The 144,179-nt window shown below is 38.7% G+C and overlaps 3 protein-coding genes across 5 annotated transcripts; 1 reads left to right on the top strand and 2 right to left on the bottom strand.

Annotated features, from left to right (window-relative positions):
• Positions 1-29,002: 29,002 nt before the first annotated feature.
• ATG3 (autophagy related 3) lies at positions 29,003-57,528 on the bottom strand. The gene is made up of 12 exons (XM_068546758.1): positions 56,871-57,528; positions 54,148-54,189; positions 50,476-50,525; positions 46,690-46,760; positions 45,209-45,316; positions 39,870-39,919; positions 37,730-37,811; positions 34,279-34,313; positions 33,873-34,028; positions 32,968-33,095; positions 30,877-30,945; positions 29,003-29,235 (listed from the first exon to the last, which is right to left on the bottom strand). Exons 1-12 carry the CDS (start codon positions 56,940-56,942, stop codon positions 29,154-29,156), a joined length of 945 nt encoding a protein of 314 aa, XP_068402859.1. The 5' UTR covers positions 56,943-57,528; the 3' UTR covers positions 29,003-29,153.
• On the top strand, positions 57,456-76,698 carry SLC35A5 (solute carrier family 35 member A5). Of its 3 annotated transcripts, XM_068546756.1 has the most exons (8): positions 57,456-57,472; positions 57,569-57,692; positions 58,505-58,653; positions 63,047-63,145; positions 64,495-64,628; positions 67,173-67,240; positions 73,152-73,932; positions 75,225-76,698. In XM_068546756.1, the coding sequence occupies exons 3-8, from the start codon at positions 58,524-58,526 to the stop codon at positions 75,291-75,293; spliced, it is 1,281 nt and encodes a 426-aa protein (XP_068402857.1). In that variant the 5' UTR covers positions 57,456-57,472; positions 57,569-57,692; positions 58,505-58,523; the 3' UTR covers positions 75,294-76,698. The 3 variants fall into 3 exon arrangements, with proteins under 3 accessions (XP_068402857.1, XP_068402858.1, XP_068402855.1); XM_068546757.1 differs by lacking the exon at positions 57,456-57,472 and having other exon boundaries at positions 57,481-57,692; positions 64,498-64,628; XM_068546754.1 differs by lacking the exon at positions 57,456-57,472 and having other exon boundaries at positions 57,481-57,692.
• Positions 76,699-87,998: 11,300 nt separating this feature from the next.
• On the bottom strand, positions 87,999-120,929 carry CCDC80 (coiled-coil domain containing 80). The gene is made up of 8 exons (XM_068546753.1): positions 120,119-120,929; positions 117,803-119,703; positions 109,742-109,898; positions 99,679-99,815; positions 97,952-98,100; positions 92,209-92,312; positions 89,608-89,688; positions 87,999-88,508 (listed from the first exon to the last, which is right to left on the bottom strand). The coding sequence occupies exons 2-8, from the start codon at positions 119,690-119,692 to the stop codon at positions 88,162-88,164; spliced, it is 2,865 nt and encodes a 954-aa protein (XP_068402854.1). The 5' UTR covers positions 119,693-119,703; positions 120,119-120,929; the 3' UTR covers positions 87,999-88,161.
• Positions 120,930-144,179: the final 23,250 nt, after the last annotated feature.

Here is a 144,179-nt window from a genome sequence, read left to right as displayed (position 1 = left end):
CGTCACTATAAAACTTTCATGGAATTTCTTTTAGAAATAGTGTGGATGAGGCTGGACCATAAGACCATAAGAAGCTAGAAGTTCTCGAGCCTAATTCATCTCCTGTGAAGCTTAGTGTACCTGGTAACTATGGAGGCCACTAGGCAGCACACCCCTAACCTTCCCTAGGAAGAGTGATGACAGGTCAAAAGGCTATTTTAGGATTACACCCCTGGAGTTCTATATCAATTTAGATTGAGTGCAGCTGTATATAGTGGAAAAGTCCAAAATAGTGATGGCTTTAATAAAATAGAACATTGTTTCTTTTACATGCAAAAGAAGTATAGAGGTAGGCAGGACAGGGTTGATACTATGGCTCCTCATTAATCAGCAACCCTGTATCCTGTTTTTTTGTTTGTTTGTTTCACTATCTTAACCCTGACATCCATCTTCTGGGTCCAAGATGTAAGATGAATGGTCTCAGCTCCAGTCATCATGTCTGAGTTGTTGGTTTGAAGAAAGAGGCAGAGGACAAAGGGAGCAGACCTTGGGGATGACTGAGACTCTTTAAGCAGATTTTCTGGAAATCCAATACCAAACTTTCACTTACAACACACTGAACATGACTTAATCATATGACCACACCTTCCTGCAAGGAAGACTTGGAAATGAAATTTTCTATCTAGGCAGGAAAAAATACACAACTAAATTTCTAGATTCCATTATTAAGAAGGGCCAAAGCTTTATCTACCACATCCACCACTTTGAGCACTTAAACATCCCTGGAAGAACACACATCCTTCTCCAAAAGGGACAATATCAACATCTCACCTTGCTAACTCGTCCAAAGTCAAGGTATTTGGAGGACACATATTCTCCGCATCAGATTTGTACATAGCTTCTCATGGTTCTATGACCTGTGAACTAAAAGGTAACTCGTATGCTCCCAACATTTATATGATAGTGTTTAAAAAAGATTTTATAAGCATTTTTGATTGTTGAATGAAATGTTACTTGCAATGATAAAACATAACATAAAGGAGGCCTCTTTTAAAACAACTGGTCTCCCCAAATGAAGAAGGAATATAGTATCCATAGTTTAAATTATTATATGACAATAATAAATTCTAATTGGGTAACATTTTGTCCATTTTGATAAAAATAACATAAGTTTCTGCATATCTTTTCTAGACTATGTTGTATCAGTGGTCCATATTATATAGAAGGTTACTTCAAACCAAAGGCAAAGATGTCGATATGATTTCTTTTCAGCTTTTAGGAAAAAGATACACATTTCTATACAGAAAAGGGTATAAAGGAAATACAGGTAGCTACTGACAACAGTGAGGATATCCTGCTGCAACAGTGGACAAATTCCTATGTTTGGGCTTCCAATTGCCCTAGCCTTTGCCCTCTAAAGTCTCTTCCTAGTTTTTGAAGATTAAGTTCCTTGGGAAGCAGTCTCTGAGGCTGAGATGAGCACATAGGAATTTTATTAAAGAGTGCTCTACGGATCATTGACTGTAAGGACAGAGAAGAGAGGAGTATTAAGCAGAGGGATACACCAGGCTGTGATACAGTCTCAGCAAAGGCTTCAGCCAACCACGGGACGTCTGAAACTGGATTGGCCCCTTAGAGTAGATTTGAGCTTGGCTGAGAAGACTGGGACTTTACATACCTGTGTCAACAAGTCATTGGATGTAGGCTGTCTTCAGGAAAGGTGGTGTGTCCTTCGGTGAAGTATTTCTCTTCAGCAATTTCCCAGACAAGACTGACAGCTGAGAACACTCTCAGCAGCTGAAGAACTGTCCTTCAGTCCTAAAGGGGATCTGGATCATACATCATAGCCTCTACTACACTGGTCCTTTTCCTTTAGGACCACAGCTGAGGGGGGCATTGGAAAGGATGACTTTGGGGAATGCACAGCTTCATCATTCTACTTCCTGTTTGTGCAAGTTGGGGTCCAAGTACAGTGTTGATATTTATCAGGCACAGGCTATTATAAGCTAGTCTTGGGGGTCCCTCAAAAATCTAGTAGGATTTCCTTCTATTATTTTTCAGTAAGTTCCATGCACAAATAACCACAGTTAAGGAGCTGGTGTAGTTGTGAATTTTTAAGCCAGAAGACTTACTTACTGGCCACTATCCTTTGTCCACCCTCCAGCTCTCAGTTACTGAGAGCTATCCTGAGACTATTTGAAAGAGGATTAAGTGGGAAGTTAATTCTTAATCTGATTTTTATCAATGAGCTAGCTCCCATTATCAGGAAAACAACTCTTATGGGACTTGCTTGAAAAAACTTGCGATCAGAAACTTATCTCCTTCTAAGTCTAAACAGTAGCCTTTACTCTTGGGGTAAGAAAGCAGTTGATTTTTTAAAATAGACTTTATTTTTTAGGGCAGTTTTAGGGTTCACAGCAAAATTGAGCACAAAGTAGAGAGTTCCTATATACTCCCTTCCCCCACACAAGCACAGCCTCTCCCACCATCAACATCCTGCACCAGAGTAGAACCTTTGTTACAACAGATGAACAAACATTGACAGATCATTATCACGCAAAGTCCATAGTTTATATTATGGTTCACTCTTGGTGTTGTACCTTCTATAGGTTTTGACAAATGTATAATGACATTTATCCCCCCATTATAGTATCATACAGAGTAGTTTCATTGCCCTAAAAATCACTGTGTTCTGCCTATTCACCTCTCTCCCTCCCCTCTAACCCTTGGCAAACATTGTGGTCACCTTTTTGCTTTTTCCAGAATGTTATATAGTTGGAATCATACAGTATGCTGCCATTTCAGATTGGCTTCTTTCACTCAGTATAATATACTTTTAAGTTACCTCCATGTTTTTTCATGGCTTGGTAGCTCATTTCTTTTTAATGCTGAATAATATTCCATTGTCTGGATGCACCCTAGTTTATTTACACATTCAACTGAAGGACGTCTTGGCTACTTCCAAGTTTTGGCAATTATGAATAAAGCTGCTGTAAACATCTATGTGCAGGTTTTTGTGTGGACATAAGTTTTCAACTCATTTGGGTAAACACCAGAGTTGAATCTTTTAACTCTCCAAGATTCCCAATTACTAAAGGCTCAGTCTATTTAGACTGCAGGCAACAAGTCCATGGCCTCTCTTAGCCAAGTGCTAGTTCCTTCCACCTATAGTTTGAGTTGATCTGTATCTTGCAGGACTTCACTGAAAGCAGTAAGAATCAGCACACACACATTAACATTTTGAATTTTCCCTAACATATTGGTTAATGTAACGAGCTTGGGCAGCATGGGTTCTGCCATCTGAGGATTGTTTGATGTCATATAACTAGGTTCACAAGCTTTCTACTCTTCAAAGTCTAAATTCTTAGTATCTTTCCGCCTACTTCCTTCGTGAAGCCAAAGCCACAGTTTAGGTTGTGATGCTCTCTGTACACAGTCCTGGTAAAAATGATTGCATTTCAGATAGCAGAATCATCTATAGTTAGTTTAATCAAAAGAATTCATTTCATTTCAAATTCCTTGAAGTGCCAGGAAACCAACTTAGAGGTCACATAATGAGAAGGAATACAGCAAAGAGAAATATCCAGTTATCCAGTAGGCTTGTTACAACAAAATCACACTGCTGCCACAGCACTCAACACATGTGAAGCCAGAGACTAGGCCATCACCGCTACTGTTCTAGAAACAAAGCAAAACAAATACCTCAATGACAGTGCTTGTCTGCTGCCTCGTGATGTTCACTGCCATGTTCCGAGTCTCACACGCAGAATCCTGACTATGAGAGAGTCTCTGGGGAATGTGATCTTCACTTGCTGCCTCCAGGGTACCAGAAGGCAGGATGAAAAGGAGTTGGAGTTACATGAGGAATGGTTCTCACTGAGGGGTGATTTTGTCCCTCCAGGATATTGGACAATGTCTGGAGACACTTTTGGTTGTCACAACTGAGGCGGGGGTGATAATAACATCTAGTGGGTAGAGTTTAAGCATGCTGCTCAGCATCCTACAATGCATAGGATAGACCTCAAATAAAGAATTATCCAGCCCAAAATGTCAATGGTGCCAAGGTTGAGAAACCCTGCTATAGAGTGAGCCAATCTATAGTATCTGCCTTAAAGTTCCACCTCAGATTCACAGTCCTTGGTGACCATGGAGGCCCTAGGTGTCACTTCTGGAGACTCACAACACAGAGCCTTACTCTAAGCACTGAAGAACCACACAATGAACACATCCAAAGACAGGGGGGGGAAAAGGCAGGGACTATGTTTTGTTACCACCTGAGTCTCAGACTTCCACCCACTTCCCAAGGCCCTTCCATCCCTGCACCTTGGAAATGATAAAAATTTCTGATAAATATAGAACTCTCTGCTTCAATCCAAACTTGAAGAATCTAAACAAGTACCTACCTCGGTCTCTCACCAAAACCATCTCAAGCTCTGTTTTAGATTGCATTTTCCCAGAAGCAAATCCCAATTCAAGGACTTGAGTGTAAGCGGATTTTTTGGAGGTGTTTCCAACACAGTATGGGAGTGAAGAAGTTGGAGAGGAATGGGAAGGAAGCAAATAAGTGGTTTGTTTTCTAAAAAAGTACCACTGTAGAGAAGGCACTTAATCCCCACCTCCAGGAACTCTGAGATCCAACACAAAACGTATGCCTCAGAGTCACCCCACTCAAGCACTGAGGAAGCTGGTGTATTTAACCATTTTATTCGTTTCCTATTGCTCCTGTAACCAATTGCCACAAACATAACACAATTTATTATCTTACAGTTCTGGAAGTCAAAAGTCCAAAATGTGTCATACTGGCTAAAATCAAGGTGACAGCAGGGCTGCATCTGGAAGCTCTTGGGGAGAATCTATTTCCTTGCCTTTTCACCTTCAAGAGGCCACCTGCATTCTTTGGCTGGTGTCCCCTTCCTCTATCTTCAAAGTTAGCAGCATAGCATCTTCAAATTTCCCTGGAATTGTGACTACCTTCTTCCATTTTTCAGTGGATTAGGATGTGCACCTCTTTGAGCAGGTCATTTTTTTGTCTACCAAATATATCTATTCTCATCAGTTGTTACTTGAAGACTACTCTCGAGAGGGGCATTAGCATGTCTAGCCTGCTACTCATAAATGAAGCAGGCTCTGGTGGCTAGGGAAAGCCCGTAAGCAAAGAAGTGCAGGTGCCAGCAAATTGCACCAAAGTGGTGAGGATGAAAGATATAGGTGGGGTTTGGACACCATCTGATGCAGTTCCTCCTGAATATAAGTCAATAATGGAAAACACAGGCAGCCCTTTTATTAGTTTTTGTTTTGGTTTAAGAGAGGAAGGAAGGAAGGGAGGGAGTGAGAGAGGATAAAAATCATAGTATGTCTACGTAAAGATATTGTTTATATGTAAGAAAAGGTTCATATAAAGGTAGAAGAGGGACACAGAGTTCAATAAGTAAGCAACCATATTTTTTAACACTATTTTTAAAAAAAGAAAGGCAACTGTAAAGAATCAAAGGGACTGCCTCCCTTTGAAAGAGATTTATTAAGAGAAACAGAATAAATTTTAGAAAGTTTTGGGCTTCCCTGGTGGCGCAGTGGTTGAGAGTCTGCCTGCCAATGCAGGGGACGCGGGTTCGGGCCCTGGTCTGGGAAGATCCCGCATGCCGCGGAGCAACTCGGCCCGTGAGCCACAATTACTGAGCCTGCGCGTCTGGAGCCTGTGCTCGGCAACGAGAGGCCGCGATAGTGAGAGGCCCGCGCACCGCGATGAAGAGTGGCCCCCACTTGCCGCAACTAGAGAAAGCCCTCGCACAGAAACGAAGACCCAACACAGCCATACATACATACATACATACATACATAAAAAGAATGTAAGCAGACAAGAATAGCATTAAAAAAAAAAAATTAAAAAAAATAAATAAATAAATAAAAATTTTAGAAAGTTTCATGTTTTCAATGTAATTCATGAGTTCACTGTTCATTTTGGGAAGATGGGGGTGGTAGCAGCATGGTTTTGGAATGTTTCCAAATTCCCACATCAAAACAAACAGAGTAACTGCATAGCAAAACCAAAAACTCCTAGCATGTACAAAAAACCAAGACCAACAAACCCCAAAACCCCAGGCAACAAACTGTCCCACAGGCTACAAACGAGGACAAACTACACACAGGCATAAATCTGCATGGTATCAGCTCTGTGCAAGAGGAAGTAGAGGGATGCAACAGGGCATGTGACAGACCTGAGAATAGTAGAACCTCAAAATAGCCAAGGAACTCACTGGAGCATACAGTGGGCCTAGCGGAAATAGCAGCTGAAACTGGGAGGGCATGTCTACTCCATTAGCAGGTAATCACAGGAGCCTGCTGTAAGAGGGCTGAAGAAGCATAGTCTCTGTGAACTTTCAAAACTTAGCCACATGGCTGTATCCCAGGACATGGCTCTATCCCAGGACATGGCCCTACCCTAAGCAGTAACTACTAAGGGTGGCATCAAAGTAGATGACAGGGGTGATAAAGGTGAAGAGAAGAAAGGGGTCATATGAAGGTGGGGGAGGAAAATAGAGTTCAAAAAGCAAGCCACAATATTTCTGAACTCTGAAGGAAAAACAAAAACAAGACAAAAAACAGACAATAGAGCTCTCTGCAGTTAGAAAAGCTACCTTGAATCATTCATCCTTCTAAAAATTTGGAAAAACTAATTAAGAAACAGGAAAGTATTGAGGTCAAATCCCATACAAAGTTATTATAAGAAAAGAGAATAAAGAACAAAATAACTTCCCTACCAACAATGAAAGCATGCCAGGGGATTTCCCTGGTGGCGCAGTGGTTAAGAATCTGCCTGCCAATGCAGGGGACACGGGTTCGAGCCCTGGTTCGGGAAAATCCCATATGCCGCGGAGCAACTAAGCCCGTGTGCCACAACTACTGAGCCCATGTGCCACAACTACTGAAGCCCGTGCGCCTAGAGCCCGTGCTCTGCAGCAAGAGAAGCCACCACAGTGAGAAGCCTGCACACTGCAACGAAGAGTAGTCCCCACATGTCACAACTAGAGAAAGCCTGTGCACAGCAACGAAGACCCAATGCAGCTAAAAATAAATAAATAAAAACAAATAAATAAATAAATTTATTTTTTAAAAAAAGAAAGCATACCGGAAAGACATGTTCACAGAACAGATTTTAAAAGAGCTAAAAGAAATTAAATAACACAAGACATGAAAGAACAAGATAATTTAGATCAGAAAAACTCAAAATGAGGTGACAATTCAGAAAAGAATTAGAACTAAAAGAAATTTATTTTAGAAACAAAGACTAAACAAGAAGGAACACAAGGGTGAATGAGCACAACAGATAATGCCTTAATAAAAAAGAAGGTGAAAAATTAGACAAGTTTTTAAATTCAAAAGAAATGAATAGGTAAAAAAGGATTTGAGAGAAAGTAACAGTATTGAAAGTAGGAAAAAAAGATCAACTATACAGTCTTTTTTTTTTTTGGCTGTGCTGGGTCTTCGTTGCTGCGCACGGGCTTTCTCTAGTTGCAGCAAGAGGGGGCTCCTCTTTGTTGCGGTGCGCAGGCTTCTCATTGCAGTGGCTTCTCTTGTTGCGAAGCATGGGCTCTCTAGGCGCGGGGGCTTCAGTAGTTGTGGCACACAGGCTCAGTAGTTGCGGCTTGCGGCCTCTAGAGCATAGGTTCAGTAGTTGTGGCGCACAGGCTTAGTTGCCCCATGGCATGTGGGATCTTCCCAGACCAGGGCTCGAACTCGTGTCCCCTGCATTGGCAGGCAGATTCTTAACCACTGGACCACCAGGAAAGTCCTTGACTATACAGTTAATGTAAATTTCTGGTGAAGAAAAATCAAAGCAAGAGAAAAACTAAAAAATATAATTTAAAAAATTTCTGAAATAAAAAATATTGTTATCCTAAGACTATTATGTGTGTAATATGGGATAAAGTAAGTAAGTATAGGATAATCTAATTGTTCCAATCCCTATGTCTCTGAGAACAGAAGTCTCTGTGACAGGAAGGAAATACAGATGTAATATCAAGGTCCAAGACGCTGTAGCAGTCCCAAATTTTAATTGGAGATATAAAGTATTTTATCCTAAAATATGTATATACATAAGCACAGAGCTAGGAGATAGATGGATAGAGAAAGGAAGAAAAAAAGAAAGAGAAAGAAACAAAGGAAGAAAGAAAGAGAAAGAAAGAGAGAGAGAAAGAAAGAGAGAGATGAAGGAAGGGGGGAGGAAGGAAGGAAGGAAGGAAGGGAGGGAGGGAGGGAGGGAGGGGGGAAGGATGGAGGAGGAGATGAAAGATGGAAGAAGGAAGAAAGAGAGAGAGGGAGGGAAGGAGATCTTTCCAAGCTCTACCCACTGAAGAGGCCTAGAAACAATGACCAACCCAGTAGCAGTGATCATCTCTAGAACCCGAATTGTGGTCTTGACATAGTATTTCCCATTTAAAAACAAAACAAAACAAACAAAACCAGCAACCAAAAACTAGGGCCTCTTGGAGAAACAGTTGATTCAGGACTTGGGGCAGGAAACAGACAAAATAAACCTGGAATATCTTGTCAGAAAAAGAGCAAGGAAGCTATGAAAGATTACTAGGGTTATACAAAAGGATTCAGAGCCAACTTGAAGAGGCTCCTATTGGCCAAAGATGAGACAAATCAGCATATAAATGGATAATTGCAATTTGTTAAAATCAATCAAATGTGAGGAACGAAGTAAGCAGGAAGAGAATAGACAGCATGCCCATCCTAGCAAGGCCAAGAGAGAAAGCTTAATGTCAATTCAAGGGTTTTGTCTTCCATGTTAGATTGAACATAGTGACTACTGAATTATGACTCTGTTTGCAAAAATGATTCTAGGACGATCTATTACTCAAGAAAGATCAGAACAGCCATGGGCCTGTTGGAACTTTACCCAGAGTAAGGGGAAGATTGCTGCTACTTCATAAAGTTTGAATGAATGGTGAAAGACAAAAATAAAGTTATGATTTTTTTTTTAACATCTTTATTGGAGTATAATTGCTTTACAAAAAAGTTATGTTTTGATTATAATCCATGTGTCATGTTTATTCAACATACCAGTTACACACATAAATATATGAAATCTGTCCCCATGGAGCAGATAATCTAGGAAAGATTTTACATGTGTACAAATAACTATAGTGCAAAATAGTATGAAATAAGCGCCACAACGGAGGCACAATCAAAATTCTATAGTTAAGTAGTCAGAAATATCACTTCTGACAATGCTGAGAGAAAGAGAGAAGAGTAAGATCTGAGTTGGTCTTTAAAGGAAGAGTGGCATTTAGTGGGCAGAGATGAGAGGGAGAACACGCTAGCCTGAAGAAATAGCTGGAACAGAAATGCAATATAGAAAATGTAGGGAATGTCTTAAAGCACAATGAGAGATTCCACTTGACTGGAAGGAGAAGGTATATGATGGAGGAGTGAGAGGCAAGGCTGGAAAGATGGATTGGGACCAGGAAATTGGACAGGGCCTTTACTAAAGATTTGGAATTTATCTTACAGTCAATCACTGAAGGTTTTTAAATGGGAGAAATTTCTACCAACTAAAACAGCATTTTAGGATGCCTGAAGGATGCGTTACAAGGAAGGGCATATGGAAGCAGAGAGACCAGTGAGGAGGCCACGGCAATCAGAGAACTGAACTGCCATGGATGCGGAGGAGGTGAAAAGAGAGAGAGGTGCCAGAAGTATTCTGAAGGAAAAATCAGAATGGGTTTTTGATGAATGATGATGCATGATTAGATAAGGCATTGAGAAACTGGAAGGGAGTAAGGATAACTGAGGGTCTGAGCTTAGTGATTGCAATGAGCTGCGACTGGGTTGGCGAGAAGAGAATTTTGTGCTTTATAAACTTGAAATGAGTTTACCAGGAGGAACAGGACAATGCAAATGAGAGACTGGAGTCAGAGAGAGGGGCTGAAGCAGGAAATAGAGTTTTGGGAGACACGTCTATAAATTCGACTCTGAGAGAGTAAATAAGAACTCAAGGGAGTGCAGAGAAAGAAAAGAAGGGAATCAATGATAGGCCCTTGGGGGAGACTGATGTTTGGTGTGGGCAGGAATGGATGGAGAGCAGGATGGAGCAGGGCAGAGACCCAGCGCTGTTCTCCTGGGTATGCCAGAGTCTCCCAGTGTTTAGGTTGCCCCCCAGACATGGATTAAATCAACCTAACTAATCCGCCAGGTTCTATTTGAGAATCGGCACAGTTTAGAGCAATGCTTCACAACCTAACTGTGGTGAAAGACCAGTTTTCTTCTTTCCAATTTGTTGTCATCAATACTTTTGTAAAATCAATAAAAGTTAATTAATAGAAAAATGATTAAGTGCTTGGATGTTGTGGCAATGTCAAATTGCTGTAAAATTTTCTGTGGGCTTACTTTCAATTTCTGTACTAACATTGTGAATATAAAATAAACACCAGTACACCCGAGTAGCACTAAGAAGAACTGAGTCAGGATACTATTCCAGGTCCTGTCATTAGCACTCTGTGTAGGCAAGCTTTTTAATTTCACTGGGCTTAACATTCACTTGTTTGTAAAGTAAAGGAATTAAATTTGCCCTAAAGTCTAGAACATATGGTCCTTAAACATTAGTTGACACTGAAAAGGCCTGACTTACCATTCTGCCCATACTCACTTCCTTGCCCAAGTAAGGTTTTCTTCTTCTGGGAGCCTTTTCCTCCTCCTTTCTAGTATTTTGAGGTGCATTGTTGTGTGTTGAGGCTGGAAGACTAATCAGAGAAAAACAAGCCTCCAGGGAGCCAGATTTTCTGCAAAACTATTCTGAGCTAATCTCTAATTGTCTCAAATTGCGACATAGAAATCACAGGAAATCTAAAACAAAAACACTAACCCTGAACCACAGATCCCAGCTTACACAACAGGATCCATGACTCAGTAGCTCAAGATTCCAGGCTACCAGCACCTTGCCCAGATCTGAGTGTGCACATTTCCACATCCACCAGCTGACTTGACATGGTCAGTGGCATTTATCATATCCTGTTCATCTTATATGCTCCAAATGCCAAACATAATGCGAGGCATGCAGTAGATGTTCAATAACTCTTTCTCAAATAAATAAACGAATGAGAAACACTCATTTCCTTCAAAAGCCTTCCATACCACCAGGCTGACACTACTAAGTTTTTCCTTATTCAGTGTCCCCTTAGCACTTACTCTGTGAAGAAATTACCCATTTCCTGCCATTTGCTATAGGAACTGTGATTCACATCTCTAGAAAATACCTGTTTGGACTGAATTGTGTCCCCTCCATTCCCCTGCCTTCCAAATTCATGTTAAAGCCCCACCCCCAGTGTGGCTATATTTGGAGACAGGACCTATAAGGAGGCCATAAAGATTAAATGCAATCATAAGGATGAGGCCTCAGTCTGATAGGGCTGGTGTCCTTATAAGAAGAGGAAGAGGGCTTCCCTGGTGGCGCAGTGGTTGGGAGTCTGCCTGCCAATGCAGGGGACACGGGTTCGAGCCCTGGTCTGGGAAGATCCCACATGCCGCGGAGCAACTAAGCCCGTGAGCCACAATTACTGAGCCTGCGTGTCTGGAGCCTGTGCCCCGCAACAAGAGAGGCCGCGATAGTGAGAGGCCCCCGCACCACGATGAAGAGTGGCCCCCGCTTGCCACAACTAGAGAAAGCCCTCGCACAGAAACGAAGACCCAACACAGCCATAAATAAATAAATAAAATTTAAAAAAAAAAAAAAAGAGATGGTTCTCAAAAAAAAAAAAAGAAGAGGAAGAGATTTCCCTCTCTCTCTCCCACTGTCTCTGCACACTACAGAGGAAAGGGCTTGTGTGGACACAGTGAGAAGGTGGCCATCTGCAAGCCAAGAAGAGTCCTCACCAGAAACAGACTTTGCCAGCATCTTGATCATGGACTGTGAGAGACTAAATTTCTGTTGTTTAAGACACCCAGTCTGTGATATTTTGTTATGGCAGCCCAAGCACACTAATATAATGCCCTTCCTTGATTTCTCCCATGCAAACATCAGAAAAAAGTGACTGAGATTCCCCCACATAGAAAGCCTCTAACTTCCCTTTACCACAACCTGAGGGGATCAGGGGATTATGCTTTGGGACGTTATATTTCATACCACAGAATCATCAGCGCAGGCATAGCCCACCTCTTAGGGACAAAGCTATTTTTATATACCGTGAGGCAAATACCTATACTAATTAAATGGTTTTTAACCTTTTTGCAGTCATAGACTCCTTTGAAAACTGATGAAAGTTCTACAGTAGCACTGTCTACCTGAACTTTCTGAGATGATGAAAATGTTCCATAACCTGCATTGTCCAATATGGAAGCTACTTAGCCAGAAATGACTATCAAGCTTTTGAAATGTGGCTAGTGCAACTAAGGAACTGAATTTCCAATTCAGTTTAATTCTTATTTGTTTAATTCATTTAAATTTAAATAGTCACATGTGGCTAGTGGCTACCATATTGTACACCACAGCTCTTTAGTGTCTAGGCTTCTAAAAATGCATATATATACTTACACTCAAAATTTTGCAAACCAGTGTTGGGGAGTCCAGTAACAGCCATTAACAGCAATATCTACTCAGGTCAGGTGACCTTTATTAAAAACAAAGACCTATGCAAGAATGAATGTTTTTTCAGTGAGTTGATGTGTGGTCAGTAATTAGAAATAACACAGAGCAGATAAAAAGCCCAATTTCTGTAGTCTAAAAAGTAGTCAACTAGTGCTTACTAGGTTCTTAATATACATATCCAGCTCAACCCCTCTGGCTAATGAAAGATGTCTATGCACTCCTTCTGTAACCACACTGATTCCTGTGCCTTTGGTGAAACAGAAGAGGTAGTACAATAACAATGGCTTTCAGAGTTTAATAAATCTGGGTTCAAATTCCAGCTCCCTTTATTTTAATCAGAATAGATTTTTTAATATACTAACAAACAACTCCCAAATCTCAGTGTTTAACAAATGTTTGCTTCTCACTTTTCAAATATCTGCTTGGTGCAACTATAGGGCACCACTCCTTCAGTGGTGACTCAACAGGCTTTCTCCATACATAGTTTCATCATCTGAGTACGAGGGGAGGGGAGAGACTGAAGACATTTGAGGGACTTTTCACTGCTACATCTCATATCTCATTGATAAGAACTATTACTCAGCCCCACTTAATTACCAGGGAGATGGGAAGCAAACTTTTCATATCTAGGAAGGAAAAACATTACACTAAATGTTGATGAACACAAAGCATTATCTTCTGCTATGCTCTCTAACCACATACACCTGACAATTTAATTAACCTTTTTTAGTTGCCTCATTTGAAAAATGGTCATAATTATATCTACCTAATAAAATGAATGTACATGTGTAAAGTTCATTGCACAATGTTTTGCACATTGTGGGAACTCAGTGATGGTGGATTCTTTTTCTTTACTGGAAAAGGGATGGTGTAGTAAACTTGCCACAGCCCAACAGACTCACGGAACAGCATGTCACATCATGTCTCAAACTACAATACCTCTGATCTAATTCTTCCTGCTCTTAACTATTTTTCCTCCCACTCAGTCCACCAACAACCCCTTACCTTTATGTAATTTTTAAGATGGACCTTTTGTTGTTTCTATTAGCAGGTATGGGTAATTAACCATAATTATCACAACCAGTAGCTCTAATAATTAGTAACTATACAGAGAAAGCTTTAATGTAAAATTATAATAAAGTCAGAGTTCTAAAATATCAAACTCATAGATAAAAGGTGCTTTTTCCCCTCTCTTCCCTCCTTTTCATACATACTACATAGCCTGAAGTGAATGACATATTTGTTATGTACTTGCAATTGTTAGTAAAGGCAGATCTGAATAACATTATCAATCACTTTGATCTCACTGATCTTTATACAACAGTATATCCTGCAACTGTAGAATATATGTTCTTTTCAAGTGCATATGGTGTGTTCTCTAAGGTAGACCAATGCTGGAATATAACAAATCTCAATCAATTTAAAATTACTGAAAACGTACAGAGTATGTGCTCTGACAACAACTGAATTGAATTACAAATCAATAGTAAGATATTTAGAACAGCTCCCTAGTTTGGAAATTAAACAACAGACTTCTCAATAGTCTATGGGTCAAAGAAGAAATCATAAGAAGAATTAGAAACTATTTTGAATAGAATGATAATGAAAATATATCAAAGTTTGTAAATACAGCTAAAGCAGTGCTTAGAGGAAAATTTATAGTTTTAAATGCTTATTTTAGAAAAGAAGAAAGGTCAAAATTAATGGACTAAGTTTAGAGCTCAAAAAACTAACAAAAGAAAAGTAAAATAAACCTAAAGTAGTAGATGGAAGAAAATAATAAAGAGAAGATATAAATATCTTGAAATAAAATAAGCAAACAACAGGGAAAGTTATCAAAGACAAAAGTAAGTTCTTTGAAAAGATCAACAAAATCGATAAAGTTCTAGCTAGAAAGAACATAAATTTCCAATATAAGAAATAAAAAAGAAGTTATCCCCACACATCACACATACATTAAAAAGACAATAAAGGAAATACAAAGAGTAAGTTTATACAAATTTGACATCTTAGATGAATGGACAAATTCTTTGAAAAATACCACTAACAAACACAGACACAAAATGACATAGAAAATCTGAATAGGCCTGCCTATATATATTAAAGAAATTATATCCGTTATCAAAATCTTCTCAGAAAGAAGACTACAGACCCAGATGACTGCACTAGTGTATTCTATCATATATTTAAGGAAAAAATCTTACATAAATCTTATCTGTTCACAGCAGAGAAAGGAAGTTTTCCCAACTAGTTTTATGAGGTCAGTGTGCCCAAAATATCAATACCTGACAAGAATATTATAAAATATAGAAAAAGGAGAAATAAAGATACAGAGAGAGAGAGAGAGAGACACAGAGAGAGAGAGAGGCAGAGAAAGAGACAGAAAGAGAGAGGAAGGAAGAAAGAGGGAGATAGAGGGAAAAATTACAGACCAATATACCTCATGGACATAGATGTAAAATGTCCACAAAATATTAGCAAATCAAATTCAGCTATATATAAAATGGATAATACATTATAACCAAATGGTGTGTATTAAGTTTAGTTTAACATTCAAAAATCAATGTAATTCACAAAAAAGGCGGAAAAAGTACGTGATAGTTTCAATAGATAAAAAGAAAGCATTTAACAAAATTCAACACTCATTCATGATTTTAAAAGTCTGAGATTTTTTTATTGGAAAAGCAAGCCCTACTTGGAGTACATATATTTTTTATTTTCAGAGTCCCTTCAGTGTCACAAAGAGTAAGTTATTTGAATTTGCAAAAGTTAATGTAGTGGTGGAACACTGACGATCATCATTCAGCAAGGCAACAGGCATGGTAGCCAAGTATACCAAAAATTCTAAATTTACTATATTAAATGATTTGCAATTTGAGAGAGAAAGAGAGTCCTGAGAATCAGATCTTTAAAAAAAAACTCATAAAACTATGAATATAAGGGACTTTCCACAATTTGACAGAGGTCATTGTCAAGAACTGTAAACAGTTTTTACTCTACTTACAAGTTAACAAATCAGCCTGTCATGGATGCTGGCAGAAGACACAAATCTCCTAGGTCCGCTGTAAAGGACAGTTTATTTCTCGTAACAATAGCAGTAGCTAGAGTATTATCATTTTCTTGTGTTACTTTCTCAAGCCCCAATTTCACAGGATGACACAATGAGGGCTAGGTGCCACCTGCACACACAGTAGCTTACATTACAGAAGAGAAACACTGAGTTTAGTGAAGTCAAATCTCTTGTAATGGGCTGCAAGCAACCCTGCCCAACATTTGCCCCAGAGGGAGACATTATCATATTGGACAGTAAACAGATCCACCCTTTGCTCTGGAGGGAGACACTATATATTCCAAGGCTTTTTGCTATACAAATATCCTTGAAAAGGTAGTCCAGAACAAAATAGTGCTTAGTACATCTGCTTGCAAGATGTGTAGCAACAGGAGACTCATGGAGAACTGTCTCCTCAAAGGTGACATATATCTTATAGCTAACATAACTAATGATAAATATCAAATGCTTTTGCCACAAGATCAGGAGCATGGAAAGGATGCACAGTCATATCACTTCGATTCAACATTGTACTGAAGGTCCTGATCATTGTAATAAAACAGAAAAAAGAAATAAAAGCATAAAGTTTAAAAAGCAAAAGCAAAACTATTTCTATATGCAAATGATGTAATTGTTCACATGGAAAATCCTACAGAACCTACAAAACGACTATTAGAAATAAGTCAATTTAGTTAAGTGATAAAGTTACATAATAATATCATTAATATGAAAAAATCAATTGTATTTTTATTCATACTAGCAGGAATCAAATAGCAGAATACCATTTACAATTATGTAAAAACCAAAATATTCATTAATAAAGTTCAGATGTTCAAAACACCTACACTGGAAACTACAAAATACTGCTGAGATAAATAAAAGAAGATTTCAATAAATGAAGAGCTTTACCGTATTCATGGAGTAGAAGATTCAATCTTGTTAAGATGTCAATTCCCTCCAAATTTATCTATAGATTCAACACCCCCAATAAAAATTCCAACGGGATTTTTCTTGTAGAGACTGACATGCTTATTTATAATTTTACATGAAAATTCAAAGGACCTAGAATATCCAAAGCAATCTGGGAAAAAGAAGAAAAAATTTGGAGGGCATACATTACCTGATTTCAAGTCTTCTATAAAGCTATATCAATCAAGACCAGGTGTACTGGCATGAGAGTTGACAAGTAGATTAAAGGTACAAAAGAGAAAATGCAGAAATAGACCCATACTTTTAAGATCATTTGATATTCAACAAAGATGCCAACACAACCCGATGGAGAAAGGAAAGTCCTTTAAACAAAGGGGATGGGGTGTGGATGGGAGCTGAACATGGACCCATACCTCATCCATATACACAGACCTAAAGTTAAACACAATAACTAAAATGATAAAGTCTTTAAAGGAAAAACAGCAAATAGGTTCACGTTTAAGGGTAGAAAGGTTTTTTAAAAAGGATACAGAAAGCAAAGAAAAAAATGGAAAAATTAGACCTCATCAAACCTAAAAAGTCTATTCCTCAAAAGACAAAACTAAGAAAATGAATAGGCAAGCTATAGACTAGAAGCAAATATCTGAAAAACATACATATGCCAAAGTTCCAATGCAGGATTTATAAAGAACTACAAATGAAAAATAAAGACTAACAGCCCAATAAATATGGGCAAAATATCTAAATGGACACTTCACAAAAGAATACATATAAATGGCCAGCAAGCAAGCAGAAAAAAATGTTCAACATTATTAGTCAACAGGGAAATGCAAATTAAAACCTTAAGATCAAAACTAAAGCCACCAGAATGGCTAAAATTAAAGACTGACAACATCGATGTTGGTGAAGTTTTGAAGCAACTAGATCTCTCATGCATTCATGATGGGAATGTAAAATAGTATCTCATCTTTTTTGTGGTGAGAACATTTAAGATCTACTCTTTCAAGTATATGATACTGTATTATTAATTATAGTCACTATGCTGTACATTAGATCCCCAGAACTTATTCATCTTGTAACTGGAAGTTTGTACAACATCTCGGTTTTCTCCCACTCCCCAACCCCTGGTAACCACAATCCTAGTCTCTGTTTCTTTGAGTCAGCTTTGTAAAATTCCATGTATAACGTGATGTAATACAGTAGTTTTCTTTCTGTCTGACTTACTTCACTTAGCATAATGCCCTCAAATTCCATCCATATTGCCACAAACAGCAGGCTGTCCTTCTTTCTCTTTGGCAAATAATATTCCTGTGTGTTTGTGTGTGTGTGTATACATATGTATGTATACATATATATGTATACATACGTATGTATACATATATATGTATATATACATACATATATATATATGCCATGTATATATGCACATCTCATTTATTGATTCATCCACTGACACTTGTTTGGGTTGTTTAAATATTTTGGCTATTGTGAGCAGTGCTACAACGAACATGGGAGTGCAGATATCTCAAGACCCTGTTTTCCTTTCCTTCATATATATACTGAAGAGGTGGGACTGCTGGATCATATGGTAGTTCTAGTTTTAAGGAACCTCCATAATGTTTTCCAGGGTGGCTGAATGAATTTACACTCCCACCACCAGCACAAAAGGATACCCTTTTCTCCACATCCTTGCCAACACTTCCTTGTTGAAGAGGTAGGAAGATGAAGAGAGCCCTCCCAGGCCTTCTGACCTGGTATGGAGTGCCAAGCACCAGATTCCCTTCTGGTGTTTCCATAGGTGGGAGCTTCCCTAGCTGACCCTGGTGAAAAGAGTAGCCTTGAATGATCTTAATTCCAATGGCAAATCTGCTTATACCTTCTAGCTTCCCCTGCTCCCTCTCTAAGCTCAGTCTTTGGGTTATCTCTCTCACTTTTTTTCCCCATTCTTTCCCAACCCAAACATTCTATACCCTCTAGACTGACCTGCTGATCATCTCATCAACAAAGAATGTGGATTCTGAGGTTGACACACTTTGACTCAAATTCTAGCTGTGTTGCTCATTATCTGCGTGATGTGGGACACAAGTGCTTCAGCTCACTAAGCCTCAGTTTTCTCATCTGTAAAAAGGGGGGAACTTGTACATTTCTCAAAGGGTTGTGGAGCTTCAGTGGGCTCATGCTATGGTTATTTATTGCTAAATAAAAAACCATCCTGGATCTTAGTGGGTTAAAAAAAAAAGTATCTCATGTTAGAAAAAGATTTGACAGGATTTTTTGTTTTTGAATGAAACTACATATATATCTACCTTATGATTCAACAATTCTACCCCTAGGAATTTACCCAAAAGTTAAAAACAGGTAATGTCAGTAGAATAGCAGAGTAGAAGGATTCAATGCTCATCCCCCCAACAACTACATACTGAGGAAAATAACTCTAGGACAACTCCAGAATACAATAAAGTAGCTTCAGAAATCCTGAGGAGCACAAAAACTAAGGATGGCACATAGAAAAGTGTAGAAAGCAAACCTGTGTCATCTCATCCCCCAGTGTGGCACAGCTTATTGCCAAGAGGGATGAGTGTGACCATCTCCTGTGGGGAAAAAAGAGAACCAGAGGATCTCAGCAGCCCTAATCACTGCTGAGGACACTCTAGCTTTTGCCAAAGACTGCCACTGTCTACACCTATGCTGAACCCAGCTGATGGAGCTGCCTAGAGTCACCCACGCTGTCTCCTACTCCCTGCTGGGCCCCAAGCAGCAGCTGCACCTCCCCCCAAGGGCCAGAGCTGCCTCTGTGCAATGCTGCCCCCTCTCCAGGGCCAGAGCCATATGTACACTGCTGGATCCCTCAGTTCCCAGTGCCAGAGCTGACACCCCTCTTCCACAAACATACACTCGCCCTGGACCCTATCTCTGCAACTGCTACACATGAGCCTGTGCCTGAGACTTCTGCTGCACTACTGCTGCAGCAAATGCACATGCACGCTGGACCCACACCCAGAAGTATCCTCCTGGCTGTGACTTGCTCAAATGAAATAAAAACACAGTAAACAGCAACACAAAAGCATGTGAAAGCACAAATCTCACAAAGGTAAATATACAGACATATGTAGAGCTGTCTATAACACAGTAAAGGTGGTATATAAATTATTTTTAACCCTAATATAAAGCTTAAACATTTGTTTGTGGGTACACAATATAAAAGGAAACCAAATGTCTACAAGAACACAAAGTGCTGGGGGTGGGAAGAGTAAAAGGACAGTGCTTTGTATGAAACTGAAGTTTTGTTATCAATTTAAAATAGAAGGTTATAACTACAAGATATTTTATGTAAGTCTTGAGCTAACCAACAAGAAAACATATAACAGATACACAAAAGATGCAAAAAAAATCAAAGCAAATCACTATAAAAAATCATGAGAGGAACAGAGGGACAAAACAACTGAAAGACAAACAGAAAACAACAAAATGGCAATGTTAAGTCATCACTTATCAATAATTTAACTTAAAATATTAAACTCACCAATCGAAAGGCACTAAGTGGCCAAATGAATTTAAAAGACCAAGATCTACCTATATACTGCCTGCAGAGACTTGCTTTTAAATTAAGGATTCATGTAGACTGAAAGTGAAGAAATGGTAAAAGATATTTCATACAAATGGTAACCAAAGAAAGCAGAGGTCACTATACTCATCAGATAAAATATACTTTAAGTCTAAATCTGTCTCTAGAGACAAAAAGGGTCATTATATAATGGTAAAAGAATCAATTCAACTGGAAGATATAAAAATTATAAATACATAACACACTCAACATCAGAGTATCAAAAGTAAATACTGACAGATCTGAAGGCAGAAACTGACAGCAATGTAATAATAGTAGGGAACTTCAATATCCTGCTTACAATAATGGATAGAACATCCATCCAGAAAATCAATAAAGAAACAGCTGACCTGAACACTATAGATCAATGAAAGTTCATATACAGGACTTTCTATACAACAGCAGAAGAATACACATCCTTCTCAAGTGCACATGGAACACATTTCCCAGGAGAGATCACATTAGGTCACAAGTCAACAAATTTAAGAAAACTGAAACCATTCCAAGTATTTTTTATAACCACTTGGAATAAAATCAGATCAATAACAGGCAAGGAAACTGGAAAATTCACACATACATGGAAATTAAACAACACACTCTTGAACAATAATTGGGTCAAAGATAAAATCATAAGAAAAGTTTAAAAGTACCACCAGACAAACAAAAATGAAAACACAGCATGCCAAAAACTATGGGATGCAGGAAAAGCAATAATAAGAAGGAATTTTTTAGTGATAAATGGCTACGTTAAAAAGAAGAGCACAAATAAACAACCTAAATTTACACCTCAACGAACTAGAAAAAGAACTAAACCCAAATTTAGCAAAAGGAAGGAAATAACAAAGATCAGAGCAGGAAAAAAAAAAAAAGAGACTAGCAAGACAATAGCAAAGATCAAAGAAACTTTAGCTAGACTAAGAAAAAAAGAGAGAAGACACAAAATCAGAAATAAAAAAGACATTACAACTGATAACACAGAAATACTAAGGATCATAGGAAACTACTATGAATGATTATATGCCAACAAATTAGATAAACTAGAAGAAATGGATGAATTACTAGAAACACACAAACTATCAACACTGAATCATGAAGAAACAGAAAATCTGAACAGAACAATAGTGCGTAAGGAGACTGAATCAATAATCAAAACCTCCCAACAAAGAAAAATCCAGGACTGTCTGTTTCACTAGTGAATTCTACCAAACATTTAAAGAAGAATTAATACCAATCCTTCTCAAAGTCTTCCAAAAATTTGAAGAGGAAGGAACACTTCCAAACTTCCTTTATAAGGTCAGCAATATCCTGACATCAAAACCAGACAAGAACACTGCAAGAAAAGAATATTATAGGGCAATATCCCCAATGAACATAGATGCAAAAATCCTCAACAAAATATTAGCAAACCAATTTCAACAATATATTAAAGGAATCATACACCATGATCAAGTGAGATTTATTCCTGGGATGCAAGAATGGTTCAACATATGCAAATCAATAAATGTTACATCGCATTAACAAAATGAAGGATAAAAATCACATGATCATCCCAATATATGCAGAAAAGGCATTTGATGAAATTCAACATCCTTTCATGATAAAAACTCTCAACAAATTAGGTACAGATAGAAGGTATCTCAACATAATAAAACCCATTTATGGATAAGCCCACAGCTAACATCATACTCAATGGCAAAAAGCTAAGATCAGGAAAAAGACAAGGATGCCCATTATCACCACTGATAGAATTCAACAGCAAAAAACAACAAAAACAAAAATACGACCCAATTGAAAAATGAGCAAAGTACTTGAATAGATATTTTTCCAAAGAAGACATCCATATTGCTAACAGGTACATGAAAAGATGCTCAACATCACTAATCATCAGGGAAATGCAAATCAAAACCACAATGAAGTATCAACTCACATCTGTTAGGATGGCTATTATCAAAAAAAAAACAGAGATAACAAACGATGGTGAAGATACAGAGAAAAGGAAACACCTGTACATTGTTAGGGAATGTAAACTGGTGCAGCCACTATGGAAAACAGTATGGAGTCTCCTCAAAAAATTAAATAGAACTACCGTATGATCCAGCAATCCCATGTCTTGGGATATATCCAACGGAAATAAAATCATTATCTCAAGGAGACATATGTACTCTCATATTTGTTGCAGCATTATTCACAATAACCAAGATTTCAAAACAACCCAAATGTTCTTTGAAGGGGATGTGGTATATGGGGATTGGAATTCTGGAGTCCACTGGTATCTAACCCAGCAGAGGCTTTTGACCTCTAGTGAATGAACATTATTTGGGCTCCATAGTGGTAGTTGCAGCAGCAGCAATATCAAGGGGAATAATAATAATCATAACAACAATTTTCTTTAGCATTTTCAAAATGTGTTCACTGTGGTTGTCATGGAGGCATGCCACTCAAATCTCCCTTCTGGAGAGAGCCTCCTGCAAGGAGTGTAATAAGCTGATGGCTTCCAGCTGCCACACCTTTGGGATCTGCGCACAGCAGTAGAACCAGGACATTCCTGGCAGATGGGGTGCTTCTCTAATAGGCAATCTGCGCTCCTGGATCCCCATTAATCTGTCTGAGACTTTCTTGCAGCTGCACTGCAAGATGAGGCTCTTTCTCCCCAAGTCTCCTTTCTTCTCTTTCTCTTTTCACAGGTGTCTCACCTGCATTGTGGTCTCTCCTCAACTACTGTTAATATATACACTGCAATATTATTCAGCCTTTAAAAAAATAGGAAACCCTGTCATTTGCAACAACATGGATTAATCAGGAGGGCATTTCACCAGAAATAAGCCAGATAGAAGACAAATACCTCAGGTTATCCTTTATATGTGGAATCTTGAAAAAAAAAAAAAAGGCAAACTCATAGAAATAAAGAGTAGAATGGTGGTTTCCAGGGGCTGGGAGAAAAGGGGAGAGGTTGGTGAAAGGTTATATAAACTTTGTTATAAAATGAATAAGGTATGAGGATCTAAGGATAGCACGGTGACTACAGTTGTTAACAGTGCATTGTACAGTTGAAATTTAGGCAAGAAAATAAATCTTAAGCATCCTCACCAAAAAAAGAAAAAAAAGAAAAGTAAATATGGAGATGATGGGTGTGTTAATTGTGAGAATCCTTTACAAATTATTCATATATCAAATCATCACATTGTATACTTTAAATACATTATAATTTTATCAATTATACATCAATAAAACAAAAAAAATTTAATCCATTCTCATTTTAGGAAGGTAGATATGAAGGACATACCTCAGGGAAAATGTCAGGTGATTGAAACTGCAAGCAAACACTGGGTAAACTGGATCTCATTGTTCTTCAATAAATGAAGGGGTGAGGATCTCCAACATAAAGGATGTTGACCAGTATCATCCACTTCCTTCCCCCATTAAAATAAAAAACCCAGAGAAAGTGGGAGAAGCAGTTTTTGGTAACTCTGCCATATCCAGAATGCTTAAATGCTTAATCTTGTGCTATTCCACTGCCCTCTGCTGGATGTGATAATTCTGACTTCAAAACCAGAAGTTCTAGAGTGCCAGCAATTGTAATCATTGTCATCACACTAGCTACAGCATGAATGTCAAGCACTGTGCTAAGTGCTTTACATGCATCATCATCTTCAACCCTCCTAACAATTCAATGGCTAGAAAATGTTAGCCTCTCTTTGTAGGTGAGGAATCTGGAGGTACAGAACCAAGGTCACACAATTAAAGGGAACTGGGAATTCAATAGTGGCTCTAGAGACAGCTCTTAGCTACTTCCTGTTCCCTAAATATAAACTTCATGCTATCAGCCGTACTGGGAGATAAATCTGGAAAGGTATTACCTTTTGAGACCAGTTGATTCACTATTAACAATGGAATCACAAAAATGATTTTTATTTTAAAAAGCTCCCCCAAAATATCTTCCTCTAATTTTTCCTTAAGAAGCCCCAAAATTTACCAAAAAGGAAAAGTTTACTCCTCAACTAAGGGCAAGAGAGTGTTTCTCAAGAGTTTCTCAAAGTGTGATCCATGAATCAACCTCCTTCATTAAAATCTTGTGAGTTGCTGGTTCAATACACAGAACCCCAGGCACCAGGATGTGTCATGGAAGTAGAGGACAGGACTTGCCGCTGAGAGATGTGATATGTATTAGTGGGATAGGGGTGGACAGAGAGAAAGAGTACGACTCCAGGATTTTTGGCTCAGTAACTGGGGGGGCTGGTAGTGACGTCAAGTGTGGAAAATTAGAAGAAGTGAGTGGGTTTTTATTGTTAGCAGTTCAGTTGTGGTAGTTGCTGTTTGGCAGTGAATATAAAATCAGGAGTTTTGGTTTAGACATGTTATGTTTGAGATGTCAAATAGGATAACCAAATAAAAATGGAAAACAGAGGAAACTACCAAGGAAATAACTGACTTTTAAAACTTACAATATGTTTAAGATCTATCCATGTTGTTTCATGTGTATCTATTATGTATCCAATTGCTGTACAGTACCTGGTATCCCTACCAATGATTAATCCCCAGATTGCTTCCAACTCCTGTCACCATAAACAGCAATGAACATCCTATAGGTTCCCTGTAATATAATAATAAATATATATGTTGGTCTCTGTCTCCAGTTCCTAATACAGGGCTCCTAAGATCCTTAAAAATTCCTAAGTGATAAGAGCACTAAGAATATCTTTGGACTTCCCTGGTGGTGCAGTGGTTAAGAATCCTCCTGCCAATGCAGGGGACACGGGTTCGAGCCCTGGTCTGGGAAGATCCCACATGCTGCGGAGCAACTAAGCCTGTGCGCCACAACTACTGAGTCTGCGCTCTGGAGCCCACAAGCCACAACTACTGAGCCCATGTGTCACAACTACTGAAGCCTACGTGCCTAGAGCCTGTGCTCCCAACAAAGAGAAGCCACCGCGATGAGAAGCCTGTGCACTGCAACGAAGAGTAGCCCCCGCTCGCCACAACTAGAGAAAGCCCGCGTGCAGCAACGAAGATCCAATGCAGCCAAAACTAAATAAATAAAATAAATAAATATATTTCAAAAAATAAAATAAATTTTAGAAAAAAAAGAGAACATCTTTTGTTCTGTCAAGGTAATTCTGGGTGGACTCTTTAATCGGGGCTCATAACCAGAAAGACAAAGCCACGATTAGAAGCTTAGAATTTTCAGCCCCACCTCCCCATCCTCCAGAGAGGGAAGAAGGGCTAGAAACAGAGTTAATCATCAATCATGCCTATGTGAGGAATCCTCTATAAAATCCCAATAGTATGGTGTTTGGAGAGCTTTCAGTTTGGTGAACACATCCACTCTGAGAGGGTGATGCACCCGCACTGCACAACAACAGAAGCTTCTGGACCCAGGACCTTCCTAGACCTCACCCTTCATCTAGCTATTCATCTGTACCCTTCATGTCCTTTACTCACTGATAAATATTGTGTTTCCCTGAGTTCTGTTAGCCACTTCAGCAAGATAATTGAATCTGAGGAGACATACTTAACGTGACCAGGTACTACCAGATTCCTCTCTAAAATGGCTGTACCACAAAGGAAACCATTGACAAAATGAAAAGGCAACCTACTAAATGGGAGAAAATATTTGCAAATGATATGATTGACAAGGGGTTAATATCTAACATATACAAATAGCCCATACAACTAAACATCAAAAAAAAACAAACAACCCAATTTAAAAATGGGTAGAAGAACAGAACAGACATTTTTCCAAAAAGGAAATGAGATGGCCAACAGGCACATGAAAAGATGTTCAATATCACTAATCATCAGGGAAATGTAAACCAAAACTACAATGAGATATCATCTCACACCTGTCAGGATGGCTATCATCAAAAAGAACACAACAAATGTTGGCAAGGTGTGGAGAAAAGGGAACTCTCTCACACTGTTGGCTGGTATGTAAACTGGTGCAGTCACTGTGCAAAACAGTACGGAGGTTTCCAAAAAAACTAAAAATAGAGCTACCATATGACTCAGCAATTCCACTCCTGAGTATATATCCAAAGAAAATGAAAATAACTCAAAAAGATACATGCACCCCAATGTTCATAGCAGCATTATTTACAACAGCCAAATATGGAAGCAGCCTAAGTGTCCCTCAACAGATGAACAGATAAAGAAGATGTAGTATATATACACAATGGAATACTACTCAGCCATAAAAAAGAATGAAATTTCGTCATTTGCAACAACACGGATGGACCTGGAGGATATTATGCTAAGTGAAATAAGTCAGCGAAAGACAAATACTATATGATATCGCTTATACGTGGAATCTAAAAAATTTTAAAAAAGAATGAATATAACAAAACAGAAAGAGACTCACAGATATAGAGAACAAACTAGTGGTTACCAGTGGGTAGAGGGTAGGGAGGAGGGGCAAGTCAGGGGTAGGCGATTTAGAGGCACAAACTACTATGTATGAAATAAATAAGCTACAAGGATATATTGTACAGCACAGGGAATATAGCCAATATATTATAATAACTTTAACTGGAGTATAACCTATAAAAATACTGAATCACTATGTTGTATACCAGAAACTAATATAATATTGTAAATCAACTACACTTCAATAAAAAAAGAGGCAAGAACAAAAATAAAATGCACAAACAGCTCAAAAAAAAATCTGTAGTTTTGTATCAATGTTAATTTCTTAGTTTTGATAAATGTATCATGGTTATATAAGATATTAACATTAGAGGAAGCCAGATGAAGGGTGTATAGGACTTGCAATTCTTCCATAAATCTAATATTATTTCAAAATAAAAAGTTATAAAACAAACAAAAGAAAAAACCATTACCATTTGCTACTACTTATGCAAATTGAATGTTTAAAAATGGCACAAAGCTAATATAAGAAATAAACTAGGTGCAAAGACTTGTAAGATTGCCGTGCGTAATCTGAATCCCAATTCTAAGTTCATTAAAACAACTTCATTGTTTATCAAACCAACCCCATTTTTCTTAATGAGGGCTAGAAATCTGAACTCATAAAAACACATTTATACCATTAACATATCCACTTTTAGAGTCATGTACCACAATGTTCACTGCAGCTCTATTTACAATAGCCAGGACATGGAAGCAACCTAAGTGTCCATCGACAGATGAATGGATAAAGAAGATGTGGCACACATATACAATGGAATATTACTCAGCCAGAAAAAGAAACGAAATTGAGTTATTTGTAGTGAGGTGGATGGACCTAGAGTCTGTCATACAGACTGAAGTCAGAAAGAGAAAAACAAATACCGTATGCTAACACATATATATGGAATCTAAAAAAAAAAAAAAAAAAGGTTCTGACGAACCCAGGACAGGAATAAAGATGCAGATGTAGAGAATGGACTTGAGGACACGGGGAGGGGAAGGGTAAGCTGGGACGAAGTGAGAGAGTAGCATTGACATATATACACTACCAAATGTAAAATAGATAGCTAGTGGGAAGCAGCTGCATTGCACAAGGAGATCAGCTCAGTGCTTTGTGACCACCTAGAGGGGTGGGATAGGAAGGCTGGGAGGGAGATACAAGAGGGAGGGGATATGGGGATGTCTGTATACGTACAGCTGATTCACTTTGTTATAGAGCAGAAACTAACACAACATTGTAAAGCAATTATATTCCAATAAAGATGTTAAAAAAATAATCCACTTTTGTTTTATGCATTAGGCACCCATGTAAAGATTTCAATTGGAAAAAAAGATCTTCTGATTTATGCCACCTAGTGGTGACTGAGATAAATATGACTGCTGGCTTAAAAAAAAAAGATTTGAAGGTATCTGTACTATAAATAAGGCTTAACTGGGAGAAAAATGTTGACAATGTGAAAATATCTATTACTACATATCATTTAGATTACAGGTATTCAAAAATACGATATTTCAGTAAAATCAGTTCGGAAGATTAATTTAAATAAAGCCAGAAGAGTAGCTTGCTGCCTACATGAGCAAGCAGGATATCTGATGTGTATTCTAAGATGACACCTATGTTTACATCTATTATGCCATATCAAACACCACCTTAATTCAATCAAGATTTTCATTATGAAGAGTTCCTTAAAACACAAAAATTGGGTTACAATTGGAAAAGGGGTCAAAATAAAGGGGCATTGAAGGTAAGGCGAGTATTCTTGAATGATGAGGAATACAAAAACAAACCAAGAAACGAAGGTTCCTTAGAGGCAGGATTAGCCACTCCCACTACGTGCAAGATGGAAAGAAAAGGGACGAGGGGGCAATGTGGGGTACGAAGAGAATGTAAGAGGAGTCCTCAAAGGGCCTGGGTTCTACTCCTCGGCTCTCAGAGGGTGCCCCTGAGTAGAACACACTTAACCTTTCTGAACTCCCAGACCCATATCTGTAAACAACAAAGGGACCCCTTTAAATTCGAATATTCTATCAGGCAATCACCACAGGAAAAATATTCCTGAATCCTTAATAAAAAAAATAACTTTGGTGATACCAACTTAGTAAAACAATCCAGAAACAAAATAAGTAACAGCACTTAACGCATTTCCTGGCACACAGTTAAGTACTTCATCAATATTAACTACTAGCAGATAGGAGACTTAGGGAGATGGTCAGAGAGGGGAAACAAAAGGAACAGAAAGAAGAAGAAGGGAAGATGAGTCTAGCATGCAGTATTTTCTAGCTCCAGCTCTCACATTATCACACATTTAAATACCTTCCTCATAAGTGTGAACCAAAAATACTCTTATCATCATTCTGTATGAGATACTTCTACACTTAAAGAATTATCACCTTTTGATAAGAAGAAAAATGGTCTCTTTACACTCATTTTTATTAAACAAATAAGGCTGGTAGTGGAACTTTTTTTTATTTAATGCATAAACATATAATTCTCTTTATTAGAGAAATTGTACATATCGGTGAATATGGTCAATGGTCACATCTATGGGTTAATTCTTTAAAAATCAGAACCAATAATTAGGATAGAGTCTATGCTCTCTTTGTTACATTGTGAAGTGTCTTGTGTAGTCATATTCTATTGTTGGAATGACAGCTTGTACAAATTTCAAGAAAATTAGAAGATACCTAAAGGTCTTTAGCTAAGGAAAACAGATTGGTAAATAGTTCTATGATTTAAGCTAACATTGTAAATATCCATTTTATTACGCAATAACTCCTCAGAAAAAATACAGAAGACAAAATCTTAAATCGACTATATTATATTAAAAAAATTCATTCATGCAATTGGTGTCTATTCAACATGAGGCTCTCTATAAGAATGACTGACCCGGCCGCATTTAATATTTGCATGTAAGACTTCTTAATGAGTACAAGTCCATATTAGCCCAAATATTTTAATATAAAAATAAGGACAAGGTTGTACATGTTTAAATGAGTGGGAGATGGTCTTTTTATTGCCTATAAGTTTGCTAGAGTATGTTAGAAAATGAGACAGTGTAAAGAATATAAAAATACTGAAGGAAAAGAACAAAAAATAAGTAAAAACCCTCCATAAGGAATGATTCTTGGTTAGTATATGTACTTGCCATATACTACACTGGAACAGTCTTTAATAAATCTGCTATACTGGACTGTCTTCAATAAATTCCTGAATGTTTTTCTATGTTCCACTGTACTTAGAAACATTAAGAGATTAATTTTTCTCAGGGGAATTGATGACAATTATGAATTATATATAGAGTCTTCCAAGTTGCTACACAGCTTCCAAAACAGAGATGAATGCTCAAATTATGCATAATAGAATTTTAAGAGTAATTCTGGTTTGGACCAAAAGTTCTTGGTTTGTTTCAGTATCAAACCAGCCCAATGTTTCTCTGAGGCACACATTCTATTAGCAATGCTTAGGTTATCTGTAGTTCCAAGACAGTGGTGACCCCTCAGTCTCCATCTAACACTGAGTGGCAGGAACCACCAAGTCGAATGTCAATCTAGCATCAAACTAATTCAAGCTATTTGGTATTTAAATCATTGACTCTTGACTGCTTTTGATGCATCCATGCTATGGGTACGTGTATTTCAGGATCTAGTAGTTTACTTAATTCCTCTTGTCAACCCCAGAGAAATAAAGAGGTGCTCTTATCTGGAGAAAAATGAAAATACTATATTTGAAGACTACCTGAAATAGATTTCAGGTGCTTTACTTTTTAATTAACCTATTTATTTAATCTGAATTCTTTCTTTGCTTCACAGAGACCTCAGACTGACAAAACCCAACTATACTTTTACCTGATAGAAAAGTACGTTTTTGATAACATGTTAAATCAGAAATATACTTGAAAAGATATTCACGTGTTATCCTCTAAATTCACAGGTTATTCATCTTTCATCAACAGATTAAGCGCTTTGAGTTTCTTTTCCATAAAGAGTTCACAGTTGTGGAATTGCACACTCTCAGCCACTGCCTCAACAAACAAAAGCACTTGGCAAGCTGCTACCTAGAAGTACATATTGCTCTGAAGCTCTGTAACAAGGCAGAGCTAACTGGTGCACATAAGGACATGTGCTTATCAACTGAACAAGGCTAGAACTATCAAAATGTAACATTTTCTAAATAAATTAAGGACTTCCACTAAGACTTCCAGATATGCGGGGCTAAAATAAGTTATACTACTGTGACTTAAAGTTTATACTAAATTTCCCAAAAGGGGGGAAAAAAAAAAATCCCAGAAGCAATTTGCCTCTAGTCGCATACACAGGTAAGGATACATATGAACACCAAGTTCTCCCCCTCCTTCTGCAACAGTTTCAATGATTTTCTTCATCACCTCAGCATGCCTAAAAGCAAAAGTACATATCTTATTAGTATAGATCAATTGGATCAAAGTAGGAAAAGCAAGTTTTTGTTTGCGAAGAAACCTACGTTGTTACCGTCTGTGAATTAATTTTAATATATAACAGTACTATTGTAAAATACTCTCCTCCCTACTCCCCAACAAGCCAGATTGTTGAGTCATGCAGACAGTTTTATTGCAGCCATGGTAGTCACAAATGAACACAATGGGACTAGTTAGCTTTCCTATAATGGGGGCGGAAGGGGGGTAGGGCAGAAAATCAGAGAAAGGGAAATCATGCCAGGGCATAAATGCAGAGCAAGGGCTTTCTGCTCTGAGAAACAAAAAAGAATCTAAACAGGCAAATTCAAAAAAGCTAGATGGTAACAGCTGGTCAAAAAAAACACAAAGATATTTATAAGGCTGTGATTTTGCCTCTTTAAATGTTTAACAGAGAGTAAACCAAAAATGAGTTAAAGAAAAGCCAACTGGTCAGAGTTAAGAGGTTTATATATTTTTTTTTCAGATTAAAATTATCTGATTCTATTTAGAAAAAATTTTTTGGCTTTATATAAAGAAGGATATTTATCTGAAGTTTTCCACAAATTTTGTTGTGGCCAACTGGTGAATCTCCTATGCTATAGAAAAAGGAGGCATCAAAGTAATTGCCTCAGCATATACTTGAGAAAAGGGCACTGTACAAAAGAAATGAACTTTTACACGTATCCTGGCTTAATTAACACCACTTCAATTTTTATGAGTACAACCTTCATGAAAGAGGCAGTCAACTTAGAAGATGAGAATAAATGTACTGGCCCTGAGAATATGAAGACATAACCTGAGGCAGCCAACGGCAAGGCCTAAAATGCCCTTGCAGTCTCATTTTATAGGCCCCCAGCTTTTTTTTGCCTTATTTACATTATATTCCATAATACAGTCATTTACTAAAATGTTTAACATCACCAGTTAAATTACTTATCTCTTTTTCCCACTGAGTAAAGTTTATACTTCAGAAAGAGACCTGCCTCAGTTTGATAAGCTCTGTCCTTAAACTCTCAAGCCACAAGAGGAACCAAAAAAATAACTCTCAAAAATGAAAACCTTTTAGATTAGATAATTTTAGATAGTTTTAAACTAATGACTCTTGAAATACTTTTCACAGGTAGCATTATTAACACTCTTAACATAAATAAACTTGAAAAATGAACTAGACTTCCTATGGGATAGATTTTTGGAATAAAAAGGTTGTTAAAAATGAGAAGAAAATATTAAAGGATTTTTTAAAACAAGACTGTTGCCTCTAATTAGTCAATGGAATATCAGAGTTTGTATCTGAAAAATACTGTTACCAAAATTGCTCAATGATTTGTAGAAGTTACCCATTAGAAATAACTGAAAGAATTTAGCATGTAACTTTTTTTCAAGGAAAATTCTAAACAGATCATATATATAGATTCAGTTTCACTTATTTGGCCCTGTGAAAACACATTAATACAAAGAAATCCCAAATTATAAAATGTACTTGATTTGGTAGGGCTGAAAACCTCTTAATTGAAAAGTAAAGGAATAGAAATTCTACATACATCTCCCTTCACTAACCGATAAAAGGAGATAAATAGGTCACCTAGAAAAAGCACAGTTAACTTTACATTGCACGTTAGCAGAAAGATATATCACAATAGAGCAAACCATGTCTAAATGATTAGTATTTTTTAATCTAAAAAGGATCTTCCAAAGTATTCTTGGAGCTAATAACAGGAGTGAAATCACAAAGATCTATACTGTAACTAAACACACACAAAGGACAAAAATTATTCTTAATGAATTTAAACTTAAAGGAAATTGGTAAGGTTTTTTTTTTTCTTTGTCTTACATATTATTTAAGCACAAAAACATTCCTAAGGAAGACAAAAGAGAATTTTATTTATTAAGTAAATTTTTCTGTTCGGGCACCATGTTTATACAGACTCCCAAGTAGTAAATCCATGAAGTATACACACACACACACACACACACACAGACACACCTGCATGGGTGAACTGAACACATAGGAGGTGGTGGAAGATGAGGGTGATTTTCAATGGTCACTGTTTTCTTCACATGATCTTGACTGATGTCTTCATACATGTGCTCAACTGTTAAAGGCTGCCGTTGCTAAAACCATAAAAAGTGCTTTGAAATTACTGTTTAAAAACTTTTAGGCCTAAACTTCAGGGTTTACACTTATCCCCACCTCCCACATCACTTGCAGTTCTGAATTCTATACTATTTAGAATCACCAGATTATTTTGGGCAAAGGATTTATTTACACCAAGTAGGGAGGGAGGGAGGAGAGAGTCTGTCCATCAAGGCTATGTGACATCAGCCACCATCTAATAGAGAAAAGATCCCACAAAAAGGCAGGTTCATGGCTATCAAAACATTTTATAACTTTATAACATCTTTTAGGCCGATTTTGTTTTATTTTCTTGTTTCCCATTTATAGTCATTGGAATGACAGGTTAAAGAAGTTATAACTTTATTTCAGTTATCCTTTAATTCTTATTAAGTGAAATTCTTAAGGAAAAAAACTACATGCAATATGATCATTCTGCAAATGCCTATATATCCAATAGATATAATCCCAAACAAAATTTAATACAACAAACCAACTTCAATTTTCCTCACATTTTGAAGGGATAAATAAGCTCAGGGACCAAGAAATAAATGTAACAGATTATTTCTGTTTAATTCTTAGCAGCGGTGTTGTTACAATGAATAATTCACAGTTTCTTCAAAATAAGAATAAAACTCAACATTAATCACAAAATTATAAAACAAATGATTTGTAAAATTTAAAAGGCAAAAGTATATATCCATGGGCCTAATGACAAAAGAATTCAACACAAAAATTTTAAATATTTACATTAAAATGTCTGTCTTTATTTTTACCTCATCATAGCCGAACAACCATAGTCGGGGTGTCTGGTAATATTTATCATAAGTGATGTAAAGGTCATAAGTTCTGGTTTGCAAAATAGCATCTTCACCTCCAGCATCAGTTTTAGCTTTACAAGCTTCTACTAGTTTCCTTGTATCTAGAGTAGCCTGGTAATAGTGGAGAAAAATTTACAACCATTAAAATCACTATGAATGTCATGTTTTAGAAAATCTATTTTTCCCATCCCATATATTTTTTATTCAACAGCAGATATAACAAAATGTAAAGCTAAAATGTTATATACTGTAAACAATGTACACATACTAAAAACTCATCTGATAGATCAAGATATTAAGAATACTAATCCCCAAGTTTACTCATTAAAAATTAACTAAAGAAAAAACTTGATTTACAAACCTCATCTGTTTCCAACAATCCACTCTCTTCATATTCTGTTTAAAAAAGCAACAAAAGATTAATCAAGTTCAAAGTAATTTCCTAAACCAAATTACACATTACTTCAGAGTACCATTCAAAACCTGGGTTTTTGCTTCTGTTCTGACTGAAGATATTGAATAAACATGAGGGAGCTAATTCTATACTTCTAAAGCGGCAGACACTTTACGTGACAAAGCCAGAGAGAGTTAGCAGGCTTAAGGCTTGGTCTGTGCTACGACAGTCTATTACTAATACCAATTGGCACAATAATACTGTAGAGCCTTAGGTGACTCCATAGGGTGCACAAGGCTATTTATAGAATTGCATAAAACGTGCTCGTTAAAGTCATCACTGACTTCCACTTGGCTGAATCCAGTGGTAAATTCCCAGCTTTCATCTTAATTGACCTCTCAGGAACATCTGGCATGATTTATTCCCTCTTCCTTGGAACGTTTTCTTTCCTCAGCCTTTAAGATACTACATTTTCCTGGCTTTCCTCTCACCTCACTAGCTTCTCCTGCACTATCTCCTATGCTGGTTCCCCTTCATCATCTACAGTAACTACGGGCTCAGTTCTTGGACGTTGTCTCTTCTTTATCCACACTTACTCCCTTGATGATTTCATCTAGTCCCAATGGCTTTAAATGCTGATGACCCTTAAATTTATTCCCTGACTGCAAACATGGATACCTAATTGTTTACTTATGACTCCAATGAATGACTAAGGAGCATAGCAAATATCACATGTCAAAAACTGAGCTCCTGACTCCCCCTCCAAAGCCATTCACTCCTACAGTTTTCCCCATCTCAATAATGACATCTTTCCAGACGTTTGGGTCAAAAACCTTGGAGTCACACTTGAGTACTCTCTCTCCCTCATGTCACATCCAATCCAGCAACAAATCCTTTTTCGGCCCTACCCTCAAAATATGTCCAGAATCTGCAGTTTCTCATCACTTGCAATTCCTACTCGAGCCCATGCCACAGTCATTTCTTGCCTAGATTATCAAGATAGCCACCTAACTGTTGTCCCTATCCCTTCACTCTATTCTCAACACCGCAGTCACAGTGATTCTGTTGAGATGTTAAATCGCGTTCTCAGTTGTTCCTCTACTTAGAAAAACCCTCCAATGGCTTCTTGTCTCACTCTGAGTTAATGCCAGGGCCCTACACGACCTGTCCCCGGGTTACCTCTCTGACTCCATGCCTTATTACTCTCCCCTCTCTCCTCTCTAGACATAGGAGCCTCCTTGCAGTATTTTATACACGCCACACATGCTCCCACTTCAGGGCCTTTGCACTCTTCCTCAGATATCCAAATAGCTTGTCCGTTCACTTCCTGCCAGGCTTTACTTAAAAGGCATATCCTCAATGAGGTTCTTCCTTGACTAACCTATTTAAAAATTACAACACTCATCGTACTACAAGACTCCCTATCCCCTCCCACCTTTATTTTTCTCCCTAACACTTATAACCATCTAAGACAGTATATGTTTTGCTTATCTACTGTTTTTTGTCTGTGTCCCCTAAATCAAATATTAGCTCCGTGAGATCATGTCTACTGCTTTATCTCCAGCACCAAATACAGTATCTGATACATAGATACTGTATTGCTCGATAAATATTTGATGAATGATGGATGAAAATTAACTGTTATATTAGATACCAACAACACTGTTTTAAGCAAAATTCATATATAGCAATTGTTTCTTTAACTCTATCCAAGGGAAATGTAACAAACATACTAAAAGGCTGCCAGATATTTAAGGCAGTCCCACAGCTTGTACTCTAAAAACAGTGCTTTATTCATAAGGTTCCCCACTCCAACCGGGACAACTGTATGCCATTCAGAGACAAATGGAACCCAGAAAGAGTATTTGTACAAGAAGGTGGTTCTGACAATTATGAGACATCCACGTGGAAATGAAACTAAACAAGTAGATGTGAAGTTCAGGAGATCTGGGTTGGGGGTTTAGACATGGATGTCTTGAGCGCAGAAATGGTCTATGACGTTGCTGTGAGCAATTTCGGTTACAAGTAACACATTTGGAATTCCTCAAAGAATAGGAGTATACAATGGAAATAAGGACAAGACTCTTACTAGAATTCAGGAACAGATATACAGCTAGGTTTCACAGAAACTCAAAAGTAATTTAGGAAACAAAACTGAAAAAGGTACTTTTAAGTAAAGGCTACTCTGGTTGATTAGGCTATGCCGTCACCTCCTCATCATCGAACACCACTTGCCATTATGGTGCTTCAACTCTACTGACACTACCTTCTACTTTTGCATTCTCTCTCACTAAATCCTATGTATTGGGGGGATTTAGCCACCTTACAGCCTCCAAAATACCTGCCCTGTCTTTTTTATATCCTCTTCCTTTTTCCAACTAACCCTCTCTCTATACATACACATATTCATATTTAAACTCTCACAGAGAATCTAATGTAATTTATACACCATTTTTCCTGTCGTAAACAATTCTGTGCCAGACCACAGTATTCAATTACAGAAGTCATAAGAGTAGATAAAAATCTACCTGGGAGTGAGCAGAAAAAAAAAAAGTGAAACCCCATGAAACAGTAACATTTAACAGTGAAGCAGAAGTAAAAGAGCCCAGCAAGATGACTTAAAAGAAACAGTCAAGGAAAAAGGAGGAAAATCCTGTGTCAAAAAATCAAGGGAGGAAAAAAAAGAGGAGGAAATGGTTAACAGAATCAAATAAATAATGCAAAGAAGGTAAGTATAATAAAGACAGATTGGATTTAACAGAGAGGTTGTCCTGACGACAGCAATTTCTTCATCTAATTTTAAATATCTGAGGTTTCACCTGTATTAAAGATTATCATGCTAATGAAATAAGAAGCTTTGAATAGCCATATACTTTTAGACCTGTATCACTGTGTTCTGTTAGTACAGTGGGTTTCGATCTCTTGTAACAATGATTCACTAATGCAGTGAGTCTCAGCTAGCAATCCTAGGAAGGCACTTCAGATTTTCAGGGAGCAGTGGGGGGATTCCATGTAGTTCAAAAGGCCCCATTAAGAATCACTATCATAAGGTTTTAGTAGTAAGATGTTATCAAAAAGGAAAAAGAAAATACTAAATGCCAGAACAAATTTTGTTCTGAAAGAATTTAAGAATTAGCTTAAGAATCTGTGTCTTACGGCTGTACCCAGCATTAAAGATTTATGATCAGTACTGATCTCAGCAGAAATAATGCTATCATGGCTATGCTCTGGGTGAAGTAGAAGAGTCCAAGACCAAGATAAGTTCTGTGCTGATTAAATTTAAACTAAACAAATCCTCTCTAGGCTGCTAAATGTTAAATTTAGAACTCAATGGAGTAGAATTCTTAACTCACATCAATTACATAAATTCTAAAAGCAATATTCTATTGTGATTAAAGCAAATCCAGAACACGAATACCTTCCATATCTGCAGCTTCTCCTTCATCTTCCTCTTCCTCCTCCTCACATAATGCTGAGCAATCTTGGAGTTTTATACTGTCCTTTGAAATTGATTATATTTAAAGTCACTTAAATATGTTCATTAGTTCAAATATTGAGCACCCACATGCCAGCACAGTGCTAACTAACCACTGTAAAAATAAGAGTGATAAGATATTTCTTATGCTCAAGAAACTCCTCCTTCAGATGACAAACCCATAAGCCAATCTTTAAGAGTGATGTGCTAAGTGCTGTGACTGAAAAATATAAAAGTATCATAGAAGCACCGTGTCATCTAAAAAAGTTGCCAGTTGCACTTCCAACAAAACAATACTTCTGGTTAAGCAATTCATTAGTATTAGAAAACCAATTCAAAGTTAACTTGCACACTTAAAGGAGAAAAAGCTATATATCTATAAATCACGATACATTTATAAGTTAAATTTATTATTATAAATAAAATACTATCATATTCTCTAATTTGTTAACATTCCTGACTGAATTAAGCAATTACAGTTATTAGAACACATAAGATCTCAGTTCTTAACTATATTTGCACTAGAACGAAATAATGCTAACCAAAGCCAAGCCTAATATACAATTAACATTTTCACAAAATTAATATTCTAAAAATCTGAAGTCAATGTAGTAGGTAAAAAAATTGGACATTTAGTTTCACCTAATTTATAATTTTACTCTGGATAGCAAGTATTCTAAGCACTAAATTATAAATAATCATGTAAATTCTATATTAAACAGGAAGTCACAGGGAAGATAGATTCTAGTTGTAAATTATTCTAAATATTCAACCTTTACTAGGACATAAGAATGTTAAGTGGGATACAAAGTACCATATTAACCATTATTGCATTTATTAAAAATTCTTAAAAGAATTACCATAAACCTATCAAACAATGCTATCCACACTCCTCTGTCATTTATCATTCCCAAAGTCTGAAGCATACATACTAATGGCTGGAGTAAACAAGAGCTTCTGAAGCAGCAAAGCCATTTATGTAATTTTTCCTTTATCATTCAGATTCTCCAAAAAGTAAAACTTCAAAAGGATGAATTCTCAGGCTAATGAACTGAACCTTAAATCCCTAGCAAGCATAAAACTGTACGCAGGGAAAAAAAATATTGTTTTGGTTTCTAACACCTTCTGTTAAGCCCCAGTAACAAATCCCAAAAGATCCAAATGACAAAAACACATAAAGAAGACTATCTTAAAGTAGGAACTGTTGTAGTTGAATGTTTCATAAGGACAAAAGGAACACAATTATTCTGCCCAAATATTCTATCCTCTAAGAGATTTGACTGTGAACAAAACAGTTAAGAAAAGATAAGGGTGAAGGCATTTCGTATTCTTTTTTATATTATTTCAAACAACTATATCAAAAATACGAAGGCAACTGTAATCATTCTTTCTCTAGAAATGGAAAAGCTAATGTAATACAGATAGTCTAAATTAACTGAAAACTTTCAAGGAGAAAATTTCTACCCAATTATATATTTTTACCCTTCCTTCAAATGAACTGTACAATAAAACCCATTTAGCTTCCACTCATCCAAAATGTCATGATTTTGGATGACGTAAAGTTTCCTTTAAATTTTCAAAACAAAAAATAAAACAAAAAAACAAGAATCCCTCAAATTAGCAGTAAATTAAGAAATTACAGAAGAAATGAGTAAATTACTTAATGTTTAAACTACAAATTTAAACACGATACCATCAGCAGCTACTGATCAGCAAGTAAATAAATCCCCTCAAAACCTCCACTTGAAGACCATTTGGTACTTAAAGATAAAAAGCCGTTTCTTTTAAAATGGTCTAGAAATCTTCCCAATTAGAAGAAAAATATGTAGATTTTAACCAGTTACAATCTCAAAAAATGTTCTTCTTAACCATTTGACAGATTAAAGAAAAGAGAAGCACTGGGAAACAGCAGTGTTTTGGTATGTTGATGTAGAAAAATGAGAGGGAATAAAATAGCTGAAATTTAAAAGAGCTTGATAATAAATAATTAGTTTGCATAAAAATGATATAAATAATCTCAAAATAAATATACATGCAAATAACTAGGTCACTGAATTTAGAAACATAAGTAAACAACCAGTACCTTGCTTTCCAGTGTAATCTCCTTAACTGCTTCGGTTATTCCTGCAATACCTGTTTAAAATTCAGCAAAATATAACTAAAATTACGTTGTAAACATCCTCCATTTACCTGATTTAAGAAATATAAAAATACTTAATATTACCTCAATTCTCAAAGTTCTCTGAAACGAGGAGGCAATGTTAGCAGCACTTTTACAAATGAACTCTAATAGGAATAAATAATCCCAAAGGCACCTTTCATATTAAAAATAAAATAAAAATTTTTAAATACCAATTTAATATTTTACCATAAATTATCCTACTCTATCATTCCGCATTTACTATTCTTCACTTATTTACTTTCCTTGTGTGAGTCTATCTAAACGAATATTCATCCGCAGAAAATGAACAGATTAAGAGACTACAGGAGTCATACTGGGTTGGTCAAAAGGTTCATTCGGTTTCTTCCATAAGATGGCTCCAGTAGCACTTAGCTATCTTTAACTTCATTCCAAACAATTTTGTTAGACTGTATGTGACAGCTGTCATATCAGCATGCATTTAAAAAAAAGACATCAAAATTGGTGAATTTTTGTGTTGCCATTTTACTGTTGAGCATGGAAGAAAAAAAGCAACATTTTCGGCATATTATGCTTTATTATTTCAAGAAAGGTAAAAACGTAACAGAAATGCAAAACAAAGATTTGTGTAGTGTATGGAGAAGGTGCTATGACTGATCGAACATGTCAAAAGTGGTTTGTGAAGTTTCGTGCTGGAGATTTCTCGCTGGACGATGCTCCATGGTCAGGTAGAGCAGTTGAGGCTGATACCGATCAATTCGAGACATTAATTGAGAACAATCAACGTTATACCATGTGGGAGATAGCCAACATACGCAAAACATCCAAATCAAGCGTTGAAAATCATTTGCACCAGCATGGTTATGTTAATCGCTTTGATGTTTGGGTTCCACATAAGATTAGCAGAAAAAACCTTTTTTGTTTGTTTGTTTGTTTTCGGCTGCATTGGGTCTTTGTCGCTGTGTGCGGGCTTTTTTTTTTTCCTCTAGTTGCGGCGAGCAGAGGCTACTCTTCCTTGAAGTGTGCGGGCTTCTCATTGCGTTGGCTTCTCTTGTTGTGGAGCATGGGCTCTAGGCGCGCGGGCTTCAGTAGTTGCGGCATGGGGGCCCTAGAGCACGCGGGTCTCAGAGTCGTGGCACGTGGGCTCTGGAGCGCAGGCTCCGTAGTTGCGGTGCACAGGCTTAGTTGCTCCGCATCATGTGGGATCTTCCTGGACCAGGGATCGAACCCAAGTCCCCTGCAATGGTAGGCGGATTCTTAACCACTGCGAAGTCCCTGGAAAAAAACCTTCTTGCCCGTATTTCCACACGCGATTCTGCACTAAAACATAATGAAAACGTTCAGTTTTTAAAACAAGCTATGACGGGCAGTGAAAATTGGATACTGTACAATAACGTGGAATGGAAAAGACTGTGGGGCAAGCGAAATGAACGGCCACCAACCACACCAAAAGCCGGTCTTCATCCAAAGAAGGTGATGTTGTGTATATGGTAGGATTGGAAGGGAGTCCTCTATTATGAGCTCCTTCTGGAAAACCAAACGATTAATTCCAACAAGTAATGCTCCCAATTAGACCAAATGAAAGCAGCACTCTGTGAAAAGCGTCCAGAATTAGTCAACAGAAAACACATAATCTTCCATCAGGATAACGCAAGACCACATGTTTCTTTGATGACCAGGCAAACACTGTTACAGCTTGGCTGGGAAGTTCTGATTCATCTGCCATATTCACCAGACATTGCACCTTCGAATTTCCATTGATTTCAGTCCTTACAAAATTCTCTTAATGGAAAAAGTTTCAATTCCCTGGAAGACTGTAAAAGGCACCTGGAATAGTTCTTTGCTCAAAAAGATACAAAGTTTTGGGAAGATGGAATTATGAAGTTGCCTGAAAAATGGCAGAAGGTAGTGGAACAGAAGGGTGAATACGTTGTTCAGTAAAGTTCTTGGTGAAAATGAAAAATGTGTCTTTTAATTTTATTTAAAAACCGAAGGCTCTTTTTGGCCAACCCAGTATTTACATTTAAACCTGCACTGAAATTTTTTCAACAAGATACTGGTTATACTAAATATGCTATTTAGGGGCTTCCCTGGTGGGGTAGTGGTTAAGAATCCGCCTGCCAATGCAGGGCACATGGGTTCGAGCCCTGGTCCGGGAAAATCCCACATGCCGCGGAGCAACTACGCCCGTGAGCCACAACTACTGAGCCCACATGCCACAACTGTTGAAGCCCACGTGCCTAGAGTCCCTGCTCTGCAACAACAGGAGCCACCGCAACGAGAAGCCCGTGCACTGCAACAAAGAGTAGCCCCTGCTCGCCGCAACTGCAGAAAGCCCGCACGCAGCAACAGAGACCCAACACAGCCAAAAATAAAATAAAATAAATTAATTTTAAAAAATTAAAAAAATATGTGCTATTTGCTTCAGAAATCCAGGACATTCAGAGGTAGTAATATCATATCAGGTTTATATGGGACTTTCTATTTTCCTGTTTCTATATCTTAAATAATCCTTACAAACACTATTCTATAAGGTAATGATTTCTCCCTATAAAGAAATGAAGTCTCCAGAAAAAGAAAGTAATTTGCATGAATCTCACAGACAGTTACATGAATCATCTGGGACTCAACCCACACCTTTTTGGTTCAATGCTCTGTCCAGTGCACCTCATTAAGCAACTACCTTGGAACCTACTTATCTCAATGAAAGTGACATTAAGCAGATGGCAGCATCATAAGTCAGTTAAATAATATTTCTAATTCAAAATACCCATCAGTGTTCTCAATTAAATAATTCAACAAGGATGGGAAATATTAAAGAAAAAAAAACCCTGAATACAAAATATGCTTTGCTCTTTTGTTAATCTTCTAAAGCTTTGATGTATCTGTTCAATATATCCAAACCAAAGAATGACTCATTTTCACAGATGGAAAATGTCACAATCCACAGCTCTAGCATAAAACTTTTACTTCACAGTAGTTTTTCTAGAAATTACTTTATAATAGGTATGATTATTTTATAACAGTAAAGCCCAAATATTAACATAATAAATTGCTATTATAAAACAGTTCACTGAATCTACTACATAGAAACACAAGAAAATAAACCTCTTCAATCCGTTTAAATATAATGTAGTAGTATCCCATTAAACCAGACTCTCCGAAAAGTAGGACATACTGGCAAAGAAAAAGAAAGCTCAAATGATTCTAATGAAGGTAATACTCTATTAAGGCTGTGATGGTTAATTTCATATGTCAACTCAACTTGGGTAGGTTATTGTGTCCCATAGTTTGATCAAACAGCAGTCTAGATGTTGCTGTGAAGGTATTTTTTAGATGTGCTTAACGTTTAAATCAGTATACTTAGAGTAGAGCAGATTACCCTCCATAATGTGGGTGAGCCTCATTCAATCAGTCGAAGGCCTTAAGAGAAAGACTGAGTGCTAAAGAAGAAGAATTAATTCTGCCTCCAGACTGCCCTCAGACTCCAGCTGCAGCAATCAACTGTTCCCTGAGTCTTCAGGCTGCTGGCCGGCCTGACCTGTACATTTCAGAATTGTTAGCTTCCACAATCACGTAAGCCAATTCCTCAAAACAAACCTGTCTATATCTATATCCATGGTTTCTCTGGAGAACCATGACTAATACAGGGCTAATAGAAATGAAAGAATCCTGAGAGAAGAAAAGCAGTGATGAAGCAAAGGGAACTGAGGTGAATAAAGAACCAGGTACCTAGCCTTGTGAGTCAGTTGGAAGCACTGCTTTAAGCCAATCAGAATATAGTTTAAACCTAAAATTCTAAGTGTATCTCTCATAAACTTTACTTAGAATTTATGTACACCAAATTAACTGAAGTATAATACTATGTTGCTTTCTATGTAAGAAAATGATGCTACTTGTCTTCTGTCAACATGGCAAACATTTCTTTAGTTGTAGAATTTCTGTAATAGATTTCTGTCAATCCAATCATTCTGACACCTGCGTATCTCTGTGATGAATGCCTTGTAAATATGTACCTGGATTTTGGGGTAGGGGTTATGGAATAAAATACAACTAGACAACTTGAGAAACTCACTAACTTGATATCAGAAATACAGTGCTATAACCAATGGCTCTATTCAGTCAACAGGCAATTTCCTACAGATGTGCTACTCACATCTCCCAGTCATGTGAAGACTAAAGCAGAGTAGCTAAAAGATTTTGGAAAGATCCAGGGGAAAAAAGAAAAAAAAAAAAAGTCCAACAGCACTACTCAGTGGAGAAAAGAGGATGATTTTTGAAATTATTTTAAGAAGTTGTTCAATCTATTTTCTCTAGGCCTTGACATAACAACATTCAACTCATTAAGGAACAAAAGAGCTTCAAATCAAGGAGCTCAAGTCCTAAATCTGTTTCTATATCATCATAAGGAAATGATGGCAGTATCCTTTACTCAGAGAAGAGGAGAAACGGACTTAATGAGGTACTTTTTCCTGTGCAGATTATTTAGCCCTCTGACTACTGCAGTGAGTCTCAACTGAGAGTAGCAATTTTGCCCCTCGCAGAATATTTGGCAATGTCTAGAGGCTTTTCTGGTTGTCACGACTGGGAGGATGTGACAGGCATCTAGTAGGTAGAGCCCAGAGATACTGCTAAACATTCTGCAATGCACAGAAAATGCTATGACAAAGAACTATCCTGCCCAAAATGTTTATAGTACTAAGACTGGGAAACCCTGCTCTACCACTACATTTGATATACCTCCTATTCTCTAGGAGTTAGAGGAAGAAAACTTGTTTTTAGTATCCTAGATTTAAATTCAGAACATACTTTCTTTATTAAAACTAAGTCATGGGCTTCCCTGGTGGTGCAGTGGTTGAGAATCTGCCTGCCAATGCAGAGGACACGGGTTCGAGCCCTGGTCTGGGAAGATCCCACATGCCGCGGAGCAACTAGGCCCGTGAGCCACAACTACTGAGCGTGCGCGTCTGGAGCCTGTGCTCCGCAACAAGAGGGGCCGCGATAGTGAGAGGCCCGCGCACCGTGATGAAGAGTGGCCCCCACTTGCCGCAACTGGAGAAAGCCCTCGCACAGAAACAAAGACCCAACACAGCCAAAAATAAAATAAATTAATTAATAAAAAAGAGAAAGGATTCATATCTTTAAAAAAAAAAAAAAACAAAACTAAGTCATAATATGCCTTTATGTAGCCTTTTTTTTTTTAAATCAAGGCTGCTATAAAAGATTATAAAGGAGTTTAAAACAATTTAAACTAAATACATGCCATTCTATTCTCCTCTTACCTGTATTATGATAAGTATCTACCCATCCCCCATCACCATCATCTTCTTCAATGATAGCTTCCAATTCATCTGAATATTCCATCTGTTTGCACCGCTTGTAGCATGGCACTATAAAAAAAATGGCAAAAACAGTTACTAGGAGATAATCTGCTTCCTATAAATCCATTAAAAAAAGAGAAAGTTTATTCCATAAAATATATTTCTGCCACCAAAATATTAGGTAAATATTATATTTTACTTCTAATAGGAGTACTTAATTTAAGAGATACATTCAACCCACAGACAAAATTATTTGACCACACTTATCTTTCCCTAAATACAAAATCCCTTTGTATTTGTTAGAAGACAAATACAAAGGCTCTACTGGGAGTGTTCTATATATTCTCTACCTTGATGATCTGTGAAGATCAACAAAGCTGAAGTCAGAGGTGACACTGTTCAACCTCAGGCTAATGAATAATATACTATTTTAACAGCTTTACTCTCAGAACATGGAGGCACCACCTGTCACACTCGGAGGTGGTAGAGGTGACCTCTGGTTTGCAATGCTAAAGTAACTTTCAACATGTATTTCATAATTCATATTTAAGCTCCAGCTATTCATAATGGATAAACCAGTTTAAAGTTCACTAACCTGCTAAACTTTACTCTCTTATACAAATTGGTGCCAAGTTTTTCATATAGCAAATGCATCGATTAACAGGTATTATAATTCATATAAGCCTAAAATTTGAAAAATTATAAGGTAACAACATTACGACACGGGGTCAACAAAATGCTATTAATCTCCTGATTTTTTTTTAAAACAAGCAAGACATAAATGACCAATCCTATCAAAAAATATACTGTAGGAAATAAAAAACTGATGTTTTGTACATGTTTTCCCTTTCCTATAATGAGCAAATTAGAATAGAAATCAATGTATTGTTATGTGATTAGATAGGGACTGTAACAACCTTTTGATGTTGTTTTCAAATTAGCTTCATAAATAACTTCATTAACTTCATAAATACCTGTTTCAGAAACATTTTTGTGCCTATAGGCAATCTTTCAATGACACAATGGACAATAAAACCTCTAGCTTTGAGATTTTAGATATCAAAGATAGTATCAGTTATACTTTCCATAAAAAATTTAAGTCTAAAGATGATTAAAATAGCTAAAAAGATTATGATTATGAAGGCTGCTTAAAAAGCCCAATGAGAAAAAAGCCCAATTTTCCTTAAAGCTCTTTTCCTTCATATCTTAAAACTAGACATTTTTGGCAAAAAGAAATAACAAAAAGGAAGGAGATAAAATCAAGTATGGAAAAAATACTCTACCCATAGAAAATCCATAGTTTCATTAAATTTCCAAATTTCTGGCTGAGGGAAGCTGCAAGTACCGCTTTAAGCATGAATTACGATCAGCAAGTGCTAAGGTTTTTTAAAAAATATAACTCTTTGCGCAAAATTAACTAATATATACAACATAATTCTTACCATTTTTGGTGACCAAAAATTGTTTGCCTGATGGTAGGTAAGCCTTCACTTTCAATTCCTCCCCTGTAGCCCTTTAAAAAGAGTGAAAAGCACCAAAATACAAAAAATATTTTAAAAGACAAAGACAGAAGATATCACATGTTAATCTCAACACTACACAATCCACACCCCTGAGAAAATTATTTTAGGACTGGTTTGGGAAGGATGCCATAAGTGACATACGTCACAGCAATGAAGAGCACAGCAATATTTATTGTAAGTGAAATGTACCAAGAGATGCAGACAGACCAAAAGAATTTGGATTCAATATTACACAAAAAGGTAGAATAATACAGAACTATATTATGCAACTATTGTGTTTGCCTCTAACCAAATATAATCTCATTCAGATTTTTAATCTTAAAGTACTGCTCATCTGAAGACCAAGAGGAGGCAGAAAAATAGCTCCATGACATTACGTAACAAAGTAGGTGGTTCACAAGATCCACATTCCTACCACTGCATTAAAATTGGAACTAAGAGATAAAAGATGCTTTGAATCACAAGATGATAATGTTGAGAATAATAATGGTTGTAACAAACAAAATATCCTTTTATTGAGTGCTTATTAAGTATAGGACCTAGAACTCTAACATGCAGTATTTTTATATAATCCTCAGATACCTAAAAAGTGAGTAATATTTACAGTCCCATTTTATAAGTAAGTAAACAAAAGCTTAAAGAAGTCGGGCTGCCCACAGTCACAAAACCGGAAGGTAGAAGAGCCAGGATGGAGCCAAGTGACTCTAGGGCTCCTGCTCTTGAACACTGCTCCCTCTGTGGGTCACAGCCAGCTATTTGATTTTGGGGGGCTACTCTGGAATATCTCACTAAGAAATTTGTTCAAAGATTCTTCTGTGGGTCACCTAGGGGAACTGGTCAGAGCTAGAGTGGCATGTGTTATCTGTCACAAATATAAATGAGCACAAATTTTGAGTTCTGCTGCCGTCTTAAGCTTCAGTCTAAACTTCAAACCATAGATTTGAGCAAAAGATAAAGCCAGGAAATGTCCTAAAACTATTTGGCAGGCTTCTAGTATCTTTACACATTTTCCAAGTGTCAAATTCAACAACATCATGGCAATGCCTAAAGTTCTGCAGGAAGATGATATAATACAGTCACGATGGCACCTGTAAACAGGAACGTATAGCATAGAAATGGTCTGTTTCTAGCACTGATTTAAAATGACTTGTTCCTTTGGCCCCAACAATTTAGCCAGAAGTATAGACATTGGAGTGTGATATAACTGAGTTCTAAGTTACAATAAAATTATTTAAACCATCACAATTTATGAAATGGAACTATAAACTACTACCTGCTAAAAGAAGATCCTGTCCATATATACCAACCCCTATAACAATACTATAAATTATATAACTAAACTAACTAGACAACTAAGGGCTTCAACAAAGAAATCTGAATAAAGAAAATGTGTATCTATCACACATGTATTGAAGAAAATCCTTATTTAGTTCTTTTTCCATAAAATGACTATTACCTTAAATTTTATATATCTATATGACTTGAAATATACATACATATTGTAGACCACAACATCGCTAAATATAGTTTTAACAATTTAGGGAGGAAAAAAGTCTAAAATCAGAGAGCTTCTATGATATGAACATAATTTAAAATATGGAACAGAAATACACATAGGAAAGACAAGGACATAAAAATAAATGAACCTGACATTTCGGCCTTTCTTGGTACATAAAAAACAGTGTTCTACAAGATAAAGAGCAATTGATCAAAAGCAGTAAGAACTATTTTGGATATGTGTTAAGCATAAAAATTAAGGGTAGGTTGGGCCATGGCCAAAGGCTCGGTGACACAAATGCAGTTTCTCTTTGACTTTTTGAAATACTGAAAACAGTCCAGGAACCCACTTTATTATTTTACAGATCCTAAAAGGCCCACGGTCCCCAAAGAGGGGACAGACAGAATCATGAAACTCACAGAGGGGCAAGGACTTGTTTAAAAAAAAAAAAAAAAAATTAAGGGTAACAGAAGAGGCCACAGATGAAAGAGAATTCTAACTGTGATTTATAGTTTAATTATTTAAGCTCTTTAGATATTAAGGAAAACATTATCAATTAGAATCTTGTTAATTCTAGAACCCCTGCTCCCAAATCAAAACTCTACCTTTCAACTACAATTGAAAAAGTGTCACTGAGGGAAAAAAAAGGATGTAACAAGTTGAACCACTCATATCCAAACAAGACGATAATTCCAAACAATTCTAGCCTAATTAAAATAGTCTGCCAGTATTGGGATCAATTTTGCAGCTACTGCCAGGTGCTTTTACCATAAGTACTCAAAGTAATGAAACTGAATTTGTTTTAAAACATTCTGTTATTATTCAGATATTTAAAAAACACATTATGAGAACTGCTAGTTGTTTAAATTACTTTATAATTAAAAGAAAAGTTAATGAGGAAAATAAAAATTGTAAAAGTCTGTTACAAGTAGATTTCCAATTAAGACTTTATTTGGTATCATGAATCTTTCAACTTTTGAGCTCATTCCTAAAAAGGGGAGAAACTTTTGAACCTTAAAGAAGGTCTTATGGTAAAGAACCGTAAGATTCTGCAAAATTCTGCATTTATTAATGTCATAAAAAAATCCAATACTTCTTAATTTGAAAAATAAGCTAATCAGGTTCCTTAAAAAACCAAAAATACAACTACCATATGACCCAGCAATCCCACTACTGGACATATACCCTGAGAAAACCATAATTCAAAAAGAGTCATGTACCACAATGTTCACTGCAGCTCTATTTACAATAGCCAGGACATGGAAGCAACCTAAGTGTCCATCAACAGATGAATGGATAAAGAAGATGTGGCACATATATACAATGGAATATTACTCAGCCATAAAAAGAAATGAAATTGAGCTATTTGTAGTGAGGTGGATGGACCTAGAGTCTGTCATACAGACTGAAGTCAGTCAGAAAGAGAAAAACAAATACCATATGCTAACACGTATATATGGGATCCAAAAAAAAAAAAAAAAAAAAAGGTTCTCATGAACCTAGGGGCAGGACAGGAATAAAGATGCAGATGTAGAGAATGGACTTGATGACACGGGGAGGGGGAAGGGTAAGCTGGGACGAAGTGAGAGAGTAGCATTGACATATGTACACTACCAAATGTAAAACCGACAGCTAGTGGGAAGCAGCTGTGTAGCACAGGGAGATCAGCTCAGTGCTTTGTGACCACCTAGAGGGGTGAGATAGGGAGGGTGGGAGGGAGACGCAAGAGGGAGGGGATATGGGGATATATGTATACATACAGCTGATTCACTTTGTTACACAGCAGAAACTAACACAACCTTGTAAAGCAACTATACTCCAATAAAGATGTTAAATATTACGCTTATGAACAGAAAAAAAAAGCTAATCAAAGTTATTAAACTTTTGAAAATTATTTTTTAAAGACCCACCACAAGAACAGACTTAGACACTATAAAGAAACGGAATACTGGTAAAGGAAGTAAGGCATTTCTCTCAAAAATCTCCATCTTCTGTGCTAACAGAGCAAACCAAAACAGGCATAATGCTCAGTTTTTCTTCATTTATTTTACTTTCGCAACACTGGAGCACTATTTAATAGAAAAATCTACTAGAGGAGGGTTAAACAGGTCATTCTAATTTTCATGCACTAATCTATTTTGTAAACTGCCAAAATTATGAAGTCACACCTTTTATAAACTTTCTATTCCTCACTCAAGAGTACTTACCATTGCCATGTTGGACAGTGGTGGACTAAGTGATCTCCAGCTGCCACAAACTATTGAAGATTTAGCAGAAATATGAAAAAAGGAAAAAAGAAAAATTGAACATCATTGAATGTAAGGTGGCAAAATACCAAAGGGATCATCCTGTGTAACCTTGATTCAAAATAATCAATTAAAATGCAAACAGCACCAACTTGCTCTACCAGCCTAAAGATTTATTTTTGAATATTTATTAAAAGTACAAAATTTTTAACATCCATGAAAATGTACATTAATTTTGGAAGAAAAAATATTGAGTGCTGTTAATTTTTTTATTCAATTGTAATCACTGGATTTAGATAATGCCAAAAGCATACAGTACCATGAAATGAATAAGGGTAACATAACAGGATTTTAAAATGCCAAAAACCACTTTATGGATGAATAAAATGTAGAACGATTTTTGCTAATGGTTGAAAAGTCAATAAAGATCTTTGAAAAAATTACTAAATAACTACAGGTCTATGATGTAAGAATAGTTTATTACATCACAGTGCACACAGTTTTTCTTCCTCATTTAAAAAAAATTTAAGTAACATCTAATTTTGAAAGCCTTTTCACACTATTAAAGGAATCATTAATAAAAGTGAGAAATGTACTGCCAAACAATGGGGAAAAAGTTAGAAGCTTTTGGATTGAATCAGAAAACACCAAGACAATTAAGAAATTGAATCCTCTAACAAATCTTGGACTTTCTGGGCAGGCTGAACATTGTACAAATTTTTGTTTTTCTTCAGAAATGGAAAACAGACTCAGGAAGAAAGAGTTTAATCTTCTGAGAATTTCCATTATACATGAGCATGGATTGATCTTGTCGCAAGAGAGAAATCCTGCTTATTCTTGAGAGCAGAAAATGAAAGTCTGTTGAACATAACTGCAGTGCCCCAACTCAAGCTATATGCACACATACTTCCCCAATTACTATTTCACAACAGCTCTAACTTAAAATCATGTATTGTTCATGGGTTTATTACACAGCAAAAAATTATGTTATCTTTAACCTTCTAATGTCTTTCTGAGAAAAGTATGTCTATGTATGATATTCTGCTTTGAGAGAATAAAACTCTATAAAATAAGAGTTCTGACAGTAACTTCTTTTAAGAAGATAGATTAACAAGATAAGATTTAGCAGCATACTCCCAACAGTAACTTTACACAATGTTTCTGTTCTTTTATTTAAATAATTTCTTTACTACTTAAAGGGATTAGGTAAAGACAAAAACCCAAACGAAAGCAATACCCTCTCCCCCAGGTTTTAAGCATTTTGGGTCTTTGCAACAAGATGCTGCAGAACTCTACGGCTATTGGGAACTAATTCATCATCACCAAAAAAGTATTAATTTAACAAAATGCAAGCAAAACAAAGAATTAAAAACATAAAAATTCTTTAATGATACTGCCTTGAGATCACAAGACTCTAATATTTTATTCCCCAGCACCTCTGGTGGCATCCATTGAAAAAATAACAAAAACACTAGAAGATAAGGAAAAATATAAAAGAACATAGAATTGCTATGCTACTAATGATATTTAGTACATGTGTATATCTGCTCTCATTAGCAGTGGCCATTATTATTATTACATGCTTCCTATGTTCAAATGAAAAGATTCAAGTTTCTAAATTCTCAATACTGCTTACAGTAGCTTTCTCTTAGTGATTAAATATTGGGTAAGACTGAATAACTTTAACAAGGTAGAATCAATATTAACATTCTGATGAGCAACTTTATTCTTCAAGCTATCCTCTACTACTAGTACTCTATTTACTCAAGTCATACACATGTTGTACATTAAAGTATTTTTAGTCAGACAGTACCATATTAGATAATGCCTGTCCTTATTTTTAAACACAATACTTCCACATCTCTCAATGAAAACAAAAAGATAGTTAGAGGCTGACAGCCAGAAGCCCAGAAACAGTAAGAGAAAACAAATGAACAGATCAACTCAGTATAGTACTGATCCAAAGCATTTTGTCTTCTGGTTTTCTTCCTCTAGACTCATTCTAATCTAATTAAATCCCATAATTGCACTCTATCTCAATTCAGCATTATGTGGTTGGTACCCAGCTGAGCTAGTTTTTGCCTTGCATTTGTTTAAAAATGGGGAAATTCATAAATCACTTCATGATACAATTAAGTGTAAGAGTTATTCATTGTAGGATTAGTAGCTGTTTTAAAATGGTTTGCTTAATTCTACTCAATGACCACAGACTTGTATCTCTAAATCCAACTATCTATTTACTAATCAGCCATTTTCACATAGAGGAGATAAAGCCGAAGAGTACAAGAAAAACAGCACACTTTCATCTCTGCTCTTTATTTTAGATCCGGAGTTTCAAGAACGTTAATGATATCCTTAAGCTCAAAATTTAGTTTTATTTGGCATTCAAGGTATTAAACTCATGATGCCTAAGGGAGACTGGGTTCTTTAGAGAATGTCGAGTCAAAACCCCTCATCTTAAAGATGAGGAAACATGAGGCCTGTGCCTAGATAAATTGATTTGCCTGAGTCAGAATAGGAGAAATTAGAGAAATGGGTCTAGAAGGCAGGTCTTCTAGGTTTTGCCATACTATTCTGTGTCTTCACTAAACATAAAGACAATTTTAGATAAAATAGTCAGTTAGGCACACCATCCTTTGAACTTACAAGGATCTGGGACTGAAGAGATTCCATCACAACTGGAAACTAAAAGATCGGTTAATTCCCTGGCTTGAGGTCTTGGAATTTACAACCAGATCATACAACATGGCTCATTTCAATAAAGTTCCATTGCCAATGACTGGTACTTTTAATGAGAGTTAAAGGTGAAGCTTAAATAAATTATTTGCCATTCATTAAGACTAAAAAATAAGTCTGATGTAACCGTAACTATTCATAAAACTGGAGTCCAAAAGGATATTTAGACCAGAATGTATTTCTCTAAAGACAACAAAATAAACTACCTAAAGGAAAGACAATACTCTTATTATATAGATTTAGTGAACAAGTAAAATGATTCCTCAAAACATAATTCTATATTAAATGTTCAATAAAACACAACTGGCCTATAAAAGAGCCATTTGTTTCAGCATTAAGCAGATTCATCATTGTCCGGTTAGTAGAAAAAGTGAAAGAATGGTGGGAAAAAAAATCAATGTTAAATATGTAGCAATAAAATATTTAAGCTGAATACTGATAGAAAACTTAATATCCAAGCATTGAGACAAAGTTTCCAAATGGAAAGCCATGAAAACTCATGTTTGGGGTAGAAAGAAGCAAGACAACAAACACCAGAGTCCACTGCACAGCTCCATATAATACAAATATGAGTGAAGGATAAGTCACTATAGGAATCTTTTCCATTTCCTCTCCCACCCTCATTTCTAAATAAAGAGAAACTACAGAAAAATATGAGAAATGGCAAACTGAGAGGGAAGTTACATGTTCTTTTATGGGAAATAGAAATTGCTATTATTGTAATTACAATTACAAAATTGTAATTACAATTACAAAATTGCTAATATAGTCAACAGGATCTAATTTTACTCAAATCAAGATTAAATTTCAAGATGTTTTCTTATAAAACACAAAAGCCACCCAGTTTTATGTAATTGTAGAATATAATAGCTTTATACTGATATCATCAATACTCACCTCTTCTGGGGTGATAACACCTGTTTCCTTAAACTTTGATTCCTAAAGAAAATAAAAAGAATAACAGTATTACACTATCTCTCACTTTCAACTGAAAAATGTTTGTGGGCAACTATTTGCCTGGTACCCATCTAGGTAATGGAGCATGTGCAAAAGGACAATCTGTCACTGGTACCTGACCTCAAGGAATATGTAAGTATAACAGAGGAAACTGACATGAAAGTAATTACAATATAATGTGATCAGTGCTATAACAGAGCAAAGCTCTTTGGAAAAACATTCAAAGATTTATACAAACATTAAACCTCAAAATAATTTTGTGAAATGACGAAATATTATTTTACAGAACAGAAAAATGTCTTAAAGATGTTTAAACATATTACAATTCAGCCAATGTCTCATTTGAGTAATATTAGAAACCAAATCTAGAAGTCCTAAATCATTTAATACTTTCCCATTATTCTCATCTCCACCAAGATATTATACAATATTCTCTCCTCTAAAGCAAAGATGTTACTTACCGAATTTTTCTAAAGTTTAAGTTATATACAAGATTTTGTGGTAGAAATCTACAAAAATGAAGATTCATTTATGAACATTATTGATTCAAAAAATACCAAATAACTACTATATGCCAAGCACTATTTAATAGGGACATAATAGGGTAATAGGGACATAGAGTGAATAAAATAGACCATACCCCTCCTTGTCCTCATAAGAAGTTTAAACTCTAGTTCAGGGTGAAAAGCCAAATGGTCATCAAAGATAATGGGGGAGAGGAAACTGGTCAGGGGTGGAGGGAGAGAGATGGTTATTTAAAATAGGATGGTAAGAGAACAAAGACTGCACTGATGGGTGACGATAGAGTAGAGACCTTAAGGAAAGGAACCAGCCACAGGGCTGTCTGGGGGAAGAGCATTTCAGGCAGAGGGAAGAGCAAATGCAAAACCCAAGGCAAGAGAGCGCTTGATGGATAACACAGAGGTCAGACTGGCTTTTAAGCGAAAGTGAACAAGGGCTTTTGCTTAAAAGCCAGTAGTATATATATATATATATATATATATACCAAACAAGTATAGGCTTGAAGATCATGGTAAGGACTTTGGCTTTTACTGTACATGTGTCTTCCAAACCATGATTTTTCTTAATTTTTATTCGTTGGGATAAATCATCATTTATTTCCCAGGGATTTAGTTTTTTCTCCTTGCCTTCCCATGTCTAGTAGGAAACTACAAGAATTCACTCTGTAAACCAACAGTTTGCACAGGGAAGATCAAGGAGAGGGTCATTAATTCTGCTTTCCTTATTACTAAAAATACATACTAACAAGCTAACACGTCCTTTCAGTTTGGTGAACAAGTAGAATGCTTTCTCAATACATAATCCTATAAGTTCAAAACAGCAGTTTTATATTTTATTTGGGAGGTTTTCTTCTCTTGCTCCTCCCTCCCTGAAACTAAAAAGTTTTAATAATTGTGTATTATTTAAATGCTGTATGTCTAGTAAATTAGACGTTTCTGATTAAGATGACATAATATGCAAAAGAATCATTCAATTCAAATGTCAAAAAAATTTTCAAAGTTGACTGAATAATCTTAATTATGATGGGTTTCACAGTAAACAAATGTAAGCGTAGCAAGTGTTGTTCTCATTTATAAACTTTTTTTTATAACTTGGCCCAACAAGGTATCATTTTAAAACCATTCTTAGAAATAAGTATTTAAAAACTACACGACTAATATTTCGCTTTGTCATGGAAAGGGAGCAAAGTAAAATCTTCTTCGAACACCAGAGTAACTTCTTGAATAGAGAGGAACAACCACTTCCATGGATATTTCATCCTACACTAAGATTTGTAAAATTTTAAATGAAAACTTAAAGAAAAAAAAACACTTAAGCAAGAAATCGCTATTCATTTACTATCACTGCTCGCTTTTCAGAAAGGAAAAATAAAGATACAATAACAAAAAGCTTACCATAAAGGGTTTTAAAAGAAAAACTCGAATGCACTTCTAGAAATTTATCTTTGAAAATAAGAAAGTCAGTCACTGCTGTAATAGCTAATGTGTCACAGTTTTTAGTTTAAAAATGCTGTTATTGCCAATGTAAAAAAAAATAATGTATCTAGAAGGGTCAAGCTGCTCCGTTATTATCACTGACGTCCAAGATGAACTAGTTTCAGCTATTTTAAAACTTGGGAAAGGGGGTTTTGCCTGCAAACTGGGTTCAACGGTACTGAAAGAAATAATTTCGCAAAGTTCACCTGGTTCCACTGAAATCTAATAAGCTGCGACCTCATTGACAACTATTTCAAACTCTTAATTACAAGACTGACTACGAAATTTGAAAGAAAAAAAGTAACATGTCATTTTAGTACCAAACACTGATTCATTTCTTTAAAATAAGCAAAATCCTTGTTTAAAAAGTTCAAAAGACTTCCGATGTTTAGGATTTAATGTTCTAAAACCCACTTAGCTGCGGACTACGTTCCAACCCGAGCTGAGTTCTGGCGGGTGAAGTACGCACAGAGCGTCGCTCCAAGTTTACCCTGGAGAACAGCTAGATACGACCGCGGGAGGGGGCTACACCTTTTCCCGCGTACCACCCTTGCCAGCTTCCTACACCGCTCCCTACCGGACAACACCGTGACTCCCCCGGCGTCCGGTCCTCGGTCCCTGCAGAGCCAAGCGTGAGCCTGACAGCCCCCCGCAAGCCCGGCTTACCTTGAGGACCGGGGTCAGGTACTCAGCCACTTCCAGTGCCTTTCCCTTCACCGTGTTAATCACATTCTGCATCCTGGGGCCGGAGTAGCGGCCGGCCCCGCGTCGGAGAGGAAAGGGCAGCCGGGACAGTGGTCGGGAGTCAGAAAATGTCCCTGCTGCCGCCGACTCGCTTCAGCACCGGCCGGCGGCACCCGAGGGGACGGGACGCGACGGGAGGGACGGGACGAGGGGGAGGGGCGGCCGGCACGGCGCGCAAGGGCAGGGCGCGCGCTCCTCGCGCCCCAGGCAGCGCGCGGCAGGCCGGGCCCAGCTGTCACCTGGCCGCGAGCGAGGGCGGCGGGGCTGAGCTGGAAGAAGAGGGCGCACGCGCACCCCTCGCCCTCTCGGGAGGAGTCTTCTCTGCCAGCCTTCACTCGCGCCCCTTCCGGCTTCCGCTTCTTACTCTCGCCCTCTCGCCGCAGCTCCGCCGCCACCTGGGCCTCACGTGACACAGGAGTCTCCGGGCACGTGACGCGAGAAAGGCCGCGCTGGGGCGGGATCGGGTCGCTTCTCCCCTCCCTCCGGAAGCGTAACACTGAGCGCGCCTGCGCAATGGGCGCCAGGTCCGCTTTTTCCCAGTCGGGTCGTTATTGTGCTTTTTGTTCCGGAATAGGCGGGTCGGGTCCAAAGGCTTATTCGCCTTTCTTTTTCTCCCATAGATTCTCCGCGTATGGACCCTAAAAGCTACCGCTGCTGCTGCTGCTGCTGCTGCGGACCTAGACAGTTACTGCCTCAGCTTTAGGATGTACGCTCTTCCACTAGAAGCTCTTCCAAGGGACCGAGGTAACCGCGCCCCCCGGGACGAAGAAGTGCGCGTGCGTTTGAGGGGAGGGCGCCCCAGGCGAGATGCCTCCTGCGCATGTGTGACAAGAAGGCGTTCCTAGATCGTGGGGGGAAAGCTGGCCTTCCCGAGTAGGGGAGGTGTCTCTTTGGCCTTGGTAGGTTTACGCCCCACTTGGGCTGTGGGCATTGGTATTTCCAGCCCATCTCTCACCAATCCCCCAGGCACTGTGCACTATCCTTACTCTGGGTTGTTTTGGGTAGTTACCCGACCTGGAGTTTAATGGCCTTAACACATCAAAAGAGGGCCTTAGAGTCATTGATTTCTAAGTCGTCTTCTACTTCCAACAGTAGTTCAGTATAAATTAATACGGTGTTTCAGGTATTTCTATTTCGGTCATTATTGTAACGAAATCTTTCCCAGCAAGCTCTTTTTCTTCCTCCTATGGAAAAGCTGCTACCGAGGAGAAAAATACAAATATGAAATTATCTTTTAGAGCAAAGTTGCTCATAAGAATGAAAGTTAAAGAATTGCTTTTCTGCAGAATCCTGCAGTCCTAAAATGTCCTACCTTGGGCAGCACTTCTAACCTGGCTCTTGCCTTTTCAGTCTCTAGAGTTCCCCCTCCTATCAAATTTTGACTCTTTCCTTTCCTTTCCCCATAGTTTTTCTTGTACTCCCCAACTTTTTTGCTTTGGGTATAGCCATTACCAGACATCTGAAAAATTCCTTTTCTGTTCTTCACAAATCAATGGTATTTGCATTATGCTTAATCTGCCAGCAGGGTTGCTCATGAACTTGTTCTTCTCTTTAAGGCAATTAAAAAACAGTGGAATGGAAAGGAATTATTGTGGTCATCCCATGTTAAGCTCCTCTTCAGCAATGTATACGTTCCTGCTGGGGGCCATATTCATTGCTTTAAGCTCCAGTCGCATCCTACTTGTGAAATATTCAACCAATGAAGGTAAGTTAAGATTTGGAATATGCATGGAGCACTGCCATCTAATCACACTTTATCTTTCTTGTCTTTAGTTTCCCTTGTGTATAAAATGGGGATAATACCCTTAAAAGTACTCTGCTTCATGTCAGTGATAAAGCATGTTTAAATTTGGTTCTTTAAACTTTCATTCCTTACCAAGAAGAATTTTTGATGCTGAGTGAAATTTGGGTCAGTCAAGTACAGGATCAAAACCTTTGCAGAACAGATCATAACATCTGACTGTTGGTTTAATCAACAGGTGTTTCTGGGCCTATAGCAAAATATATTATAACTTATTTTGAAATAGACAGGAGATATATTTGGTCACCTGGCCTTTGTGAGGTACTATTTTAAGTACATTATCAATGGAGCAGTACAGGTTATTAGCTTTGATAAATACGTACTCAGGAAATCTTTTATTATTCTTAATGTAAGAATTTGTATTTAAGCAGTTTGATTCCACAAAACTGTGTTGAGAACCTCTCACTAGTTATTGAGTACACGTAAAATCATGACATCATGATCGTTAATGGTCTGCTTGGGGAGTCAGATGTGTACATAAGTCTCTTTTTTCAGTTAACATTTCTCTGCCAGGCGCTGGGCTAGATATTACTAGCAGGGTTCAAAGTGCATAAGATATAGACTTTATTCTCAAGAATTCACAGTTTATTAGAAGAGAAACACATGTAAATGCATCATGAAAATACAGTATAGTAAGTGCAGTTCTATACCAAAGATACAGAGGTAGTTTTACATGGAGAGTGATGTATTCTGTCTGGGAGAGCATGATGTGGACTGTGAAGCAGTCAGGGAGCACTTCCCGGATAAGGTGACAGTTGATCCACAAGAAGACAAGGTGGGCAGAGGTATTCAAAACAGAAGCAACAGCCTGTAAAAATGAACAGATGTATTAAAAAAGCAGGATGGATTGTGAGAATGTGTAGTTCAGAATTACTGAGCAAAAAGTTTTAAGGACTTGGACGAGGGGGGAAGGAGTGCTTGGCCAGAGAGGGCAGTAATGATCAGAGAGCTGAGGACTTTATATGTCATGCTAAGCATCTGGGGCTTTATTCTCTAGGCCCTAGAGTCTGGGAGACAGGGAATACTTGGAGGAATATAAACGGCAGGGTAAGATGAGAAAGACTATTATGGTAGCTGGATGGAGAATGGACTAAAGGGGAAGAGAAGTAGCCAGTTTGGGGGTTATTACAAATTCAAGCCACAGATGATGAAAGCTAACCAAGGCTTTTGAAGTAGGAATAGAGAAGAGAGGATAGATTCAAGAAATATTCTAAACATAGAAAAGACAAGACCTGGAGACTGTGTGGAATGTGGAGATTAAAGGACATGAAGTATTGGATAGTTCAGAGGTTTCTGGTTTGGATGCTGAGTAGGTCAATGATGTTCTCAACTGAGATGGAGACTAAGGAAGGAAGAACAGGTTGGACAGAGCTCAGAGAAATTAACAGTTTTAGCTCTTGTACCTTCCATGAGGCCGGGAGCTGTGTCCTTGTTTACTGCTGTATCCTGCAGTGTTTAGCACTTCACGCATGTCAAGGAAATGCCAGTTAAGTGAATAAATAGGAGATAGTTATTCATATGGATATGTTTAGTGAGCATTAAATGTTCCAGAATACAGATTTGGAAACAGTAGTATTAAATGACATTTAAAACCCAAGGAGCGGAGGGCTCATTCAGGGTAACCACACAGAATGAGAAAATAACAAAGAGCCAAGGATAGAACTCCAAGGAATGGCAGCATTTAACAAGAGTGCTGACACTCAGAAGGACATTAAGAAGGAATTAGAGAGATGAGAGAACTAAGTGCACATGACTTAACAGAAGGGAGTTTGACTGGGAGGGAATTGCAACATCAGGATAAGATAAGGATTAAAACCCACTCTTTGGAATTAGTAATTAGAAGGTGTTTGGTAATCTCAGGAACTAGGTAGTTGGAGTACTGTGGTGGGATCAGAAACCAAACTGCTTGGGGGCAGGATCTGAGTGGAAGGTGGGTACAGTGGAGATAATGAATATTGACACTTTTATGGAGATTAGGAGGAGGTATGGTAGCTGGAGGGGGAGGATCTTATATTTTATTTTTTTCGGTTGGGAGTTTTGAACATGTTTGTAGGAGAGAAGAGGAAGCCAGTTAATAGAAAGATAAAGGAGATATACTGAAGCCAGAGGAAATACTTATTGGAGCAAAGCCCCTGAAGAGAAGGGAAGGTTTTAATGGGGAGAATGGGTGAATAGTGGGGCCAAGGCTCCTCTCTCTGGGAGTGAAGGGAAACCAATAAGGATGAATATGGTGTCGATAAGGTTGGAGTGTGGGCAGAAGAGTGGAGAGAGGTCACACCTGATGCTGTGATACAATTTGGGATCAACCATGAGAGAAATGCAAGGAGAAAAACAAAAACGATGAAAAGCAAGAATGAGTTAAAGTGCAGTGACAAGAGTTTGAAAGTTGTGATCTGAAGCCCCCCATTTGTGTGCATGCATGTTTGCTCGTGTGTATAATGCTAGAAAGTAAAGCAAAGTATTGTTGGAGGATAATGGAATGTGATTTCAGTATAGCTTTGAGCTCAGAAAAGGGAGGAAGAGATGTTTTTAACTAAGCTTTGAATGATGGAGAAAGTTTAACAGGCAATCAAGTGCCTACTAAGTGCAGAACACTTAACTGCCAGGTTTAGGATGTCTTACAAGACATGATCCCTGTCTTGTAAGAAGCTTACATTTTAAGGTTAAGACATAACAACATAAAAAAGTACTGTTACAGAGGTTTATAGGTAGTGTTACCCGAAAACTGGGTTCACCTTTTGGTAGGTGTTGAGCCAAAAGACACAACCAAGCCAAAGATCGGGAGAAGGAAGGATTTATTATTACTTGTAGCAAGTAAGGAGAACACCGGGGAGCTTTCCCAAAGCAGTGTCTTCCCAAACAGCAAAATTGGGGAAGTTTTAAGCTAAAGGGTTACATGCATTTTATGGAGGGGCTTGGGTGGTTGACAGAATCCAGCTTTAGTTGACTGAAGTCAGGAGGGTCAGAAAAGGTCAACATCATCATCCAGTTCTAGTTGATCTGGTGGTTGAGCACTGCAGGCTCATCTTTACCACTGAAACTGAACTGGGAGTCTTTACAACTGATACATTATCTTTGCTATTGTCACTTCTCTTGCTGGATAACAGTTTGTTCCTGCATTCTTTTGTTCCCTTAAGATCCTTAATTACTGAGACCTGTTCAAGGACAAGCATTACGGCCAGGCTTAAGTCACAAGATGGCTTAGGCCAAAAATGGCTTCTCTTAAGTCAAGAAAGCCATGCCTGGTTCTCTTTCTCTGGGGACCCCCTACCCTATCTGTTTACACTAGTGCTACAGGATTGGAGATGAATAAAGGATTGATTATGCATAGGTTGTGAAGGTCAGGGAAAACCACAGAAAAGAGGAAGAAAGAGTGTTCTGGGGAGCAAGAATGTCGAGTTGGCTTTTTTCCTTTGTACTTGGCCAGTTTTGGTTTTTCATATAACAACCAAGGGAAACAAGCAAATATTTTTGAGAAAATGCATTCCTCAAAATAGTAACTAATAAAATTTATGTTTGTCCTTGGCAAAATTATAGAGCAAGTTGTTAGAAAAAGGAGAGAAATAACAGCTAAGTCAAGATATACTAACCAAACCTCATTTCCTAATTAGATTGACTTGTAGGTTGGGATATAGCTTCCTGATTGGTCAGTGGGTTTGGATGTGTCAGTGTGTTTGTCCACCGAAGAGCCCTGGGCCAGTTGCCTCTTGCCTCAAGCCACTTCCTTCTGTTACCACAACATAATGTTTGTCCCAGAGTGCCTAACAAATATTGTTTTCCATGTGTACCATGATATGAAACAGATAGGAAAACTCTGAGTTAAGGGAATATCACAGACAGAGTGTACCTTGATTTAAGCAAGGCAGACAAGTCACACAAGAGGAATCATGAGCTGGGTAATAATTCAGCCACCTAGATTGATAGCTGTTTGATTAGTCAGGCCCCGATTGTTAGTTAATGGTCAACTTAGAAGGTGGTCTCTAATGCCATGCCCCAAAGCTTTCTTCGCCTGTAGCCCTAGCCTCCTCAACACATTTTTCAGGAACTTGAAGGAAAACATGAGAGGCATATCTCTCAATTTCAAGGATAATAAAACGCTCAATGAGGTAAGGATAGCTAACACATTAGGTGAATTGATTCAAAAATCCAAAAGAGCCAAAACCAACTGGATGAAGTTTAATATAACCAGTATTAAAGTCCAGCTTTTAAGTTTAGAAACAGCTCTCAATTATTTACTGTATGTAAGCATTATATAGAGCAAAACTTATAATTAAAAAACATTTCTGTTACATTTCAGAGAACAAATATGATTATCTTCCAACTACTGTGAATGTGTGCTCAGAACTGGTGAAGCTGGTTTTCTGTGTGCTTGTGTCATTCTGGGTTCTAAAGAAAGGTGAGTCTTGAAATGGTACTATATACTGGTTAAAAATCACAGACTCAAAGAATTTTAGAACTGAAAGGAACATTTTATATCAGTTAGCCTAGCCCATTAATTTTATATATGAGGATACTAAGATACAAATAGAAATATGGTTACTCATGTTTTGCAGGTGAGGAGCAGACTCAGAGAGTAAGTAGTAAGTGTTAGTGTGGTGCTGGGTAGGAGGGGCAGAGCCTGGACTCCACCCACATGTCCTAGCGTCCCGTCCACTATGCTGCCTCTTGACTTGTTCCTGTGGTGGGTCGCACAGCGAGTTAGTTTTTATTCAAATTCAGGATTATCTAAATCACTGCTGTCTGACGTGATATGTAGCATACTGCAAAACAGTCCCCATTGCCTTTAGGGGGACAGCATAGCGCTTTGGAGTCAGACTGTATTCTAGGGCAGATTATTTTACTTTTCTGAGCTCCAGTTTCATCAACTATCAAATAAATATCAAATAAGGGTACTAATCCTTCCTCAGATCAAAAGTATGTACCCTTTTGTGGCTATTAATTCTCCAGTTATTGAACCTTAGCTCTCTCTGCTACTTTGATCCACCTTCCCACATGAGGTAGACATAGAATTTACACTATTAAAGGGCTTGCCCAAGAAGATGTCTCTTCATTCTCAGAGGTTTCAATCTTTGCAGAGTTTCTAGTTAGTGGAATACATTTCTTAATCTCATGAAATTTATGAAGTATTTACAGGGGTTAGACTTAAATTGTTTTCTATCTTTTCATTTTATTTTACATTCTCCATTATAGTACCTTCTTAAGTTTTTGTAAACCTAGAGATAGGAGAATAACTCATACTAGGATGAGTAAAAGTTAATTTTCTCTACTCCCCTATATATAAACTTTCACTTAGTATCTCCCTTTCCTGATTCCCTCACCCACCACAGCACCACCGCCCCGGCCCCCAGAAAAAAAATCCCAGCATGAACGCTACATTTTTTGTTCCACTTATTTTAATTTGTTGATCTCTCTTGGCTTTATGCTCAGAGTAGTAAGAGAAAACATAAGTGTGTCCTGAGTTGCCTTCTTCAGTAATACATCTGTCTCAAGTTAGCAGGAACTAAGAAAATCAGTATTCCTAAAGTGTTGCTGTTGTCAGAGATGGGCACGGTGGTGGGGTGAAGAAAGACCGTAATGGAATCCTGTGTAGTCCTTGATTTCTCAAGGCTAATAGTCACTTATGAAAGCACGTTCATGAAGTCTCTTTTAAAGAATTATATCAGAAATTAAATACAATTTACTTTCTCTAAAAATATGTGCATTCTCATCAAGCTCATATATTTACTGCTGTATTTCTTTCTTTAGAAGATCATCAAAATAGAAACTTGAGATGTGGTTCCTGGAAGGAATTCTCTAATTTCATGAAGTGGTCCATTCCTGCCTTTCTTTATTTCCTGGATAATTTGATTGTCTTCTATGTCCTTTCCTATCTTCAGCCTGTAAGTAAATAATGACAAAGAAAACAGCATTGAAAAGACAGAGAAATAAATCCTGGAACTAACCTTTCTCTTTTTTTTTTTAATCGTTTTCCTTGGCACTGTTAGTTTCTTATTGCCTCACTGGCCTTCCTGAGGTTTGAGCAGAATCATCTGAGCACTGACTTACCAATCCACTTGCAAGACTCTCCTGCTGTGAAAGATAACTATTAAACTGTGCTGACTGATCGGTGGGAGCTGCTTCCTGACCACTGAATCTAGAGCCATCTCTCTCTGTGTAACCTTAACCAGTCTGCCTATTTTCTGAGCCATCCTGTGGTCACCCACCTCTAATATTAATCTCAACATTCAGGACCTCCAAGCAGACTCCCGTGATTAACTCAGAAAATTATACGCTCAGTGTACCGCTCTTTCTTACACTTGTTTTAATGTGGTGTATATGTATTCTTTTGGTATGATTTTCGTTTTCTGTTAGTCCTGTCATTTAACCAAGTTCTTTAAGGGTAGAGATTATATCCTCCCAATCTAAATGCTATCCATAACTGATAATACTAGGTATACTTCTCATGTCTCCTGGCATCCCCTGTGCCAATTTAGAGAGCTGTTAGTAATCAGAATTAAAGTTTGTTCTTCTGCTTTTACCTATTACTCAGTTTGGATCACGTGTATATTTTCCCCTCTATATTTTCATTTTATAAAATGAAGGTTTCTATTGCCACATTTAAGAAAATGTGTTTTAATTTTCTTTAAAGAGAAACTTCAGGCATTTTGATCATAAATAGAATTTCTGTTGACACTAGTCCTCTATTTGAAACCTGTTAAGTATAGCCAAATCAGTGTGAAAGTGGGATGAAAAGGAGGGATCAAGAGGGCACTGAGGTAGAAAACAGGAGTTTGATTCTTTTGCACAATTTAAAAGATTAGAACCAGGCAAGGCCAAACTGCTCTGTAAAATAGAATAGTGTTACCGTACCGGCCCAAAGGCAAGGACCTGGGCCAGGGGATCACCTGAAGTTGCTTTCAGCTGTGTGATCCATTTTATTAGTAAAAGTTCATTCCATTTAAAATGTGTCCTCTCCTAAATTCTTTCACTTTGTTTTTCAGATCTGAGAATTCCTCCCAACAACATAATTATTCACATTCAATAAAGTGTATATTTGTTGTGTTTTATTTGTATCCAACAGAATAGCTCTAAATTTATATCCCTTTGCTAAATCCCTAGTACCAAAGCAGGAGTGCAACTTCCTGTTCTTACAGCTTATTGCTTTGCTCTTCCTTCCTGATTGTGTACAACCACAGATATTACAAAATAAATTACTTGGCATACATATTCTGTGTAGTGCTATGCCCAAGCCTAGTTGGAAAGAATTAAATAGAGATGCGTGGAAGTTTGGGCGCAAAGAGCTGTGATATTTTATTTATTCTATACTATTGCCTGGACAGAGTAGACACAATTCCCCAGGCCAGCAGGCTGTTTTGTTAGGTACATTTGCAGCGCTGTACCTGTGATTGATCAGAGCTGCCACTTCCCCACTCTTAACCAGCCACGTACTTTTCTTATCTCCTCTTACTTGTCTCCTAACCAGGGGTTCACAAGCATTCGTCTGCAAAGAAAACCTTAAAATAATGGTTCCCATAAAAATTCAGTAGAAAAAGAGCAATATCGTATTCTTGGAATTTTTGCTAGTTGTTATTGGATTTTACTCTTATTTCTTTAATTCAGCTGCATATTAGTCATGTTTGCTGGTTGTATAAGATTGTGGATACTCTTTAGGGTTTGGTCAATTTAAAGTGACAGCAAGGAGGAAGGCAGTAGGATTTGTTTTTAGAAATTATTAATATTGTCAGATCCAATTATGGGGGCAGTGATAAATTTCATATTCTCTGGGCCAAAATGTATATATGTTCAGATTAATATTCTCATGTGTGAAATTTGACTAAATTCACAAAAACAAACCTTAATAAAATCTGGCTAACACCTTTCTAAGTGTTTAGGACAATGTGAATAAATCCAAAGGACTGTCAAATATAAGTTTGGTAGTGAATCACTGGTATTGAATCACTACAGTTCAACCAGGTAAATTGATTTAATTCCTAGAGCGTTAAAAACGCTTAAAAACCTATACCTCCATCTTCTTAATGTATAAATGGGCCTAACAGTACTTGCTTTCTCTCTACCCACAGAATCAGTGTTAAAAGTCTCTGAGAGCTTGAAAAAGTATGCTTTATAATCATTGTAACCATTATTTCTGGACCTAAACCTATAGAGTTTATAAGTATTTCCAGATCTGCACATAAAGATTATTACACAGGCGTTTGCTGAATTTCAACACATTTTCAAAGCCTGTACAATAATTTGATCATATCTACGTAAGTTTAACGAGCAATAAAAATAGAATTTAATCCTCTAGTGAAGTAGCTGCCCTAATAACCCCTCTGGGTTTTGACCAAAAAGCTTTTTTTGTCAGGTGAACTTGCACCAAGCTGGGAGATTTCTGAGGTCAGTGCTTTGCTTGGATTGTAACTCTATCTTCTCTTTCTTTCTAGGCCATGGCTGTTATCTTCTCAAATTTTAGCATTATAACAACAGCTCTTCTATTCAGGATAGTGCTGAAGTAAGTAACTTGTTGTGAAAGCATATATCATACTTTAAAATGGCACCGCCTTGTTTCAGATGATATACCCTCTGAATCCCAAGGCCGGGATTTTATTCCTAATTTGCTTTGTGTGTTGGGCAAGTTGTTTAACCCATCTGGAAAGCAGCTGCAGTGTTAGCCTGTCTAAATCCTCTGTGATTCAATGTTTGAAATGTTTTTTCTTAGCATCTCAAAAAAAAAGAGATGATTGGGTTTTAATTATTTTAATGTTTAGTGCCAGATTTTCAACAAAGAATTCATTAGCGCTTTTTTTTGCAGATTCTCTGTACACTAATAGGGAACCAAGAAGTTCCTAAGATTAATATATTTGTTATTTGGAGTTTGGAGGTGATAAAAAGTGGCAAATTCCTTATTAAACTCCTTGAGATGACTACGTGACTTAAGCTCTAACTGGCAGAGGATTTGCGTGAGGAATCTAGTTAAAATTACAATTAATAAGAGTGAACTTATTAAACTTTCCAAGTGCTATCACTAATTCATCTCCAGGAGAACGTTTGAATAAAAGAAACATTTTTAGTTTAGATAGGCTCTGCTGCAAAGCAAAGGCCAGAATGTCCTAAGGTGATACAGGATCTGGGTACTTAACTCCAGTTTAATTTGTTACTTAATGATGATGATGATGATGAAAATAAAATTAACTTTTTGTTACATTTGTTGTGATTGTTTTTATTTTAATTTTACATTCACATTCTCTTTTTAATTTGTTTCTCAATGTGCTATGTCACAGTGTGTTTTCATAATTGATGTGTACAGAAGGATGAAGGGCTTGGTACATAGGCACTCAGTAATTATTTGTTGAATCCCGTGATGCATTCAGTCCATAAATTATATGAAATTCTTGAAAGGTTTTCTTTTACCCTGAGGAAACATTCAATTTAACAGTTGATGTAAGAGATGGGAAAAAATGAACATAGCATTTCATCCAATTTAGATGTTAGAGTCACTGAAATTTGCTTTTGCTATCACTTTCTTCATTTCATTTATGAATTGTGAGAATAATTCAATTCAACTAGCAAGTTAAAGAATGCTAATCCAAAAAAACATTTTAAAGTCTTTAAAATCAGCACGAAAGTCACTTTGTAGGATAAAAGTTGGCTTCTGAGAAAACATGTGTAAGCAATAATATTTTTATATTGATTCCTGTGATAAAATTAGGGATGCACTTCCATAAAGGAATAATTGTTGGCTCTGACACACAATAAAATACTCACTACTAATAGGGGAGCGATGGTCTCAAAAACATGTATTTTTTTTGTTTTGTTTGGGGCTTTTTTTTTAACTTTTTTTTTAAGTAAAAAAAATTTTTTTTTCCTGTGAAGTGACAGTTTATGAGTACACATGGTATTATACTTAAGTTATTATATAATATATAAGTATTATGTCAAAATTAAATTAATAACTGAATTTACCAAAGAGAAGTTTAAAGGCATGTGTTTCCTGTCTTGAAATTGGCCAGTAGCTCTAGCTATGCCCAGAGTTGGTTGGTTTTTTTTTTTAATGACCCCAGAGCATGAGCAGGGCTGTGGGCCAAGGTGAGGGGCACTAGAAAAGCCCTGCCCAGGGTGGCCCGACTGCCATGTGGGCAGCTGCGCGGGGAGGCTCTCCACCAGTGACTAGAAAACACTAAGGTCTCCTCAGGGCCTTTCTACCCTATTTCGACTTAACCCCACAATGACCCCATGAGATAGGTGCAGTTAGGCTGAGTCTCTGCCTGGAACCCAGAGCCACTAAGCATTTTGCAGCCCTCGGGCAGCTCCCTTTGGCTGTAGAAGAGGGAGTCTAGGTGGATAGGCTGGAGGCAGAGGGGCGAACGACGTTATGAACTACAGTTCAAACTTTTTTTTTTTTTTACATATTTTACCTCTTAATATTCAAAGCAGTAATATTGATTCTTAGGCATGTGTTTGCTTTGTTGTTAATACCACTCTGTTTTGAATCCTTAAAAGTTCTTCAGATTAAAAAAAACAATAAAATCACTCCATTTTTATTATTTCCACAAGCGCTTAGTTCCCAGAATGGGTCTTAGTTTGACTAATTCACAAATCAGCACTTGAAGCTACTCTAAATAGTAGAGCTAAAATGTGATAATAAATCTAATAATGTCTTTTATGGGAATGCCTTTTAAGTATTACCTATTATTATATTTTAAAATCAACTTTGTTCTATTTTGATCTTTTTGTTGGTGGTAGTGTATGTTGTTTGTTTGTTTTTCCCTATTTAATCTACTCTTTGTGAGTCATTTGATGGTGTTTTGCCCGTGGCAATAAAATTTTGACCTAAGAATAGCTTGAGTTCTATCACAAGTTCTTAATTTGTTTGCCATAAATAACTCATTTAGAATATCAAAGCTCTTGTCTTATACTTGACTCTAGCAGAGCCATCAAATACCTTTCCCATACAGGTAAAGGATATAAGGCTATACAGGTAGAAAAAAATAAGTCCAGTGAATAATGTAAAACTTACTTGTAAGAATTTGAAAGTGAGAAAAAGTGAAAAGTATCACCATTCAAATGTCTTATTCTAAACCCCATGTGAATGCATAGATTTCCTCCTTGATGCATAGTTACTGGTTCAAAGTGGAAATGTGGCAGGCATGCCTCAAAGCCCTATTGGTTTGCTCTTAAGGCTTGGCAAAGTTGTATAATCTTGTTTGCTAGGCTTTAGGGAATAATAATGTCAGCCTGAACATTTGGGAGATTAGAGAGCAAAACCAAGACCAGCACTTATTTTTACCTAAAGAATGTATATAAGTTTCTCTGATTTCTTCAAAGGGAAGGGAAAAAATTATTAAAAAACACATTTTGAAACATATGTTGGATGTCTTGGAAGTTACGGTGAACTTTACTTTCTGAACCAGCAGAAAAAATAAAAGTGCCACTCGGTAATAACAAGCATTTCTCCAAAACCATTCATTCACTTGATAAATATTTATAATTTCCCATGATAAATCTGCCCCTGGTCACTCTCTGTGCTATTTAGAAAGGTATGATGCATGGTTTCTTGAAAAAAGTTATGTCTTTCCACTTAAATATTTTCTTGCTCTGCCTTGGTTTACCACCAAATATGGTAGAAATGCTCTCATCTGACACAATTTGGACCTAATTGTTGAGTTACTAGGAAAACTCAAAGTAGGGATGTCATTTAAAATATATATATACTTTAGACAATTTAACTTAAGGTATATAAGTGTCCATTCATCATTCTTTTGATGAAGAGCCTAAGACCTTTCCTTTGCATACATGTGGGGTTTGCTGATTGGAGTTCTTTGGCTTCTTTCTTGCTTGAACCTACCTTGATTACACATCATCTGTGGTTTCTGGTTTCAATTTCTTTATAGTGGAGCAAGCCTTAAATATATTTTTAAAGTAGATTCTTCTGGATTTTTATTATTCATTCCCTAAGCTTAAACTAACCTACCTGTACCTAATTCAAAGGCAGTTTTTTTGTCTTGAGATTTGCCTTTAATCCTCCCAAAGCATTCAACTTAGTTTTCATGAAAATAGCAATCCTTTTCATTCACTCATAATTTATGATTTCTGTAATCATTAAAATATATAATTACAATAATGAGGTCACCTGGCAAAGACACGTTTTGGAACAGAGACGAGACTCTTTGTGAGCAAACAGTTCACTTGGGAGCAGAGGCCTTCAGGTTCAGCAGCCTTCCAGCCAGAGGCTTTCAGCTCTGCGCATCAATCTGAATGTTTTACTGGGGCAGTGGAGAGGTCGGTTAAGTGAGTTTCTACTGTTGCATCCCCTAAACCGTAAGGAGCAAACTCTTTCATGCCTAATCAGTCATCATTTATAAGAGTGCAGATCCTCAGCTGGCTTTATAGGATGATTGTTTTATTTTCTTTGCTGAAAATCTATTTTTACCCTAATCCTTAATAATTTTTACCTTCCTAGAACGTTATCTTGAATGAGTAATTATTTGCAGTAGGTACCGTTTAGCTTATTTAAGGCTTTATTTCCTTGGATTCTTTTTTCTCCATGTCAATATTAGTAGAAAATCTATAGCCGTCAGAATTGAAAACTTCTAAAGGACGTGTAGAGTATATCATTGCCTCATTTATCTTGACGTACAGTACTTGGTTATATAATGATTTTTATAAATTGAGCACCCATTTTTCATCTCTGTCTTCTCGGTTTCCGTTCCATTTGCCTTCTACTACTAAATGTGTACCACCTGCACCTTCAGCAATGTATGTGACTAGCTGACGGTTTCTGACCTCATGGACTATAGGGCTATGTTGGTCTCATCACTGCACGCTAGATCTGGTTATATGAAAGTGCATACGCGAGAGGACATATAGGGAGCACAGGTGTGCTGCTGTCTGTGTGTGCTGTCTGTGCAGTTAGCAGTTTCACAGCATGAAGCTCTATGGAAGCGTTGGTGAAATCAGACACATATTCCTGTACAGGCATCCTGGAACTCAGAATTACACTTAAGAGGTGCATTGGTCCAGAAGGAGAACTTACAAAACCATGGCTCAGACTCCTTCCTTGCTCTTTCATAAATACATGACCTTAGAGAAGTCAGTTAACCTCTGAGAACCATTTCCTCCCCTAGAACAGAAACTGCCTGACCCATAGTAGGTGCTCAACAAAGGCTCCAAAATTCTTACAACTTCAGTTCTCACCTGTTGCTTTTCACGTCTGCCTTTGCTCATGTTACTCTCTTGGTGTGCCTCTTCTCCACCTGACTAATCGATCTTCAAACTTGAAGATGTTTTCCCCCCCAGAAGCCTCCCTGGATGCCCCCACCTGAGTCCCATACCCCTCTTTCCTTAGTCAATGTACCTTGTAGCCTTTGTATAGACTCTTGCCTCTTCCTGGGTATATTGCCAACTCCCTTTTCACATGACAAACTTCAATTTATTTTTCATCTTTCAGCTTAAGTGTCATTTCCTCTTCAAAGCAATACCTGACTCTATTTCCAGACTCAGGTGTTGTTTCTCAGTGCACCCCAATCATTCTGTGTATCATATGTCACGCATTATATTGTCATCATTTAGTTCCATGGCTCATTCCCTATTAAAGTGTAAATTCTTTGAGGATGGAGACCAAGTCTTTTTTCTCTTCCCAGCATGCCTGGCACATAGTTGCTGCTTATTAAATGTCTGTTGAACTGAATGAATTTGTAAAATGGAATAATAATCATCACATCCTCCATATCTGAAAAGTTTGTTGTTAGGCAAAATAAAGAAATAAATAAAGCATTGTTAGGACTTCATCAACTGAAACACTGAAAATATTTTTTTCCTTGCCTTATCAAACAGCTTGCTGTATAATACTTTATGATCAGGCCATGAATCTGGGAACTAGCTTCCTCCTTAAGTCATTTCTGGGTCATGAATACCTTTGAAAATTTGACAAATCTTTGAAGGATCACCTGGTGGGGGTGGGGAAGGCCAGGAATTCGCCTATGTAGAAGATTTGGCACACACTGCAAGAATTCACAGATACCAGAAGCTCGTCACATTTTTTTCTGGTTCATGGAAACTAGATTGAGAATCCCTGCTGTAACTTAATCGCGAGATTAAAACGTGATCGTACCAAACAACTAAGATCAGCTCCCGAGGTAGAAAGGAGGCTTAGTTAAACCTATAGGTTAAAAGGAAACTTACAATGAGGAGAAATGACTGAATGGCCTTAAGGGACAGCTACTATAAAAGCAGATAAAAAAAAAGTTCAAGAAGCAGACACACCCTAACAGGTTTCCTTTGAACTTGAATTGTGGGGAATGCTGGCAAAAACAGTATGGTTCATGCAACCAAGTACTCAAGTGATTGAGTTTTCAGTAGACACAGTTGATAGGGGAGGAGGAAAAAAGACTAGTATTAAAATCTCTTTTTTCATCTTTGAACAGGAGGCATCTAAACTGGATACAGTGGGCTTCCCTCCTGATTTTATTTTTGTCTATTGTGGCCCTCACTTCTGGGACTGAGACCTCACAGCATAACCTGGCAGGACATGGATTTCATCACGATGCCTTCTTCAGCCCATCCAATTCCTGTCTTCTTTTCAGAAGTGAGTGCTCCAGAAAAGACAACTGCACAGCAAAGGAGTGGACTTTTTCTGAAGCTCAGTGGAACACCACGGCCAGGGTTTTCAGTCATATCCGTCTTGGCTTGGGCCATGTTCTTATTATAGTCCAGTGTTTTATTTCTTCGATGGCCAATATCTATAATGAAAAGATACTGAAGGAAGGGAACCAGCTCACTGAAAGCATCTTCGTACAGAACAGCAAACTCTATTTCTTTGGCATTCTTTTTAATGGGCTGACCCTGGGCCTTCAGAGCAGTAACCGTGATCAGGTTAAGAACTGTGGGTTTTTTTATGGCCACAATGCATTTTCAGTAGCCCTTATTTTTGTAACTGCATTCCAGGGCCTCTCGGTGGCCTTTATTCTGAAGTTCCTGGATAACATGTTCCATGTCTTGATGGCCCAGGTCACCACTGTCGTCATCACAACGGTGTCTGTCTTGGTCTTTGACTTCAGGCCCTCCCTGGAGTTTTTCTTAGAAGCCCCATCAGTTCTTCTCTCCATATTTATTTATAATGCCAGCAAGCCTCAAGGTCTGGAATATGCACCTAGGCAAGAAAGGATCCGAGATCTAAGTGGCAGTCTTTGGGAGCGCTCCAGTGGGGTAAGTTTGTGAGGATGCTGCTTTTTTGCCTGTTCTTCCCAAATTCAAAGTGTAGTTATACAAGAAAAGAAATAGATCAGTGCTGATTTGTCACAGGGCATATTGGATCTCTCTGACTTATCGTTCAACAAACATTTGTTGGTCTCCTTATGTATAAGGGCTCATGATAATGCTGTCAGGGGTTGAGAAAAAGTATAAATCACAGTCTCAAGGACTTTATGCATTAGTTGTATCATAGAATATTACAGTCACAGAACCAGAAGATGCATCACAGGTTATCTTGTCTAGTCTCCTAGTTTTACAAGTGAAGAAACAGACTCAGAGAGGCTAACTGGGTTACAGATAGTGAGTGAAAGAACTGGTACCAAACCCATGAGGTCTGACTCCTAATCCATTCATTACTCTTTCCACTCCACTGTAGTTGGGGAAACAAGCCTCATTCGTAAGAAAAGTTGATCTTTGACATTAGTAAGTCTTGTTAAATATAAGTCAAAAGCCTGGCTTCTTTCTTTTCCCTGTAGTTATTCATAAACCAGAGGGTGCCAGAAAGGCAACCTTGTTTATCTCACTAAGACGGTGGTTCCCAAGGTTCCCAAAAGGATTGCTGCAAATGCATAGTGATCTCCTGGAGGCTCAAGTTAGGAGATAGATATATATTTAAATTAAACATGAAATGGAGTCCTCTATCTAGGTTTAAATTTACAGTTTTCATGAACACACAAAATATGAGATAGTTCACACAATGAACATTTTACTCTTCGGGAAAGTTAACCTATTGCTTATTAGATAGAGTTCATGGCAGAGCTTCCCTCAGTAATGCCTCTGAAGTGATGATATTTACAACAGATTCTTAAGATGAAAAAGTTAGAAGCCTGCTCTGATCTCAGTTAGAATATAGATTTAGAAATCCTGTGTTCTTTTCCAACAGTCTAATAACACTGCTTGCCCTACTTTTTTAGGTAGAAGAAAATCAATGTAGGTAACAAGGCCTAGTTTATACCTATTTCTGCAGCCTTTAGTCATTTCCCTCCAAGACCAGCAGAGGCCGCTCCTTACTTTGCTCTTGTTAACTTTGAAATTCAAATGTACTGAAGTGCATTCCAATTTTTTATCTTACTATATGCCTGCGGTTAACTTGCCAAGAACTTATTTATTTAATTTCATTTAACAAGAGTATAGTTTAATTAAATAAAATCCATGATTTTTTAGTAAGGTTTCTCCTTAGTAATTATTAAAAATGGAACATTTCTAGTTTTGTCCTAATTAATTACTGATTTCATGTTTCCTTTTAGGATGGAGAAGAACTGGAGAGACTTACCAAACCCAAGAGTGATATTGAATCAGATGAAGATACTTTCTAACTGGTACCCAAATAGTTGGCAGCTCTCACAAACCTTATCTTCACATTTTCAGCATGTGTGATATTTATCTTTCCACTTTGATAAACCAAGAACATTTCTAAAGCATAAAACTCTTTGCATATATCTAACCGCTCCCTAAATAACTCCAACCAAAGCTTAGAGTACCCAAAGGCTAAAAAGTTCTAAGGAACTGACATCAGAATAATAGTATGGAGACTGCAGTAATGGCCTGGTACTTAGTAGGTCAAGATATACTTGCAGATTATTTTCCTTGTTCCTCCATTCCAGAAAACTTGTAATAATCATGTTAGCTGTACCCTATAAATATACATATAGAGATCAGTTTGCCAGATATTCAGAATTGTGTACTTCTACTCTGCATGCCATAGTCTTCCCTTTTTTATCATTATAAATATCACCTAGGTTGACCCTTGAATTTTGAGGCCATGGAGATAGTCATTTTGTAATTAAAAAGCAATGAGACTCTGAAAATTTGGTTGAAGGACGTTAATAACCAGCCACAACATTGATTTGAGAGTATTGTAGTCGGTGCTAAATGTTTTGACAAACAAATTTTTCAACAAAAATCTCAGAATTTTAATTTTTAGGAATTTGTAGGAAATCTTATTTTTAGTGGTTGTCTTTTGATGTTTTTCTACACAAATAAGCTTCAATTTAGGTGAAAGTTGGTTTCCAGTCCCCACAGTTATCACTTGTATTTTTCACTTAAACCAGCCATGGTGGGTTTTTTCTCCTCAGTTTGACCACATCACTCTTGGATTATTCTATTTTGGAGACCTAATAAGCCACTTTTATTAGTTATTAAATAGAACTTATGACTATTATATATCTTTATATCATATTCTGTTCCTAAAGTTTGAGACACTGGCTTCAGAATCATGCCAGGTTATCAGTAAGACTATTGCTGAAGAGTTCTTTTAAAAGAGTCACTTTGCAAACAAATGACTTTTACTGAAATATGAATAGTATTACTCTAAAAAGAGGAAGGCCAGTAATAAATAAAGCACTTTATAGTAACCATATTTCACCCTTAAACTGCATGGTATTTTTTGAGGTATTTTTGCATGCGTCCAGTTGAGTCTATGAGGTAGAGAAGTCAGGTGATAGATAATTTAAAAATGAGAAAACATGACTTGCCCAAGGCCATATAGCTGGATGGTGATAGGACAAGTGTTGGCTTCAGCTAATAGGCCTGTGTGTTTATAGAGCACTGTAAATGTGAGCTTTAAGTTGTCGTTTTCATGCAGTCTGTACATCTCTTCTTTCCCCTAATTTTCATACAGATAAATATAATACTATTACATAATCCATCTGTGATATCCAGAACAATATGAATGGCAAGAGTTGGTGGAAATTTATGAATAAAATAACTATTAAACCCTTACCTTGTGTTGCCACTTTGTTATATGAGGTGGAATGCAGAGTATTTTTAATTTCAAAACGTAATTTCAAAAGAACTTTTAAAACTGTCTCTTTTTCAGTAGATCTTGACTTCTGAGAATAGCAAAACTTTATCTTATCATAGGCGTTCCATCAGAGTAATGTGAAACAGGAAGATTATTATGACAATTCATTTTAAAGGTAAAGAAAATCAGCTATAGGAAGACCTCACTTTTAAGAAATATAGCATACAAAACATACTTATGAAACATAAAATTGCAACAATATTACTTGTGAAGGTATTGCCTACGGGATGTATTAAATAGCAGATCCCACTAATTCATGGAGATTGATTTTCTCACTTACAGTTGCTTTTTCACCCTCCTTTTCAGGAAAGCATTTATTGCCCAAAGGAAGGTTTACTCATGTTAATTTACAAATTAAGTAGAGAGAGGGAAGGAGCTGGAACTAAAATGTGAAGTTCTGATGTGGATGCACTGGAGTACAGTGGACCCCTCAACACAGGTTTGACCTGTACGGGTCCACTTATATGCATATTTTTTTTCAATAAATACAGTCCTATACGATCACCGGTTGGTTGAATCCTCGGATACGTAACTGCAGATATGGAGGGCCGGCTGTGGGACATGAGCATCCTCAGATTTTGGTCCGCAGTGGGTCCTGGAACAAATCCCCCGCAAATACCAAGGGACAACTGTATTTTGTGGGTGCTACTGTTTTAATAGGAGAGTAACTGAAAGGTGAGAGGTCTAGAAACCATATCCTATCATCTTAGGTGCTCTTGGATCAAGTGCATAATCTGGGGAGAACGAGTGTCATGCGGAAAAAGAAGTAGACTTCTTTCCTGTTGTAAAGAACAAGTTATAGGGTGATGGTTATTCTTTCCTTATAAGGAAGACTCTCCTAACAAATGATACTTTCCAATAATGGAGAAGGCCTTCCTGAAGAGTAGTAGAGAGTAGTAGTAAATTCTCGATCACTGAAGTGTTAAGGAGAGATTGTATCAGCAGTATGTTTTAGAAGAGATTCCATCATTGGTATAGAAGTTGGACTAAGTGATTTCTAAAGTCTCTTCCTATTTTTAGATTCTCTTCTAAGCAGTTTTGACCTACAACTAATGTGCTGAATAGCCTTTGGTTGGACCACAAGTATGGCCTGCAGTGACCTGATTCCAGCTCTGCCACTGGTCCTAGGGTCAAACTTCTGTCCAGCAATGTGCCTAATCCTGAGGGGAAGCAGGATGTGGCTGTTGGTTACAGAGGGAAAGATGGCTTAGACCCAGATCCCAAATGCTTGGCCAGCTATGTCCTGCTGCCATAGGTTTTCAAGGTCCATATGCAGAGGAGACTCAGGGCAGAGTTACTTTGTTTATAACTCTAAGGCTTTTTGCATCTGAATCCCCATGTGGAAGCCCTGTTGCTGGTGACCTGGGTTAGACTATGTGGGGCTGCAGGGAAACCTTTTGCTCTTGTACAGGCCCAACCTTGACCAGACACAGCCCAGGTCCTCCTTGGCAACTTCTCCTTTTACTTAAGTCCTGATTTTTCCTGCGAACTCTTACCATTCTAGTATGGTGAAGGGGCAGAGAATGTCAAACCCAAAGGAAAGAGAGTGGTTTTCCTTCTCTAAAGCCTAGAGCAGACTTTCTAAAATTGAGTAATATGTATCCCTCCTTTAAAGGAAAAAAAACCTCTCACAGATCAGTGTTGACCTTTTTTTCACTTTACTGTAATTTAAATGCATATGAACATAAAGTATAAACTTCTTATAGTTTTTACATGAAAACCAAAACAAATTTACAATTAAAGTATAAAGCTATAAAAGCAGTAAATTTTCAATTCAAATAGGAGTTTAGTGAGAAGGTGATGTTTTGCTCACATGGAATCACAATAAACTCCCTAACAGATCTGCAGAACTTCTGTCCTCACTTGCTATTTTACTTGCTTCAAGCACCATCCTGTCTCTGCCAAGATAACTGAAACCTGCTGACAATGCTGGTAATGCATTTAATCCTGCTGGGATTTATCAACCCATGTCCCTAACAATCCCATACGGATGTGGTGTGGGTCAAGCTGCCAACTCCCATTGGCCACGTTGCCCTGGAAAGATTTTAAAAACGTCAGCTTTATGTGTTCCCTGACGCTTTGAAAGAACTCACAAATAAAATTGCCTAGGCTTGGCACTGTTTTGAGGAGTACTTTTTTCCCTACAACATTCTTTGTTTCTTCCTCATATTCTTCTTGATTCACTCTTGATCATTTATATTCAATATTTTGCTAAAAAATTAACCATCCAGATTTTCAAATTTATTTGCACAGGAATTTGTGAATCATGCTCATAATTCTTTTACTTATTTCCTCTTTTACTATAGTTCTGTTTTCTTTCTCACTTTTGATTTTGTGTATGAATGGTGCTCTTGGTTTTTTAGAAAATAGGTTAATGAGCAGTTTCTAATTTTTACTTTATTAAAATTTATTATGTTCTGTTTTTCTAAAGTTTGTTTTGTTCTTTTTCCATCTTCTTCAAATGTATTTGTTTTCTTTCTTGCTTGTTAATGAACATGTTTATAACTAGTAGAAAAATTCCTTGGAGTAAGTAGACTCCAGGCCAATCCTCAAAGACTTTAAAATATAGCATTATCATTGTTATTTTTCCTAATTCTGTTTCGAGTCAAGAGTAGTGTCATTGAGGATTTTATTCATACTTTCGTTAGTTTCTAGTTTTTATACACTTGGTTGGAAAATGAGAGCTGTGCTCTTCCTGTTGTTATTTGCATATTTTTATTGAATTTATTATTGTAGTTCGGCTCATCCTTTGTGTAAAAACTTTTTTGAGAAAGTTGATGTTGGTTTGATATTTTGAACCAGTTTGAAAGTTTCTTGTCATACTTTAGATTTATTCAACTTGCATTTCTAGTCTGTTTTCACTGCTAGTAGTTACTTCTACATTTTTAAAAGCAAACTTAGAACCTTATTTATAAATGTTTCAACCTCAAAAATTAAAATATGGTCATTGACTCCTTTCATTGAAAGATGAGGAACTTAGGTTATTACATTTCCTCCCAACTCCTAGTTTTTCTTAATAAGCTCTGAGAATTTTATCTAGGTCTGCTACGCTGTATTTCATCTCTTCTAGGACTCATGTTTTCACATTACCATCTCTGAAATTGGGGTGTGTTAAGCAATGGCATGTTAATATAGCTGCTGCCTCCTGGCAGTAATGAAATTGTCTTTGCTTGCACATGCAGGCGTTTGGCACGTGCATACAACTTCTTGATGTTTCAGTCAACAAACCACTTAAAGACCATTTGAGGAGAGGATAAGAGTTCTGGTTGTTGTCTGAAAATCTTTCATTGGTACCTCCTGGTAAGATCAAGAACATGCCGGCATCAAATTTTACAGAATGAGTGTCAATAGCTTGGAAGAAGACCCTGGAGACAGCAGAGAAACTCTCTTAAAATGCTTCATCATCATCACGTCTTCCAGTGGTGCAGGGAACTATCTGCCCGGAAAACCTCAGACATCTACGACTCTGCGTCAAAAAGTGATTCAAGAGATTCTGGCTCAAAATGGGAAGATATTCTAGAAATAGCTTAATTTATTTAACTTATAGTTTCCCTTTTTATGTAATCAGAAAATGCTACATGATAAATGCGAAGTCTTTAAAAGCTCTTTAAAAAGATATCAAATGAAAATTCTAAATGACAAGAAAGTAATATGTTTAATTGACAGTGTGTTTCTTAGCAGGACATGAAATAGTGGCGTCTCTTAGACTTGATGTTGTCATGGATATGATGAAATTCAGAAGTTCTTTTTAAAATGTTTTATTATGCACCTTTTCCTTCAAGAATTAATAGTTTGCCTTTTAGTTTGTAATCCCAATTATCACAGCTAATTAAACTTTATTCGTTCATGACATAATTTGTTTATTAATAACTTTAAATGCCAGTTCATCTCTCAGCTGGGCGCTGTCTTAAAATAGAATTTTCTCTTCCGAAAGTGTTTTCGACTGATACACTTCCTGAGGTTTTGTTAATTTTTTTTGGTGTCTAATAACTACTGACTGCAGTTTTTTCGAGTCATATTATTGTTCAGAGGTTTTGCATTTTTATTACTTTCTATAGCTATTTAATGTAATATAAATAATGGCTTGTCTGAAAAATAATTCTTAAGTCACCTTTTCTTTTCCATTTAGAAATCTCCTTTTTTATCATTTAGTGTTGCCAAAAAGTTGTTTCACTGCTATATTACATATGTATGTATGTAGGTGTGTATGTATGTCTAGGTGTGTGTATATGTGTATATGCATATATATATTTTTTTTTCCCCCCCTTTTTGTAGGTGAGCTGATTTCTAAGCCTGGGTGCATGGATGCCTCTGTATAGATCTTTTCTTTAAGATTTCTGTATACTCATCTTTAAACAAAATTTTAATCAGTCCCAGTATTTCCCACAAAATGGTGTAGGTGAAATCTTCCTTACCCAATTGCTCTTTACCTGGACCCTGAATGGCATCTTTGAAGTTGTGTTAAAGCTAGAAGCTGTTTTAAGAAGGTGGAAGGGAAGCAGGACCATAGAAAATTGCAACGAGGGAACTTCCTGGGTGTGTACTTTTCCTCTATCTTGGTTGAAATGCCTGCTCTGAGGGCCAGTTCCATAGAGATAGGGGTAGTACTGTCTCCTGTTGTGAGGAGAGGGTATCACTTGACTTTTAGTTTGTTCCTCTGTTTGAGACTGAGCCCCCTGCTTTGATAAGAAGTCAGGCTAAGTGAAGTGCCTTGAAAGCAGCACACACTTTCTCTACAACTGTGAAATTTGCTACTAGAATTTTTGTCTTGTATACTTATGTATAATTATATTTGTATATATTCTTACATTTAACATGTTACAGACATTTAACATATGTATAAAATATTTTAACATTTCCTATTTTGTTAAGTTTTTATATGTAAAATTTATACACACTGCCCTGCTGCAAAGATTTCCCACGTTCATATATTTGAAAGGACTCACCAGACTCCACAGAGGACACTCACATAAGACTTTTATTTAAGGCGAAGGACATGGTGCCGCAAGAAAAGGAGAGTGTAGACACTGGGGTTCCAAGAGAGCCGAAGCCTAAGCTCCCCAGGGTCCTTATTACACAGAGACCTCACTGTCTCCACTGTCTCCAGCTGGAACTCCCAAGATCTGTGGGAGGAATCTTGACTTTGGGAGAACTCAAAGTAGAATTTCCCAGGATTTTCATGGCCTCTCTAGCCAACTCATCAGTCAGGTTTACGTAATCTATTAGGCCAGTTGGAAACCATCATTAAAGAAATTAACCCTGGGGATCCCTGGGGTAGTTTCAGACTTTAAACAGCACATCATAAATCCCACTGCCCTTAGTTTGGCCAAGAGTCAAAAAAGATACCATCATGTCCCCAGAGATAGAACTTTTCCAGTCTAGCTGTAAACCAACTCCATCCTGCATATATATACCCTTATCTCCAAACCTCCTTCCTCCAATTAGGAAGTTAGGGGGAAAGAAGGGCAGGGCATAGCCATGTCACTTAACTTTGGCCTCTCAGCTACAGCTGATCCTTGCCTGAGCAATAGACTACAAGTGTATTTCTTATCTTTCCTAGTGCTCAATTTCCCCAAGTTGGGGATAGTAAGTAGGCACACATTACTCAAAGTTCATGCTTTGAGATTAAAGCTATTCCCTAGTTTCAATCTTGATGAAGTTTTCTTCTATAAATTCATGCTTATTGTTCATTTTAGTTTATTTCAGGGAGGGGGTAGTGTTTATGAATGAATTAATAATAGTGCCACCATCCTTCCATGGACATCCAGACAACTTCTTAAATCTGGGCGAGGTAAGAAGTTCCCAGGAGAAGAAGTGCCTACACTGTGAGTATCCAAAAGCCATTGACTATGGTGACAGTGGAGTCAATATGAGGTACTTGCTCAAATCATGTCGAGGCTGACAGGAAGAGCAATGTAATAATTCTAGTCTCCAAAAGATTGAAGAACTATCATCACTTATATCTCCCTGGTCCATTCTTTATGCCTCTCCCCCAATCATTTATTATATATACTAGCTTATAATTGACTGTGTACATGGCTGCTCTCTACTAATCTGTACTGGAAAATGTCAGTTTTGTATTACTGGTTTCTGGCAAAGTACATAGAGAATAATATAAATACAATAAATGTTGGAATCATCATATAACTTGAGCATAACCTGGAAATGAGTATCTTGGATTAAGACCTGGAATGACTAGATGGTTCTCTTCACACCTCAAGGCTTTCAGCCATTCTTGTTCAAGTCTTGCCAGATTTGGGTGTATTCCTGCCTCTGCCTACCCTGGTCTAATTTGGCTCTCTAAAGAGTATTCACAAAAAGAAGCAAGCCAAAGATAAAAAAGAGGACTAAAGGGGACAAACAGAATGATGGTGAAATCCACAGGAGGAATTTACTCTTTCTCTAACATTTTTGGGAAGGAAAGTGAGGCTTGCTTCCAGGGATTAGCAATCTTTCAGAAATGGTTTGCCAAGCTGTTCCCTATGGCCCTTCTTCAAGGATCTCCTTTTGCGCTGCAGATGTCCTTAGAAAGGGTGGTACCTTTAGCATGTCAGTTACACCTAATCAGTTGTAGTCATCGGTGAGCTGGAATGGTTCATGAGAGAGGGGCCAGGGAAAGGAGAAAAGGGCCAGGAGAGAGGAAAGGGATGCTTATGGGGGAGGAGTAAAGCCAAAGAAAATGTTGCCCAGGGTCAGTTTTAGCTGTTTAAAATCACCCCACCCCTTCACCCAGCCTCCTTGGCACATGTATCAACCCATGGAGTGGAGGATGGAGGACCGTTCTTTTGCTTTCTAGAAGGAAGTACTGATATTTAAGGTCTCTGAAGTCTGCCCAGGGACTGCCCAGTTTCCAAGCTTCAGGTGATGCATTTGGTCCCCAAATTAGGAAATTTGTGTTGAAGCACAAGCATATGCTGCAACACAAATTTCCTAATTTGGGGACCACATTAAGGGACTCCTTAAATGTTCAGGAAGCTCACAGTCCTTGCCAGCCTGAATTCCTTGGAAGCTCCAGCCTGGCTGTTAAGGTGATGATGAGGGTTTCTGTGTGTTAGAGGTGATGACCCCTTTGGATCGCAGCCGCAGCAGCAGTATTGTGCTGGGAAGAATTCAGTGAAGTTGCTTAATACCTTTCCCAATTCCCGTAACAATTTGGAACTGGATTCTGAACTGTGAAGTCTGGGTTCTCTGAGAATTAACATTGATTGGATCATAGGAAATCTCTGAGCTTCTCTGAGCTTAGCATTCTACTCCCTAAAGACCAAGAAAGATTCATAAACGTCACAGAGTTCGAAGAAACTTAAATGTCTAGTCCCACTCTCTCATTTAGAGATAAGAAGCTGAGTCCCAGAGGTAAAGTGACTCATCTCAGGTCAGGGCAAGGACCAGTAGTTTTCCCAAGTCCAGTGGCCCTTTTAAAACACCCATCGAATTCTGTTACAACTCGCCCTTTGCCCTTCATCACCTTTTGTGTAAGTGCCTGACAATTAGCTTTTCTGAGGGTAATGTAAATGCTTAACATTAATCTTTTGATTGTTAAGGCATCCATGTCAAAGAATCCATCTCGAATAAACACGTTGCCAGCTACACAACTACCTAAAGATCCAGCAACCCCCATGAAGTTCCCCTATTGGAAAGCCCTGGGTGACCTACATAACTGACCCCTTGAGTGACCCTACTTTTCCCTTCATGTGCCTAAATTCCCACTCTTAGGTTTAAATTCACCAATAAAAAGTAAACCCGTGAAACCCTAGGCACCTCACCCTCAACCCCAATACAGGCAGAACCCCAGGTCTCTGCTCTCTACCTGCAGCCTCGCTGTGTGTATCCTCCAGGACCTGTGAATAATAAATCTTGTTTTTTACAAAGTTTCCTGATGGTTGATGAAATAAAAATTCATATTTTATGGCAAGATGAGAAAAACTTAAACATAAAATTTTTCTTTGCCTGTTTCGGCCTCCTCCCTCCCCTTTAGTGTGTATTATGCATTTGCACTAACCAGACCTCCTTAGGAGATAACCTTCCTCCTTAACCTCATAAGGGGCCACTATGACCCATGACCCACTACTCATTTTGTACGTGTTAATCTGTAAACCATCAAATGATGCATAACCATTTGTCTCAAAAAAAAAGTATGTAACCGAGCTTTGACCTCTAATTGGTAGAACAAAGCTCAGAGCTTGCTGAAGGACTGTCTCCCAGGTTATAATCCTCAGGTTGGCTTGAATAAAAATTTCCACTTCTTTCTTAGATCTGCTGTCGATTAATTTTTCATCAACATGGTTGTTGCTGAAGTGCACTTTGCGATCATAATAAGAACCACAAAGGCCAGTCCAGCCACAACATTGGTTCCTATGGGGAAATGTCTGTAATACAGGCCCAGGTGAGTGCCCCCAGGCATTCCTGGCTGATAGCATCACTATCGACAGGTTGAGACCATCAGGAAGCACCACTCCGACCTTGATTCTTGAGTTCTTAATAACTAATAACGTGTACAAAATGAAGAGGAAAGTCTGGCATTAGGAGCTTTGCACCAGCTCTGAGAGGACTGAGGAGAAGTAGTTAGTTAGCATTTTAACTGAGCTTCACTTGAAGTTAAGAGTACTCACCAAACACACCCTCTGTCCACACACACCAAACCATCAAGTACAGAGCAACCATGGAGCAGAAAGGATTCCTCAGCAGGGAAAGGGGAATTCGTGGTGGCACAGAAATGTACAGAGGTCCTTTTCAAGAGACGTCTCCTTTTCTGGAATCTCTCTACAGTGCTGAGCACTGAGATCATCAGTCAGGGTCAGCTGAGGCCATCATTCACCCTGGTCCTGAGCTATTTTTATCCTCAAGGCTCTAGGAGTTGAGAAGGTGTGAGCTTCGCTATTAACTGTAATCCAGAGAATGAGACCAGTGGGCTCTACCAACTCTGCTGTGTCTGGGCCACCAGCCTCTGTAGCAGGCAGGAGAAGGATCTCTCTGCTGAATTAATAGTCATCTTAGAGCCCTGGGATTTCTCTAGTGGAAACCAATTCTTGGAAATTCATGGAAGGGAATTATGACAACCAGCAACTTTGGTGAGGCTGTGTCCTTTACAGACTTTTTCCAGATTTTCCTAACTCAGCTGGGTGCTTTTCTTTCTAAATACCATAAACTTTCTCAGAAACGATATTTTATTTATTTCTTACCTTTTGTGGTTGCTCTTTTTGGAAGGAAATGCTTTTATAGGAAAAAAACAATACTCAGATTTCAAACAACCTGATCTATACCCCTGGAAGACAGAGATTCAGGTTGCCTAATTCTCCAATCCTCCCATTTGCTGAGATTTACTCTGTATTTTTCCAGATTATAGAATTTGAGGACATTTACCAAAAATATCTTCCTCTGAATGTGTCCTTTTGCTGAGCTATGGCTTATACTACAGTCCCCCAAATGATTATACACGACTTCTGCATCCACTCATTAGAGGAAGGAGTCTTCAAATGCATTTGCTAATGATCGTCTCAGTGTCACTGAAACCAGAAGAATTCTTGAAAAAGTAATCTCAGGTTATGAAAAAGTGTTGTCTTTCTTTGGGTGCAGGAACTAGAACCTTATTCATATTATTCTATAAGTAAATTTTCTATTATCCCTATCTAGTTTCCTTGAGAGATGAAACTCCCTCATTATTATATTTCCTGAAATTGAGACAACTTGGGCCCCTTAGAAATTGTCCCTATGTAATTTCAGAAACAATCATAAAGAAAACCATTCTTATTGGCAATTTTAAGCTGTGCTTCACTTTGGCAAAAATGTAAGAGCAATGCACATCAACCTGGTTCTTGCACCTTCACCCCTCAGGCAGCTGGTACAAACTGTTCTAGAAGGAGAGAGGAGGAAAGCTCTCCACCATGGGAGAGGGGTAGGGTGGGAGCATAGTTTTTATAATAAGAAAACTGTGTTGAAGTCACTTGTACTTTCTGGACCTCAGTTACCTGTAAAACAGGTAAGAATGAATGGTCTTCATGGAGAATAAGGGACAAAACAAGTGATTCCTCAGGTTCATTGAGGTACAAATTCCACTTTTACTATAATTATAACAAAGTTCAGATGATGTAAAGACAAACTTGTACAAATAGGCACAGATAAGTTAAATGCTAGTAGTATTCACATGTGGCTTGAATGCAGTTATTAATATCTAGGCTCACTAGAGTTAATGACCAATTTCAAGACTATTTGGAGAATTAGTTGTTAATAACAGTGACAAAAAATAAGCATCCCCATTACTGATAGAGGCTGGCACTGTCCGGATGCTAAACGCTGGGAAATCTGATCACCTTAGGGCAAACTCATACATATTAGTTAATATTACTTGGTCTTTGCTGAAAAAAAAAGAAAAGTAGGAAAGAAGGAAGGAAGGGAAAGAGGGAGGGAGCAAGGGAGAATATTTAGTTTATATGCCATATGTAAAAAATAAATGCTCTATTTCAAAGACAAGGATTATATTCTGCAATCCAGTTACAATTTTATCCACTGTTAATTTAGTAACATTTTCCTTTGAAAACAAAAGGAACCCCTAAAAGTAATCTCCTTTGTAATTTTATTTTACAAGGTGCCAGTATGATAATGGGCGCATTAGGGAGTCAAATGTGAAGAGTCAAGGTGTCCCATGCTGGGAATGCCATGGTACCTGACAGAACTCTGAAAGTAGCACCTCTAGCTGCAGAGCCAGATTCTGGTGGTGATTTAGAAGTTCCTTTTCCCTGAAAAGACACTAAGAGTTAACAGAAACAGGGCAGGAAGTGGCTATGATAACACAGCTGAGTTTGGTACTTGCCCTGGCTTTGGTAGCCAGTGTCACCGGACTCCTATAGTATCAAACTTCAGGAAAGAAATTCACAGTATAGAGCAGAGCTGTCAATCATTTTTAGACTAACATTCAAAAAGGGTTAAGAAGCTACCTGCTCTGTCTGTCCCATCTGCTCAGATGTTCATCTGAAAATATCTGTGCTGTGATCTTTAATTTTCTTTAACAATCATGGTTTTCACTTACCAATTAATACTAAAAATACTAAAAAGAGAGGTATAAATACTTACGCTATAGAATACTGTATTCCCAATCACGTCCACCACATTAAGAAAAGGAAAATATCCATTTTCAATAACATTATTCAGCACCAGATCCTCTCCAGTTAGACAAACAATTCTTTTAAACATCTTTATGATTTAAGGCTTCAGTAACAACTCATGAGAAGGCAAAAGTTTGCTATTTATTTAATCTTGGAAGAACACTGAAAGAAAAAGGCAGGGAATGTAGGCAGTGTGGAAGAACTCTCCTTTACATAGCTGGCCACATGTGGCTTCAACAGCTGCAGGGGAAACTGGCTGGGGCTAAGGTTACATATTTCTGTTCAGTAAGGGTATCCATGGTGGTAACTCTCATGATGACGGTAGTCATCCTGGTAACCATCCTGGTATCCTTGATGGTAACTATGGTAACCATAGCCTGCATACTCATCTTCTGGGCAGCGCATCCCTAGTGACTGCTGAATAGCCATTTCCTGTCTCCGGAGTTGCATCGAATCAATTAAATCGTACACAATCACCATGGACCACATTGGGGAAGGATACCAGGATTTCACATTTCCATCTTTTCCAACTAGAAGCATGGAGAAGTACTCTGGGCTCACTTGAAAATAGTTACGTATGTCTTTCACCAAATGCGCTGGTACGTCTTCTCGCTCCACAACAGAGCTCCCTAGAATAGGATTAGAAAAGTTGTTAGCGGATTGAAGAGGCAGCACTCAGGAAAGCATCAAAGTGAGAAGAAACCACTGTGAGAATAGAGAGAGGACCCAGGAGTCTCTTCTCTTCAGCTCAAAAATCCAATTAAAAAAGTTTGCTTGTTTTTTCTACTAGCAAAGAAATGTCCCTGCTGTTCTACAACATTATTAGTGTATCAAACTTTGGGGCACATAATGCCTCCTTATAGGAGTGTTACAAAGTATAAAACCAGTCCCTTCATTTAATCCTGGCAAGATCAACCACTTTAAAATTTGTCACTAACAAAGATTATATTGTTTATATTTCCAAGTTTATTTCCAATTAGCTTAGTTTCTTCTTTGCGGGTACAGTTTTCCTTTTGATGCTGTTATCTTTATAACAAAACTCTTATTTCATTGTCAAAGGTGAAAAATACCAATTATCTAAGAGCTGGGAATATATTTAAACTATTATCGTTAGTGAAAAGAAGAAAGGGAAGGGAGAAGGGCACTGACACTTTCTGGGTATCTGCTCTGTCCGGCACTGTGCCAGGGATTTATACACATTATCTCAGGTAAAGCGCTTGATCTTGGATGGAAGGACTGGGTTTACTTTCTGAAACTTTTAGTCACTGTCATTTTCTTTCAGCTTCTCTGAGCCTTTTAGTATATGTCCTCATCTGTTGCAAGGGAATCAGTGAGATATGACCTTTGTGCCTCGTAAAACTATTTCGAGAATTAAATGAGATAACATAGATGAAAATGCTTTGTAAGACAATCAAGCCCCATGCAGACAGAAAAGAATGACTTATTTCAGTTAAGAAAATGGATATTTTTGCTGTCACTTATGATTTTTTTAGTAAAAACAATATTAGTGCTGTGCTCCCCTTCCCCTTCTTCTACATCCATCCTGTGTACACACACATGCACACACACACACACACACACACACACACACACACGGGCAAACATGAGGAGGGAGGATTTTGTGACCTTTCTTCACCTGAGGGGTACACCCACTGCTTACATATAAATTAACATAATTTAACTGAACTTATCAGTAGTTTATACTGTTTTAAAGTAACAACACTTTACCATTAATCGGGAACAGTTCTAAAACTCCCCCTACTTCCTCTCCAACACCTAAAAGCTTCAGAACAGTTATGTGGCGCAGACCTAAGAGAAAAAAAGAAAGCGGTAGAATCTGTAAGTCTTCTTTCACTTCCAAAGACTGGATGTCTGAGAATTAAAAATCTCTAAGTTTAAAAAGAATATAAAACATAACCTGATTAGGTAAAATAATTCATTTTTTTTAAAGTTTTTTCATTAAAAAAAAGTATTTAAATACTTATAAAATCTTGAAAAAAGACTAATTGCAGATTTTAGGATTAACAACAGGGTCAGATGTGGTCTGGTTTGGTTTTGTTTTTGCAGATTGAAATAGAAGAATTTGCTTTTAAACTGTGATTCTCACTCTACTAAATGACAAACCAAAAATGAAGCCATCGGAACTTTAAAATATCTAAGATGATCTAAGCTGATTAGTGTTCTGGAAGACAGTCATGCCTAAAGTTATAACAGCTTGCATGGATAATTTAATTTTCTCTCAAAGAAAAGACTACAGACCCTAGCCGTTGTGATTGTTTAAGAAATCATTCTGGCTTCCTCAAAGAAAAGTTTGTCAGTTTAGAGGGCAGGTTCTTAGCACTTCTTTAGAAGACTCAAAGGGGTAGCACAGCAGGCACAGCTTGCTTCCCAGCCTCAGCTAAAGTTTCAGGAAAGGAAAGAAGGTCATGCCTTGGTAGCTTGTTGGAATTCCTTTGAAGATGAAGCGCATATGAAAAGATTCAGGAGAAAGAACACAGGAGGACAAGGAGGCTCTAGATTCATCCTATTCAGATTTCGCGGTTTTAGACAATATCCGGGCCTAGTCATGGTACTAACTTGGAACTAAATATGAATGTGGACGGTGTTGACTGTCCAGGGGAGAAGACTGAAAGCCACCATGGAGGGCTCTTTTAAGGAAGAGCTGAAATCCAGGCAAAATGCTATTACAAAAAAAATTTGTGGCCTTTACTCTTCTCCCAGAGAAGTGAAGCATTTCTGTTCTACATGTTGTTGAGTCATGTTTTCAAAAGGGAAGATCATGAATTTAATTATCCCTTAAAAACATGACTTGTTCACATTTCCTGTCTACTGCAAAAGTGTTTGACTTGGGCTCTGTGCAGAGATTCAAAATGAAACATCACCTAAGAGCTGCTGCAAAGACATCTGTAGAAAATTAGCAAACCATGATTTTATTAATATTCTTATTGTGGAGGGTCATTAACTGCTCTAAAAACTTCTGTCTTACCCAGCACTGTTGGTGGCTATACATAATATATATATACAATATATATAATTATATATACATAATTTATACAAAATATAAATTTTGCCTAAGAATGCTGGCACAATCAAATCTTCTTTACATATACTGATATAAGTTCTTAAAACATTAACCTTGTTAATAGGAGTATAAATAAAAATTCACAAATTTTCTCATTGTTTTTACTGTTATGAGCTCGTTTTCTGCCTTCTTTTGAGTTATTATTTCATATCTTAAAATTGAAATGTATTTATAATGTTCAGGTACTGGGTCATAGCAAGGGCCCAGGCTCTGGTAATGTTTTACAAGACTTATACCACGACACCACCTTTTATAATTCAAACACAGTTTTATAACTAATCCATGATTCTTCTTCCTAATAGAAGTATCAAAATAATACAGATTCATCTATGTTCCAATTATGAATTTTTTAATCTGTAGCCCCCTAGCTACTCTTCCCCCCTCTAATGACTCTCTCAAAATTCTTCCTCTGCAGAGGTGTATCTTACATGAGATTTCAGTCGTGATTTCCACTTTTGAAATTGCCATTATCTCTTTGGTTCAAAACAGAACTTAGTAATAAGTTCTGTGTATTATGCATTTCCTTTCCTTTCTATATGTCCATATTCAAAATCATACTAGCTCTTTCTGACCACTAGGATAATAATGCTTGGTAAAGAAAGCATACATTAGTTTTCAAAACACTGAGCAATTCACTGCAAATAATGATAGTAATAATAAACTGCATTTCTCTTTGACCTGCTTGTCTTAAAGCATAAGGTTCTGTTTAACAGATCTTGCTGTCTTCCTGGTGCCCAGTTATAGATCAAAATCCTTTCTAAGGGAACAGCAATATAGTACAGTGTGCTTCAATTCATTCATTAATTCCCAAAGCCATTCCTGTTTTACAAAAGATATTTAATCTATGGAGAAGTACTCAATGTTGGTACCTAATTATTACCTAAGTAAATGATAATACCTGAGTTTTATGATCTTGAGACAAGTTTTTAAAAAGCAAACAAGAAGACAACATAATACAGATCACTTAAAGTAAAGCAGCAGGTATTTTCAAACACATTAATGAAGAACCTGAGAGGGCAGAATACTGAGAAAAAAGAAAAAAGAAAAACAGACCCCAGTTGACTAAGATTCCAGTCTGAAAGCAACTTTATCCTCAGTATAACTGAGTAAGTGTCTAGGAATCTACAGTCTGGACTGGGGAGTATTTGCATGACCTAATGTTCCATTTTAGAACTGACCAGGAAGAGAGTGGTATGGGAAAGCAGTGATGCTTTAAGACAAGCAGGTCAGTGATGCTTCCCACTCACCAAAATTGCATGCCTGACCACTGAGGGCAGAGAGCTGCTGTGAATAGGCCCAGTCTTCATCATTAGGCGCTGAGATCACTAGCAGCCGCCTCCTCCATCGGAACCTGGAAAAGAAGCAGAAGGCCACAATGGCTGCTTCAAACAATAGAGGCCAGTGTGAAAACACAGAGGAACTTCGGCTGTCATTTTTTTCCTGTGCCCAGAATAAAAAACAATGACCCTTAGAAATATTTCATAGCTCCTCAAAGCCTAATATTAAACTGTATTACCACATTTCTTGCACTTTTTCGTTTGTAACTTCACAGTCTGCCTACTGTGACATTTGCGTGATGTGTTAGGCATGAGTCTGGTCATCAGGCATGAGTCTGGTCCCCATGCCTGATGAGGTCACTTAGGGAGAGACGGAGCTCTCAGATACAATGAAAACCAGCCGATATTGTATGTTAAATTGTAGCAACAGAAATAAGGGAATCAGAAAATAACTGAAGAAAACTCAAGTTCTGGTAGAGTTCCCTAGGGTTTTTGGGTGGGGCAGGGAGCAGTGAAGATATGGACAGGAAATAGTATGGAAAAAAAGGAACTGAATTTTAAGTAGATGACAGTGACAGGAAGAAGGAAAATAGGAAAGTGTCTCAAACGGTCAAGGAGGGTTCCTGGAAAAACAAAGCCCTATGTACCTTCCTCAGTAGCCAGTGGCTCTTCCAGGGGCAAATGCTAGTTCTAAAATGTACCCTATCATCATAGTAAGAACCACCACTTACAGAGTACCCCTATGAAGTAGAATGGGGCTAAACCTAGAGCCGTAGGATTTTAGATTATATGATAAACTTGTTTCTGCTCTTACAGCGCCAACAAGGCAGGGCAGTGGAAAGAGCTTTTGTCTTATAGCCAGGAAGCTTGGTCCACATTTTGTCACTGCCACTTTTTGGGTTCCCTGAGCATGTCACTCTGTTCATCTACGTCATAGTTTTTCCTTAGCTCTAGAATCCACCTCAAAGAGGTGTTGTAAGAATTAAACTCTAAAACCCATCAATGTAAGTTATGCATGTGATGGCATGGATATAGATCATGTCTTAATCTGCAGGCTTCTAGGTTTAGAACTTTGTCCTACAGATGGATAAGGTCCATTTCCCCATTAACAGATCTTGGACATTGTCTATCATGATGTCATACAACAACCAATTTAATCCTTATGTTTGTGTATCATTTTATAGCTCACTTTCACCTACACAATATGTGATCCTCACTAGAGTTCAGTGAGGGCATGACTTGTTTTCCCCATTTTACAGATAACAAAACGAGGCTTAGAGAAGTGAGGTAACTTGCCTGACTAGTAAATCTAAGAGGTGGTACCAAAATACAGATTTCTCTGACTCCTGGTGCAGGGCTTTCCCTAGTCTACCCCCTCAGAGGTGCTGATGCTTGGCTGGCGTGTCAGGGTCCCTAAGAGGATAGGAAGGAGAGAGGGTGTGAATCCAAGGGGCCGCTGCATGCATCTGTCTCAAATTCCACCTTCACTGGAGAAGGGTTTTTTGCTTTCTACCCTCAGCGCTGGTGACTGCGGGGTGTCAATGCACTCATGGAGCCGGAAGCCAGTTGATTTTATTCATGGCTTCTCTCCCTGTGCCCCTTCAAGCCTCACAGTGAACAGGAGAGTTTTCAGTCCCAAAGAAAATGGCCTCTTAGGGGAATAGTGGTTTGGATGAATGAGAGAAAATGATAGTCTGATGAAATACAACCTCTGAATGGGCGCCTGTAGCAAGGCTAGCCAAGAATTGCTTGCTGTGACATTACATTAGCTTCCTCTGCTTGTTTTTCTTCAAAGGGAAAGAAAAACTAAAATCTCCACTGAGGATAGGAAGATGAATGTATTTGCATAAAGGAGGGGAGAGGAGAGTCTGAGACTGTCTGAGGTTTCCTGGGAAACGGAACAGTGACGGCTCTCGGATCACGAAAAGGATCTCCTGTATCTTCCCTGCTTCCTTAGGAGGCATGCCAGACCAGCACCGGCACCCCAGCCAGCACCCAAAGCAGGCCAGCCTTCCTGGCCTCACACAGAGCTTCAGGGTATCCTGGAGGGAGCTATTTTGGGTGAGGTCTATTTTAGCTTGTTTACCTGTATGTACCACTGAATGCTGTCAGACTGGAGAAGGATGGGATCTGAGACTCCCTGTCCCAGACAGAATCAAGAGAAGGTCATTTCCCCTAAGTGATCATTCTTTATCCCACAGACCTTTACATTAAGATACAAGGCCCCAGCTCCCAGCACTGAAGGACAAATGTTAATGGAACTAACTTCTGTGGGAAGTAACAAGAGATGTGAATGTGGCCCAGATCCTTATTTTGGACAAATTGTTTTTCTGTCACTTTACTTTGTCAGTAAATAGAAAGTCTACAAGCTATACATGTGTTTGCTTCTTTTAACTGGCATTGCCAATTTAGTGTGCATTTGCCCACTCTTTAGGGCTTCTGTCTCAGAGAAAGGTAATTATAGCCTGAACCATATGAGTGTCACTAAAAACTAGATTGGCTTCAGAGTCTGGTCAGCTGAAACCAGGCTGTATAGACCCACCAACAATTCAGCAAATATGAAGGAAAATTCCCATTTGGATATTCCTTTATTTATAGAGCGGTTAGGTAGGAAAAAAATTATTTTTTCAGTTCTCTTTGCCTGGGTTTCAATTCTGAAGGTGTTTATTAAATCTCCTCTTAGCTCTCCTTTGATGACAAAGTTCTCTGACTAGGACCTGAATAAATGGCCCTAATACTACTAATAACCACCATTTATTGATTACTTGTTTTGTGCTAGGTTCTAGCTCATTACCTTTAGTATCAAATTTACCTTTCACAACAATCTTAAGAATAGATAAATTTATTATGCCCATTTTGCAAATGAAAAAACTAAAGCCCAAAGACATTAAGCAATTGGCCCAAGGTCACACAGCTAATAAGTGGAGAAACCAGGAATCAACTTCAGGGCTGTCTTACTCATGCCTTTAAGTAATACACTTTTCTACTTTAATTTTTAAGATCAGTGATAATTGTCAGCACGATGATTCCATGACCACAGGTCATAGATAGCCATAGGACATCTACCTTATAATCCTATGCCATTCTGAATATCCATAAAAGATGTATGTTCCTGAAATAGTAGTGAATATAAGAGCTCACAAGGCTCTAACATTAGAAGGAAAATACATTTACATTATGTAGGGCCCTATCCAGTTCAAAAGACTTTAGATGCAAAATATGTGTAATGTCTTAAGAATCAAAAAAATACAAATTCAAATCAGTGATCAACTTGAATGAGGATTGCAAGCTTTGTGAGTGAACAAAAGTGAGGTAATGTCAGTTTTCCCTTTCAAGTTTTGAAACCCATGACACTGTGATTATAAAGAGACCCTCTGCCTGGAAATGGTGAGAATAATCCCTCAGAATGTCTGTAGTTGCAGGTCTCATGGCTGGACTAAATCCTTGGTTATAAATAATATCAATGAACTGGATGGCTACTGCTCTGGAGATCAGGCTGTGTGAGTTTAATGGGTTGGTTCAGTGGGTGTGCCTCTTTCAGTCCTAGAAGATTTAGAATTAAGAAGAGGAAGTTTGCAAAGAATCAAAATTGTAGTAATAATATACATTTCTGATTTTCTTTATATAATTTATGTTCTTGTGAAACTGAAGAGAATTTGGCTTAAAATGACAGCCTTGAAACTCCAAACTAGAATGTGTAATTGAGTATTTGGTTTAGATGTATAGTTTTAGGTTGAAATCTTACTAAGCGTATACAGTTATTGGAACACCTGAGAAAACTTTAGATTCACTGTATTTACAAGATTAACTTATCAAACTTATGGCTCATTTAAGTACTCAGAAAGGTTTTATTTCAAGGAATTGAAAGAAATCTATTAAATATAAAATGGCTGTTTGGCATAATGACATTGTTTAATTACTGAGTTCATAAGTGAGATTAAACATTATTCAAAGCCCCTTAAGAGTGATAGTTAAAATTTGCCAGGTTATAAATAAAATGATAAGATTTAAAAACCTAACTTAAAAGTTTAAGAGAAAACGAAGGTCTTGAATTTATAACTTGGATATATTTAACACTATTGGTTAAAATCAAAAGTAAACTTCTAAAGAATCTTTTCTGCCTAAAAAAGGAGAAAAAGGTAAAAGAAATAAAAAGAAGGGAAGGGAAGGAAAGGGGAGGGGAAGAACATACCTCAAGGACAACAGCAAGCTCTTATCCTCAATCTTCTAAATCACTGCCATCTAGAAGGATGACCTTGAACTAAAAGTTGATATTTCAGAGCCCCCAGGATTGGACAAGAAGCCATCGGCCCAGTAGAGCCTTAGAGCCCTTTCTCAGCCAGGAGAGTGGCCTGAAGACTGAATGAGCCTTATGTCCTTAGGGAGGCATGCACCTTTCATCTCCACTCCAGGTATTTGCACTGTACTGAAAATTTGGATGAAGGCAGAATCTTGGGTTCCTTTCAGCTCTGAAATCCTGTGGTTTTAAGAGTATTTTTCTTCACTTCAAACTCTGGGCCTCTGGGTTCACACTAAAAATAATTCACATTATATTTTCAAAACGAGTGTTAGATAAGAGCGTGGACTTTGGGAACCAGATTATCCTGGGGCCACTGAGTTCTAGAACTGACACTAGCTCAGTGATGAAAGTTATTTAATCTCCATTAGCCTAAGTTGTCTTGTCTGCAGCAAGACAGTAGTTAACAGTATTTAGATCATGGGATTGTTGTGAAGATTAAACTCAGGAGGGAAGAAGAAGTGCTTGGCACAAAAGGTGATTACAGCAACCCTGGAGTGGAAGTAGGGCTACTTGCTGTCGTTATTTTCATGGGTGAGAGATTTTTAAGATAGGGTTAATTGGAAGCATAGGGGCAACATACCTAGAAAATTGTAAACTGAAAACTTGGATGAATGGCAAGTCCTATGCTCTTTACACATCATGTTGTTATCTCTTAAAAGACCCAAGCTTCCTGAATCTAGAGGAATTCAGATTATCCATTTCCTAATCACAGAATTCTTAATGCTTAGGTGAAATTTCTGCATCCTTGCACCTCTTAAGGTCCCAAGGATTTGTAGAATTTTCATCCAACATGAGGGAAGGGATGGAGAAGGGAAGAAGTAGAGTGATTTTTTTTTACACTCTTTTTTGTGTATGTACTAGAGTTTCCCTTAATGGTTTTCAATAAACCATACTCCCCAAGGAATCAGGGAGCTGGGTCAAGAGGATTTCTCCTTTTGAGGTCTTAGTGGAGCTTTTGTTCTCTGCAGGGTTGGAAGGAAGCAGAAAATCAAGCAGTGTTCCAAATCCTGTTTGGAACTAGAAAGGGCCCAATAAATATGTAAAATAAAAGTACAGTATAAAAAGCCCTCCAAACTGACTGACTGAATAAACTAACACTCACAGAAGTTCAGAATTCTGTATCTGTGCCAAAAAAAAAAAAAAAAAAAAAGGCAGAAAAAAAAGAAAAGACCTATCCAAAGCCACCAAATTAACACTCAAGCTTGGAGCTGACCCCAGCCAGCCTTGCAACCAGAGCAACTTCCAAAAGGACAAGACTAAGCCTGGTGGCTAGAGTGCCGTGAAGAGGACAGACATCTCACAGGGAAGGTCACTCTGCACACACATGTCTGCTCTGTGTTTCTCTGGGGTTTTCATTAGCTCACTCAGAACACTCTGCCGTCTGCCTCCTCGGGGTCTCTGAAGGTGATGTACCTGGATAGGAAGTTCTCCAGTGACTGTTTCTTGTCTTCCTTGCAAACAATGCCCTCCTTCTTCTGCTTTTCCATGTCTTTGATTCGGGACTGGAAGGTATCAATCACATCGAACACAGACTTCATTGCTATAGGCACCTCATAATATTGCTGTTGAAGGAAAAATAAAAAGCGTATAATGTATAAAGGTGTTTCTTCCCTATGTCCAGAGGACAGAGAGCTGGAGAGAATTCAGGGTGGCTCCAGGGAAATCAGAGCCTGGAGGGCTCTTTGATTTATAAATTCTCTCCTGCAGTAGTACCTCTGCTGATTTTTTGAGGTTTTGAATCCACAAAACAAAAGCCTTTACCTTCCATGAAGGTCTTAACTTCACTCTTTTTATTGGGAAGGGTCCATGCCTTCCTCATCACACATATTCTAGGCTCACTTCCCTACCTCTGGGACTAAGCTGGTTCCTCTTCACTATACAACTGGAGAGAAGGTCAGAAACACTGTACTAAACACAAGAAAACAAACGGAATAACATGTTAGAGTATCTGACCTGAGCAATAAGGGTAATTTTCCACCAGAAGGAGGCCTGCTCTGTGGTCATCAGAAATCTACATAAACTCTTTGTGATTCCCAGAGACTATTTTATTGAGCGAGCATTACTTAAAATTAGGTCATGTTTGCTCAGAAAAAAAGTTGGAATCTAACTTTTTTGGGGATAATGAAATTCAGTTTCCTGCATCAAAGCTGTCTGGACTTAGAACAGCAACCTGAGGTGGATTTGAGGGCTGGCTGATCAGCATAAGTGCCCTCAACGGGAATTTAGTAAATCATGGAATGTGAAAGCTGGCCAAGACCTTGGGGATCATCTAGTCCAACCTCTCACATTAGAGGTGGCACAACACAAATGCAGAATGAATTATTGAAGGGATCTCTCTCCAGATCCAGAAAAATACTGTAGGTTGAATCAGCTATTCTAATAGCCCAGGCAGCTTTTTTTTAAAGGATTTTCATGTAAGCATGGGCTCTGGAGTCAACCTGCGTGGGTATGAAGTCCAACACTAACTGGGTGAACTTGGGCAAGTTACTTAACTACTCTGGGTCTCTATTTGTCCTCTGTGAAACAATGATAATACTTGCTATTTATCTTAGAGGTTTGAGACAAGGATTGTAAACATCTGAGGTGAGTGCTTGACATAATGAAAGCACTCAATAAAGATAGTTATTGTTAATATTATTATGACTACATGGCACAGTTTTTCAGGGTTCAGAATCTTTGTCCTTATCATAGGAAGAAAGTAGGTGTAAAACCCTACTGTCTTGCCCATGTTGGATCAGGAGGTAAACTTCCAGGTCCTTTCAAAGTAGGTCTATGTTAAATCTGGGTTTTCTGAAAACAGAAGCTAAATACTCTTTGCTTTTTATCACCAGGGCCTGGCTGGTGATAAACATTATAGCTATTCAACAATTGTCTGGTGAATGCATGACTTTGATGTTACAGAAGAATTTAATCTGAGTCAAGTAGCTGGGCCATAGGTGGTCATCCAATCCAATATTTTCCATAGACCACATTTCTAGACACAAATTCGACAGGACAATGGGAACTATTTGGACCATTTCAAAACCTTCCCATTTATGAAATAACTTGTGCTTAGTCATATGTCTAATAGACTCATTGACAAAAAATTGAGTTGCTATCTTAAGGAATGTCACTGCATCATCCAAAACAGGAACCCGTACCTTGACTCTCATGTCCACATCGGTGAGCACCATGAAGAAGTCATTGTAGGTCATTCCATACTCCTTCCTCAGCTCGCTGATAAGATGCTGGTCTACCAAGTCCTCATCATCCACAACACGCATAGGTTTCTCATTATCTTAAGGTAAATGAAATGTGAATAAATATGGATGTGACAAAACAGAAATCAGTGGGAAACCAAAGGGTGGAGGCCCTGAGCCTTCATCCCAAGTTAATTAGAACAGTTTTCATTAGTTGCACACATTTGACTAACATTTTGTTTGAACAAGCGTTTCCAAAGTGAACAAATAAATATAGAAACAAGTGAATAAACTCATTTTGAAAATCACTCTTCCAAAGATGATCAAACCGCCATCTCTGCCCACCCTGGTCATAGTGAATCAGAAGGAGCAACGTGAGAGTGAAGCTGCTGAGTCATCCCTGGAAGAAGATTGCCAACTCACTCTGGGGACGAGGCATCACCCTAACTCACCAGGGAAACAGACCCAGATTCTTTGGTTAAGTTTTATTTCATTTTAAATTTTATTTTAGTTTTAGTTATTTGTTTAAGTCTAAAATCAGTGTCTGTTCCTCCCACTTAGAGAATCACTTTGGGACTCAGTGAACTATGTCATTGCAATAGAGAAAAATAAAAAGCCTATGTTCAAATCCGGTCATTTGGCTCCAAAAAAAGTCAAGCTATTCATAATGTAAATTTTGTAAGTGAATACAATTTTAAGTAAAATGTTACTGAATTTATGGAAGTTTTTAATGTTAGGTATCTTTCCAAATATCAAGCCCTGAAAGCAAATTATTGTAATTCAGAATGGTTCCTAAAGGTGCTACTGGGTTAATGGGAAGTACGAACATGGCAAATTACTATGTCTGGAAAGCATTTTGGAAAGGATAGGACAGCTTTATTTACTTCTTCTCTCCCATACGGGTCACAGTGTTTCCCTCAACCCTATTAAAATTTTTATCTGCAAAATAATCCCCTGTATTTTAAAAAAATGTGTAAAAGTTAAAGTTAGCAAATATGTGATAACAGATCTATTACAGAAGGGAATCTATCAGTTATTATCAATACTGCTACCCAATGAATAGTACTACAGTAGAAAAAAACACAATTTTGCAGACACAGAGGTTATACAGCTGAGTACCACAGACTATTACTCTTTTATTGATATAAAGGGGACAATTACAATTCAAGTATTACCTTGGTTTATTTTATTAGGATTGTTGAAAGTATATAAACAAAAAGCTTCATTCTCCCAAGCAGATCATAATGAGAGGGGAGAGAATGCTATCATTAATAAAGTATAAATTAATTTAAAAGAATTGTTAGGTTCATGGTGTTGGTTTTTGTTTAGTATAGCTCACTGAATAAAAACAGCAACTTGCAGAATAAAATGCATAGTATGATGTTATTCTTAAAAGGAAATAAAGCAAAAGAAAACATAATACATCCATATGGGAATATGCATAGTAAAAAGTCCAGAAGGACATACAGCTGATAAAAATGGTTGCCTCTGGGGAGTGGGAAGAGGTGAGGTAGAAAATTTCACTGTTTACTCCATGTAAGTCTATATTATTTAAATTTTAATAAGGAGCATATTTTACTTTGTGATTAATACCAACAACAATAATAATAATAATGAAGGAAATCATTAAAAAACTGATTTGTAAATGTCCTCAACAACTAATGTTCTGATTCTAATACTTTACAAACCAGATTTTATCTTGAACCTAGGAACTGCTATTTTTAATCCATAACATACATTCATTTTTGCTTTTGTTCATTGAACAAAATATTTGCTGCCAGTGTCCTAAGCTGATTCTGTGCTGGATGCTGAATTCAGAGATAAGTAACTTGGACAGAGTTCAAGTTCCTAAGTAGAATCAAAATTAGAACATTTACATCTACCTAACAGATAGTCACAAAAACCATTGAATGGCTAAGATGAAAGGAAATTGGAGACTGTAGTGGATTTCAAAAATGGTCCCAATTCTCCACCCTTCCCTATACTTACACTTTGCCCAGTAGCTGTAGCTCCCTGTTATGGTGGATGGGTTGAACTGTCCTACCTCTTGATTCTGAGCTCATCTATATAACTTGCTTCGGTCAGGGTTAGCCAGTGTTCACATAAGTGACACAAATGGAGGCTAGAAATGGGCCTGCACATTTGGGATTCCTGCTGCTTCTGCCATTACCATGAGACTACATCCATACTAGCCTTGTAGAGGATAAGTCAAGCCAAGTTACTCTGGTCTCACCCCAGCCAGGGCTATCCCAGATCAACTGACAGCCAGTTGACCCTTAACATGTGTGCAAGCCCAGCCAAGATCAGCAGAACCACCTAACCAATAGGCAGCTGACTGCAAACACATGGGCAAGCCTAGCCAAGCCAAGCCTAAATCAGCTGAACCTTTCAGGCTTGTGACTCAATGAATGTTTAATGTCGTATGACACTGAGGTGTGTGGGTCTTTATTACATAGCCTTATTGTGGCAATAGATAACTGCTACAGACATTATCTGGCCCAACCCAGTCACATTACTGAAGATGAAACCAAGGACTGCAGTGGACACTCTGCAGTGCTGGCCAGGTCCTGCCTTCAGGACTAAAGCTGCTGTGAATGTTAGCAGCTGAATCCCTCTCTGAAAACTGCTCTCCTTAGAAAAGTGCTGCCTTTCCCCAAATCACACCCTTACAAAGAGACAGCCCACATTCAGTGGTTGCTTGCAGGGGGGGAGGGAGAAGATATAACAGCTGCCCCCTTGCCTCAAAGTGAACAACGCTGAAGGGCCAATTGCATTCAAATTCTCTCTCTGTCACTTTGTATCCCTCACCCCTCATAGGCATTATTCCTGAGAATACTCCACATTAACCTCTTGCATGCAAATCTCAGAGTCTGTTTCCCAGAGAACCAACCTATCACAGACATCATGAAGGGAGCAATCTGCTCAAGTTCACATTGCTAGTTAATAACAGACTGCAGGTTAGGACTCAGGTAACATGACCTCACTCCTGTCCAGTCCTCTCTCTACTTTCATAAAATGCATCACACTCAAGGATAGAGATGACCCAAGACCAAGATTTAAACCAAATTTTATTCTACTAAGATATGGAGGAAAAAAAAAAAGAAAACGAACTTCATGGTCTGGATTCTCCCTTCAACTAGAATATTTTCTGAAATGATTTGATCAAACTAAAAAAGATAAATAAAACATTTTGCACTCCCAGCCTACAGAAAGATCTACATCCCTAAGCAATGTTTGTGCTGAGAGAATCTGCCAAAGAAAAACAATGAAAGGCCTGACGAACACTGCATCCAACTAGGATGGGGACAACTCTAGAGCAAGACAGAGTCTACCTCTGGCTGAATTCTGAGGAGGGTAAGCGTGAGGCCAGTTCCCGTCTCCAGGTGCCTACTCCTGACACAGGTCTCTGTTACGCTCTGCATTCTGTCTAAATCAGGGCTGGGTGAACAAGAGGTTCTCTTCAGTCTGGAAAAGCAACACAGATTTGGCAGCTTCTTATTAAATTTATCCAAGTTCTGCCAAAGATCTCTAGTCCTCCTCCAGGGTGGCAGGGCTTAAAGCAAACATTCTTTAGAACACATCCTATAAATTGCCCATATGGTCCTGATCCACCTAAAATGATGCACAGATCCAAGCCCATTTGGTAGGATTTGGTCATTCCACACAACCTGCCCCTGGACCTAAGATTTTTGAGGAGGGACAGGAGAGAGGATGAACTCTGCTGTGTGCTGATGAGGACTGGCCCTAGAAGACAAACACCTGCCTAGTTTCCCACCCTTTAAGAACTCCAACTCCAAAAGTCAGTGGTCTTCATGTAGTAGTAAGTTTCTTCATGTATTTGTTCTTCCATGTCTGACTATAGACATCAATGACACTGCAGAAAAATTCAGCTCCAATTACAACTTATTAAACACCAACTGTGTGCCAGGCATTGTGTCTGAAGCCTCCCTCCGTGACTGCTGCGTCTCTGTGACATCCACGGTTTCTCTCTCCTCTTCCTCCTTCTCATCCCTAAGGAAGGCCCTTAGGCCCTGAAGGCCATTCCTCCAGTGTCCTGGGACCACTTCAGCTCTCCCATTGCTTCAGAAGTTCCCAATTTCCTCTTGCAGTTTTTCAAAGTATGAGTCACTGTCTGCCTTCATCATGAACCTGGAGTGCATGTTAAAATTACAATCCTTGAATCCAGATCTATCTGGTTCATGCTCCCCGGGGGGCACTATTCCTCTGCCTTAATCAATTGTCTCAATTGTCTAGAAAGACCAATTTGCCAGTTTGTCTTGTCTATGAAGAATGTGTCCTGCCAGGTGCTTTTCTGTCCTACAGACTGACTACTAAACCTTAAAAGTTATTTAAAATTTACTTGAAAAATATATTTAGAAATCTTTAGCGACTTCACATGGTTTACCAAATAAAGTTTGAATTCTTTGTCCTGGCATTTGAAATCCTCTAAAATCGGGTGTCAATCTAAATTTCTAGCCCTCTCTTCCCTTCTATCCTACACCCAACCTTCTGCTCTAGACCAAACCTAGCTGCAAATCAGAATCACTTGAGCAACATTTTAAAAACAGATTCCTGGACCCCATCCCCAAACTGGGTCAGCATCTTGGAGTGGGGAGAGGACCAGGGAGTCTGAATTTTCATTCTGTTTTATAAAGAATGCCTATAAACTGAGATTAAAAAGGCCAACAACACAATAGAAAAATAAGCAAAGGACACGAAAAACAAAGCATAAATGTTCCTGAAACATATGAAAATATCTTCGATCATACTCATAAAAAGAGAAATGCAACCTAACACTATATCACACTAAGATACCATTTTTCACACACCGCATTCCCTAAAAACATTCACAAGTTTGATCGCACAGTCTATTGAAGAGGTCTGGGGAGATAGACATTCTTACACATTTCTGGTGGGACTGCAATATGATACAGCTTGTATGGAAAAAATTTGGTGATATCTACCAAAACTAGATACACTTTCTGTTTGGCCCAACAATCTTACTTCTCAGAATCTATTGTAAAGATATACCCACATACATAGAGTGACATGGGTACAGGTTAATTCTGAAATTGTTTATAAAAACAATATACTGAAAGCAATCCGAATGTCCATCAAGGGGAATGGTTAAAGAAACTGTGGTAGAATCTCACAATGGCTTAATAATAAAGAATGAGGACGATCTCTATATACTCATAAGAAAAGATCTCCAGGAAATATATTTAAATGAAAGAAGCAAAACGCAAAGCAGTCCATATAGTATACTATAGTTTGTATAAAAAAGAAGGGGAAAACAAAAAGAAACTACTGTGTAGCACAGGGAACTATATTCAATATCTTGTAATAACATATAATGGAAAAGAATCTGAAAAAGAATATATATATACATATATATATTCACTTTGTTGTATACCTGGAACTAACACAACTTTGTAAATCAACTATACTTCAATTTAAAAAAAAAAAGGGTCTTTCCTAGCCAAGGTAATAAAACAGTTTCCTGTTAGAAAAAAAAAAGAGAGAGAGAGAGAAGAGGAATATAGGTATTTATATTTATTTGTGTTTGCACAAACAAGCATTAAATGGATAAACAAGGAATCATAAATATTCCTATTGGGGCAGAGAGTAATAAGGTAAAGGGTCAGGAACAGGTGTAAGACTTGTCTGTGTATGCCTTTTTATGTAGCTTTGACTTTGGAATCCAAAAAATGTATCACTTGTTTAAAAAAAAAGAATAAAAACAAAAAGTACCTATGACAGAGTCATCATCTACCAAAAAAATCTACTCAGTTTCAAGGCCCCTCCTTTAAATCCACCTCCTTTTCAAAATTCTGTGATACATACAGTACTGTGATGACTGCAATTGGAAGAGCTTATTCCTCCACCACATTCTTCAAGCACTTGTTTTATACACTTGACTTATCAAGGTGTTTTTCACCCCTTGCTTGCAGGGGTTGATCTTGACACTGATACACTTGATGTTGAATGGGATGACTGGACAAGTTAGGGCGCAGCCTCTCCAGCCTCTAGGGCACGGAGTGATTGATAATCAAAGACTGAATAAACAGAGAGGGAGACCACAGGCAGTGTCTGGAAATCTGATCACTCACCCAGCCTTGCCTCCCGGCACACGGTGGCAGGGTCTAGAGAAGGCAGCTGCCGGGCATAGTCACCACTGAAGAAAGGAGGAATTGGGGCAAAGGGTCAATTTTTCAGGTGCTCCTGTGGGAAAGCAGCATTTCTGCATTGTTATGGATCCTGATGGTTGTGAGGCTGTCCATAAAGAGCAATTCTCTTCAACAGGATCAAAGACAGAGTATTTTAGGCTGAAATGTATTCTATCAGTCTCACTTAGGAAAGTTGTGTTAGAGATTCACCTAGGAATTCTCGACTCACATGAATAAGGAATCAACACTGTCTCTCCTTGTTGCCACATTACACTTCCATCAACTCTTCCACCTCCCTTTTTTTTCTTCTTTCAAAAGAAACTATCAAAAAACTGCCTTTGCCCCATAAAAATGCCCTGTGTTCTAACTCTTAAAATTTGGTGATCAATACCAGTGTCAAAATATTTTTCATCTCTACATTTTGCTAAGCACACAAATATATATATATACATGCCTGCTGTGTTTTCCTCCCACTTCTCTTTTCATTCTGCAATAAAATGCCTTTAGCCAGCAACTCCTTCCCACCTGACAAACTTTGTCTATAATTCATTCTCTTAACATAGACACCAATATTCCTATTTTAGATTGATATTTTAAATATCTCTAACAATTAAGAATGCCTTTATGTGTTAGTTCATTCTATTTTTCGTCTTCTGTTTGGGGTTTTTTTTTTTTTAGTTTTTATTTTCTTTTTGTATTAGGTCATTCTAAACCCTCACGTATAATATACTCTGGGCTGCCAAAACCAGTTGGGCTTATTCTGCATTGGAATTTGCTCGAGAACGAATAATGACTGAAACCTTAAAGTAAGTTTCCTGGTGTTTGTAGGTCCATCATCTATAACTCAAATACATTTAGCAAGACAGGCCAGCTGATGAGTACAGCCCACACTGTAGTTGGATGTGGGCCTCTGCTTTTAAGGACCAGTAAAAGACTGGAAGAGTAGAGAGTGCTTGATTTATTTTGAGGAAAGTAAGGCCATCTGATAGATTTCCAGCTGAAAATCGGTCAAGGCTGGAGATTGGTTCACTGAGACCATGGCGCATGCCAACTCCTGTTTTCCCATGGCTGACTCCCAGTCTTGGCTGAAAGTACCACAGCCTTTCCCATAAGGGTAACCTGGGACATGACATAAGGAGAGAAAGGCCTTCCAGGAATTAGATGAGGAACAAAATAAAAGGCCCCCAAATCATGTCCAAGCTGCCATTCAGTAAGTGGCAAACACCCAAATCATAATACCTGGTTTCCAATAAGGCAGAAAAGAAAACTCAGTCCTCTACAGTTCATATTCAACCCAGATGTCTAAAAGACAGCAGGATTAATGTTAAAATTTTGCCAAGGCAGCACCAGATGCTTGTAACAGTTAGGACCATGTAGAGGTTGAGGTGGAAGATATAATGATTTTTCCAAACTTCTCTGAAATAAAGAATGACAATTCTTTGTGTGAGTTGGTGGGTAACATATTTGACACAGGGAACACCTGGTGGAGGAAGGCTTTCATCACCAGCCAGCATGTTTCTGTACTGGATTGAATACCTACTTCCTCTCTAGACATCTGGATTATAACCAAGCTCACTGACTCATGCTACTATTTGAAAATCCAGGAAGCCAATGGTTGACTCCCAGTTAACCACTGAATATGTGGCTTTGTAGTATTAGTCTCTTGGGCTTCAGTTTTTTTTTTTTTAATACACCATTTAAAAAATCTTTTCTTTTAATGTATATTTATTTATTTTGGCTGTGCCGGGCCTTAGTTGCGGCACGCGGGATCTTTGTTGTGGCATGTGGGAGCATTAGTTGCGGCATACAGAATCTTTAGTTGCGCATGCATGCGAGATCTAGTTCCCTGACCAGGGATTGAACCCAGGCCCCCTGCATTGGGAGCGAGGAGTCTTAGCCACAGGACCATTAGGGAAGTCCCTCTTGGGCTTCAGTTTTGTCACCAAGAGTAGTAATGCAGCCTGACCCTGAGAAGCACTTGTGAGGGTTCCCTGTCAACCCTGTGTAATTAGCAGAAAGCAATTACAAGTATTTTTCAATTATACGTGCTCTAGTCTCTGTGACAGCTCATTGATCTCCAGATACCTGCCAGATCAAACGGTGGTGATGACCACAGTAGTAGTACTTATTATGTGACAGGTAATTACATATAATTTCTTATTAAATCCTCACCATCACCTGTGAAATGTATATAACTATGTTCTAAGCTGAGACTTAGGAAGTAACTTGCCCAAAGTCACACAACAAATACATTGTGACCATGGATTTGAACCTCTTTATTTAACTCTAGAACTTCTTTTGTGTCTTTTGTTTGTATGATTATTGCTATTGTTGGTAAGGACACACTCTCTGTCTCTCTCTCTCTCACTCTTTTTGTTCTCCCTCCCAGACATACATACAACACAGAGATAAATGTCCACAAACCTATCACTGACCCACAATGATTTATGAGAGGACATTGGAAAGGATGCTATTTATTTTCCTTTAGAACTATCTCAGGGAAAAGTGAGCTAATAAAAATAGAGAATGCATAACTGTAACTTCAAACCCAAATAAATTTGGGAGACCTGCTGGCCACCACTGTACCTATACTAAACAATACTGTATTGTGCACTTAAAAATTAGTTAAGAGGATAGATCTCATGCTGAGTGTTTTTACCACAATAAAAAATATGATTTAGAAAGCTAGACTATATTAAAATCAAGTTGACATTATCATGACATAATTACGACTGATATGTGTTCAATGATACCAAGATCACATGACAGAAAAATATGTGAGGTAACATGTTACATGTAATGAAGTTAAATGTTAACTAATGGAGGGACTTCCCTGGTGGTCCAGTGGTTAAGACTCTGCACTTCCACTGCAGGGGGCGTGGGTTTGATCCCCGGTCAGGGAACTAAGATCCCACATGCCGCAGTGCGGCCAGAAAAAAAAAAAGTTAACTAATGGAAAAAGTATGTTTTATATGCTTTCAGATGAAATATATTTTATGAAAAATATGCAGGATACACAAATGGTACAAGAAGAAGGATTTTCATTATAGTTGAAACAACAATAAACAAAAGTAGAGAAATCATGTAAGAAAAAACTTTTTTTAAAAAAAATAAAGCTCTAGAGATGTAACAGTTATAAAAGAAATTGGGTGGGTTAGAGGTGGGGCTTCTGACCATGAGGCATAACTACTCACAGTAAGTCTTGCCATGTTCCCATGAGAACGCAGTGAGTTAGACCTCAGCTGCCCAACGCTGAGCTGTAAGCCTCACACGCATCATTAATATGAAAAATTGTGAAAACTCCACATTCAGCCAAATCCCTCTGCTTTCCAAAAGGACGTGGGCGCCATTCAGTCTGTATTTCCAGTGATTTTTCATTTAGCTTCACAGCTTCTCTCAGCCCCGGCTCATTCCCCCCAAGCCTGGCCAGAGTCAAGGACCCCCAAGGGTCTGCAGGAGCCCCATCTGTGAGGGAGTCGCCTGCAGCATAAAGGCTGCAGGAATATCAGATGGTGCTGCTCACAGGCAAGAAGACTCAGGATCCAGAAGAAAGTGTCAGGATACCTCTCTGGCTGCCCCCGACACACTGTATTACTTCTCCCATTTTCCTCCATCTTACTGACTTTCAAACCATAGAGTGCTTGCATATTTTTCATTTTAAAGTGCCCAAAACTTAAACCAGAACCATTCAGGATGGCTACATATCAGTAATTAGGCAGACTGACCTTTGTTACCACAAGAAAAGAGCCCTCTTGAAACCTGAATTTTCCTTTTGTTTCCCCACCGACCTCTCCCACAAGCTGTGCCCCACCTTAGCTGAGAGACAAGCAAGAATATAATAAAGTGTTTCAGAGAACCTAGCTGGAAGTGGTCGATTTTCATGGTGCTGTTGTTGACAGGGCCAAAGATGGTGATCACGGACACTTTCCTGGTGGCCATCTTGCAGAAACTTTCCAGATACTCATCTCGCTGCTGCACATACATGTTGTTCTCGGCCTTGGGAGCAGTGATCAGCTGGAGGAGGGTGAAAGCAAGAAAATATTAACTCACGGTGATAGTTTCACACAGAGGCAAAAGCCAAAGGGATGATTTGGAATAGAGGGTTGGTAGTGACTGACACCTAAACTAAGAAACTAGATTGTTTTGTTGAATAGATAGTATAATTAAGGCCAAAAGAGACCATTTGGAAAGGGCTTTTTTTAATGACTCCAGACAGCTTAGAGTTTTCTATTCATTTCCACTATTGTTTGCCTTCATTATCAGTCTCCATGTGTCTTGGTTTTCTCATTTGTGAACTCTGCACAGGAATGCTTCTTTCGCAAGGCTGATGTAAGCATTACATGATACTGGGCATGCAACAATTGTTCAATAAATGCTATCTCTCTTGTTTTATTTTTTACTTATTTATTTTTTAAATGACTGTATTCTCTCTCTCTCGCTTTTTTTTGCTGCACCACGCACGGCATGTGGGATCTTAGTTCGCCAACCAGGGATTAAACCTGTGCCCACTGCAGTGGAAGCACAGAGTCCTAACCACTGGACCACCAGGGAATTCCCATTTCTTCCTTTATTTTGATCTTCATTATCTTAATTGGCCGCTCAGACATTCATGAATTCAGTGGTTACCACTATTATCTCATGTCTCACGGGGTTGAGTGTCATCGACAGGCCTTGGGCACTATGGAAAATTCGATGGCTTAGAATTTTTATCAGGCAACCTTGCAGAGAATTTTTAGGACAGCCTTTTGGCCCAGTATTGTCACGGAATACAGTCATTGTCACACTGGGCCTGCATAGAGCTCGCGGTGGATGTCTGATGTTGGAGTCCTCGAACAGGATGGGTTTTACTTTTTCAGTTCAGCCTTCTCTCCAATTCAAAACTGGTATTTTTCACCTCGCCCCTGTGTCTCTCACACTCACTTTGAACCTCTGACTTTTTCTGGGAAAGAGAAGATAGAGCAATAGAAAGAGATGCTTTAGTCACCAGCTATCTGGGAAAACATATATTTCATTATTTTGGATAAAATGAGGATACTCTTATTTTTTAGGGCTCCTCTTGAACCCTCTCCCTAAGAATGCCTCAGTGTTGTAATCGAGCCCGAAATAAAAGCCTTTTGACTCTGGTGATGATTTTTGCTGCCTTTTCCCGAGCTTTCTCCAATTTTACCAGGTTCTTCCTGAGCAAAAACCAGAACTGTGTACCACAATCCATGAGTGTGTGGGCATGTGCTGTTCACCCTGGAAGTGGAAGGACGTGAAGTTTTATGCCGATGATGACCAGGTCTTTGCTGACCTCTCTAACCCCAGCAGCTCACTAGGCTGATGTCTGCAGTAAACACTGTCTACTCACCCATTAGCTCAGAGGCCAGGACTGAACTGGCAGTGAAAGCGTGGAGTCCTAACCACTGGACCACCATCTATACCGTTTCTTTCTTTCTTTTTTTTTTTTTTTTTTTTTGTCTGTGTTGGGTCTTTATTGCGGTGCGTGGGCTTCTCATTGCGGTGGCTTCTCCTGTTGTGGAGCATGGGCTCTAGGAGCGTGGCCTCAGCAGTTGTGGCACACAAGCTCAGCAGCCATGGCTCACGGGCTCCAGAGCGCAGGCTCAGTAGTTGTGGCGCACGGGCTTAGTTGCTCCACGGCACGTGGGATCCTCCTGGACCAGGGCTTGAACCCGTGTCCCCTGCATTGGCAGGAGGATTCTTAAACACCGCGCCACCAGGGAAGTCCCTATACGGTTTCTTTCATTTGACCAATTCAAATTTGTCAACCACTTTTCTACTTACCCATCTAACCTTATAAAATATTTCTGAAGTCTGTGGCTATTAGCTCGGCATATTGCAGAGGGAAAGTCACCATGTTGTTAACCTCTTTATCGAATACTTTATCAAAATGGTAATAAATCTGGTCCCAGCTCATCCTGCTGTTTATTTTGCTCTGTCAGAGACGTGTTTATTGCTGCCTGCAGGCTTTCCCTTCTAAGAATTCTCTGTGCTTGAGAAAATACTATCCCTCATGGAAATCAAAATGAGTTCAATAGCTTTTGAGTGGAACATTAACAAAGTTTTTCCAGAATGAAGTTTTGTTTTGTTTCGTTTTTCTCAGATTGTTATTTATCTTAAATAGACATGATTTCATTATTTTTGATTTTGTGTTTATATACCTCTTCAGATGGACAGGGCGAGTAGGAAATGCTTGTTTTAGAAAAATAATTTCCCAAGAGGAAAATAATAAAATTTCCCCTTATTTATTCATTGATTCCTACTTAGCCTTAAAAAAGATTTAAGGTGGCTATAAAAAGATATAGTGATGGTATTTTCACTTTGTTAGTTTTTTAATTAGCTACATGACATTTGAAAATAATTCTTTAGGTTTTCATGGTAGCCCATATCCAGGAGTTTTGTTTTTAGTTGGTGTGTTTTAGGTTTTTCTTTCTGGCTTTTTTTTGTTCACAGATACACTATTTTAATATAAATAAAATGAATGTTTAAGTGAGAACACAAAAGAGTAAAAAAACGAAGGTAAGATTTACTGGTAATGATTCTGCACTCCCTGTTCTAAAAGAAGGATAGGCCCATATTTAGAATATATGCCAGATGACTGATAATTACCTGCCTCTGTAACTTCAAATCCATACATAGACTCCATTCCATTCATGGACCCTTACAGTACATGGGCAGACCATGATATGACAGGATTTTAAGAGTCCTCAAAGCCCCCTTTGGTCTTTTTCTCCCCCTTGTGCATAATTGAGAATTTCAGAGAATATGTAATCAAATAGAACCTCATTCTCCCCTGCCTGGCAGCTTCTCCCATGTATCTCTGAATACAGTAGCCTTAGGCCCTGGATACCCAGTGGGAACTGTACTTAAATAAATAAAGGGCTCTGATGTTTACTTTCACCTCAGGTCCTTTGCCCAAGGAAGCCTTAACCCACCCGTGAGGTGACATTCATTTAGCATGACTCATTTCCTAGCTGCCAGCCCTCCACAACCTGGCCTCGGGCTTTCTCTAGCTAACTTTCCTCCTATTCCTCCCTTACGTGACCTCTTCACGCTGCAGCCAGACCGGCCTAAATTGTGAAATGAGAGGAATCTGTGCAGAGTGGCACAGAGGAAGGGTGATTGCGTCAAAATTGGAAGGCCTGAATTTTAGCCCTAGTTCAACCCCTGGCTACTGTGTAACCTCAACAAGGCCACTTAACATTCTGAACCTTAGTTTTCTCATCTTTACTATGGAACAACTTCCCTACGAACTCATAAAGCAGTGAGAATCAAGCATATATATTAGTATATATATTATATTAGTATATATATTATATATAATATATACACAGGCTGTGTGCACCAGAGCATCATAGATGTATGTTGCCTCTGAATAATTCACTCACATTCCTTCCTCTGCCTTCACCCATGTCACCCTTCTCACCCAGAAAGTCCTCCCCACCCTTCCACCTTATCAGAATCTGAGTCATTCTTCAAATGCAGCATCCTCCTTAAAGTGTCTTCTAGCCCACAATGCTTTCTCCTTTTAATTACTGTTCTTATTGTCTGCACGGCTCATCTGAAATTTATGTCTTTCCTTTTACCACTTTGTTTTATGTTTATGTCATATCTCCCCAACCAGAGGATCCGTTCTTCAAGGCACTTGAAGCCACAGCCCCACCACTGCCGTGCAGACAGTAGAAGCACAATTCTGGCCCACGTTCCTCAGGCTACACAGATCATTCCAGCCAGAGGAGTGGTTCCCTGGTTATGAAAGTCTAGATGCAGCCCATGAACCGTTGGTAAAGACACTCTCCCTTACGTTCAATCTGCTCCTCGAGTTTGCAGCACAGAAAGTAAAAGAGGCTGATCATCTAAACGTATTTCAGCGACTCTTTCCCTGTGTGTTGACATCTACGTCCCATTCATTTTCTAGTGTGGCAGTACTTCGAACAGTGTTTAAAATGGTATCCAGTCCCCGCTTCCTAAAAAGAGCATTCTAGCACTTCTCAGTAAACATTATTGTCTAGCACTTGGCCTCTTTCCAGTTTGGTGGTGATAAATCAGGGCACGTAAAGTGAATTTAGAATTGTGTTGTTCTTTTTTATGTTTCTGTTCCAACTGGTGTGTTGGCACAAGCAGCCTCAGAGTATAATGAAGCCAGGTTGCATAAGTAAAGGGCACAAACAGGAATGTGAAGATGTCAGGGGGAAGATATTTTAAGTCTCAACTTATTCCAAATACTGTGTTAAGCTCAAAATACTAGGACAGGATTCTGAGAAATAGCATCCCAGCTGGTAGACTGCCTTAGTAAACCGGAGCTCTATATCCTTTTCTAAAATTAAACCAAATAAGTAGATTGTTGTCCCAATATCCAAATTTCTGAGGTAAGGTTAAAAGTATTAATGTACTTGAGTTACGGGAGATTGTCTCCAAAGAATGCTTAAACTTGAACTTGAATCTATGTACTGTGGCGTGATGAGCCCTCTTGCTCATTGACCAGTATGTAGATCTCAGGGCACAACATGATGGCTTTTCAGCTACACTCCAGAGTCCAGTGTTTTAGTGATAAACAACGCATCTATATTCTCACTGTTGTCATCCCCAAACCAACACCAACCAGTCTGAGGGGTTAGGTTAACTGGAATTCAATCTATTGTTCTCCACTGACTGTGTGGAAAGCCGGTGAGTTGAGGTGCAAAGAGCTAGCTGGGTATTTAAGACAGAAACTCTACATTGGTGCTCAACACAAAATGTTGACAATTGGTGTACCTCACCCTTTATATGAGTAATTCAAGGTTGAAAATGAATTTTAAAACATCCGTATTACTAACGAACAGGTTCATTTCTCAGTTTCCCCTTCTCTTTATGGCATATGCCCATGATAAGCTCACACCCATGGGAAGGCAGAACGGGGAAGTGGTTTGACCCTCAGTTTTAAAAATCAAACAGACCCCAGTTCTAATTCTGCCTTTGTCACGTATTAGCTATACACCTTGGGAAACTTCTCAACTTGTCTAAGTTTCTGTTGTCTCCTCTGTAAATGGAGTTGATTAGTCCTTCCTCATGGGACTGTTGTGAAAATTAATCCACAGTCTCAGCAAAGCACCTTGCAGGATGTGCCCCTTTCAGTTGACAGGCTGAGAGGCAGAGGGTTTGGAGGCTTGACCTCTGGCCTAAGAATAGGACACCTGGCTCTACCTGCAGCTCCTTTTGAAGACCATTAGGATGCTGTTCACCTGACCATAACCTATACCATCTCTGCCAGTGTTTCTCTAAGTAGTTAAGTAGCAGTTATGTGATGTTTTCACATCTAAAGAATGCTATAAATAAATGCAAAGCAGTAGGTTAACTGTAGTTGGGCACCAAGTTACTGAGAATCTGGAAAGGTGAGCTAAAAGGCCAGCATAATTTCTTGGAATGCAAACCTCATTTCAGTTTGAGCACACGGGTTAGGCTGAGGCCAGTTGGAGGGCTATGTTGTCAGCTGTACTTTAACAGCTTGGAGGCTGCTGAGCCTTAATGAATATTAATTGAATCTCTGAAACTTCCTGAATAACGTCAGCCATGCTTGACGGGAAAAATGAATGGAAAAAAGATAAATGGCACCAGCAAAACCTTTCACCCAGAGACCCTGGTCTCCTCTCTGTCTGGTGAAAAAGACACTTTTCTCTCCATCTTTTGACTTTATGTTGTGTTTATTTCATCAAGTCTTGTCTAATCCATTCTTATTTTAGACATCCTTACTCTTCAGGGAACACAGTTCCGATATGATCATCAGCTGAGCACACGTGGGACTGAAATGCGAGACTGAAATGCCTCCTGTTGGTATTTTCTTTCTAATAACAATCCCGGTTCTCTGTCCAACCCCAAAGAGCAACCCTGCCATGAGCAATCCCAGCTGGTTTCTGTTTTGCCTCACATGACATCAGCAGAACCTGTCGTTTGAGTTTCATTTGCTAGAAATTTATGATCAGGGATACTGTTAAAAGCAGAAAAGACCCAGCTGGGCTTTCAAATCCCTGACTAAGGGAGTGGAGAGAAAGAGAGAGAAATGAAAGGCATGACTAATATCAGGGATATAGTATGAAAACCCCTTTCTTCTGACTCACAAGCTAGGGGCGGTGGAAGTATTTGCCAGATGGGTGCACAATTACAATCCTGACATTTTACCCATGATTATTTCCCCCCTGGTTAAAACCTGACCATGAGGAACACTATGTCTGCCCTGCTGGCCAAATGGCCAGGGTTGGGTGATATGCTTTAGTAGGCTGGACAAAGTCCCAGGTACTCAGGAAGAGAGCAATAGAGCACACTACTAATGCTTTCCCATACCCCAAAGAGAACACTTTGCCCCCGGAGTTTCTGTACTAGGTAGAATTCTACTCTGAAATCAGTGATTCTTCTGGTTCTGACTGGAAACCTGTGTACTCTGGGAATAACCAAGCAGCTGTTAAACTACTCTAACAGTCAGCCTATCCTCTGCTAAACTAAGTTTATATAGTTACTTTAAGGCTCTGGTGAAAAACAAGGTAACAACATACAAAAAATATATAAAAAGACACACACATCACACACACACACATCACACACACACACATGAACCTGTAGAATCAACCAAAACTTAGGCTTTGTTCTAATACATAGATACACACACTATGGATGAAATAGCTAAGAGAATCTGGGGATATGCCCCACCCATGATAAATATCACAAGGGACTCTGCTCTGAATAACATTTCAAATGCACATTTAACTTTTTGAAACCACTAAAGATACCTGGACACCAGAGTCACTTTGCTCAGACCATTAATCCAAATTTAGTTGGAAAAACTAAAAGACCCTCTAAAAGATGCCATCTCTTTCGGTGGCAGGAATGCAGGGCATGGAGTCACCTTGTGTCTTCAGCAGGATAGATGCTGTCCTCAATGGCATGGGACAGCTCCCTTCCACCCAGCTAGCTGAGAGAATTATTCCTGACTCAGGTTACCCAACATCAACTTGCTGATCTTTTTCTCTGAATTAACTGCATTATGCCCTTTTCCTCCTAGACAGCCTGGAGTAAAATGTAGCATTAAGAAGCTAGGGGCAAAATCTTGGAAGGGCACTAAAATAGGGGCAAGGAGACACTGAGAGAAGAGGAGCCGTTCTCTACACTGATGAGAATTGCCTGTACGTTTCAGATGGTGCTTATTCCTGTCCAAAGCCCTCTTGGGTCTGACTAGGTTCTGGTATCATTCTTTGGACGGTGGCAAAGCAGTGGGGGAGGCAGCCTTTAGGGGAGAAGATTTTAGCCAGCTGGTTTTAAAAGTATATTCGTGAGGGCAGACCAACAAGGACCCTTCCCCACTCCCGTCATACCCACTCCCCACCCAGGCTGCCCTACTTTCCCCTTTGAGTCTTCCAATTGCTGATATATACCTAATTAGGGGGGAAAGGAGGACACCTGCCATTTACCCATACACATGCTTCTAGTTTTTAAGCTCATGCAGAGAGAAACGCTTTTCCTAAATTGTGACCACAGCCAGTGCATTCCACTTTAGGTAGTCTTTTATTCTTCGCACTTGGCAAAAGAGAGCGGTATCCTCCTGTGTATCTTTCCACTGTCCTGTGGAAGAGATCAGTAAAGTGGGGATGGGTCTGATGGGTTTGGAAGAAGCTGAGTACAGGTGCTTCCCTGGGCTCATGGCTAAGATCCCCCAGTCACTGATTCTGTACTTAGGGCTGTGGGTCTGTGTGGATAGAGGTTCATAGAATATATTAACCAAAAGGAACCACTGGCCTGGCTGGCTTTCCTTGACAAACCTCATGATCTTCCTGACATAGCACCTGTTCAGCCACAGGCTGCCATCCAACAATGTGATTTTAGAAAACTGACACACCAAGCCCTAACACTGCCTCGGCCCACAGAACAATGCCAAGGAGAAGATTACTTACAAGGAGCCTTCGTTTGCCTTCCAAGGGCCCCAGCAGGTCGGTCACCGACTTCCTGGGACTCTGAGTGAAGTGTTTTGTGGGTTTCAGGTGCCCATCCTGCTCCGTTCTCCCCGCCTTCTTCTTCTTGTTCTTCTCTTTCTCCTGCCTGCTCTTTTTCTCAGCCTTTTCCTTCTTCACTTGCTTTTCACTCTTGAGTAACTTGTCTGCTTTCTCACTCTTCACCCTCTTTTTCTTCTCCTTCTCGGGTTTCTCAAGCTTTTCGTGCTTTTTAGACTCCTTCGCTTTTTGGGGGGCAATATTCCCCACCTGCAGTTCCTCCTCCAGCTGAGAGGCGGTCGGCCGGCTGAGGTCATACTTACCCTCGTACTCATTGCTAAGGATTTTGTCCCGGGCTTTCTTTTGGGGAGGTTTCCCCTTCGCTGGCTTGTGAGGACCCGGCCCCACATTTGGGTCCCGGGGGCCGTGCTCCCACCTGTCCGTGCGGTTGTCCTGGAAACGGCCGGCGCCAGCCCTGGTGCGGGGCTCGGAGACGGTGGTGGGAGGGGCAGCCGTGAAGCGCTCGAAGCTGGTGGCCTTGCTGGGCCTCCGGGCGGTCTGCGGCCTCTCCCTGGGCTGCTCCTTCCTGGGTGGAGGGTAGAGGTTCTTGGAGGCCACGGGCCCCCTGGCAGTGGCCACCTCGGCTGTTGCGGATGCCCTGTGAGGCTCCGAGGAAGGGTGCACCCGGGGGGTCCAGGGCCTCTGGGTGATCGGAAAGCCCATGGGGGTTGTAGGTCTTGCAGTTACCGTCACCACCCGAGAGGTGGCCCGAGTCACTGCTGTGGCTGCAGCAGGAGGCAGGGTGGTGGCCCGTGGGGTTGTGGGCGGTGGAGGAGGGGCCCCCGCAGCCGTGGCCGGTTTTCTCATCACCTTCAGCCGACTCTCTCTGGTTGGCAGCACTTGTGCTCTCCTCTGCTCCCCTTTCCTCTTCTCACTGCTCAGGCCTGGCCTTCCTGCCTCTCCACCATCGTTCCCCTCCTCCACCACCTGGCCCTCTACCCCGGAGGCCTTACATTTTTGCACAAAACCCTTCTGCCTGATCTTCTCTATCCTGCGGATGGGCCCCTGGTCGATGATCTCATACATGGCCTCCAGCCTGACCGGATAAGGGTAGCGCTCCTCCACCTGCAGCGTCTTCTTCAACAGCACCATGCCAAACTTGCCCTTCTCCAGCTTCAAGAAGCTCATGAGCTTTGGGATGAGGCTGGGGTCCAGGGGCTGCTCCAGGACCCGGCCCTCAGCGGTGATCCTCCGCACCTTGCCTCCTTCCTCGCCTGCCTGGTGGAAAAGCACGATCTGCTGGATGTGCCTTTCCGCCAGCTCACAATACACGTCGTCCTTCAGCAAGCTCATCATGAGCCGGTAGTAGCCTTCCGAGGCGTGGGGGGCCGAGATGACCCACACCCTATTCTTCCCTGCAAAGCTGGCAAGGATGTTGGGAGAGCTGGAGCCAGACGGGAAGCGCAACATTCTTGACCGAGCTGAAGACCCCTCGTCTCGGACCATCTCACGGGGAGAGCTCCGGGCTGCCGGCCTCCACTCAGTTCTCGCTGGGGCGCCGTGGATACCCAGGGAGGCTGACGGTGCCGTGGCATGAGCCACTCTCAACACCGGTACGCTCCTCCTTCTTTGGAGAGGCTGGCGGTTTGCTTCTTCCGGAGTGGTTCTTTCAATTCCCTGAGACCTCCCCGTGTGCCTCAGTAACCGAGCTGGCCTTCTGTTGACGGGGGAAACCGGAGGCGCTTTCTGCCCTCCGTGGCTCCCTCTATTCATGGCATGCGTGTGGGGTTCTGATCCGCACACCAGCCACAGTGCCAGTAGCATGGTAAAACTGGGTCCCATTCTCCATGTCATTGTGCAATCCACTTTGGGGAGGCAGCAGGGTCAAAAGACGGAAAGTGGAGGGCAGAGTAAAAAAAAGAAAGAAAGAAAATCATTTAATTGCAAACAGAGCTGGGCATTATCTCTTTCTCTATCTTGGCCAAGGGGAGGGGAAGGGGTGGTTAGAGAAGAAGAAGGAGGAGGGAGGTCAGGGAACGGAAAGTCGGATGAGATCCTGTTGCATTTAAGTCCCTGTAATTTGTCAGTGCTTAGCAGAGACAGTTATATTAAGCAGGAAACCCATTCAGCATGCTTGCACTGTTTCAACTGACTGTCTGATGCTCCAGAGAAAATGCACACTGAGCATATTAATTATGACAACATTCCCATTTCATTTCTTCAAATAAGCGACAAAGAAACAAACAAACACAGCAAAGACAGGCAGGATTACACACTTACATGGTGGCTCATGGAGATGGAATGCAGAGGCTTTTAAAAGCAATCTGAAGTGTGCTCCCAGGACAGTTCCTAGATGAAATACTTTTCCTCCCAACTCTCTTTCTCCTTTGCGAGGCTGTCCGATACAAAGGGGTGTACTGCAGCTCCAGCTCCCAGAGCCACACGCAGACCACCGCCTGTCTGGACCTGAGGGCTGAGCTTTCTTCTTTTCTTTCTGGCTGTGCCTTTTTACCTTCTTGACAAGTAGAGTGAGGTGAAAGGAGCTGTCCTTTTAAGTCTTTGCATCTCCATTCGTCTGCAGCTTCTTTCTGCTCAGGCTTGTGTGTCTGTGTGTGCCAATGCCCCCGGCCGACAGTACTGGACGCCCCTTAAAGTGGAGCCCCAGCTATTTCTGAATCTCGCTCTTTCTCTTTTTCGAGTTCCAGGATCCTTCTTATCACCCTTTCCCCCACAGTCTAGCTTAGTCCCTTTGTTTCCGAGCGTAAAAGCACTGGGATTAATATAGTTTCCAGGCTGAGGGAAAACACAGGAATGTGATGTTGAAAAAGGACTTTTTTCTTTTCCTTACGCTTCTCTCCTCCCTTTATTTCTTCCCACCTTTTTCTCTCCTCTTTTCCTTCTCCTTTTTCTTCTTCCTCTTGCCTGGATTCAGTCCCAGCAATGCCAGGACAACCTCAGTTTTGATCCAAACCAAACTCAAACAACAGCAGCCACTGGAAATCAAGGAAACTTCACTAAGAATTTAACAGATCAGCAAAACACCGCCTCCTTCCCATTTCAGCATGGTGAGCCTGAGCCTGGACTGGGGGACAGAGAGGGGCTGTGCTTTGGGGTCGGGTGGCGGGGCGGTGGGGGGGGGGAGTTTTGAAACACTGCACATCATCGTAAATCACTTTAAAACAGGATGGCTGAGGACTTAACCCCTTCCCCACTGAGTCATCAGGGCACTATCCCTTCCTGTCTGTACACAGACTGCACTTCGGAAAGCGAAAATTCTCAGATTTCTACATCTGACTGCTTGGTTTTCCTAGAGACAGATATTCATTTGCGTCAGGATGATTGTCTGTACATACACAGACAGTATGTATATTTATAGTTCCATGTGTGTATTTTTATCTCTTTCTCCCTGCTTCATGCATTTCGTTTGAGGTTGGAAAAGCCCATGGAAAACATGGCTGGGTTGTTTTTATTTTATGCTAACTGGGGATCATATTACTATGTTCTTGTTCCTAGTTTCTCCTTGGCATGAAAGGAAGCTGGTAAAAGGTTAGAAATGCAGGCAATGGCTGCTGTTCCCCTGAGATTGTGGGCAGCCATTACACAGGGAAAGGCCATTATGACCTCCAATTCTGGACTCTGGCTAGAGATGGTAGGCTAAGAGCTTCCTCAGAGGGCACGAGTGTATGTGCATGAGTGTGTGTGTGTGTGTGTGTGTGTGTATGTGTGTTGCACTGTCTTGCTCTCTGGAGGCTTCAGGTGTCCAGAGGTCTTTAGGCAATCCTTTGAAATAGCCATATCGGGTTTCCAAAGGAGATACTGAGGCAGCTCTGTGCATCCACCGCCTGGATCTGCCATGAGGATTCAGCTTTCAGTGGGGAGGGAAGACGCCTTGGGTTATACAGATACTTCTTCCAGCCTCTCCAAGTGCATTCAGTCAGCATCAACTGCCACGGACTGTGGTGAGCCAGGGTTTTCAGGAGGTTCCTTGAAAGCTAGGCCATGTTAATGGCTACCCTCTCTGAATAAAACCTGGTCCCTGGTTGCTCCCTTTGATCAGCCCCATCTCCGACTGGTCATTGACTTTTCCTTCACATAAGCTCCCAGCACTGAATTGAAGATCTGTAGAGGGCTGAGTGTCAGGCTCTCAGTCCACAGCGTGAAGACCAAGGGGTGCCAAGAAGGAAGGCCCTCCTGTGGAGCCTTCTCAGATACTTGTGAGTCCAGAACAAAGGTGGGCTTCAGGCAGAGACCTTCTGTCTGTCTCCTGGAGGCAGAGATTTCCCCTTTCATGGGATTCACCTGTTAAGTTGATCAAATGCCTTGTGCTGAGTTGGACAGTCCTAGATGTGATTTCCTTTCTCATACCATAATGTGTTCCACACAATCCCTTACTAGGTCTCCCCGCTTCTTTCTTTTCTCCTCCTTTTGTCTTCTCCCTGCTGATAACAACTCCTATTCATTGAGCATTTTCACATGAGGCTCTGGTCTTGGCACTTTCATATATTCTTTTATCTAACCCTTACAGCCTCCCTAACAGATAGGTGGGATCATCCCCATTTTACAGACGGGCAACCTGAGACTGAGTGAGTTTAAGTAACTGCCTACTGTCACACAAATGCTAAAAAGAGGTGGCCCTGAAATTTGAACCCAGGTGTAGAACTGTCTACAAAGCATTATGTTATCCTGCCTCTCCCTTTCACTTTCTTCCCATGCCCTCTCTTTTTTCTCTTCCTTCCATTTCTTTTTGTGTTCCCCATATTCATAGAAGAGTCTCATTTATTTGCTCAGTCAGAGCACTTACACTTTTAGAGTCCTACTTTCTGGAATAATTGTGTAGCAGTACTTTTTGCCTTTCTTAATAGATCCTTAAATTCTTTTATCCTTTTTCTTGATTGTCCCATGGCTTCCACCAACCTCCCAACGAAGTGCACAACAGTTGTCACCTATGCACTGGTAAAGTTGAAATAAAGGCACTTTAGCGACCTGGATTTGACCCTGAGGGGAAGCCAGCCCAACCCTGAGCTGGGTCTTCTGGGGGTACTTAGGCTTTCTTCCCTTCTGTGAGCTTCAGCCACTAGATGGCGCGCTAAACACATACGCGAGAGGACCTAATACCTCCACCTCAGTGTCTCCCCAAAGCTCCCACACGCCCCGCAGACACACTGGCAGCGTGCGACTTCTCGTGCCTGCTCAGGATTTTTCAACCTCAACAGCCAAAGCCTTCCCTGGGACCTCAGAAAAGCCTCCCAGGGAAGTCCAGGGAGCACATGTCTGATAAGGGCCTAGGAAGCAAGTTAGCATGCACCCCTTTCTGAAAAAGCCCATAATGATGTAGGATTTGCAATGACTCTCAATTTCTAGTCCATGATTTAAGAGCCCTGTTTTTAAACGTCTCCCACCTAGATCTTTCCCTTTTTTCTGTAACCTAAGAAAGAAACATTAACTAATTGCAGAGAAGAGAGAGAAAGAAAGGAGAGAGATTTTAGGGGGGGGGGGATTGATGATGAGTGAGAGAAAGGTAAAAAGAATAAAATTCAAAACTAGATTTTAGAAATGCTAATTCAGGGATTCACTGACAAGACACTGCCTTGACATTGGTCACATAGTAATTTGGAGGGAGGGAAGGAAAGAATGTGCAAAACAGATTTGCTTTAGAGACACTGGGATGGGGGTGATTATTTGATGAAAATGAGAGTAAATGTAAGGAGACATCCAGAAGCTGGTGTGCTAACTGATCAGAACCATGCTGACCTAAGGCTGCAGCGACCTGAGACCAAGACTCAGGAAAATATCCTGTCCCAGGCACCCTAGAGGAACTATGGGTTCTGTCATAGTTGGTCCCCTACACAGAGTAACCCTCGGTGAATCTTACCGACTCGATTCAAAACATTGTTCTATTGCCCGAAAAAATCATTTGCTTAAGAGGAAACCAGAAAAAAATTAAAGAGGAAAAAAGTGCAAACTCTTCAGTGTGGTCTTGAAGGGAAACCACCTCTCCCACTCTGTGATAACCTGTAACCCCAGCAGGAAGAATAGCAGAGCCATTTTTTCACATCTTTGTGGCAGAGACACAAACAGTGTTCACATCGGGGATAATGCCACGTGGTTTTCCTTTCCATCTGCAGACTGTAACCAGTGTTCAGTCTTCAGCCACATTTATGTCATTCAGAATGAAAATGAACTCTTCTCTTTCTCAGCATTCACAGTGTAGGACAAACTGAAGAAATGAACAGCAAAGTCAAGGGGAAAGCCCACAGTGACCATGAACTCAGGATTCTGCTGCTGCGGCTGCCCAGAGAAATGCTGAGAAAGGGTAATCCCCAAAAAGAAACACTCTGAAATTGTCTCTGAAATGTCAACAAGCTCTCAGGTTTAATCTGAAGTTGAGGTATGTGTATATGTTTTTAAAAAAATAAATAAAAATAAAAGTTACCTGATACACAGTGGCCAAAACTATTGGGAAGAACAGTTTTAATATTCTTTTTTTTATTCGTTTAGTTTTGATTACTTCAGAGGTTTTTTTGGGTGGGAGGGACCTTGAAGGCATTTTTTTCCAGATGGAAAGCTGTTTAATTAAGAAAATGTTGAAGTCCTAATTAGAGCAAATTGAAGTTTTTTGCCATAGCAGAGATTAAGGAACTATGTGAATGACTTAACGGCTCATTTTAAATCTCTAACGTTTAAATTTTAAGTCTTTAACCCCTCAATTTGCTGCTTGAAGGGTTAGTTGTGAATTGGGAGGGGTTGACCTGTACTGGGTTCAAAGTCAGCTATTAGCCATTTAATGCATACAAAAGTTTATATCAATCAGGTTTCAAGGGGAAAATTCTGAATATGTTGCTCTCCGTGCCCTTAGGTATAACCAAGTAGAGAGAAATGATCCAATTTCTTTCTCCCAAATGTTTGCAAGAGTGCAGACTTCATACCAGGAATGGTAGAGAATGAGACAGTCTCCTCCCCTCAGAAGCTCACAGCCCACTGGAGAAGATAACAAATATTAGTCAATTATACTCTCTGCAGCAGTACTGACAACTTTCTCTTCATGTAAAAATTCAGTGCATGACTATGGCTCCACTCCTGTTGGAGATTTTGCCTCTTTGATTCCTGGAGCAGGCTTTACCGTGAAGGAGGCTTCCCATGGCAGCTCCTGAGTGGCACCTGGAAAACTTGCTTGGTATATTCCATTGGCTCTAAAGTCCACTAGGGTCCACAAGAGTCCAAGATACTCTGCCTGGCAGACAGGCCTTTCATCCTCATTTTCCCAGTTCCCATCTTGGCTCTGTATCCTGCATTTGTCCTGCTAGGATTGCCCTGTCTTTGACTTGTTTCTCTGTATTGACCCCGCACTTCAGGTTTTGATCACATCACTCAGGACATCATCTTATTTACATAAGGAGGGGTTAGCCATAAGGATGGTAATTCATTCATTCAACAAATATTTATTCAATGCCAGGCATTGTTCTAGTCACTAGGGATATAACAATGAACACTCCCTGATCTCATGGAGCTTCTGTGCCAGTAATAGGAAACAGACTATAAGAATATGAACAAATAAATAGACCTAGACCTAGACATGTGCTTGGAAGAGATTTTTAAAAGGGAAGGGAGTATAAGGTGGTGAAAGGAAGGAGGCCATATTAGATAAGGGTCAAGGATAATGATTCTAAGTGAAGCTAGGGAAGAAAGTCACTCAAGTATCGGGGGAGGGAAAGAACAGTCTAAGTAAGAGGGAGCAGCAAGCACATAGGCATTGAAGCAGGGACTGTGTCACAAATGTGTCTCAGAGGAGCGATGTTGAAAGACTTTAAGTGAGGATGTGTCAGAACCTGATACATGGTGAGGGCTTTTTTTTTCCATTTAAAAAATTTATTTTTTATTTATTTATTAGAAGTATAATTGATTAACAACTGTCATGTTAGTTTCAGGTGTACAGCACAGCGATTCAGATTCTTTTTCAGATTCTTTTCCCTTATAGGTTATTACAAAATATTGAGTAGAGTTTCCAAAAACCTGATACATGGTTTGAAATGGGTGCTACACGGAGAACGGAGTATGGGGGCAAGAATGGCAGCAGGAAGACCAGTGAGGAAGCTATTGTACTAGTGTAAGGGAAAGGTCGGGGGGTAGATTGAATTGGGGTGCCAGGGGCCGTGAAGGTGCAGAAAAGTCAGCCTCTTTGATATATGTTTTGGAGATAGAGCCAACAAGGGTAGTTTGGGGCAGAAACAATCAAAAAAATTTTTTTTAATTCCCATTTAACACTCTGGTACAAAGGTTGAGTAGGCTGTTGGTACATGAGTCTAAACTTCAAAGAGGACTGAACAGGGATTATACATTTGGAAGGTTATTTAAAGTATGAGGCTGGGAGAAATCACTTAAGGAGCAAGTATAGGTGGAGATGAAGAGCTCTGTGGCCTGGCATACAATATTCAGAAGATGAGGAGAGGATAAGGGACAGGGAAGAGGGGCAGCTCGTGGTGGGAGAAAGGCAGGAGCTCATGGTGGTTTATTCTCACTCACAACTTGAACCATATGTTACCTCTGGCCCCTTCTCCACAAGTCCTTCCTACATGTGTCCGCCTTCAGTTCATTCTGCAATGTGCAGGCCCTGTAACTATCTCCTCCACGGGGTTTTTCCAGAAACTCCAATATGAGTCACTTTCCTTTCTCTGAGAAGGTGTTCTGTACAGCATCACTCTTCTGATCTTTTTTGTACTTCATATATGGGTTCTTTCCTTCCAAGCAGATCTTTAAGCTCCTGAGAACATGGAATAGCCTTACATTTATTTTGCATCCTTCACAGCGCCCTGCATATAGTTAAGGCACAAAAATTTACAGTTAAAAGGAGCAATGGCAAAACCCCAGAACACAACCCAAATACAACATATCACTTTAAAGAAGGAAAGAAAAGAAAAAAAAAAACTACAGTTAATGAACCAGAGGGTCTCTTTATCTCTATTTATTAAATAATAATAGTAGAAACAAAAGACATAGCACTATAAACCATCAAAATTAAACCTTATACTTGCATTGAATTATGGAATTGTGACATTGAGGCAAAACATTTTATGTAAAGTAATATAAATCTTCATTTTATTCATTCATTTATTCAAAAACTATTTATAGAGCACCTTTTATGTGTTGGACATTATTCCAGTGTTGGGAATACAGCAACAGACAAAAATTTCTCCTTTCATGGAATTCACATTCTGTTAGTGAGAGATAAGCACTCTAAAGAAAAACAATGAAGGGAAAAGTAATAGTGAATGAAGAAATGTACCATTTAAGATGGGGTGATCAGACATGATCGGGGCTAGCCTCATCAAAGTGGTTATATGCTGCATGTCAAGGAATCTTTGGCATATCTTCAACTTTGTCAACTCTTCAATCTTCGATTTGGGAGTTGAGTATTAGTCATAGTCTGAAGGAGCTAAGTCTATTGAATGAGGTAGATGATCAAACTGTATAATTCTGGTTGGGGTCAAAATAATAAATGACTATAAAGTAATAAGTTTCCTGCATGGTTCATTAACTGGTTTTGGAGGAAAAAGCTCTGAGTGTCTGACATAGATTAAGTACTTACGTGTTTCAATGAATGAATAATTGGACCATCACTATCTACAGTCTCCTAAGATGACTGCTTTGAAGTCAACGATAGTAATTTGAACTCTGCTGTTTAAAAAAAAAAAAAAAAAGAGTAACATTCATTTGTAATCACATCTCAAAAATCTCTGTTAAAAAATGATATTGTTCTAACTTAAATGCTTTTAACCAAAGTCTGTTGCAAAAACTCCAGAATGAAGGTCAAATACAATGTGGTCTTCAAAGCAAGTTAAAAAGTTCAAAGTCGAATTTGTTCTGAATATGTTAACAGGTAACATTCCAAAGTTTCAAATAATATTTTTATTTACAAGTTTAGTATGGGAAATAAAAACATGTGGTCCCTCTACAAATAATTTGTGATGGTGGATTTTGGCAGAAACCTTGGCATTAACTATTGGGAAAACTCAGTCAGTACAAATAAATGTTAGTAACTGCATCAAAATGAGAGGAAGAGCTTAGACTGAAAAAAAATTCCTGATTAGAGAACAGTTTCCATGTTTGGAGATTTCGCTCATTCATTGGATAGGATTTGTTTTGCCTCTGAGAAAGCAGCACAAAATTTGCAGCCAAACAAACCTTAGACTGGAATCCCAGTTTCACTGTTTACTAGTTGTGTGACGTGGGCAAAGTGTCAACCTCCCTGAACTTCAGTTTCTTCATCTATAAAAATGTGAATGGTTATTTTTTATATAAATAATAGGATTCAATTTTTTTTCTAAAGATGATTTTATTACAGTGTTTCATGGTTCAAATAACAGCAAATTTGCGGCTAACTGCTGTAAATGACAGGAAATTTGTCAGCTCACACAAATAAAACATCCTGAAGTGTGGCAAGCTTTTGGGTTGATTTGCTTCAAAAGTTCTCAGTCTTGTTTGTTTGTTTATTGTGGTAAAATACACACAACTCTTACCATTTCAATGATTTTTAAGTGTAGAGTTCAGTGGCATTAAGTACACTCACATTGTTGTGCAACCATCACCACTGTCCATCTCCATAACTTTTTCATCTTCCCAAATTGAAATTCTGTGCCTATTAAACAATAAGTGCTTGTTCCCCCCTTTCCTCAGTCCCAGGTAACCACTATTCTACTTTCTGTCTCTATGACTGAGAATGGCTATTTTTAATGTATGAAATGTGCCTAATACTCAGCTTAATGGTGGGGGAAATGATATCCACACAAGAGCAGTCATAAATTCAGACTTCTAGCCTAAGGCAAAAGGCAAATGAAACAACATGGGAAGGAGCTAAAGGATCAGACAGAGGTGCTAAGCATCAAACACAAAGAGGAATGACTAAGCATTGGAAGGAGACTCACCTATTATGTATTTTGTGCCAATCTGTCATGAAATCAGAAGCCAGAGCAGTGTCTACACTTTGTGTCTCCTGTTGGCTCTCACTTCTAAGGCTGTAATAGTCTTCCAACTGGTCTTCTGGCCACCAGACTCATCCTTTCCAATCCATCCTCCAAATGATTGTCACTATAATTTTCTTCAAACATCAACGTTTCATTCCTGCTGCAAATTCCTCAACAGTGAGCAGAGAACTTCAGAGAGAAAGCTCAAGGCTCCCCTGGCCTAGAAGTGACATGGGAAAGTAAGCACTGATGCTAGCAGTAACGATGGAAAACTGGTGGTGGTGTGAAGTTGGATCAAGTTGAAAGGAGGAATGAGCCTTTATGCCTGCAATGTAATACCCGAGTGGAGCTTGGCACCCTGAGATTTCCTCCTGCAAAGAAGGTTTTGAACTTTAACCAACAGATGAATATGGTGTAGAAGATGCCTTGAGGAGCAAGAGAAATGCATGGCCTCAAGGCCATGGTCTTCAGGAAAAAACCACTTGCTACTTTGAGTGTGAGTGGTACAGAATTTACTGGAACTATGAAACCCCTTAGAGACACATCTCACAGGGTAAATTGAATAGAGAACACCACCATATATGAAGGGAAAGCAGAGCCCCAGAGCCTCTGTTTCCAATTAAAGAGCAGCTCAACTGCATGATTTGGAAATTGAAGAGCACTGATTCCATTAATTATGGGTCTTAACGACTTGGCTATAAGAAAGTTTGCCTGAGTGTAAACCTGGAATAAGATGGAAATAATTTATTTTCACCACGGTAGACCTCAATTAACCTAGTTATATTTAAAACTTCGAAAAAGGCAGGAAAAAGACTGTGATTTTAATTTTATTTTTATAAACAAAATAATTTATGTTATTTTTAAAATATTGTGACTATTTTTTTAATTTATTTTTTTGACTTTTATTTTTAATTTAATGTCTCAAAATAGATGGACATTATAACATGACATATGTACACTATTCATGGTGAGCTAGTCTGTCTAAATTATCAAGATTTCTGTATAAGTGATTATAAATAGAAATATAGCATCAAACAATATTTTAAACCCAGATGTTATTTTTAAGAGGTGTTTTTTGAAAAACAAATATTTTATTATGTGTAAATGAGTAATATTCACCCAGTTTATTGAAGTGACACAAGTACTTAGCGAGAGATTTGAAACTATCTGTTTCACAGATATTCAGAGCATGACAATCTGACTGATGCTTAAAAGAACCAATTTCTTTCCTGTGTTTTCAACTGCAGTAGAGCCAGTTAAATGTTCATCCAACTTTTCAAACTCAATTTATCTCAGTGGAAAAAATAACCCAGTTGATTTTTTGTTCCTCCCTTTCCCCACTGTGTTTTTCCAGCATCCTGATAGCTGTACTTTCATATGCCCAAATACTAGATAACATTTCGGCTTGCTAGAAGGAAAATGTTATAAATATCAGAGCTGTTCAGAGATGAAGAGAGATGTATGCAGAAGCAGTAAGCTCCCTGTTGGAGGTGTTAAAATAGGGGTTCCTTAGCAGAGAATTTAAGTATTAGGTGAGTGGCTAACTCAGGTGAAAGTTTAGCCTTAAAGACTGTAGGAGGCTACGGTTACTATGATTACTATGTATGAACTGATGAATTTCCCTGACTTCTTTCTGAGAAAAATTTACTTGAAATGTTTGTTATCAGAGTTTGCCTCTAGAGGCACAAGGTAGAGAAGCAAGTGTCATCATAACACAGAAATATTTACTAGTGCGCTGTTCATTTACAAAGTTAGTTCCCAAACATTTTTCTCCATATAACAACTTTGCCCATCAATTAGCACCTTTATCTAATAAGAAGTGATAAAGAACTGCTGAAATTACATGCAGAGATATTAACAAATAGATCTGGGAGAAGAGAAATCAACAAGAATGGGAAAAAAATGGTACCTCAAGGGAAAATTATTTGGATATCAACAGATTAAAATAAGTCTTTTAGAATATCAATAAAGCCATTGAAAAGCTATTGAATAAGCTTAAAAATGTGATCCTCATGGGGACCGTGCTGTAAAAGTCCAACTGTGAAGTGATGGGTACTAGGTCACGTTATGCAGTTTTGTTGGGAAAATCTTACTCTCCCCCAAATCAACAGGTGAGTCACTCTTTCATCATCCTAAGAATTCAGTGCATGGAGTCCCCTGGTGGCCTAGTGGTTAGGATTCTGGGCTTTCACTGCCATGGCCGGGTTCCAACCCTGGTTGGGGAACTGAGATCCTGCAAGCTGCGTAGCGCAGCCAAAAAGAAAAGAAATGTAGTACACATTTGCAATTACAACTCAATTTGTTAAATCTGAAATAAACTTCATATTTTCCTTTTAGATTTCAAGATAAGGTTGCAAACAAACTTTAAATTATTTGCTATGACATTTAGTACCTGTTGAGATGGATTAATTCTAATGACCTTTTTTCAGGGTTAAATTTTTGTTGAGTAACATGGACCTCTTGCACTTTCACAAAGAGCTCCTCCAAATAATATGAAAACAAACATGTAAAATGAGATACATTGTACGAATAATTTTTAAGAAATTATTTAAACTTTCCTACCGTACACAAATCTACAGCAGAAATAGCTGATATATGTCAACCTCAAAAGGAAAAATCTAAGCCTGTTAAAAAAAAAAAAATCTAATCTGAAGCTTTTTTGGAAATCTAAGATAATTCCATTAATAAATTATACCAAAAACAGTTTGTGCAAGGCAGGAAGCATCCCCTGGGATGTCTGTCCTCGAATGCAAGGACTATGGCTCATATTTTTAGGTGATTCAGCATACCTACAGTCAGGTATTTCTCCTGGACTAGGTCTGTCCCCCCTCTGCCTGTGATCTCTGCTCCATGAACCCTGCCTTGGCCTCTTGACCTACCTCTAGGGTTTCGGGGTCCAGCACATCAGTCTGAGTACCTACTAGAGTCAATTTCTACTCCCACAACCCTCACAGGTATGTTGACCTAAATAAAGAGGTAAACTGAGGCAAACTCATGAGTTTACTCGGGAAGAGCAGAGGAATTGCAATTTGGGACAAGCAAATTACAGCAAGCTACAGGTGAGTCAGCTGAGGGTTTGTAACATGTTGCATTTGTAGGCAGGGGATGTAGAGGGGAGAGTTCAGTTAGAGTCAGTTAAAATCAAAAACAAATGAAGTCCAGCCTTGAAAACTTCCTGAGCAGACAAAGTCAGTCTAGTCACACAAACAAAGCTTGATCCAGCCCACTTTGTGAGACTGACACGACCTGGGTCATCTCTCGTTCGTGCCTTTGGCAAAACTTCTCACGGTTGATGTGAGACAACCCCTGATCAACCCCCATCATCTGAGAGAATTCTCACACTATCAGTTTTCTGTAAATCAGGCGTTTATAGGAAATTATTCTCTTAGTCCATAAGTTTTGTCTTCCTGAGGGCATGTGTGTGAGATTCTCTTTATATCCTCCAGTTTCAAGTTAAATTCTTCCACAGGTATTACCTAGGGTTCTTAAAGTAAATCTATCTCTACCCCAAGGCTCCATCTTAACAGTAAATTATCAGGAAAGACTGCTTTGGACAGGCACAACTTCTAGTTTACCAGAAGCCAATTTGGTTCTTCCCTAGTTACAGAGTAACGCCCCAGGAGAGAGTTGGGAGGTCAGGAAATCCTGGTACTGAGGTGGACATTTAGACCTTCTCATAATTGAGCTAGGAAGACTTTGGAGGAAGAGTCAGAAAAGACAGAGCCTCAAATGCAGACAAGAGCCCAAAGATCAGCCCAAACAGCCTTTCAAGACCTTTCTGGCACCTTCCTTGCCCTTTACAGAACTTATGACCTCACATGTTGGCCATAAACACACTGGCTTTTGGGCCAAGGCAGCAAGGTGAAGCTTTTGCAGAAGGGCCCTGAGGTAGTCTTCTTCTCTGTGGGAGTTTTTCGCTTATTTGCTCATCACTGGGAGAAAGAGTTTAACCTCTGGCTGCCTTCCTTTATTACATAATCCATTCGTCACTGAGGGCCCAACCTAGTTGCTGGTTGCTTATTTGGATGAAGAGAATTTTAAATCCTGGACTTTGAATTCTTTAAAACTTATCTGGGTGGCTTAGTGTCATTTTCCTCTATGTTGGTAAATTCATGCCAAATGTGGTTATTTAATGTGATGACTTTTACATGAAGTAATAAGACAAAGTCTTCAGCTACCTATCTTGCTCCTACTTAATTAGATCTCCTTGCGTTGGGAATGGGAAACCCAGTCGCCTGTTTCCTCCTGGCTCGAAATAAACCCAGAGCAAGCCCTGAAAGCTCCTCTGTGGGACATACCAAGGCAGTGTCTCACACTCTCTGGAGTTCATCATGGAAATGTGACAGAGATTAGAAATATGTAGACCCTTCTCTGTGTCTGTCTTCCAGACACCCTGTGAGGGCTGGCAAAAATGTTCTTATTCTCCAAATATTCACTGGCATGAATTTGTGTAATAAAATTATGTTTGAGGTTTGTAGTTGGTTTTTTTTTTAAATGAACATCTGTTATTCTCTTTCAGTCTAAAGGTTCTGAACCCAGCTGGGCAGGGCAGCTTGGCTTCTTCCACTACTTCTGCAGAGTCACAAACGGAGCCTGCCATCTGTCAGCTGCTTGTTGATTGGCTGACAGGCCACCACTCATCTCCCACAGCTGTTTTGGCTCTGAGAAACTCCAGGGTGGGGAGGAAGGGAGTCAGGGTCAGCTTGTTCTGTGCATGTAGCCCATGGGAGTTCCAGGAGTGGGGATATTTAATTAAGCTGCTCTGATCAGCCATTACTGGACTTTGTGTGTATGTGAAGCAGGCAGAGGGTCTGGCTGTGCCTTTTAGAATGGTGGGTCATAGCAGCTTAGTGCTTAGAGCAATTGTTTTTACCTCCTGGTGTCTCTCTTCCCTATGTCTATGATATACATTATAGATAATGTGACCTGTGCTAAGGCAAATGAGAGATGTAGTTGCAATGAGTGCTTTATTTTCACCAAGGAAATATGCTCTTTGGATCTACATTATGAGTTCCATGTTATTCATAAAAGGAAGTTTATTTTCTTTATGCCTCAGCACCAGCAAATACACAAATGCTTCAAGTTCCACAGACCACTCCAACTCTGATAGCTTCAGGACCCTGGCTTTCAAGAGGACCAAAGTATAAGACTCTAAAGCTCTTTCCCCGAACCCTTGAGCCAAATCATACCAGTAGTCATAACCATCCATTTGACACACTGTTGTAGGATGATTACTCTTCCTGACTCGCAGCTCCAGTCTTGTTACTGTCTTGCGCAAACTCCTTTAATGACTTGCAGCTGCCAGCAATACAGATCACACTCTTTAGCTCGGTGTTCAGAGTCCTCTATGATCTGATCTTAAACTGCTTGTCCAAATGCTTGTTGCCAACTACTGCCATTAGTGCCTTCTTCAATCTAGCCAAAATACACCACATATGTTTTCTTTGTTGCCCCTTGATGATCTCCCCCTTCTGTACTTTTGCTTATTCTGTTGGCTGATCGCAAGCCCAGATGTCCCCTAACTGTCAAGTCCAAATGCACCTGCTGCATAGAGTCTTTCCAGCGGAGCCCACCTCTGCCACCTCCAGATATCCAATGACTCTCCCCACCCTCTCTCAAAGCACGTTTTAGTATTGGGAAGGCCAAAAAGTTCGTTCAGGTTTGTCCATAAGATGTTACAGAAAAACCCGAACGAACTTTTTTTGGCCACCGCATACTTTATGTCTGGACTTGCGGTTCACAGTGCCCAGTTGCCTACTTCCCCCGGCAGAAGCAGGGAGAACCTGCATCCCGTTACTCTTTCTGCCTTCCCTAGGGCCTTGCAATTAGTGCAGAGTTGATAAATTTTTGTTACAAAGATAGCAATAGACATTTGTGGAGAGCTTTGAAGTTTCCGGAGTGGATTCACTTAAATCATTAACTCACTTAATTCTCATAAGTGAAAGTAGAAAGCACACGTGTTCCCTTTATTAAAAATGAGGAGAGAGGAAAGGGAATTAATTTTTAGTCAGAATTAACTTTTACTTATTTATCAAACTATTATTTGTGTCTTTCTTAATGTCTGCCTCTTCTGCCACATTTTTAAGCTCCTTGAGAGCAGAGCCGTGTCTGTTTTGTCAGTGTTGTATTTCCAGTGCCTAGCACAGTGCCGGACATAGTGTAAAAACTCACTGAACATGGCTGAATGAATGAATGAGGCAATATTATGAGACAAGCAGTGGGCTGAATGTTCTATATGAACGATTCTACTCTCACAGCGGGCGTCATCTCTATCACACAGGCAAGGAAATTAAGTCTCCAGGGTACACAGTGCTTATGTGTGTAACTAGAATTGAAACCCAGATCTCATGATTATAGGTGTTATGTGTTTATCATCACACCATCAGTGCCTTTGGTTGTCTTTCTGTTGTTGCTGTTGTTGTTGTTTTCACCCTTAATTGCTTTATAATTCTATTTTTTTTTTAAAAAGAAATTTCAAGAGTTACCTTAACTCAAATATTTAACTCTGTTAATTATAAACAGTTACAAAATACTGGATAGTGTGTTAGTCACTATTGCCAAGTTCAACAGTATCATTGAGGGTAGATGGGAGTTCACTCTTGGAAGGGAGGAAATAATTTTTTACAGATTTCTCTGCCTCTGTAGTTTCCTGCTTTTGATCTAAGAATGAAACATAATTAAATTCCCATTGCAATTTATTTTGTCCTAAGTGATCCAGAGGAATATTCATAGTTACATTTTGATCACTGTCACTGAAGAGAGGAAATGAATGTATATTGAGCAATCTCCTCGTGCCAGGACTTTATTTAGGTTAATACCTGATGAGTAAGTATTATTATCTCCTCTATTTTACAAGGGAAGACAGTATTGCTTTTATTTCTAAGCACAGTTTATTTTCATATCTATTAAAATTCAAATAAAAAATTGAATTTATCATGCAATTGTCCAAATACCCTGCTTTCTCTTTATGTGAAATTTGGGCAAAGATTTTCTTCTGATTAAACAACATTTTTCATACCTAAAATCAAAAGGGGAAACTTTAAATTTGTATTTTTTTCAGTCTTCTTTCATAGTGTTTTAATACCGTGGTTAAGTCGTTGGGCTCGAAATTTTGTGTTTGGTTAACACAAGCCTGCAAAAATGGAATTAGGTAATGTCTGATGATGATGATGACAATGATTTAATGTGTTTGTTTTCTTTTTGTCATAAGATCTGCATATTTCTTTAGCTTCTCCTTCTCAACCCACGTTTGGGAAGTCAAGTTTGAAACTACTTGCTTTGAAAGGTTTCAACATGATTTCTAAGAGAAAGTTCAGTTTATTCATATTTTACAAATCTATGTTAATCTACATCTACTACCCATCGTCTAATTTGCATCTTTAATATTTAATATTTAATAAATCTTTAATATTTAATGTGTCTTTAGTCACAGTGTGTTCTGCTTTTTTTGTGCAGACCTCAATTACTAAACTACTGGTAAGCAGTTAGTTTTCACAAAGTGTATTTGATCAAAACAAAAGACCTTAAGGCCAAAGCTTTGTTCTCTAACACCATTCCCCTGAGCCTGCTTGGTTTCCACAGCATGTTCTTATTATTATGATATGGATTTAAAGAAAGCTTTTAAAAACATGGCAGATTAGCAACATCTAATCATTCCTGGATGGAGCCATTACTCTCAAAATGCATCCAAAACTGACATCACAGAGAATCTTTTATAGAAATTTCTGTCCCTGTGGCTATTCTTGCAGTGCAAAATACTTACGTGAACCCAAATTTTTCAAAGTGACTATTGAAACCATATCATCTCATGTCTTCTTACGATGTCTTCATGGTCTCACCTCAAATTTATTGCCCTTTTATAGCAAGAGAACCTTGAAAGAAACATCTGCAAAGGGACTTTGGGACATGGAAATGCCAACTGTAAAAAACTAAAAACGTACCTTCTAAATCAGAGTTTTCTAAATAATTGCATCAGTTTAAATAGAAACAGAAGTTCCTTTTCTGAAGAGGGAAGTAGTCTTTTCTTTGATGGGCCCCTATATCCACACACATACTCCAGGGCTCCAGGTCAGTTCTGCAGAGTCCCCAGGTCCAGAGAGATCAGCATCCTTCAAGAACCACAAGGCAAGAGAAGGGGTCCTTGCAGATGCCTCTAGAGCTCTGTCCATCACCCCTGCCGCCTCTGCCTGCATGTGATGGGCACCATTTTCTTTCCTTACCATAGTCCTTAGTCTTGACCTCTCAGGATTTATAACTATCGTACACCTTGATGTTAACTGTCATTTCTTGGCCATCAAGTTTAACATCATTTCTCTTCAGTTGTCTGGTTCTGGTCTTTGTAGAGCTCTGGCCTACTTCATCCTTACTGCCTATTTTGTAAACTTCTCTAGTCCCCTTTTTCCACTGGAATTTCCCACCATAATAGCTATTTAATGCCTCTTCCCGCTCAAAGCAGATATAACCCCAGCTGACTGACACAGAAGTTCATCCTTCAGATTCTGACAAGACATACCCAGTGAGTGCACATTATAATGAATGGAGATAATGATTTTTGAAGGCAATAGTTGCCTAACTAATGTCATAAGACAGCCTATATTGCCTATAAGCTCTGTCGTTCTCTCTTATTCTCTGTACGCTTCTAGCCCTTTTTTGTTTTACTCTTCTTTTGATATGGGAGTATGAATCAGAATAAGTGAAAGAGAAGAGATAAAACAAAACCACAAGGCCAATACCAAGGGAAAAATTCTGATACCTTCAACTGATGAGGAATAAGCCAGAAAATCCATGAGGACCAGTTGAAAGGTATAATCAAATTTTATACAAACATTAATTTATGTAAATTAATTTTAACCACTAACTATTTCAAAATCAAAATGTGGGTTTTAGGAAGCATCTTGCAAAGACCATGCACAGAGCCCTGTCTCTTTCTTTGATCAGCTGGCCACATCAAAACTGTTGTGTACAAACTACAGATGAGAGAAACACTTGAATACAGCCTAGGATTGGGATTTCCTAGAAATCTTCATGCTCTCTCCGTCTCTTCCTGGTACAAAGATCTTTCTGTGGGGATTGAAACAGGAAATACACATTTATTCATACATATGTGGCCTCCATTATCAGGATTTCTTCTAGAAGTTTTAAGAATTGTTGAGAAGGAGGCCCATGATATTAAGATAATGCTAAAAATACTAAGAGGATAAATTAAGAAGTTAACCACAATAAAGAAGTGGACTTAATATGTGTCAAATTAAAGATGGCTGACATTATAAATAGCTCAAAAAATCATTACAGAACAACCTGAAATACCAAGATGATTTTTCCAAAATTTTGAACTTGACCAGATGAAGTATTATTTTTTAAAAAAATGAGGTCAAAACATCCATATAAAGAGATAATTGGTCAACTATCGAGTAACTGGGATCTCACAATGTCTTAATATCTAGAAATTTGGAAATACTGGATAGTTGGTGGTTATAGGCTCTAGCATTTCATTCCTTTAAAAAAAGTAATAATTCACACTTTGAGTAACACTGCTTAAAATTCATGCCATCTGAGTACATGTTGTGAATCTGAATATATTTGAGATTAGCCAGTTTCTATGGTTATTAATAGCAAACTGGGGGAGTGGAATCATTAATAAACAAAATGGTTGGAAGAATCATTGGTTTTTGGATTGGAGCAAAGATATGAACTGCATTGAGAACAACCCACTCTCATGGAAGTCTAGACTTCAGAAATTTGGTTTCTGGACCCGAAACTCAAAATTCTTTGGGAAATGGAACGAAAGGGATTAGATTCCATAGTACAAAAGGATCCCATTAACATAACTGAGATAGGCTTTTCTGTTTTTATAAAATAAGAAATAATTAAAAGGAGGAATGGGACATATGACAGAGACTGTTAGCTATCTTTTAACATTCATTCTTCCCTACTTTAGTGTTAAGAAACCCATATTTTTGCTTGGAATATAGCAAATATATATATATATATATATGCTCAATCTCCCTTTCAGTTAGAGCTAACCATGTGATTAATTTTGGCCCATATAGTATAAATGGAAGTATTGTGTGACATTGTAGGAGTTCTTAAAGATCAAAAAGCCCTTCTCTGCCCTTTCTCTACCTTGCTGATGTGATGGTTGGAGCTCCAGCAGCCATATTGAAACATAAGAACAAGGACCACCCCTTAAGCATCTTGGAGCAAAAGCTTAGAGAAAGACTGGTTCTCTGATGACTTCGAAGTTGCCATCATTCTGGGCTTAATATCTGAAATTATTTTACTTGAGAAAGAATGACACTTTCATCTTTTTTAAGATACTTTTTCTGTGTGTGTGTCAGGGGGAGGGGAAGAATTGGTCCATGTTATTCTTAGATAAACCTAATCCTAACTGATATATTTTATTCTCTCCTCCCCAGGATTCTGCTTGGATGTGGTGTTGGATGTCGAGGAAAGTAGGAGGTAAATGGGACATAGAAGATTCGACATTCATTGCAGCTGCAAACTGTAGGTATAATTCTCCAGAGCAAAGGTGGACAAGAAGCAATTCATCTAGAAATTGAGACAGTTTCAATTCCATTTACTCTTCTTTGCTTCTTTGCTGCTAGAGTTTGAGTATATATATATATATATATATATATATACACACACACATATATATATATAAAACCACAAACTATGCAAACGTTTTTAATTCTTGCAAGTAAATATTTTAAGCAAATGGGTCAAAACTACATTGAATCTTTTTGGGAGGTTTTGAAAATAGTTCAGAAATTTCTATTTTCAGATTTTGTAGGTATACAGAGAAAGAATAATGCCTGATTACATTAATCATTTTCAGTAAAAAATCACTTATTAATAAAAGCATTTTCATAAAGCTTTTTTCAGAATGAGTTTCTTTTGAAAAACAATTATTTTCCCACTCATTGTTAAAATATTTTACCTTGAAAGAAGATACTGAATTTACTTTTACAAAAAATATCTGCAATGTAGCATACTGTCAGATCTGCTCAAGTCATCGTGGTTTTTACATCATATCACGGTTGACGAAAAGTTTACACTAAAATTAAGAAAAGCGTCATTTTGGACATGTTTTACTGTTTCCTTGTGTTGTACTGTTAGTATTATCTTTAAGATGAAGAATGTTTAGTTTTTGGTTTTGAGGTTTTTTGGCAGAAATATTTTTTAAGCCATTTTTCCATTTTGTGAGCTTTGTCTAGGTTAAACCAAACACTATATGCTGTAAATACACTTAGCCAGGAATACAAAAATCACAATACATTACAATTCTCTGAAAGCAAGCAAATCAGTGAAGATGCCTCTGTCAGTTCCCCCATGGTGTGAGATTCTACTCTTCCCCTGGAATATCTCTGTATGTCTATGACATGTGACTATCTATCTAACTGTCACGCTCAGTGAGGGAAGCCCATGTCAATCTGTACACTAAATCATAGGAAAGAGCTACTTCCCTCGTATGTATGTGTGTATATATATATATATATATACACACACACACAAACAGAAGTTCTAATATTTTCTTCCCACACTTCAGTGGAGAGTTTTGCATACCATTGTGGTATATCCACCCCATTTTGGTTGCTACTGGGGAGCTCGAAATCAACCCCACCTTACAGCATCCATTCATTCAACCACTAACGGCAGTACCATAATGTGAGGGTGCCCTAATCATTTCCAAAGTATCTTGTGCAACTAATACAACCCAGTTCAACCCAGAGAATTGATGAACAAGTCCATCCTTCTACCTGCCAGTAATGAGAGCCAACCTGAGACCTTGGACTCCCTACTCCCTATTTTGTTCCAGTATAAGAGTATGTTGGGCTGGAAAGTCGATTCCAGGCCATCACCCTTCCATTTAGCTGCATTACCTCTGGGTGGTGAGGCACTGACAACTAAGGAGAAGTGAGGCCAGCACTCGGTTGCAAGGCCCATTCTCTATTCCAGCATCTTTCCATCAGTGCTTCTTCTCTCTTTTTTAGGCATAGCCCACTCTAGCCATAAGTCAGACCTAGAGCACAGAGTTAGGTTTGGCTCAAGTCTGCCAACGCAGGGACCCATCTTCCTCTCCTCCCCTCTAGCCCAGGGTCTGGGCATCAAAACAGAGAGTCTTATTCCATCTTTTCTTCCCCAGATAATGAGGCAGTCACCTTCTAAAGGTAGCCACCTACAGTGACTCTAGAGAACATTTCCTATCTCAACCTCTTTCTAAGAAATGTTGGCCTCAGTGAGTTCAAGTGCTTTTCTAGCTCCTTTCTTGTTGAAGCAGAGAGAACAAAAACAAATTCTATCCCAAGCTGTGCCTGCCTTACAATATATTTTTTTAATTATTTATTTATTTACTTATTTTGTCTGCTCCATGTCTTAGTTGCGGCATGCAGGATCTTTTTTTTAGTTGCGGTATGCATGCGGGATCTAGTTCCCTCACCAGGGATTAAACCCGGGGCCCCTGTGTGGAGTCTTACCCACTGGACCACCAGGGAAGTGCCTGCATTACAGTAGGGAATGCACACTGTGTTCAAGGCACTGTGACATTTACAGTCAACATTTTATTTAATGCTCACACAGACTAAGGGGTAGTCATGATTATTAACTCCATTTTACAGACAGAGAAATTGAGGCTTAGAGAGGTTACAAAACGGGTACAGTTCAGAAAATGGAGGTTCTATGATACAAACTCAGGCAAGATTAAATTCAACATCCAGAAAATAACCATTATACTATATTAAATTCCATGATTATATTTGTGGAAAACAATAGCTCTCTTCCAGAATTATGCTCAATGGTAATACTGATAGAATATTTTTTCTCAATTAGGTCACAGTGTGTTTGGAGAGGCAGAAAGTTTGTTACAATAGAAATTGGCAGAGGTTGCCTGGAGAATATAGGAAAGAGAGCACCTGACTCTGCTTAGAAGGGCATCAGAGGGAGCTTCATCCAGGAGGAAAGTCTTGAGCTAATCCTTGGAGGAAGAGTAGATGTTGGCCAAGGAAAAAAGACTAGTGGGCATGCCCGGTGAAGGAACCATTTATGCAAATGTGAGGGGGCTTGAGAGAATCTGGCGCACTGGAGGACAGCAGACAGCTTTTCATAGTCGGAACACAAGAAATGGAATTTTGAATTTTGAATGGAGGAGCAATAAGAGACAAGATGGGAAGAAAAGGCAGAGCGAAGAATACAGAGCCCTTGGCATGCCACGGTAAAGGTGTTGGACTTGTTCTGAGTGCGGCAAAAAGCCACTGAAGGAGTGAGTGTATCGTGATAACATTTGCCTCTTAGATAACTCTAAAAATGGATCAGAGTATTGTATAAGGTGTAGAGCCCTGGGTGGAAAGGTTGCATAAATTCATGATGCCATTTTATCCTAAAACTCAGGAGACACCTGAGCCAATGGGACAAACACACAGAACAACGTAGTCCTTTTCACATTTTCAAGCTGATGACCTAGAACCAAACCTGGATTTCTTTTTTCTTTTTAAAAAACATCTTATTGAGAAACCTCAGTTTCTTAAGGTTACTCACTCACACACTTACCAACTCATTCTTCATTCAACAGACATTAGTTTGGCATGAGTTTCCAAGAACTGAGCTCAAAGCTAGAGCAAACTCTTCCCATCAACTTGATCCCAGGACAAACCCATATCCTTTAAGCTAAGCCAGAAGAGGCAGACTCTTCCCCCTAAGCAGGAGAGAATGTAGAGCCAGCTCTATGCACCTCTCTCTCCACCCTCCCTCTGCACTTACCTTTGTGCATCCATTTCGTTATCAGAATCACAGTGGGAACACCAGTCACACTGGTCCATGTAGAGTCCCTGCCTTCTAAATAATCATGTGTGGTGACAAAGTGCTGAGCAACCCACATGCCAAAGCCCTGCAGAGCTTTCTGCAGAGGGCCCTGCAGACTATTGTGGGTGAAATGCTAAGTTGGAATCAGAACTGCATTGGCTAAAGCATGTCAGCATCTTTACCTTATTAGACAAATCAGAGGTTAATGAAAATCCCCATGTCGTTTGTAGAGACATTTCAAATAAAACCCACATTGTGTCCACAAAGGAAACTGTGATCTTCCCAGCTCTCCAATCCAGAAAAGGTGAAAATTCTACCTTCTTGCTTGCATAGATTATTTGGAATCTTTAGTGTTAGACTAGGAGCCAACATACCCAAAGTAGAGTTTTTCTATTTTTCTGTCATGCTCTTCTTTCCAAATTCTACATTGTCACTGCTTTCACTAGTCCCGGCAACAAACTACTTGAGGACCTATGCGTGCAAAGCACTGTTCAGGGCACGGGAGATACAAACATGCATAATAGAGCATCACTGTCCTTGAAGACTTCAGTCTAACTGAAGCAGATATAAGGAAAAATGAATAACACAATAAGGTAAAATCTGCTATGTATTAAGTACATCGTCCAGACCATGGTTTCACAGAAAAGAGGAGAGTTATCAGAGATTAAAAGCAATAGGGAAAAAGGGATAACAGAGAAATAAAATATGAAATGAGACATACATATCCATTATGGTAGATATTGATTATTACATTTAAAAATTTACATTAATAAGATTGTTTTTAGATGCTATTATCTTTTAAGATATACTAAAAAACAACAAAAGCAAATAAACTCCTGATACTGTAACCAAAGTTTCTGAAAGGAGAACAACTACTGCCGTTTCCATGAACTTCATGAAGTTTTCTAGCATGAATAGAAGATCAATGGTAAAAAGTTGAGTCTATCTTTCTTATCTATATTGTGGATATTATTATAACTGAATAAGCTAAAATTAACTTTAAAAAACAAAACATTGTGTTGTAAAATTTGATTAAGTGCTATATACTAAATAAGGGTGAGAGGAAGGGTTTATACTTTCTGGTATAAACCTGAAAGGTATTCCAGTTTAAAAAAAAAAAAAGGAAATATTTTGACTAAAAAAGAATTTCAAAACTAACCTAAACATTTTATGATATTATTTTTCAATGATATTTTCATATTTTTGTGTGCACACATATTTACAACATATTATTATCAATCATATAATCAATAACAATGTTCGGTTATTGGTTTTCTTTTCCTTAACTGACATTGTTCATCACCTAAGTAATAATAATAATAGAATCTAGTACATTAAAATGAAAAAATTACTTCCAAGAGGAGAGGACATAGACAGCCTGCCATTGTTCACACGGAAGGTATAGTTTGACTCCACATTTGGGTTTTGCAAAGGAGGAGTGTGGGGATTATAAAAGTTCAGGGGATCCACAGAGTGAGAGATTCAATCTTCAGAAGGCATATTTTAAAGAAAGACTGGCAGGGCCCCAGGGTAGAGATAATTCCTCTAACCTTGCTTGAGGTTCTAGATGTCAGCAAGAAAGCTTA

The sequence above is a fragment of the Eschrichtius robustus genome, chromosome 6, assembly GCF_028021215.1.
Source record: "Eschrichtius robustus isolate mEscRob2 chromosome 6, mEscRob2.pri, whole genome shotgun sequence".
Taxonomy (NCBI): Eukaryota; Metazoa; Chordata; class Mammalia; order Artiodactyla; family Eschrichtiidae; genus Eschrichtius; species Eschrichtius robustus.
Note: the sequence above shows the minus strand (reverse complement) of the source record. Positions and strands in the feature narration are given on the sequence as shown.

Coding starts and splice junctions, on each gene's coding strand:
- ATG3 (XM_068546758.1), bottom strand. CDS start 56,942: ATGCAGAATGTGATTAACACGGTGAAGGGAAAGGCACTGGAAGTGGCT. Junction 54,190..56,870: donor ACCTGACCCCGGTCCTCAAG/GTAAGCCGGGCT, acceptor TATTTTCTTTAG/GAATCAAAGTTTAAGGAAAC. Junction 34,314..37,729: donor AGAAGCTGCAGATATGGAAG/GTATTCGTGTTC, acceptor TTTTTTAAACAG/AATATGAAGAGAGTGGATTG.
- SLC35A5 (XM_068546756.1), top strand. CDS start 58,524: ATGGAAAGGAATTATTGTGGTCATCCCATGTTAAGCTCCTCTTCAGCA. Junction 58,654..63,046: donor GAAATATTCAACCAATGAAG/GTAAGTTAAGAT, acceptor GTTACATTTCAG/AGAACAAATATGATTATCTT. Junction 63,146..64,494: donor ATTCTGGGTTCTAAAGAAAG/GTGAGTCTTGAA, acceptor TTCTTTCTTTAG/AAGATCATCAAAATAGAAAC.
- CCDC80 (XM_068546753.1), bottom strand. CDS start 119,692: ATGACATGGAGAATGGGACCCAGTTTTACCATGCTACTGGCACTGTGG. Junction 109,899..117,802: donor AAGGCAAACGAAGGCTCCTT/GTAAGTAATCTT, acceptor ACCCTCCTCCAG/CTGATCACTGCTCCCAAGGC. Junction 89,689..92,208: donor TGGTCAGGCATGCAATTTTG/GTGAGTGGGAAG, acceptor TTTTTCTCTTAG/GTCTGCGCCACATAACTGTT.